Raw genomic sequence first — 144179 nt, 5'->3', positions numbered from 1 at the left:
ATTCAAAAGGGAAATTAGCAGGATACAAGCCACACGTGTTTCCTCTCGGTAAAAGGAGGAGCAGCAAGCCCAGAGAATCATGGGTGACCAGAGACATTCAGGATACGGTGAAAATGAGAAGAGGCTTTTAGTAAGTACAAGGGGAAAAAATGAGCGGAGGCATGTGGAGTACAGCAACTGCAGGATGGAGCTTAAGAAAGCAATGCAGAGAGGAAAGAATGACTCTGAGAAAGCTCTGGCTGGTAAAAGTAGGGAAAATCCCGAGATATTCTGTCAGGATATCAATGGGAAGAGGATAAGCGGGAAAAGAGTCGGGCTCATTAGGGACCAAAGGGGAAATCTGTGGGTGGATTGAAAAAGGGACCGACAAGGTAGTAATGGTATTGGCAGGCTTAAAAGTGGACAAATCTCCAGGTCCGGATGGATTGTGTCCCAGGATGCAGTGGGAGGCGGGAGAGGAAATTGCCAGGGCTCTGAACCAAATTTTACATTCTTCCCTGGCCAAGAGGGAGGCGCCAGAGAACTGGAGAACAGTTAATGTGGTCCCACTGTTTTAGAAATGTTGTAGAGATAGACAAACAAACTTCTGACCAGTGAGTCTCACGTCAGTGGTCAGGAGAAACCTCTGAAGGAGACAATCTATCTCCACTTCGAGAGGTAAGGTTTGATCCGGGATAGTCAGCCTGGCGTTGTCAGAGGGAGGTCATGCCTAACAAATTTGATTCAATTTTCTGAGCATGTGACCAGATGTGTGGATGAGGGGAGTGCAGCTGTTGAAGTTCATCTGGATTTCAGCAAAGCCTTTGACAAGGTCCCACATCAGGATATTTCTAAAGAAGGCAAATCCACTTGGAATACAGGGTAACTTGATAAGGCGGAATCAATATTTGCTTAGATGCACTAGACAGGGGGTGATGACAGACGGCTGCTTTTGGACTGGGAGCCAGTGTCCAGTGGCGCACCACAAGGATCTGTGCTGGGCCCCCTATTATTCATTATTTATATAAACGACATAGATGATTATGTGGGGGTAGGATCAGTAAGTTTGCAGCTGACACAAAGATTGGCCAAATGCCTAACAATGAGGCTAAGTGTTTTGAGTTACAGGAAGGTATAGATGGGATGGACAAATAGGCTAAAAATTGGCAGATGGAATTTAATCCTGTCAAGTGTGAGGTGATACACATTGGAAGGAGGAATGTGATAAGGAAGTATTCAATTAATGGCCTGACACTGGGAAGCTCAGAGGATCAAAGGGACCTTGGCAGATCTGTCTATTGATCTCTGAATGTAGAAGGGCAGATTAATAGGGTGGTTAAAAATGCATAGGGGACACTTGTCTTTATCAATCGGGGCATGGATTACAACAGCAGGGAGGCCATGTTGGAGTTGTATAGAACTTTGGTGAGGCCACAGCTGGAGCACTGTGTGCAATTCTGGTCGCCACATTATAGGAAGGATGTGATTGCACTGGAGGGGGTGCAGAGGAGATTCACCAGGATGTTGCCTGGGATGGAACATTTCAGTTATGAAGATAGGTTGGATAGGCTTGGGTTGTTTTCTCTGGAGCAGAGAAGACTGAGGGGCGACCTGATCGAGGTGTACACGATTATGAGGGGCATAATCATTGAAGGGAGCAGCTGTTTCCCTTAGCTGAAGGGTCAGTCACGAGGGAACACAAGATCAAGGACAGGGGCAAGGGATTTAGGAGGGATTTGAGGAATGCTTTTTCCACCAGAGGGTGGTGATGGGCTGCAACGCAACGCCTGGGAGGGTGGGAGAAGTGGGTTACGTCACATCCTTTAAAAAGTACCTGGATGAGCATTTGGAACGTCACAACATTCAAGGCTGGGGCAGGACGGTGGCATAATGGGTTAGCCGTGCTGCTTCATGGCGCAGAGGTCCCAGGTTCGATCCCGGCTCTGGGTCACTATCCGTGTGATGTTTGCACATTCTCCCCGTGTTTGCGTGGGTTTCGCCCCCACAACAGAAAGATATTAAGGGTGGGTGGATTGGCCACTCTAAATTGCCCCTGAATTGGAAAAAATGAATTGCGCCAATTTATAAAAAGAAACATTCAAGGCTATGGGCCGAGTGCTGACAAATGGGATTAGGTCGGCAGGTCAGGTGTTTTCGGTGTGCCGGGGCAGACTCGATGGGCCGAACGGCCTCTTTTGCAATGTCTTATTCTGTGATTCTGAGAGAGAGATTTAATCTGTATTTAACCCCAGTATGTCCCAGTGTTAGGGGTGTTTCAGGAGGACACTGTCGAGGGAGCTTTACTCTGTGTGGAACCCCATGCTGTACCTTTGCTGCCAGTGTTTGATGGGGACAGTGTGGACGTCACTTTCCTCTGTATCTTCTCCTGTGGGGCAGCATCTCTGAGTGTTGTGACTGGACAGTGTAGATGTGGAGAAGCTATTGCTTCAAGTCAAAATCAATGTCGTTTTGAAATGTGTTCAGCGTTTTAGCTGCTATCCAGTCACTCCTTCCCATCCTCACTGCCGAGGCTCCTCATCATTTTCCACAAGGCAACTATTTGTGTTCAGGAAAGGTCGCAGAGGGAATTTCAATGAAACGGACAGAAAGGGGAACTGATGTGTTTTGGACAATAAGGTGAGGAGAGAAAATATGAACTAAATGCCACCAAGTTAAAATGGGAGCAGGAACAGGGAGGCGTTTTCTCCCCCTGTCAATGTCGCTCTCTGTCTCCCTCTGACTCTCCACATGTGTCATCTGTTGACCTCTCCATCTCTCTCTTTCTCTGTCTGGGAATCTGGAAATAAAATCCACAAACATCAGTCAGCAAAGCACTGAGACATTCATCACAGCGTTGGCTCCTCTCTAAGGTAATGTTTGTACATTAAATGTGACACAGACGCAGATATGGAGACACAAACCAGCGTTGCATTATGGGGAATTTTGGCGTATCAGGGAGAATTTGATCAAAGTTGGCAGGAGAACAATGGAAACTGATTGGATAGATGGAAATCAATATTTCTTGCTGGTTGTAGAGTCTCGGTCAGAGAGCATTGTCTATCGACCTTCATATTTCCTCTCTCGGTCTGTCGATCCAATCATTGCAACATGCAATTGTTCCAGAGTAATGGGGCCATTCGGCCCAACGTGTATGTCCTAGCTCTGTCAATGGGCAATTCAGCGAGTGCCACACCCCGGCCTTCTCGCCAGAACCCTGCACCTTCTTCCTTGTAAGATAATGATCCCATTCACTTTTGACGCTGCCTCTGCCACACTGTTCAGGCCGTGCATTCCAGACCTTAACAACTCGCTGTGTGATGTTACGACATCCTTGACGAGTGCACGGTAAATTCTAGCCCACAGTCCAGGGTCCTAAAATCAGTAAATTCATGTTTTCTGAAGATCTTTAACCCTTGACTGCTCCAATGAGTTGGAGACACCAGATTTCTAAGTAAAACATTAACAAACTCTTTATTAATAAAAAGAGGAAAAGTCAAATATACATATAAGGATATCTGTATTTATTCCGCAAACCCCATCCCACCCCTACCCCGACACAGACAAGACAGATACAAGGTAAGGGTTGGTGAAGAATAAAAAAGAACATGGATTAAAGGGAAGATTTGAGATGAATCTTCAGTGCTATGGTTGCCTCCCGAAGAGGACAATTTGGGCATCCTTAGATTTGTAACCGGTTTAAAATCGACCTCGTCTCGTTCTCCATCCTTTCAGGGATTGAAACAGTTTCCCCCTCTGTGTGTGTGAGTGTGTGTGTGAGTGTGTGTGTGTGAGTGTGTGTGTGAGTGTGTGTGTGAGTGTGTGTGTCTGTGAGTGTGTGTGTGACTGTGTGTCTGTGAGTGTGTGTGTATGAGTGTGTGTGTGTGTGTGTGTTGGAGTGTGCGTGAGTGTGCATGCATGAGTGTGCGTGAGTGCCTGTGTAATCTGTGTAACCCCATGCCAATTACTCATCCAGGTACACACTCACACAAACACACACTCACACACACAGACATACTCATTCACGCACGCATTCACACACACATTTCCACGCACTGACACACTCACACTCACAGGCACACACACACAGCCACACTGACACACACACACTCGCACGCATACATCTCACTCACATACACTCTCACACATACACTCACACAAACTCACTCACACGCACTCACACACACACTGACACGCATACACGCTCACACGCACACACGTTCTCATACTCGCACACACGCACACATTAACATTCACACTCACACATACTAACATATGCTCAGTGTGTGTCTGTGTGTATCTGTGTGTGTGTGATTGTCTGTCTGATTGTGTGTATGTGAGAATGTGTGTGTGTGTGTCTATATATGTGCGTGTGTGTCTGTGTGTGTGTGTGAGTATGTGTGTGTGGGTGTTTCAGTGTGTGTGTCTATGTGTGAGCGTGTGTGGCTGTGTGAGTACGTGTGTGTGTCTGTGTGAGAGTGCGTGTGTGTCAGAATATGTGTGTGTGTTTGTGTGTGTGAGAGAGTGTGCCTGTGTGTGTGTGCATGAGTATGTGAGTGTGTCTGTGTGTGTGCGTGTGTGTGAGTGTGTGTGTGTGCCATGTTTGAATGGCTGGGCAGGTCGATGCCAAATGGCCTCCAGTTGCTCCTATGTTCTTTTAAGTCTGAAATACATATGCACGTGTGCGCACGCATGCACACATACCAACACACACAGAAACACTCACGCACACACAAAAATGCTGACACACAAATACTCACACACACATACAAACAAAACACACACACACATAAACACACACAAACACAGAGACAGGCACACACAAATGCAACCACACGCACACATATACACATACACACAAGCACACTCACACACACACACAAATATCCACACACACAAACATACTCACACACACACACGCACATACACACACACAAACACATGTATGCGCACAGGCACACACAAACACACACAGACGCGGGCATACACTAACAAGCACTCACAAGCACACACACAGACGCGCAAACACACTCACACATGAGGAAATACTCAAATTGTTGCCACTTTATTATCCAACCACAAGCCGCGAGTCCGTTTCTCGTATTGACCAAATAACCACACAACAGTCTGTTAGTTCAAAGGATAGTTTATCATTGAACACAAGACTTATCTCTCTGTGCAATCATACACGCGGCTACGTATTAAACTACACCTATCAACTAAGATGACTTGTACTTAATTTCTGGATGACCGGCTCTGTGCGGGGAGATAAGGCCTTTATCTGAGTCCCCACGTGTGTCGGCTGGAAATCGTCAGGTTCGTCTCGGCTGTGGCTCATCTCTCTCAGGTAGCGATCGCGGGTCTTGAACTTGGCAGGTCGTTATGCTGCGATTGGTGTGGGCACAGGCTGGTCCCAAAAGAGACCGATCGCTAGTAAGCAGGGCTTCTTATCCTTCTTCTCTTTCACGCTCTTTTGGACGGGGTTAACTCAGGTCCAATGGATCGATAGAATCTCAATCAATCTGATCGATACCGGCCAATTAGGGGGCAGGTATCTTGATGGCTCGGCGCGTCCCAGTCGTTATTGTTCCAAGTGCGTAGGCCTTTCCAATTAAGGGGAGGTGGCGCCGGGGCGTTTGCTACTGGTGCTATTCCTTGATTTGAGTCTATTGTCCTGGGGAAATTTAACAGGTGCAGGTTTCATTTCGGTCTGGTTCTCCTTTGCTCAATACACAAGGGCTGTGCACTGTCTGTGTCCCAGCTTGACTACAGCTCCCATTAGCCTTTGCGTGCAGCCATTTTGGATGGCCACAGAACACACAGACGTGCAAATATGCTCACACACAATGCATGCACACAAACACTCAGACAGGCACACAAACACACTTGCACACACATCACTCATATAAGCATACAAACACACTCACAGATACGCACACAAAAAAATCGCATGCATACACACAAACGCAAGCACACACAAATGCAGACACACACATGCACACACACACAAACATATGTATGCACGCACACAATCACGTACTCTGACACAAACACATGTACACTCATACACACAGACTTGCAAACATGTTCACATAAACGTTACACATACACACAAACACACACGCACACGAACACATTCACAAACACACACACAAACACACACACAAACACACTTACACGCACACACAAACATGAACGTACACAAACACACATGCACACACACACACAAACGCACGTATACACACACAAACACAGACAGACGCAGGCACACACTCACAAGTACACACACTGTCATGAGAATGTCGCTTTAAGAAATGTTTGGCTGCTCATGTTATTGCAGTGATACCAGAGTGTGGGTCGAGCTGAGCTCTGGCTCTGGTTTTTAGTTTCAGTTTGATAAAAGCTTGGGTGCGTCTGTCTTTTTGGTTTCGTTTTTCAGTGTTGGAGCTGAAGCCAGACAGAGCTGGTGTACTGTTGATCTCTCTGCCATGAAAGAATATCTCTGGATCATTTGGTAAATTCAAACTTATAAATGTTCTCAGTAGTGAATGAAAATCCTGATGTGCTTCTGTTTAAAGGTGTGTTGTGTCTTCTGGATGTTAAAAAGGAATGCTTAAAGGTTTACTTAATGTTGCAGTCTTTGGGGGTTGTATTTGAATTAATGGTTGCTAAGATGTTCACTGTACGTTTTAAAAAGGTTAACTTGAGTTCATAGAATATGCATTGTTCTGCTTTATAAAATGCTTTTCCATTTCCGCTGTACCACACCTGTAGAGTGGGCCGTGTGCTCCCCATACCACAATCTATTAAAAGTTGTGGGTCAGGTGAACTCCATGATACACTTTGGGGTTCTCAAAACACTGGCCCATAAGAAATTGGGCGCTCGAGGGGGATAAACGTTTATCTCTGTAAATTGGCTCAGTGAACGTAAAGACAGTGAAGGTTGAGCATATTATGGTTGCTTTTCAGGTGCGGTATTCTAGTTTAAGTGCGGAGTGTGTTGTGGACAATGGCTCTTTCAGAGACTCTGAAGCTTTTGGCGGTGGAGATGGTCACACGCAGTACCTTACGGACAGAGACTAAAAGCAGACTGTTAGATTTGGCAAAAACATTGCAGTTAACATTACCTGACAAAATACGAAAAGATGAGATAATTATGGTGGTGGCTAAGCATTTACAGTTGCCTGAGATACAGTCTGACTCATTAGAAATGGCAAAGATCCAGTTGCAGATTAAGCAACTTGAACATGAAAAAGAATAAAAGCAGCTTCAATATGCAATGAGAGAAACAGTAAGAGAGAGGGAGATACAGATCAGGGAAAAAGAAAATGCGAGATAAGAAAAAAGCAAAGAAAGAATAGCCCTAGCTCAACAAAAAGAAAGAGATAGAGAGGAAAGAGAAAAAGAGAGCGCGTTTGAACTTCAGAAAATGGCTATGAAACATAACACTCAGTTATATTTATGAACAATCTCACTTGCGCGAACACTCAAACACACAGACGTGCAAATATGTTCACAAACACATGTGCATTCACACAAACACTCATACACTCACACAAAGTCACCGTCAGTTTGAAAACGGAATCTCTGATTGGCTGAGTGGCTGTCAGTCAGTTTGGTTTATTCATTAATTTCATAATTAATGTAACGGGATATTTCACCATGATCTTGATCTGCTCCCTGAACCTGGACTGAGTTACCGTGTAAATGAATGTGTTTGTGCAGCAACTTACACCCTGCAACATATATCCGACTTGTTGTAAATTATACTGGGGTATGGTGAGGTAATATAATCCACTCAAAGACTACTAGAAAAATGTGACAACATAGACAGTCCAGAGGAGAATGAAAGTTCCGGAAATGCTGAAGAGTAAAATCATTGACTTTCTTCTGCTCTCCATCTCTGGGTCTCTGCGATACTCTCCCTGACTCTGAGCCCTCAGTGCCTTCCGGACTCGACTGGTGAGTAAAATGTGTCTGACTGTCAGAGCGTTGATCAAGAGGATTGAAAAGAATGGGATCAATGGAGTTAAAACCTGATCAAAGCAGAGAACTACAACCCACCCAGGGGCAGTCCAAAAGCTTCTCTTTGTCTGGCAGAACCACTGGACATTGTCGATTATCACTCCAGGTACATATGTAAAGTACAGGGGGATGTTTTTTACACAGAACAGGAGGCCGCTTGTTGACAGAACCACAGTTGCAGTTTTCCCAGTGCAATATTTAAGTTTCAGTTTCTGGCAGCGAATGGCCACAAATCGATCAAAGGAGAAGGTGAGGGTGAACCAGACAGAACAGTCTCTGGATGTAGACAGCAGGACATTGTTAACACTACACACAGGGGTGAGGGACAGGAAACTCCAGGGGAAATAATAATCACTGATGATGTTCAGTATGGGGTCAGTGATAATAAACAGCAGATCCGCCATTGCCATGGTCACGAGGTAGCGAGTGGTACAGGTAGAGAGGCCACACTGTCGCCGACACAGGATCACAATTCCCAGTAAATTAACTGTGAGAAAGAGAAGGAAGAAGAGCCTATAAATTATGGATCAAACATTCTCTGTGTCTGAATCGACAGTAAGTACAGTAGCTCAGCAACAATAAACTGTGCAGTGGGTGGGTGGTGGTGGTGGGGTGGTGGTAGAGGGTGGGTACAGTGTTTAAAATTGCAGAGATGGAAGTCGCATATGTGACTTCAGTTTTTAAGAAGAGTTAGGCGGAAAATGATTGCACCCATGTCAGTTTGATGGCTGTGGTAGGAAAATGTTCATAATTCAAATATCTTTCGGAGAGATTACATTTCTCATTCAATCTGATTGACAGGATTAACTCAGACTGGCCAAGTTTCCCAAGCAGGATAGAAATATACCAGAGATTGTCATCCTTCCTCATTCCCAATTATTGAACCACACCCCGGTTTGGACCGTTCCCTGGACTGGAATCCTGATGGAGTTGGGCACCACTCCTGGATTTTTGGAATCCTCCATAATCAATGGAAAAATAAAACAGGTGCAGGACCTCCCCAGTTCAGAATCATGGGACTAATAGAGCCTGTCCAGTCTCCAGAAAATTCCCAGGGCACACCCTTCCCAGGTTCAGTCATTCGTAAGGCACCCTCTCCCAGGAGTAGACCATTGTCTTTATCCGAACATCTCAAGATCACACTATTCCCGAGAATACATCCTGTCCTCGTTTGGAAACAATCATTCACATACTTTTCTCAGTAATATTCCGTCGCCAGCATTGGACGTTTGCCAGGGTCCCGTTGTCAGGAATAGACCCTCTCCAGATTTGGAAGCGTTGTGTTAGCTTAGAAAACAGGATATAACAAAACAAGAGTGAAAAGATGTAGGGAAAAGATCCCATTTTAAAGTTGCCAATCTCAATGGCGAGTCCTGCGGCCTGCAACGCGCCTCATTGGAAGATGAGATGCTGCTCCTCCAGCTCACTTTGGGCTTCACTGGAACCTTGCAGCAGGCCAAGGACAGACGTGGGGGCAGGAGGACAAGGTGCTGAGTTAAAATAGCCCCCAAGAGGAAAACAATGATATCGTTGATCAGGTGCCTGTATAACAGTGAGCACAAGATCAGCATTAAACAATTTAAAATCAGAGAGCTGCTCACACACTGATTTCCACAACTTCAATGGTGATAGTCACTTACCAGGAACTCCAACAACAGCAAGGATTGGGTAGAATATTTTCTCAGCAATATCAATTGGATAAAGCATGTTCAGTGTGAAGTGATGTGTCCCTTCGTGCTGCTGACAATCTCTGTCTTAAACGCTGAGGTTATACATTCCCCAACTCTTTAATTTATACTCTGTGGAACCACCTCAGGGATGTTGAGGTTGCAAAATCCTTTAATCTATTTTTAAAGATATGAACAAAGAGATTACGACATTGGGTTGAGTGATAGAAAATATTATTTTGATGAAGTGACCTCTTTCCAAACACTGAACTGTGTTGATCACATTGATCAACTAACAATAACAGAAAGGACGCCGTCCACTCAAATACCATCAGTCCCATCTCCAGATCTCACATTGTTTCACGTGACACCCCTCACTCGACTGTAACCAGTCAGTGAATCAGTACCAATTGTCAGTGTGTTTCGCTGGGTGTGTCCATTACACTCTGGGGTGTAGGTGCCTCTGTATCTGTGACCATTCAGCGATTCAGTTCCAATTGTCAGTGTGTTTCTCTGGGTGGTTCCACTGCAGTCTGCGGTGTAGCTGCCTCGGTAACTGTGGACATTCAGTTTTGTGATTTAGGTGGGTTAAAGGTGAGCAAAAATTGTAAAATTTAGACAGTCAAACATGAGGAACTATTTAACATCCAAAGATGTGTGAGGGCCACAAAGAGTTCAACCTGAGTTTGTGAGTAAAACAAATCTGAACTTAATTGACATTAATACTCACACAGCTGCAGTACTTCACCTCTCGTCTTCTCTCTGGCCGATACCTCACTGACCGGCTCTAATTATACAACTGACAAAATGCCCCACTCGCTCATCGGGGAAGCTCAAACTCCCCGAGTTCCATGGGTTAAATAATTATCCATTCCCAGTGGGATCAGTATTGTTTACAACGCCCAGTCTCTGAGCTGTGTGTGGGGATACAGTGGAGTCTGTCCTCTGTATCACAACCCAGCTGTCCAGCCAACTGACTATGAGGGGCAGGGACAGGATGGATAGGGAGCAGCTGTTTCCCTTAGTTGAAGGTTCATGAATGAGGAGGCATCATTTTAAGGTCAGGGGCAGGACCTTTAGGAGCGGTTTGAGGAAAGCTTTTTGACCCAGAGGGTGTTGATGGTCTGGGACGCACTGCCTGGCAGGGTGGTAGAGGAGGGTGGGGGTTAGCAGTCCATAGAGTCTGCACCGACTCATGAGAAACACCTGACCTGCCTTCCTCATCCCATTTGCCAGCACTTGGCCCATAGCCCTGAATGTTATGACGTGCCAAGTACTCATCCAGGTACTTTTTAAAGGATGTGAGGTTACCCTCCTCTCTCACCCTCCCAGGCAGTGCGTTCCAGAACCTCACCACCCTCTGGGTGAAAAATGTCCCTCACCTTGAACATGTGTCCCCTCGTGACTGACCCTTCAACTAAGAGGAGCAGCTGTTCCCTATCCAACCTGTCCATGCCACTCATAATTGTGTACACCTCGATCAGGTCGCCCCTTAGTCTTCTCTCTGTTCCAGAAAAAACAACCCAAGCCTATCCAAACTCTCTCCATAACTTAAATGTTCCATCCCAGGCAGCATCCTGGTGAATCTACTCTGCACCCACTCCAGTGCAATCACATCCTTCCTATATTGTGGCGACCAGAATTGCACACAGTACTCCAGCTGTGACCTCACCAAAGTACTATACAGCTCCAACACGACCTCCCTGCTTTTGGAATCTGTGCTTCGATTGATAAAGACAAGTGTCCCATGTGCCTTTTTCACCTCCTATTAACCTGCCCTTCTGCTTTCAGAGATCTATAGACAAACAGGCCAAGGTCCCTTTGTTACTCGGAGCTTCCCAGTGTCAGGCCATTCATTGAATACGTCATTGTCACATTACTCCTTCCAAAGTGTATCAACTCACACTTTTCAGGGTTAAATTCCATCCGCCCATTTGACCATCCCGTCTATATCTTCCTGTAACCAAGACACTCAACCTCACTGTTAACCATCCGCCCAATCTTTGTGTCTTTCGTTAACTTGCTGATCCTACCGCACCACCCCCGCCCCGCCCCTCTCCCCCCCCCCCTCCCCCCTCCGGCCACAGTCATCCATGTTGTTTATATAAATGATGAATAATTGGGGTCCCAGCACAAGATCCCTGCGGTACCACCACTGGACTGGCTTCCAGTCACTAAAGCAGCCGTCTGTCATCACTCTCTGTCTCCTATAACGAACACAGTTTTGAATCAAGTTACCCTCTGTCCCGTGTGCATTTATATTCTTGCCCTGAGGCTGCCAGACTTCACTTAGCTATTCCTCATCTTTTGCCAGGAGGATAGAGGAACGCAAACCGTTGTAGTATCCCAGAGGCATTGGGTCAGATTAAGACCAGTCGGATATTACGCCACCCAAATGGATGCGGTAGCCTAAGACATGCACCGATGTGTGCCGGCCTTAACGTGCGCCTCATGGGCAATAAATTCTTCACAACCCATCACACTGATGGGAAAGATAATCCTCCACAGACCTCACACTATTGTTCAACTCTTCGAGGCCGGGAGACTGAAGGGTGTCTCGGATGGGTGGCTCTCGAAATGGGAAGCTGATATTATACTGGGAGACAGACATGTGGAAATCTGTAAAGATATGAGGGAAAAGCCCGCGATAGGATTAACGAGAGACGGAACGGAGCATGAATGTGTTGAGGAAGTAGAGGGGCTTGGCAGGAGAACCATTAGTGAGACAAGGAGTGAGTGAATGATATGTGGATGGAGCAGGGAAGTATATCGGAGTTGAGCCCTGTACGGAATGGGCAGGGTTGTGACCAAATTCTGCCAGCGACGCAAACAGTGCACCCTGGTGGAAATGGGCCGTTCCTACAAGAGTAAAATGGGAAACCAGCCCTGGCCTTTGCAGTCGCTGCTCTTGTTGCAGGAATAACCTGGATTTGTAAATAGACCACTAGAGTAGCCCAGACTGTGGGACAAAGGAACAGAGAGGGTGCAGACGAGGAGGGATTGGAGATAATGTGACTGATATTATACTAACTGAGCGCGGGAAGGCATTTGTTTAAAGCCACAGGATTCTATTGCAAGCACACATCAGGATCCCATCTCATCTCTGGTTGTAACCACCGACATTGATCTCCTCGCCATGGACACAGAAGGAGCCAGACATCGCTGACTCAAAACCCAATGATCGCGTGTATAATAATGTTACGCGGGTGCGTCTGGACATTGTAAAATGTAATGCGAGACGTAAGGGGAAGGAGTGATATCGGTGTTTATTATGACAGGACCCAGGATGTATGCACAAACGGGACTTTATACGTTCCTGTGGGACAGCTTATGCGAATCACCTGCAGTTCGGAAATACCGAGGCCTTATATCAGTGGGGAAGCCAGGATCAAGGGAATTACAGGTGATCCGGAAAACTGGGATACAGGACACTTACCCCCCAGGCAAGATGACATTGTTTTTTAAAATGACAGATCAGAAAACGTTAAATGCCCTCGACAACTCGAATCGCCCTAATGCAACGTATGAAGTTAGAGGGGATCGTTTAGAAATTCATTGTCTGAACCCCTGCCAGGCACCTAACCGGACGAAAGATCAAGAGGTGATGTGTGAGAGATTGTCGGCTTTGTACCAGGGAAGGGAAGCCGGAGGCCAGTCTGCACAGGAGCCCGAGAATCGGGGAAGGGGGGGTGGATATTGTAGGAAGCAAGGACCCCACCAGATAACGGTAGAGACCAGGCAGAAACCTACCACCACCACTGTGACACCGGCGAGCCCCGGCTGGGATACAACCACGAGCCCAAGGTGACCCCCAGGCCCGAATGTGATGAGCAAATTACTGGCCACACTATGGGACACGGGTTAGTCCTGACCACCCCCCCCCCCCCCCCCACTGACCAATCAGTGACAATAGTACCCAGATATGAACATGTGAAAGTTAAGGTTAATCTCACCAACCTACACCTGCCAGCCGAGACCGACGGCCAGGGATTATTTGTGACCCTGGAGCGGGAAATTATGGAGGGGAGTGAACTGAAAAATTAGAAGCGACAACAGAGGGAGAGTGGAACTAGCGGTTGGAGGATATGGGGCAGGAGTTTCAACAGTTAATGCCCTTGACATTGCAGAGATTAGTGAAGAGATTGAGGTTATGAAAGGATCAATGAGAGCTCCAGTTACGGACATATACCAGGAAGGCGGAACGGCTACAGGTCCTAACCAGCGAGTCAATCAGTTCGTGTGGAAGGAACTTAAAGAGCTATAGGCATATCAGACAATGATTAACAAGTTAATTGACAGGCAGGGTGAGATTTCACAAAAAGTGCACAGAGTGCAGGTATGTAACATGTATGTAACACACGTGTTACAGAACCTGCAGGCCAACCTACTTCAGCTGGATTCACACCGAGTACCGAATTGGGTGAGCAATGACCAATTGAAGGCTTGGATAAAAACGGCCCACCGAGCTCCTGAACTCCTGAGGGAATTGACGTTGGCCAGTCACGTTCCCTTTGAGAATGATAACCACACCCTCCTAGTGGGAATAATGTTGCATATTCCCCGGGAAGGGGAGAACAGCACTCACCAGCTTCTCCAGGTGAACAATTAGGGACACTATGGGAATGCGGTGTTGGTTAAACTAAAGGATGGTCCTGAAAATACAATCCAAAAAAGAGATAGAATTTACTCCATCGACTTCCGGAAATGCAAATGAAGGGGAACCAACTGGTTGTGCCCAGAGACGGCCATTAGTACAGGGGTTTACTGCAGGTACAATACATTGAGAACTGCACGTTAGCGGTCACATTGAACAGCCAGACTGTGTATAACAGTGCTCAATACTGGACCAATTACTATATTGTGACGTCACATAGCAACTATACCAAGCGTGGCATTGTGTGTGAATTGCCTGGGCATCATTTGTTCCCACCAATTTATCTGAGGGAATTATAATTGGCCATCATGAGCTAACTCCACACAGAGCAGTGTCCATCGTGCAAGCAGATGACCTCGTGCGAACTTATGATGACCAACAGACTGACCGATACGTCCAGAAGGGACTTTCACGCATCCCGCACTTGTGGACAGGCTGGGCAGTACTCAAGAAGGAAGCCAAACAGATTGATCGACTCTGTAACAAGGAGCGGGAGCTGTTTAATCCTCTCGCCGACAAGGCTCAGGAACTGTTTAAATCACAGAACTTTTTCTCTAAAATATGGAACAGGGAACTGAATACCAAATCCATCCATAGATACACCTTATATCACACATTGTTGTAATTCTGCAGCTGTTTGTACTGCTCGCCTTTCTTTATGGCCTCTTCTGCCTCAGATGACGAATTAGAAAATGGCGGAAGGACAGGTGCCCCCTAGATAAAGAGGAAACACTGCGGCTCTTACCTTTATTTAAATAAATTTAGAGTACCCAGCTCATGTTTTCCAATTAAGGGGCAATTTAGCGTGGCCAATCCACCGAGCCTGCACATCTTTGGGTTGGGGGGGTGAAACCCACGCAAACACGGGGAGAATGTGGAAACTCCACACGGACAGTGACCCAGAGACGGGAACGAACCTGGGACCTCGGCGCCGTGAGGGCAGTGCGGCTAATCCACTGTGCCCCGTGCTGCCCGGGCGGCTCTCATCTAATGTCACCTTGAACCCACCTAAGCCAGCTAACGTGACTATACTCCTAATAAAGACAGAATCATACAGAAATAATGTGGTCAGCAGAAACACATTCAGAGGAAACAGCTCTTATCGGCAACCCCAGACATCGCGGACTCAGACAGACAATGGTACAGCGAGGGATCATACTATGATGAGAGGAAATGGGAGTGAAGGAGAGCGAAGGACAGCGGATAAAGGGGTCTTGAAAAACCTCAGGTGGCCAGTGGGCAGGACATGACTCCACCATTAGCTGATCAAAAATTAGTCATGCTGCCGAAAATAAAATTAATTGGTCAAGGTAGAATCGATAGCCACAAGGATTGGACCGAGTCCCGTTGAGGCAGTGATGCTGATATTTTGGAAATTGTAGAACTGTTGAACCGAGAACAATGTAAAGCAGTGTTGGTTTTTTCACTCATCCCATTCACTCCCCCTCGGACGTTGACCAAGCTTGGAAAATAATGCCGTGTTAACCAAAGTTGCTGTCTCGGCGAGTCTTTGTGATGGCTGTGTCGGAAGTAAGAACTCTTAAAATGCACTTACAACACCTACATAAACTATTTGAACTCTCTCCCTAGTTTAACTGAGCCAGTTACACATATGCTCACACGAGAAAGCTCCTTTCACTGTAGATGATATGATGACAAAGTTATTGCAAAATAAATTTAGAATACGCATTTTCCTCACAGGGACTCGCTCCCCCCTTCCCTCAGTCTCCAAACTGTAGGAGACCCTCCCTCCCAGGAACTCCTGATGGATTAAAAGGAACAAGAGGGTTTGCTAACCTTTTATTCTCAGACCCAATTAGTCGCTCGTAATGCAAAGCATAGTCTCATTTCATATTTTCACATCAATTGCACATGTCACCCGGTGCCGGAGCCGGGAACCTGGCAGGAACTCTCGCAAACATTCATGGATGGATAAGGTGAGATTTATATGGACATTGCCCGCCTCTCAGTGAGCAGATCCAGAGATACAGAGTAAAGCTCCCTCTGCACTGTCCCCATCAAACACTCCCAGAACAGGTACAGCACGGGGTTAGATACAGAGCAAAGCTCCCTATACACTGTCCCCATCAAACACTCCCAGGACAGATACAGCAGGGGGTTAGACACAGAGTAAAGCTCCCTCTACACTGTACCCATCAAACACTCCCAGGACAGGTACAGCACGGGGTTAGATACAGAGTAAAGCTCCCTCTACACTGTCCCCGTCAAACACTCCCAGGAGAGGTACAGCACGGGGTTAGATACAGAGTAAAGCTCCCTCTCCACTGTCCCCATCAAACACTCCCAGGACAGGTACAGCACGGGGTTAGGTACAAAGGAAAGCTCCCTCTACACTGTCCCAATCAAACACTCCCAGGACAGGTACAGCACGGGGTTAGGTACAAAGTAAAGCTCCCTCTGCACGGTCCCCATCAAACACTCCAAGGCAGGATTTAAACTAGTGTGGTAGGGGAGTAGGAACAGGAACAGCAGGCCAGTAAGTGTAGAGACTGGGGAAACAGTGATACTGAGATAAACATGTCGCAGAGTAAGAGTAGGCAGAGGGAAGCCGCAAGGTTCAGCGGGACTGTCGGTCTGGATTGCGTTTGCTTCAAAGTGAGAAGTATAACAGGTGGACTGAGAGCCTGGATTGCATTGTGGAACTATGATGTAATTCCAATTCCGGATACATGGTTAAAGGAGGGACAGGACTGGCAGCGTAACGTCCCGGGAAATCAAAGAGTCATAGATGTTTACAACATGGAAACAGACCCTTCGGCCCAGCTTGTCCATGCACCCCCCCCCCAGTTTCTATTACCAAGCTAGTCTCACTTGCTCACATTTGGCCCTGAATACCCACCCTGCCCCTGTCACTGTCTAACTGCTGTTTCTATGGCAAAATCATACCCGCCCCTGCCAGTGCCTCTGGAAGCCCGTTCCAGATGCTCATCCCCCTCCGTGTGTAGAAATTTCCCCTCTGGTCTTTACTCTCTCTCCGCTCTCACATTAAACCTGTGCCCTCTAGTTCTAGATTCCCCTGCCTTTGTGAAAATATGTCAATTATCTGCCTTATCTATTATCCTCATTATTTTATAGACCCCTATAATTTCACCCCTAAGCCTCCGACACACCAGGGGAAAATGTCCCAGCCTATCTAACCTCCCCTTATACCTCCTCTTCTGCACTCTTTCTAGTTTAATAATATCCTTTCAATAAGAGGCTGACCAGAACCGAACACAGTCTTCATTGTATGATCTCACCAATGTCTTGTACAACTTCAACAAGACGTCCCAACACCTGTATTCAATATTCTGACCAATGAAACCTAGCATGCTGAATGCATTCTTCACCATCCTGTCCACCTGCGACTCCACCTTCAAGGAGCAGAGCACAGCTGTGTTTAGGGAGGACACATTGGAGGGATCTTGTAGCGAGGCATTATGCGTGGAGCTCATGAATATGAAGTGTGAATTTACAATGTTGGGAGTGTATTTTGGTCCTCCCAGCAGCCCACAGGAGACAGAGGAGCAGTTGTGTTGTCAGATAGTGAAAATGTGTCAAATAAGGAGGGTGGGTGTGATGGGCGATTTTAACTTCACCCATATTGACTTGGATTCGCGTACAGCCAGGGGCTCGGATGGAGAGCAATTTGTTAGATGTGTCCAGGAGAGCTTTTTGAACAGTATGTAGACAATCCAACCAGGGAGGGGGCCAAACTAGACTTAGTATTGGGGAATGAGCCATGCCAGGTGGTTGATGTTTCAGTTGGGGAGCATTTTGAGCTTAGGGACCATAATTCCATAAGATTAATGGTCGTCATGGATAAAGAGACCAGTGGCCTGGGGTGAGGTGCTTAATTGGACGATGTATAATTAAATCCAAATTAAACAGGAATTGGGGAATGTGGGTTGGGAGCGGCAATTTGAGGGCAAATGCACGTCTGACATGTGGGACGCATTTACAGGCCAGTTGATCGAAGTGCAGGACAGGCATGGCCCCACGAAAATGAAGGATAGATATGGCAGGATTCGGCAACCATGGATGGCAAGATAAATTGTTAGTTTAGTCAAAAGGAAAAAGGAAGCATACGATAGGTCTAGGCATCTAAACACTGATGAGGCCCTTGAGGAGAACAGGGAAAGTAGGAAGGAAATTAAACGTGGATTTTGGAGGGATAAAAGGGGCCATGAAATGTCTTTAGCCAAGGAGAATCCCAAAGTTTTTTATGCTTATTATTAGGAGCAAGAGGATTGCAAGGGAAAGAGTAGCCCACTTAAGGACAATGGAGGGAAGTTATGTGTGGAACCACAGGAATGGGGTAAAATCCTTAATGAGTACTTTGTATCGGCATTCACCAAGGAGAAGGACATGACGGATTTTGACATCAGGATTTCCTGCAGACACTCCAGTTCACTGCCACAGTCCAAAGATGTGCACATTAGGTGGATTGGCCGCCTTAGTGTCATAGGTTAGGTCGGGTTACGGGGACTGGGTGGAGGCATGGGCGTAAGTAGGGAGCCCTTTCCAAGGGCCGGTGCAGACTCAATGGGCCGAATGGCCTCCTTCTGCACTGTAAAATCTATGGTATATCTATAGTGTTTAGATGGGTCGGGAATGTGGGCACAAAAATGGCAGATTGAGATTAATTCGGACAAATGCGAGGCCATTCATTTTGGAGATCAAATCTAGATATAAATTATACTGTAAATGGCAGAACCTTTAGGAACATTAACACACAGAGGGATCTGGGCGTACAGGCTCACAGTTCCCTAAAAGTGGCAACGCAGGTGGGCAATGTGATGAAAAAGGCATATAGTATGCTTGCCTTCAGCTAGGGTATTGAGTACAGTGTTGGGAAATCATGTTGCAGCTATATAAAACCTTGGCTCGGCCGCATTTGGAGGATTGCGTGAAGTTCTGGTCACCACATTAACAGAAAGACGTGGAAGCTTTGGAGAGAGGGTAAAGAAGGTTCACCATGTTGTTGCCTGGTCTCGAAGCTATTGGTTATGTGGAGAGACTGAATAAACTAGGATTGATTTCACTGGAAAGATGCAGGCGGAGGTAAGACCTGAAAGAGGTCTACAAAATCATGAGAGGCATAGACAGGGTGGATAGGCAGCGGTTTTTTCCAAGGGTGGAAGTGTCAATTACAAGGGGGCACAGGTTCAAGGTGAGAGGGGGAAAGTTTAAGGGAGATGTTCTGGGTAGGTTTTCACACAGAGTGTGACGGATGCCTGGAACGCGCCGCCAGAGGATGTGGTGGAAGCCGGCACATTAGCAACATTTAAGAGGTATCTGGATGGATTCATTAATAGGGAGGAAATAGAGGGATCGGTCCGAGTAAGGGCAGAAGTTTTTTAAATTAGTGCATCATGAGCGGCGCAGGCTTTGATGGCCGAAAGGCCTGTTCCTGTGCTGCACTTGTCCTCGTTCTTTGTTCTTCTACGCATGTCACGACATCTTGGGTGAGCGTACGGTCAGTTCCAGCCCCCCTCGACCCGGGGTCGCAACATAAACCACTAATTCTCATTAACTTCTCGACATTCTGGCCCTAGGCTGCTGCAATGTGATGCAGACACCAGATTTATAAGTATAAACGTTAACAAAGTATTTGTTAATGACAAGAGGAAAAGATGAGTGTATGAAGTAATAACAGAAAAATGATCTAACAATCTACCTGAAACCAAAATCCAACAGTCCCGCTCAAGACAAATGGGGGTTAAAGGTTTAAACTGAAACAGGATTAATAGTCATGGGATTGTTCTTTGCTGCCGATGTAGCTCTTTGTAACCAGCGATCTCCTAATCATTTAACCAATCTGAAACTGGAGGTTGTAGAAAGCTCTCTAAATCAGCAGGAAGAGAGAGAGATTCAAAGCTGCCTCGTGTCTGGATCTCTTCACAGCGTACACCCTAAACAATATGGCACTCTTCACAAGATCCGCCTTCCATCTGGAACTTTCTGTCTGGCCCCACCAATCATAGGCCCCAAAGGGAAATTATTCATTTCCAATTAGCTGCTGGCCAAGTCCATCAAATCATCATCAACTGTTCTAGTAATAATAATAATATTTATTGTCACAAGTAGGCTTACATTTAGGCTGCAATGAAGTTACTGTGAAAATCACCTCCTCTCCACATTCCGGGGCCTGTTCGGGTACACAGAGGTAGAATTCAGAATGTCCAAATTACCTAAAAGCATGTCTTTCGGGACTTGTGGGAGGGAAACCGGAGCACCCGGAGGAAACCCACGCAGACACGTGGAGAACGTGCAGACTCCACACAGAGAGTGTCCCAAACCTGGAATCGAACGTTGGACCCTGGAGCTGTGAAGATACAGTGCTAACCACTGTGCCGCAGAACCAAAAGGGCTTGGCTCAGCCCATCACGACAGGGGTTCCAGCTCTGCCCAAATTCTGCAGCTCAACAGAAATCACAGCAGCTTAACTAGATGAAAGGCAGCAGGGAGGTGATAAGCAGGAGAACACAGTGCAGACAAAATGGGGTTTACAACAGTAACTTAACACACAAAACGCACACACAAACACACACTCACGCTGACTTACACATACACCCAAAAACTCTCAAAACACTCGCAAAACACACTCATACACAAACATACAGACAGAAACACACAAACACACACACATGCTCACACACCTATGCTGAGAAACACACACATACATGCACGCAAGGACATGCTTACAATCACACAAAGAGAAATAGGTTCAATCATATCGCCAAAGGAGAATTTGCGTCAGTAACTCACCAACCTTATTTCCAACACGCGGTGTATTCACACACATGCAGTGATCCTGATTCAGATTCTATTACATTTCCCCTTTGCTCTGGCCACACGAATAACTTGACTACCTGCACTTTAGAGCTGCTTATCTCTGCCAGTATAGTTCCCCTGATGTTACATCCAGATTCCCAAACCTCCTGCCAAGTTTTGCCTTTTGCGTCCCGTGTGCTCTAAAGTGATTCAGTGACATCGGTGACCCTGGCGCAAGGGAGTCAATAAACCATCCTGAATACAGCTGCAGAATTAGCTGCCCAATCCCCGAATTAACAGATCTCTGATCACTATTGCTCTTCCAGACTTCTTCCTGCCCCCAGGTGGAACTCAGCTACCTGCACTGCCAGAGAGATGCTCCTGTCTGCATTCCACAGGTAGACACTCACTCCCATCAACATTCAGGACTGTGGAAAGTGGGCTGCACACACGGGGACTCCTGCCCCACATGTCTGCTTCTTATCGACTGTCTTGGACAGAGGGAGCGACCTGGACTTCCCACAAAACACCGGGACGGGCTTTCCAGGGGAGCGAGGTGTCCTGTCCCACCTCAATCTGTTATCCCACTGTCCTCCCTCAGCAGCAGTGGGCTGGGGTGAAGAACCGGCCCTGGCCTGGGCACCGCGGCGTTTGACAAACAGGCAGAGTTCACTCAGGAGTGTGGGCCCTGCCTTCTCGGAGCGAGTGGCCATTAGATTTTGGCTCAATAAACGACTGCACAGCACATTTCCAATAGAAGAACGGACTCAATGGGTCTCAATTGGAGAGTCTCCATTCCACCAGCAAACTAGCCCCAGAGCTCAGTAGAACCACCCAGAGAAACACACTGACAATTGGAACTGAATCATTGAATGGTCACAGTTACAGACACACCTACATCCCAGAGTGCAGTGGACCCACCCAGAGAAACACACTGACAATTGGAACTGAATCACTGAATGGTCACAGTTAGAGAGGCAGCTATACCTCAGAGTGCAGTGGAACCACCCAGAGTAACACACTGACAATTGGAACTGAATCACTGAATGGTCACAGTCGAGTGAGGGATGTCACTGAAACAATGTGAGATCTCGAGATGGGACTGATGGTGTTTGAGTGGACGGCACCCTTTCTGTTATTGTTAGTTGATCAATTTGATCATCACAGTCCAGTGTTTGGAATGAGGTCACTTCATCAAAATAATATTTTCTATCACTCAACCCAATGTCGTAATCGCTTTGTTCATATCTTTAAAAATAGATTGAAGGATTTTGCAACCTCAACATCCCTGAGGTGGTTCCACAGGGGAAACATTGAAGAGTTTGGGAATGTATAACCTCAGCGTTTAAGACAGAGACTGTCAGCAGCACGAAGGGACACATCACTTCACACTGAACATGCTTTATCCAATTGATATTGCTGAGAAAATATTCTACCCAATCATTGCTATTGTTGGAGTTCCTGGTAAGTGACTATCACCATTGAAGTTGTGGAAATCTGTGTGTGAGCAGCTCTCTGATTTTAAACTGTGACTGAAAATGTTTAATGCTGATCTCGTGCTCACTGTTACACAGACACCTGATCAACGATGTCATTGCTTTCCTGTTGGTGGCCATTCTAGCACAGCACCTTGTCCTCCTACCCCCACGCCTGTCCTTGGCCTGCTGCAAGGTTCCAGTGAAGCCCGACGTGAGCTGGAGGAGCAGCATCTCATCTTCCAATCAGGCACGTTACAGCCCTCAGGACTCAGCATTGAGTTCAACAACTTTAAACTGGGATCTTTCTGCTCCATCCTATCGCCCTTGTTTTGTTATGACCTGTTTATTAATCTAATGCAACGGGTCCGAATCTGGAGACGGTCGAGTGCTGACAATGGAATCCTGGGGAAAGTCCAATGCTGGAGAGGGAATATTACTGACAAAGGATTGTCAGGGATACTTTCTAAACGGTAGAGGATGTATTCCCGGGAATAGTGTGATCTGAGGACGTTCGGAACTTGACACCGGAGTGCTCCTGGGACAGGGTGCCTTACGATTGGTTGAACCTGGGAAGGGTGTATCCTGGCAATGTTCTGGAGACTGGACAGGCTCTCTTAGTCCTATGATCAATGAACTGGGGATGTCCTGCACCTGTTTTATTTTTCCATTGATCATGGAGGATTTCAATAACGAGGTGTGGTGCCCAACTCCATCAGGAGGCCAGTCCAGGGAACGGTCCAATCCGGGTTGTGATTCAATAATTGGGAATGAGGAAGAATGCCAAACTCTGGGATATTTCTATCCTGCTTGGGAAACCTGGCCAGTCTGAGTTAATCCTGTAATGCAGATTGAATGAGAAATGTAACCTCTCCCAAAGATATTTGAATTGTAAGCATTTTCCTACCACTGCCATCATACTGACATGGCAGCATTTCACCGTTTCCAGCTTACCCTTTTTAAATACATTGCCTACTTCCCTCTGTGCAACTCTAATCTCCCACTCCTCCACCAACATCCTGCCCTGTTAGCTTCTGGCTGCTGTTCAGTCAAGTAGCAAGAGTCCTGCTCCTTTCCCAAAACACCTTTATTTCCCTTGAACACGCTCTATACAAAACTCTATCACCACACCACACCAAACAAGTGCCACCTGCAACCCCTTTACATATCAGTGTCAACTCTTGGATACTGAACATGAATAAGATATCGAATTGTAATGACTCTTAACCCATTCCTTAACGTCCCCCACCACCCACCCGCCGCCCAGTTTAATGTTGCTGAGCTCCTGTCCTTATTGTCAGCTAAGACACAGCGAATGTTTAATCAGTAACCTCCAGGTTGTTCTTCCTTCTCTCTTTGACAGTTAATTTACTGGGAATTGCAGTTCTGTGTCGGGGAATTTGTGGCCTCTCTACCTGCACCACTCACTACCTGTTGGCCATGGCAACAGCAGATCTGCTGTTTATTATCACTCACCCCATACTGTCCTTCATCAATGATTATTATTTCCCCTGGAGTTTCCTGTCCCTCACCTCTGTGTGTCGTGTTAACAATGCCCTGCTGTCTGCATCAAGAGACTGTTCTGTCTGGTTCACCCTCACTTTCTCCTTTGATCGACTTGTGGCTATTCGCTGCCAGAAACTGAAAACTAAATATTGCACTGGGAAAACTGCGGCGGTGGTTCTGTCAACAAGCGGCCTTGTGTTCTGTGTAAAAAACATTCCCTGGTACTTTACATATGAACCTGGAGTAATAATCGACAATGTCCACTGGATGTGTTGGTCAAAGCAAAGCTTTTTCACTGACCCCGTGTGGGTTGTATTTCTCTGGTTTGATCAGATTTTAACCCCATTGATCCCATTCTTTTCAATCCTGTTGATCAACGCTCTGACAGTCAGACACATTTTACTTACCAGTCGAGTCCGGAAGGCATTAAGGGCTCAGAGTCAGGGTGAGAATCGCGCAGACCCAGAGATGGAGAGCAGAAGGAAGTCAATGATTTTACTCTTCAGCATTTCCGGAGCTTTCATTCTCCTCTGGACGGTATATGTTGTAACATTTTTCGATTTGTATTTGAGTGGATTATATTACCTCACCATTCCCCAATACAATTTACAACAAGTCGGATATATGCTGCAGGGTTTAAATTGCTGCACGAACACATTTATTTACATGGTGACTCTGTCCAGGTTCAGGGAGCAAATCAAGATCATGGTGAAATATCCGGTGACATCAATTATTAAGTTAATCAATAAACAAAACTAACTGATACCCCAAAGCCAATCAGGAGCTCCAGCTGCTGAATGACGGTCCCTGAGCCAATCAGGAGCTTCTGCAGTCGATAGGCAGCACCTCAGCCAAACAGAGACTCAATTTACAGACTGCCAGCAGCTCCACCCAATCACTGAGATTTACCGTGTGAGAACTGGAAGGTTCAACCAATCAGAGAGCTCAGTCTGTCACTGTGAAACGCCGCAACCTATCGGGGAGTCTGGACCCAATAGTGATTCAATCCTATTGGACAGGAATGTTGAGCCTGTTGGATGACAGTATCTGAGTAACTTTGTAACGTTAAGTTACCCGACCGTGAAAACACACACACACATACATGCACACACACACCCACAGACTCGCAGACAGGCACAAACACACCAGACACACACACTTACAGACAGGCACAGTCACACACACACGGACACTCACGCACACACGCATACATGCACACACAAACATATGCACACACTCACACAGACACGGACACACACATATGCACACATTATCTGTAAAGGAAGAATGTGCAGGCGAGAAGGCAGGGGAGTGGCACTCGCTGAATTGCTCACTGGGAGAGCGGAGAACTGGCACAGACACGGTGGGCCGAATGGCCTCCTTTGCACTGGAACAATTGTGTGATCCAGTGATGGGATGGACAGACCGACAGATGAAATATGGACATCGATAGACAATGGTCCCTGACCGAAAATCCACAACCAGCAAGAAATATTAATTTCCATCTCTCCGATCAGTTTCCATTGTTCTCCAGACAACTTTGATCAAATTCTCCCTGAAACTACAAACTTCCCCATAATGCAACCTTGGTTTTATATCTCCATATCTGCGTCTCTGTCACATTTAATGTAAAAACATTACCTCAGAGAGGAGCTAACGCTTTGATGAATATCTCAGTGCTTTGCTGACTGATGTTTGTGGATTTTATTTCCAGATTCCCAGACAGAGAGAGAGATGGACAGATCAACAGATGACACATGGGGAGAGTGTGTGAGAGAGAGAGAGAGAGAGGGAGACATTGAGAGAGGTTGAAAATGTTTCCCTGTTCCTGCTCCCATTTTAACTTGGTGACGTTTAGTTTATATTTTCTCTCCTCACCGTATTGTCCAAAACACATCAGTTCCCCTTTCTGTCCGTTTCATTGAAATTCCCTCTGCGACCTTTCCTGAACACACATAATTGCCTTGTGGAAAATGACGAGGAGCCTCGGCAGTGAGGATGGGAAGAAATGAATTGATAGCAACAGAAACGCTGAACGCATTGCAATAGAACATTGATTTTAATTGAAGCAATTACTTCACCACATCTTCACTGTCCAGTCACAACACTCAGAGATGGTGCCCCACAGGCGAAGATACAGAGGAAAGTTACGCCCAAATAGTCCCCATCAAACAATGGCTGCAAAGTACTGCATGGGGTTACACACAGATTATTGTTCCCACAACTGGCTCCTCATCAAACACCCCCAACTTTGGGACATCCTGGGGTTAAATACAGATTAAAGCTCCCACGACAGTGTCCCCATCAAACACCCGCAACACTGGGGCATCCTGGGGTTAAACACAGATTAAAGTTCCCTCTTAGAATCACAAAATAATACAGTAGAAAGAGACCCTTCGGCCCACCGAGTCTTCACCGACACACGAAAAACACCTGACCTACCTTCCTAACCCCATTTGCCAGCACTTGGCCCATAGCCCTGAATGTTATGACGTGCCAAGTATTCATCCAGGTACTTTTTAAAGGATGTGAGACAACCCGCCTCTCCCACCCTCCCAGCCAGTGCGTTCCAGGTCATCACAACCCTCTGGGTGAAAAATGTCCCTCACCTTGAACTTATGTACCTTCCTGACTGACCCTTCAACTAAGGGGTACAGCTGTTCCCTATCCACCCTGTCCATGCCGCTCATAATCCTGTTCACCTCGATCAGGTCGCACCTCAGTCTTCTCTGCTCCAGAGAAAAGAACACAAGCTTATCCAACCTATCTTCATAACTGAAGCTTTCCATCCCAGGCAACATCCTGGTGAATCTCCTCTGCACCCCTCTCCCCCCGCAGTGCAATCATAGGCAATACATTGTGGCGACCAGAATTGCACACAGTACCCCAGCTGTAACATCACCAAAGTTCTATACAACTCCAACATGACCTCCCTGCTTTTGTAATCTATGGCTTGATTGATAAAGACAAGTGTCCCATGTGCCTTTTTCACCAACATATTAACCTGTCCTTGTGATTTCAGAGATCTATACACAAACAGGCCAAGGTCCCTTTGTTCCTCGGAGCTTCCCAGTCTCAGGCCATTCATTGAATACTTCCTTCTCATATTTCTCCTTCCAAAGGGAATCACCTCTGTCATTTGAGAGTACCTTTAAGACATGTGTGTTTATCAGTGATGTTTGAGTGTGGGTGGAGCCTGGCTGTCTCTCAGCGTTTTACTTTCGTTTTAGGCTGTTTGCTACAGGTTGTGTTTTAGTTTTGTTTTCGGTGTTGGAGCTGAAGCCAGATCAAGCAGATGTACTGCTGTTCTCTCTGCCATCAAAAGACTATCTCTGGATCATTTGGTGAATTCAGAATTATAAATGTTCTCAGTCGTGAATGTAAACCGAATGTGCTTCCGTTCAAACGTGGTTCTTTTGTCTTCTGGATGTTGTTTGGGAAGTTATTAAGCATTGCTTAGTGTTGTATTCCTTGGCGGTTGTATCTGAATTAATGGTTGCTAAGATGTTCACTGTATGTTTCAAAAAGGTTCACTTGAGTTCATAGAATAAACATTGTTTTGCTTTAAAAATTACTTTTCCATTTCTGCTGTACCACACCTGTAGAGTGGGCCGTGTGCTCCCCATACTACAATCTAGTACAAGTTGTGGGTCAGGGGAACTCCATGATACACTTTGGGGTTCTCTAAACCCTGGCCCATAACACACTGGACACTCGCTTCCAGCACCAAAGCAGCCGTCTGTCATCAGCCTCTGTCTCCAACAACGAAGACAGTTTTGAATCAAGTTACCCTCTGTCCCATGTGCATTTGTATTCTTGCCCTGAGGCTGCCAGTCATCATTAAGTTATTCCTCACCTTCTGGCAGGAGGATAGACGAATGCAAACCGCTGTATAGGCCAGAGGCATGAGGAAAGATTAAGACCAGTCGGATATTACTCTGACTAAATGGATGCGGTAGCCGCAGGCATGCACCGATGTTTGCCGGCCTCAAAGGGCAATAAATGCATCAGAACCCATCAACTGATGGGAAAGATAATCCTGCACAGCTCTCACACAATGGTTCAACTCTTAGAGGCCGGAAGATTGAAGGGCGTCTCGGATGGAATGCGCTCGAAATGGGAAGCTAATACTTTACCGTGGGGCAGACATGTGGAAATCTGTAAAGAGTTGAGGGAAAATCCCACAATAGGATTAATGATACGGGAATGGAGCATGAATGTGTTGTGGGCGTGGAGGAGGACACCAGAGGAGGCTTGGCAGAAGACCCACTTGTGAGGGAGGAAGTGAGTGACTGAGATGTGGATGGAGCAGGGAAGTGTATCGGGGTTGAGCCCCGTACGGAATGGGCAGGGATGTGACTAAATTCTGGCAACGATACAAACAGTGCACCCTGGTGGGAACGGGCCGTTCCTGCAAGGTTAAAATGGGAAATCAGCCCTATCCTTTGCAGCCGCTGCTCTTATGTTCGGAATAAGCTGAATTTGTAAATGGGCCACTAGAGTAGCCCAGGCTGTGGGACAAAGGAACAGAGAGGGTGCAGACGAGGAGGAATTGGAGATGATGTGAATGATATAACACTAACTGAGCGCCGGAAGGCGTTTGTTTGAAGCCACAGGATTCTATTGCTAGCACCTCGGGATCCCATCTCAACTCTGGTTGTAACCACCGACATTGATCTCCTCGCCCTGGACACAGAAGGAGCCGGACATCGCTGACACAAAAAACAATGATCGCGTGTATACTATTGTCACGCGAGTGCGTCGGAACACGGTAAATTTAATGAGAGACGTAAGGGATTGGAGTGATGTAGGTTTTTATTACGACAGGACCCAGGATGTATGCACAAACGGGACTTAACACGGGGCAGCTTATACGAATCACCTGCAATTCGGAAATACAGAGGCCCCATATCAGTGGGGAAGCCAGGATCAAGGGGATTACAGGTGATCGGGAAAGCTGGGATAGAGGACCCTTACCCCCCAGGCAAGGTGACATTGTTTTTTAAAATGGTAGATCATAAAATGTTAAATGCCCTCGACAACCCGAATCGCCGTTTGTAAAATACAACGTTAGAGGGGACCGTTTAGAAATTCATTGTTTAAACCCCTGCCAGGCACCGAACCGAACTAAAGATCAAGAGGTGATATGTGAGAGATTGTGGGCTTTGTACCAGGGAAGGGAAGCGGGAGGCCAGTCTGCATAGGAGCCCGAGAATCGGGGGGATATTGTAGGAAGCAAGGATCCCACCAGATAACGGTAGGGACCAGGCAGAAACCTACCACCACCAATGTGACACCAGCGAGCCCAGGCTGGGCTACAACCACGAGCCCAAGGTGACCCCCAGGCCCGAATGCGATGAGCAAATCACTGGCCACACAATGGGACACGGGTTAGTCCTGACCCCCACTGACCAGTCAGTGACAATAGTACCTGGATATGAACATGTGAAAGTTATGATTAATCTCACCAACCTACACCTACCAGCCGAGTCCTACGGCCAGGGATTATTTGTGACCCTGGAGTGGGAAATTCTGGAGGGGAGTGAACTGAAAAATTAGAAGCGACAACAGAGGGAGAGTGGAACTAGCGGTTGGAAGATATGGGGCAGGAGTTTCAACAGTTAATGCCCTTGTCATTGTAGAGATTAGTGAAGAGATTGAGGTTGTGAAAGGACCAATGAGGGCTGCAGTTACGGACATATACCAGGATGGCGGAACGGCTACAGACCTCAGCCAGCGACTCAATCAGCTCGTGTGGAAGGAACTTAAACAGTTGCAGCCATATCAGGCAAAGATTAACAAGTTAATTGACAGGCAGGGTGAGATTTCACAGAAAGTGCACAGGGTGCAGGTATGTAACATATATGTGACACACGTGTTACATAGTCTTCAGGCCAACCTACTCCAGCTGGATTCACAACGAGTGCCTAATTCGGTGAGCAATGACCAATTGAAGGCTTGGATGAAAACGGCCCACCCAGCTCCTGGACTGCTGAGGGAATTGACGTTGGTCCGGCACGTTCTCTTTGAGAATGATAACCACACCCTCCTGGTGGGAATGATGTTGCATATCTCCCGGGAAGGGGAGAACAGGACAGCACTCACCAGCTTCTCCAGGTGAACATTCCTCTGGGAATGAGGTGTTGGTCAAACTAAAGGATGCCCCTGAAAATACAATCCAAAAAAGAGATATCATTTACTCCATCGACCTCCGGAAATGCAAAGGAGCTGGAACTAACTGGTTGTACCCACAGACGGCCATTAGCACAGGATATCACTGCCACTACGGACGAGAACTGCACGTTAGCGGTCAAAGTGAACAGCTAGACTGTGTTTAATAGTGTTCAATACTGGATCAACTATTATATTGTGGCGTCACATAGCAACTATACGAAGCGTGGCATTGTGTGTGAATTGCCTGGGCATCATGTTGTTCTCCCCTATATATCTGAAGCAATTATAATTGGCCATCATCAGCTAACCCCACTTAGGGATGAGTCCATCGTGGATGCAGATGACCTCGAGCGTACTGATGATGACCAGCAGACTGACCGATACATCCAGAAGGGACTTCCACGCATCCTGCACTTGCAGGCAGGCTGGGAAGGACTCAAGGAGGACGCCAAACAGATTGACCACCTCCGGAACAAGGGCGGGTGCTGATTAGGACACTCGCCGACGGGGCTGAGGAACTGTTTAAATCACAGAATGTTTCTCTAAGACATGGAATTGGGGACTGAATACCAATATATATCCATGGACACACGGTATATCGTCCATTGTACTAATACTGCGCTGTTTGTACTGATCGTCTTTCTTTATGACACTCTGCTCCCTCAGTTGACGAATTACAAAATGGCGGATGGATAGGTGTCCCCTAGATAAAGAGGAACTGCTGAGGCTCTTACCAAAAGGCCATTCCACACTTAACCCTGAACCAAACAATTTCAGCATGCCTATTTAATGGCCTATGCTTGGGTTAGCCAAGGGCCAAAAGGGGGTACTGAAGGGGGTCCTGAGATGAGATTCCTTAAAACCAGACAGCTATGATAACACTAGAATACCTCGACATAAGTTAGTTTATTGAGGACGGAAACTAACCATAGAAAATATGTCCAGTGATCATTATTAACCATTAAACATGTATTATTCGAACACAACAGTAACAAGCATTTAAACTCTTGCTGATAGGACCGGTCGCAATGTATGGTGAGATTTAAGCAAGCTAACTTGACTACATTCCTGAGAAAGACAGAATCATACAGAAATAATGAGGTCAGCAGAGACACATCCAGAGGAAGCAGTTCTTATCAGCAACCCCAGAGATCGCGGACTCAGACAAACAATGGTACAGCGAGGGATCATACTATGATAAGAGGAAATGGGAGTGAGGGAGAGCGAAGGACAGCGGATAAAGGGGTCTTGAAAAACCTCAGGTGGCCAGTGGGCAGGACATGACTCCACCATGAGCTGATCACAAATTTGCCATGCTGCCGAAAATAACATTAATTGGTCAAGGTAGAATCGATAGCCACAAGGATTGGACCGAGTCCAGTTGAGGCAGTGATACTGATCTTTTGGAAATTGTAGAACTGTTGAGCCGAAAACAATGTAAAGCAGTGTTGGTTTTTTCACTCATCCCATTCATTCTCCCTCGGACGTTGACCAAGCTTGGAAAATAATGCCGTGTTAACCTAAGTTGCTGTCTCGGCGTGTCTTTGTGATGGCTGTGTCGTACGTAAGAACTCTGAAAATGCACTTACAACACCTACATAAACTATTTGAACTCTCTCTCTAGTTTAACTGAGCCAGTTACACATATGCTCACACGAGAAAGCTGCTTTCACTGTAGATGATATGATGACAAAGATTACGCATTTTCCTCACAGGGATTCGCTCCCCCCAGAAGGAGGCTATTCGTCCCATCTAGAGATGGGACTGATGGCGTTTGAGTGGACGGCATCCTTTCTGTTATTGTTAGTTGCTCACTGTGATCAACACAGTCCAGTGTTTGGAAAGAGGTCACGTCATCAAAATAATATTTTCTATCACTGAACTCAATGTCGTAATCGCTTTGTTCATATCTTTAAAAATAGATTAAAGGATTTTGCAACCTCAACATCCCTGAGGTGGTTCCACAGGGTATAAATTAAAGAGTTGGGGAAAGTATAACCTCAGAGTTTAAGACAGAGACTTTAAGCAGCACGAAGGGACACATCACTTCACACTGAACATGCATCGTCCAATTGATATTGCTGAGAAAATATTCTACCCAATCATTGCTATTGTTGGAGTTCCTGGTAAGTGACTATCACCATTGAAGTTGTGGAAATCTGTGTGTGAGCAGCTCTCTGATTTTAAACTGTCTGAAAATGTTTAATGCTGATCTCGTGCTCAGTGTTAGACAGGCACCTGGTCAGCGATATCATTCACTTCAGTACAATGCCTTGAATATTTCTATGGTTTAAATCCCTTTCATCCACTGACAATAAATCGCTCTTTGTAACTCACGGGATCTCTGATCAATGACGTTATTATATTGAGTGGAATCTTGTGCAATGTTAGACTGGTTCTCAGTGAAGGCAATCTCTCTGAAGGAAGGATTCGAGAGATTAAGAACAAAGTCACACTGAGTGTGGGTCACTAACCAGAGTGGAATATCTGACAGCAGTGAACAAGTATTACTGGAATTATCTGTCAGTGTAGAATGGGACTGAGTGTGGGGCACTAACCAGAGTGGAATATCTGACAGCAGTGAACAGGTATACTGGAAGTATCTGTCAGTGTAGAATGGTACTGAGTGTGGGGCACTAACCAGAGTGGAATATCTGACAGTAGTGAACAGGTATTACTGGAAGTATCTGTCAGTGTAGAATTGTACTGAGTGTGGGTCACTAACCAGGGTGGAATATCTGACAGCAGTGAACAGGTATTACTGGAAGTATCTGTCAGTGTAGAATTGTACTGAGTGTGGGTCACTAACCAGGGTGGAATATCTGACAGCAGTGAACAGGTATGACTGGAATTATCTGTCAGTGTAGAATTGTACTGAGTGTGGGTCACTAACCAGGGTGGAATATCTGACAGCAGTGAACAAGTATTAACTGGAAGTATCTGTCAGTACAGAATTGTACTGAGTGTGGATCACTAACGAGAGTGGAATATCTGACAGCAGTGAACAAGCATTAACTGGAAGTATCTGTCAGTACAGAATTGTACTGAGTGTGGATCACTAACGAGAGTGGAATATCTGACAGCAGTGACAAGTATTAACTGGAAGTATCTGTCAATACAGAATTGTACTTAGTGTGGATCCCACGGCACCTTCTCTTGCAATCACAGACGGTGCAACAACTTCTCCTTTACCCCCTCCCGTCGCATGATTCGAGGCAGCAAACTCTCCTTTCAGGTGAAGCAGCGTTTCACTGGCGTCTCCTCCCATTTGGGCGATTGTATTCGCTGCTCCCAATACCATCTCCTCTACACTTGGAGACTAAACGCAGACTGGGCGGCCGCTGTGCGGAACACCTTCACTCACCCCGCACGAATGACCCCAGCCTTCCTGTTGGGGGTCATTTTAACTCAGCACCTTTCCCTCCTGCCCACATGCCTGTGCTTGGCCTGCTGTAAGGTTCCAGTGAAGCCCAACGTGAGCTGGAGGAGCAGCAAATCATCTTCCAAAGAGGCATGTTACAGCCCTCAGGACTCAGCATTGTGTTCAACAACTTTAGATTGGGGTCTTTCGCCTCCATCTTATCGTCCTCGATTTGCTTTATCCAGTTTCTTAATCTAATGAAATGGGTCCGAAACTGGGGAGGGTCTATTCCTGACAATGGACTCCTGGGGAATGTCCACTGTCCACTGACCTCGAGGGAATATTACTGGGAAAAGATTGTCAGGGATTGTTTCCAAACCGGGCGAGGATGCATTCCCGGGAATAGTATGATCCGGGGATGCTCAGAACATGGTGTACTGCTGGAAGAGGTGTTATGGGCCAGGGTTTAGAGAACCCCAAATTGTATCATGTATTTCACCTGACTCGCAACATTTAATAGGTTGTGGTATGGGGAGCACACGGCTCACTCTACAGGTATGGTACAGCAGAAAATGGACCAGTGGTTTTAAAAACAAAACAATGTTATTCTATGAACTCAAGTTAACCTTTTTAACACAAACAGTGAATATCTTAGCAACCAGTAAATCAAATACACCCCCAAAGCATACAACATTAAATAACCTGTATGCTGTCCTTTTACACACAAAAGAATTAACAAACCTTCAAACAGGAGCACATTAGGTTTACATTCAATATTGAGACCTTTTACAATTCTGAGTCCACCAAATGATCCATAGATAGTCTTTGGATGGCAGAGATCAACATCAGTGCAGCTCACTGAAAAAAACACAGACACACCCAAGCTTTCTCTCAAATTGAAACTATAAAGCAGAAGTAGAGCTCAGCTCCACCCACCCTCTGACATCACTCCAGTAACACGAGCAGCTCCATTTCTTAAAGGTACATTTCTTAAACACCTATTTCTTAAGGGTACTCTCACATGACACACCCCCCCCCCCCCAAAAAACAAAAAGAAACATCAACTTCAAGATGGTTTCATTTTTCACCTTTTCACCATCCTTTAATAAATGCACACAGTAAATATACTTTTCGTTTCAAAAGATAACACATGCTAACAGGTGTAATAATATAGTCCATTTTTTTCCTTCTTCTTCTTCCTCCAACTGAAACCCATCTCGATTGACAGTCTCTTTGAACAAGAAGGTCTCTGCACGAATTTCTCTAGGCCTCAGCATTACTCTTTAACGTCAGATAATTTAGTTCAATGTGATCACAGAGTCCCTTGCAATACCCCAATACAGGAGCATTGGTTATCACAGCTTTCAGGCTGTCAAATGCCTGTTGAAAGTCCGCTGACCATTGAAATTTTCGACGTTTCTTAAGCAAGTCCATCAGTGGAGAAATCACGCTACAAAACCTTTGCACAAATATTTGATCAAATCCACTCATGCCAAGAAATCACATTATTTCCCTTCGTCTTGAGGGTATCGAAAACTCCACAAGGAAAGTGACTTAGGCTTTTCAAAATTCACTTATGGCTAGGTTTATCACCAAACCCGCCTCCTGATGTCAGTCGAATGACTCCATTAGATGTTTTAAATGCTCTTTCCATTTCTGTCTGAAAATGATCAGATCGTCGATGTATCCCGCACAATTGGGAAATCCTGAAACGACTGTGTTAGTTAACCGTTGAAATGTGGCTGGGGCGTTTTTCATGCCAAATGGCATAACTTTGAATTGTTATATACCATCTTGAGTCACAAAAGCTGAAATCTCCTTCGCCCTTTCGGCCAAAGGCACCTGCTAGTAACCTTTAAGTAAATCCAATTTGGATATAAAAACTGATTGTCCCACTTTCTCAGTGCAATCCTCCAAACGTGGGATAGGGTAAGGGTCCGTTCTTGTAACTGCATTAACCTTTCTAGAGTCCGCACACAACCGTTGGGCACCGTCTGGTTTTGGTACCATCACTATGGGTGAGCTCCATTGGCTGCAACCCACTTCAATTATGCCATTTTTAAGCATATTCTCAATCTCTTTGTTACCTGTGCCAATTTTAAAGGGTTAAGTCTGTTTGGATGTTGTTTGATTGGAACAGCATTTCCCACATCTGCATCATGTATAGCCAGTTTAGTACTTCCCAATTTATCTCCACAATCTTGCCCATGTGATATCAATAATTCTTTCAGGTCAGTTCATTTTTCCTCTGGAGGGTAACTCACCAACTTATCCCAATTTTGAAGAACATGCTCATTTTCCAATTTAATTTGAGGTATGTCTAAATCTCAGTCATCTGGATCTGTTTCGTCACTTTGAGTTAGAATCATTAAAAACGCGTCCTTTTTCTCTCCTTCCCTTGCAAAGTACCTTTTAAGCATATTCACATGACACACTCGGTGATTCTTCCGTCTACCTGGTGTTTAACCACATACTTCACCTCACTTAATTTCCTTTTAATCTGATAAAGTCCACAAAACCTAGCTTTTAAAGGTTCACCTACCACTGGTAACAATACTAAAACTTTATCTCCACTGGCAAAACTACGAACTTTGGATTTCTTGTCCGCTACCCTTTTCATCACATGTTGTGCAACTTTTAAATGTTGGCTAGCCAATTCACCTGCTCTATTTAATCGTTCCCTAAAATTTGACACGTAATCCAATGTAATTTCCGATTTCTGACTCAACAATTTGTCCTCAATCAATTTAAGTGGTCCTCTTACCTCGTGACCAAAAATCAGTTCAAAAGGACTAAATTTCATTGACTCATTAGGAGCATCCCTAATTGCAAACAGTACGAATGGAATTCCTTTATCCCAGTCCTCTGGATAATCGTGACAATAAGCCCTCAACATTGTCTTTAATGTCTGATGCCACCTTTCTAACGCTCCCTGTGATTCTGGATGGTACGCAGTTGATTTAAATTGATTTATTCCTAAGCTAACCATTACTTCTTTGAATTATCTGGAAGTAAAGTTTGATCCTTGATCCGATTGTATTTCTGTGGGTAGTCCATATCTCGTAAAGAATTTATGGAACTCCTCCACAATCTTTTTAGCTGCAATATTACGTACTGGAATGGCCTCTGGAAACCTAGTAGACACATCCATTGTAGTCAAAAGATATTGATTCCCACTTTTTGTTTTAAGAAGCGGTCCTACGCAATCAATTAGGACCCTTGTAAAAGATTCCTCAAATGCTGGAATGGTTATTAAGGGGAGCTGGTTTTAGCACTGCTTGAGGTTTCCCTTTCACTTAACATGTGTGATATGATTGAAAAAATTTAACTACATATTTATGTAGTCCAGGCCAATAAAAATGTTTTGGGATTTTAGCTTGAGTGTTCCTTATTCCCAAATGACCTCCCACTGGTACCTCATGTGCAACCCTCAGCACCTCCTTTTTTTTTACCATAACGGCAATACTACTTGATGAACTTCTGCCCACTTTTCATCCGCCTGCATATGTTAAGGTCTCCATTTCCTCATCAAGACATTACTTTTCCGGTAATAACACTTTGGTATACACTCAGATTCCTCTTCAGTGTACGCTTTCTGATACATCTGTTTTATTTCTATATTGTTTTGTTGTAACTCCGCCAATTTTCCTGAACTAAAAATATCCGCCTCATCCTCCACCTGTTCTTGTTCTTTTTCAACCAAATGATCAAAAATCGTTTCTGATAATTGCACTTCCACTTCATCTTCGCTCTTTGATTTCTCCTCTTGTCTTAACCGGTGACTTTGCGAACTTGTTACTACACAATCTGGAAAAATCCCAGGATATTCGTCCTTCACACTTCAGTTGTCTGATTGTCCACTAGCTTGTCAACCACAGTAGGCATCACTCCCACTTGCGATCCAGCTATATCATTACCCAAGATAAACTGCACTCCTGGACAAGATAGTTTCTCTATTACTCCTACCACCACGTCACCACTCTTCACTGCACTTTCCAACCTTACCTTATATAATGGAAGGCTACTCCTCTCACCCTGAATTCCACATATCACCACCTTTTCTGGCAACATTTTTCCCAAACTACATAACTCCTCATCTCTTACCATTACAGATTGACTTGCTCCCGTATCTCTTAAAATTGTGACTTATTTACCTCCTCCTCCTGATACACATGAGTAAACTTTACCACACAAGTAAATTCTGGAAAGAGATCTAGCACCTTCTTATCAATCACCTTCTTGATCAGGCTGTACAATATTCCGCACTTCCATCGCTTAACTTGGGCTTTCCTTTGCCACTCTTACAAACCCCACTGTCTTATCCTGTTTTACCACATCAGCCTTCCCAGTGCTTTTCTTCAACCACTAACACTGTGACTTTACATGGCCTAGTTTATTACAGTGAAAACATTTGAAACTTTTCATTTCGTTTCCACCTTCCTGGATCTCTTTTTTAATCTGAGGTACACTCTCCTTATTGTCTCCCATCAGATCACCTTTACCTTTGCCACTTGAGTATTTCTCATGTCCCCAGTTTCTATCCCTCACCGGCTGAAACTGATGTCGAAAATCAAGCTTTGATTTATGAACTAATTCATAATCATCTGCCATTTCTGCTGCTAACCTCGCAGTTTTAACCCTCTGCTCTTCCACATGAATTCTCACTTCATCAGGAATTGAATTTTTAAACTCCTCCAAAAGTATTATTTCTCTGCGAGCTTCATACGTTTGGCCTATTTTCAACGCCCTTATCCACCTATCAAAATCTCTCTGTTTGAAATTTTCAAACTCCATGTATGTTTGACCAAATTATTTCCTTAAATGTCTAAACCTTTGTCTGTAGGCTTCTGGCACGAGTTCTTATCCACCTAAAATTGATTTTTTAACCTCCTCATGCATCCCAGATACCTACTCCGGTAGTGACGCAAACACTTCACTCGCTCTACCTACCTGCTTTGCTTGAATCAGTAATACCCACATGTCCTGTGGCCATTTCATTTGTTTAGCTACCTTCTCAAATGGAATGAAAAAGGCTTCCACCTCCTTCTCGTCAAACCATGGCAATGCTTGGTCATATTGAAACAGATCCCCTCCAAGCCTTCGAGTTAGGCACTGTTTTTCACTATCCTCATCACTATCATCCAACTGTACGTTTCCCTTTACATCTGCCAATTTTAACTGACTGTTATGTTTCATGGCCATTTTCTGAAGTTCAAACTCTCTCTCTTTTTCTTTTTCTCTCAATGCATATTCAAGCTGCTTTAATTCTTTTTCATGTTCAAGTTGCTTAATCTGCAACTTGATCTTTGCCATTTCTAATGAGTCAAAATGTATCTCAGGCAAATTTAAATGCTCAGCTACCGCGGTAAGTACCTCACCTTTTCGCATTTTGTCAGTTAATGTGAACTGCAATGTTTTTGACAAATCTAAAAGTCTGCTTTTAGTTTCTGTCCATAAGGTACTGCGTGTGATCGCCTCCTCCCCCAAAAACCTCTGAGCCTCTGAAAGAACCATTGTCCACAACACACTCCCCACTTAAACTGAAATATCACACCTGAAAAGCAACCACAATATGCTCACCCCTCACTGTCTTTAAGTTCACTAATCCAATCCAATAGATAGACGTTTATCCCCCTCGAGACCCCAATTGTTATAGGCCAGGGTTTAGAGAACCCCAAAGTGTATCATGGGGTTCACCTGATCCACAACATTAATAGATTGTGGTATGGGGGGACACGGCTCACTCTGCAGGTATGGTACAGCTGTAAATGGACCAGTGGTTTCTAAAACAAAACAATATTTATTCTATTAACTCAAGTTAACCTTTTTAAAACAAACAGTGAATATCTTAGCAACCCGTGAATCAAATACACCCCCCAAAAATGCAACACTAAGTAACCTGTATGCTGTCCTTTTACACCCAAAACACGGAAGAAACCTTCAAACAGGAGCACATTAGTTTTACATTCAATACTGAGACCTTTTACAATTCTGAGTTCACCAAATGATCCATAGATAGTCTTTGGATGGCAGAGATCAACAACAATGCAGCTCACTGAAAAAACACAGACACACACAAGCTTTTTCTCAAACTGAAAATAAAAAGCTGAAGTAGAGCTCAGCTCCACCCACACTCTGACATCACTCCAGTAACATGAGCAGCTCCATTTCTTAAAGGTACATTTCTTAAACACCCATTTCCTAAAGGGTGCCTTACGAATGGCTGAACCTGGGAAAGGTTTGCCCTGGGAATGTTCTGAAGACTGGACAGGATCTATTTGTCCCATGATTATGAACTGGAGAGGTCCTGCATCTGTTTTATTTTTCCATTGACCATGGAGGATTCCAATAATCCAGGAGTTGTTCCCAACTCCATCGTGATTCCAGTCCAGGAACGGTGCAATCCGGGGTGTGATCCTATAATTGGGAATGAGGAAGGATGACAATATCTCGTGTATTTCTATCCTGCTTGGGAAACTTGGCCGGTCTGAGTTAATCCTGTAATTCAGATTCAATGAGAAATGTAACCTTCTCCAAAATATATTTGAATTATGAACATTGTCCTACCACTGCCATCATCTGACAGGACTGCAATCTACAGTATCCCCCCCCCCTCTTCCTTCTTAAAGTATTAAGATAATTTCCTACTTCCCCCTCTGTACCCACTCATCTACCAACACCCGCACCCCCACCTACCCACTGCCCAGTTTATTGTTGCTGAGCTGCTGTACTTGCTGTCCGTTCAGACACGGAGAAAGCTTAACCAGTCATTTCAAGGCTCTTCTTCTCTCTTTTTCAGTTAATTTGCTGGGAATTACGATTTTGTATTGGGGAAGGTGTGGCCTCTCTACCTGCACCACTCGTTACCTGGTGGCCATGGCAACGGCGGATCTGCTGTTTATTATCACTGAGCCCATACTGAACATCATCAGTGGTTATTATTTCCCCTGGAGTTTCCTGTCCCTCACCTCTGTGTGCAGTGTCAACAATATCCTGGTGGCTGCATCCAGAGACTGTTCTGTCTGGTTCACGCTCACTTTCTCCTTTGATCGATTTGTGGCTATTCGCTGTCAGAAACTGAAAACTAAATATTGCACCGGGAAAACTGCCGCTGTGGTTCTGTCAACAAGCGGCCTCCTGCTCTGTGTAAAAAACATCCCCTTGTACTTTATATATGAACCTGGAGTGGTAATCGACAATGTCCAGTGGATGTGTCGGTCAAAGAGAAGCACTTTGACTGACCCCGTGTGGGTAGCATTTCTCTGGTTTGATCAGGTTGTAACACCATTGATCCCATTCTTTTCAATCCTGTTGATCAACGCTCTGACAGTCAGACACATTTTACTCACCAGTCGAGTCCGGAAGGCACTGAGGGCTCAGAGTCAGGGAGAGAATCGCAGAGACCAAGAGATGGAGAGCAGAAGGAAGTCAATGATTTTACTCTTCAGCATCTCTGGAGCTTTCATTCTCCTCTGGACGGTTTATGTTATAAAATGTTTCTATTTTTATTTGAGTGGATTATATAACCTCACCCTGCCGCAATATAATTTCCAACAAGTCGGATATATGCTGCAGAATTTAAATTGCTGCACAAACACATTTATTTATGTGGTGACTCAGTCCAGGTTCAGGGAGCAGATCAAGATCCTGGTGAAATATCCGGCTACATCGATAATCAAATTAATGAAGAAACAAAATTGACTGACAGCCCCTCAGCCAATGAGGAGCTCCAGCCGCTGACTGACCGCCCCACAGCCAATCCATACTCTGCGACTCGACTGACAGTCGCTGAAGCCAATCAGGGAGTTCCACCTGCTGGCCAGGAGGCAGCTCAGCCAATCTAGTTCCGTCCGCGGACTGACAGCGGCTCCTTCCAAACATGGAGCTCCACCGCGTGAGACTCAGAAGGCTCAACCAATCAGGTAGCTCAATCTGTGACTGGGAAACGCCTCAACCTATGAGGGAGCCTGAACCCAATAGTGATTCAATCCTATTGGACAGGAATGTTGTGCCTGTGGGATGACTGTTTCTGAGTAACTTTGTAACGTTAAATTACCCGACCGAGTACGTTTCTTTTAGAAAATATTTTATTGAGTCATTTAGAATTTTAACAACTTCAACCATCAAATTTCAACAACAAGAGAAACACAACAATAGAACCAACAGCCCTCCTAGAACAAACACCAGCCAACATAGCTTACCAAACAGTGCCACCTTCCCCAGCCCCCTTCCATTGGTTCTCCTGTCGTTACTCGTACCCCATTGCCGCCCCTTTCGCTTCCACTCCTCCCTGCCCATCTCCCCCTGCTGACAGCTTGACACCTGCCAGATACCCCACAGCCTCGGACATGCGCAAAACATATGGACATGGTCTGCAGGACGCCCCGCACAGCGCCCACCTCAAAGACCCTGCTCATCCGTGCCACCGCCATATGTGCCCTGTGGACCACCATAACCTGTAAGAGGCTGAGCCTGGCACACGACGAGGATACATTAACTCTCCTCTGGACCTCCTCCCATACCCCAGCCTCCAACTCCCCACCCAGCTCTTCTTCCCACTTTCTCTTCACCTCACTTATAGGGCCTCCCTCCCACTCCATTGGCTCCTTGTAGATCTCTGAGACCTTCCCCTCTCCAACTCCTGTTCTCGACACCACCTCATCCTGCAGTCCACTGCGCGGCAGGTGCGGGAAGGTCGAAACCTGCCTCCACGCAAAATCCCTCACCTGCAGATACCGGAACCTATACACATCTGTCAACTCACACTCCTTCTCCAGCTCCTCGAAGCCCGGGGAATCTTCATCAAAAAACAAATTTCCAAATTTTTCGAGCCCTGCCCGCTTCCACCTCCGGAGCGCCCCCACCCCCACCCAGCGCCCCACCCCACACTCCCCCGGGGCAAACCGGTGATTATCACATATCGGCGCACACACCGACGCCCTCTCTAACCCCATGTGCTGCCTGCACTGTCCCCAGATCCTCAGGGTTGCCACTGCGACCGGGCTCGTGGACTCCCAAGCCGGCGAGAAGGACAGAACTTCCGTTACCACTGCCCCTAAAACCTTGTCCTTACATGATGCCGCCTCCACCCGTTCCCAAACAGACCCCTCCCCCACTGCCCACCCTGACCATCGCAATATTCGCCGCCCTATGGTAATCAATAAAATTCGGAAGAGCCAGCCTCCCCACCCTAATTCCCCGCTCCAGGAACACCTTGCCTGGTATAGCAAACGAACCCAGTCCGCAAAGCCCTGCCCAAACCCTAACCGCCCCCCGACCTCCCACAAGTATTCCTACTCCACCCAATCAATGGCCTTCTCCACATCCATGGCCATCACCACCTCAACCTCGCGCCACTCTGGAGGCATCATAATCACATTAAGTAACATCCTAATGGTGGTCGCCAAATGCCTCCCCTTAACGAACCCCGTCTGGTCCTCTCCTATTACCCCTGGGACGCAGTCTTCGATCCTCGAGGCCAGGACCTTCGCCAGTAGTTTTGCATCTACATTTAACAGGGAGATTGGCCGATATGATCCACAACATTCCGGGTCCTTATCTCGCTTTAAAAGGAGAGAGAGATCGACGTCTGTGGCAATGTCGGGGGGGGGGAGTACTCCCAACGCCTTTCTGTCATTGAAGGACCTTACCAAGAGCGGTCCCAACACCCCTGAGAACGCCTTGTAAAATTCCCCCGGGTACCGGTCCCGGGGCCTTACCCGATAGCGCCGCCTCCAGCCCCTCTACTACTTCTACTAGCCCAATTGGGGCCCCCAGGCCCTCCACCAGCTCCTCATCAACCTTTGGGAACTCCAAGCCTCCCAGAAACCGCCTCATTCCCTCCTTCCCGGCTGTGGGTTCCGATGTATAATTTGCTATTAAAGTCCCGAAACACCCCGTTCACTTCCGCTGGGACCAGGACCGTATTTCCCCCTGTGTCCTTCACTTCCCCAATCTCTCTCGCTGCCTCCTGCTTCCTCAACTGGTGTGTTACCATCCTTCTCGCTTTCTCCCCATACTCACGCACCACCCCTCTCACCCTTCTCAACTGCCCTACAGCCTGACTCATAGATAACAGTCCAAATTCCATTTGTACCCTTGGGCGTTCCTTTAGCAGCCCTTACCCCAGGGCCTCTGCATATCTCCTGTCCACCTGCAGGATTTCCTCCACTAGCCTTTCTATCTCCACCCCCTCCGCCTTCTCTCTATGTCTCCAAATCGAAATAAACTGCCCCCTGACCACTGCCATCAGTGCACCCCAGACCGTACCTGCCGAATCCTCCCCCGTGTCATTAATCTCTACATACCCCCGGTTGGTCTTCGTCACCCGCTCGCACCCCTCTTCCTCCGCCAACAGTCCCACACCCAGCCTCCATGGCGGGCACTGGGGCCCCCCTTTGTTCACTCGTAAATCCACCCAGTGTGGGGCATGGCCAAATTCTCGACATCCACCATCCCTGCCAACAGCGTCTTATCCAACATGAAGAAATCTACTTGGGAGTACACTTTGTGCACAGGGTACAACGAAAGTTCTTTGGCCCTCGACCTCCCAAATCTTCACGGATCCATCCCCACCATGTGCTCCATGAATCCCCGAAGCTCCTTAGCTGCTGCCGACATCCTCCCCGACCTTGGGCTCGACTGGTGCAGTCTCGGATCCAGGAGCGTATTAAAGTCCCCCCCCCCCCCCGCCCCCACGTCCCCTCCCCGCCTTAATCAGCCTATCAGTGTCCAGATCTGGAATCTTCCCCAGCACCCGCCTCATAAATCCACATCGTCCCAGTTCGGGGCACTCATAGTTACCATCCCGACCGGCATCCCCTCCAGTTTCCCGCTTACCACAACGTACATTCCCCCAGAGTCCGTCACTACATTTTCCCATCTGGAACGCCATCCGCTTATTGAACAAAATCCCCAGCCTCTTCATTTTCGAGTCCAATCCCGAATGAAATACTTGCCCAGCCCAGCCATTCTTCAGCCGAATCTGCTCCCCCACCTTCAGGTGAGTCTCCTGTAGCATGGCCACATCCGCCTTCAATCGTTTTAAGTGTGCGAACGCACAGGCCCTCTTGACAGGCCCATTCAAACCTCGCACTTCCACGTGATCAGCCTGGTCGGGGGGCACCCTTCCCCCCCCCCCCCCCCCCCCTCCTCCCCCGCGGACCAACCATTGTCCCTATTGGGCGAAGTTGATTTTCTCCACCTGGAGAGATTCCGAGAGGTCGGACAGCCAGTCGGCAGCTTTGGGTGGTGCTGCCGATCGCCAACCGAACAGGATTCTATGGCGGGCGATCAGGGAGGCAAAGGCAAGGGCGTTCCGCCCTCCTCCCCAGGAATCGATCCGGCTGGACTGAAACCCCGAAGACCGCCAGGTTCGGACATCGCTCCACCCTCACCCCCACCACCTTGGACATTGCCGCAAAGAAGGCTGTCCAGTACTCCACAAGTCTGGGGCAGGACCAGAACATGTGGGCGTGATTGGCTGGGCGTCCTTGGCACCGTTCACATCTGTCCTCCGCCTCCGGGAAGAACCTACTCATACGGGTTCTTGTTAAGAGGGCTCTATGTACCACTTTTAGTAGCGTCAGGCTGAGCCTTGCTCACGTGGAGGTGGAGTTGATCCTATGCAGTGCTTCCCTCCAGAGTCCCCACCCTATTTCAATCCCCAGGTCCTCCTCCCACTTCATTCTTGTTGCGTCCAGTACGGTGTCTGCCCCTTCTACCAGTCGGTCATACATGTCACTACAGTTTCCTTTATCTAGTATGCTTGCGTCCAGTAACTCTTCCAGCAGTCTCTGTCGTGGTGGTTGTGGGTATGTCCCTGTCTCCTTTCGTAGGAAGTATTTAGTTGCAAGTACCTTAGCTTGTTCCCCCTGGCTCGCTGGAATGTCTCTGTCAGTTCGCCCAGTGTTGCGATCCTGCCGTCCGTGTATAGGTCCCTGACTGCCAGTGTCCTTCTGTCCTGTCCCCACATTTTGAAGGTGGCGTCAGTCAGCGCTGGCGTGAACCTAAGGTTGTTGCAGATGGGAGCTTTACCCGACATTCTGGTCAGGCCAAATTGTTGCCGTAGTTGGATGCAGGAGTGGAGGGTGGCTATTACCACTGGGCTGCTGGAGTGCTTTTTGGGTGGGGATGGGGATGGGAGTGCCACCGTGGCGAGGGCCCGGAGCGAGGTCCCCATGCAGGAGGCCTCTTCCGCGCGCACCCACTCAGCTTCTGGCTCCTTGATCCGTCACCTTATTCGCTCGGCCGTCGCCGCCCAGTGGTTAAGTTGTAGGTTTGGGAGGGCAAGCCCCCCCTCCCCCTGGATTTTGTTTTTTGTAAGACCTTCTTTGGGATCCGAGCATTCCCCCCCCCCCCCCCCCCCATACGAACACCATGATTAGTTTGTCCAGCACTTTGAAAAAGGCCTTGGGGATGTAGATCGGAATGGATCTAAGTAGGAAGAGGTACCTGGGCAGTACGTTCATTTTGATCGTCTGGACTCTCCCTGCGAGGGAGAGTGGGAGTGTGTTCCATCTTTGCAGGTCCTTTTTTACTTCCTCTGTCAGACTGGTGAGGTTACATTTGTGGATCCCTTTCCAGTCATGGGCTATTTGGATCGCCAAGTAGCGGAATTTGTGTCGTGCTTGTTTAAGCGGCAGTCCCGTTAGGGCTGCCCCACCTACTTGTGGGTGTACCGGGAAGATCTCGCTTTTGCTCATGTTGAGTTTGTAGCCCGAGAAGGCGCCAAACTCTTTCAGGAGCGCGATGATTCCGTCCATGCTGCTCTGTGGGTCCGAAATGTAGAGGAGCAGGTCATCTGCATAGAGTGAGACTCTGTGCTCTCTGCCTCCCCTTCGGATCCCCCTCCAGCTTTTTGCTGCTCTGAGCGCGATTGCTAGTGGCTCGATCGCTGGAGCGAACAGCTGCGGGGACAGTGGGCATCCTTGTCTGCTGCCCCTGTGCAGCTGGAAGTATCAGGAGTTGGTGTTGTTGGTCCGTACGCTCGCCATGGGAGTGTGGTATAGGAGCTTTACCCAGGAGGTGAACCCTGTTCCAAGCCCGAACCGCTCCAGGACCTCTATGAAGTATTTCCATTCGACTCTGTCGAAGGACTTTTCTGCATCTAGGGAGACGATCACCTCTGGTGTTCTCTCCCCGGAGGGCGTCATTATCACGTTCAGCAGGCGCTTGATGTTAGAGGTAAGCTGTCTACCTTTGACAAAGCCCGCCTGGTCCTCTGCGATCACCTCAGGTACACAGTCTTCTAACCTTTTGGCTAGGATTTTGGCCAGTATTTATGCGCCTGCATTCAGCAGTGAGATGGATCTACAGGACCCACATTCCGTTGGGTCTTTGTCTTTCTTAGGTATCAGCGAGATTGAGGCCTGTGCTAGCATGGGTGGCAGTGTGCCCCGAGCTAGGGAGTCTGTGAACATCTCCCGCAGGTGCAGGGCCAGTGCTGTCGCAAATGTTTTGTAGAAGTCCGCCGGGAACACGTCGGGACCCGGCGCCTTCCCCGCCTGCATGGAGCTTATGCTGTCCATGATCTCTCCCGGTGCTAGTGGTGCTTCCAGGCCCCGTTTTGTATTCTCCCCCACGACTGGAACGTCCAGTCCATCAAGGAACCGTTTCATCCCGGACTCTCCCATTGGGGGCTCTGAGGTGTACCGCCCTTGGTAGAAGGCCTTGAAGGTTTTGTTGATCTTTTCTGGTTCTGATTCTAACGTGCCTCTGGCATCCCTGATTTGTGCAATTTCTCTGGTGGCTGCCTGCTTTCTCAGCTGGTGTGTCAACAGGCATCAGCGAGAATGTCTCCGTGTTCGTATAGGGTCCCACGTGCCTGGCGGAGTTGGTGCACTGCTTTCCTGGTGGAGAGAAGGTCAAAGTTCCTTTGTAGCTCTTTCCTCTCCGCTAGGAGCTCTACGTTCGTGGCCTCGGAGTATTTACGGTCTACCTCCAGTATGGAGTCGACCAGCTGCTGCCTCGCCACCCTTTCCTCCCTATCTCTTCGCGCTTTGAAAGCGATAATTTCCCCTCTTAGTACGGCCTTTATTGCTTTCCAGAACGTGGAGGGTGAGAGCTCCCCGTTCTGGTTGTTCTCTGTGTACTCTGCAATGGCCCTTGATAACCTTTCGTTGAAGGCCTTTTCCGCTAGTAGGGCGACGTCCAACCTTCATGTGGGGCGTTGGGCCCTGCCCGTCTCCAGCCTTGCGTCCATGTCGCGTGGAGTGTGGTCTGATATCACAATTGCGGATTATTCCAACTTGTCTATCCCCGGGAGCACTGTTTTCCCCACCACAAAGAAGTCAATTCAGGTGTATACATTGTGTACTGGGGAGAAGAAGGAGAATTCCTTCTCCCCCCGGGTGGACGAGCCTCCAGGGGTCCACCGCTCCCATCTGTTCCATAACATGACTGAGTTCCCTTGCCATGCTTGAGGTTTTCCCCGTTTTGGGGTTTGATCTGTCTGTCTTTGGGTCCTGTACACAGTTGAGGTCCCTCCCCCCTCTCCCCCCATGATTAGTCCATGCGTCGCTATGTCAGGGATTTATGCCATGGTCTTCTTGATGAAGCTTGTGTCGTCCCAGTGGGTGCGTACATGTTAATTAGTACGACTGGTGCGCATGCAGGGCCCCGCTGACCATGATATACCGTCCCCCTGGGTCCGTAACCGTCTTTGTCGCCCTAAACATCGTCCTCTTGCCGATCAATATCGCCACCCCCCTGGCCCTTGTCCCATAGCAGGAGTGGTAGGTCTGTCCCACCCAGCCCTTTCTTACCTACAGTCGGTCTGTTCTCTCAGGTGTGTCTCTTGGAGGAAGACTATGTCGGCCCTCATATTTCTTAGGTGGGTGAGGACTCTGGATCTCTTCACTGGGCCGTTCAGTCCCCTTACGCTCCAGGTGACTATCCTGTTGGGGGGCTTCTGCCCCCTCGCTCCTGTGGAATTAACCATACTTACCTGGTGGATGCCCCCTGCCCTCCGGGGTTCCCCTTTGTTAAGGGGCCGTCCAGGATGGCCGCTGTCACTGCTCTCTCCATGCGGTAGGGCCCCTGCGCTCCAGGGTTTCCCTTTGTCCCAGGGGCACCCGACACGGCCGCCCACTGAGCGTCCGGCATGCGGGTAGTCCCCTGCACTCTGGGGTCTCCCTTCGCCCAGAGACCGTACTGGGTGGGTGCAGCGATTCCTTGTCTCGAGCCCTTGTTGTGGCACTTTGTAGCCAATTCCTTTTCAAGCCCTGTTTGTCCCTCCTTCCCTGTGTCGCCCCACCCCAGTCTCTCCTTCCCTGTGTCCCCCCCCCCCCCATCCCGGTGTCCACCCTTTCCCCCCTCTCCCTTGTTCCACTCCTTTGTCCCTCGTTCCCCTGTTCCTGTCCCAGTTTGCTCTCCCGTCTCTGTTGAGTGGTCCCCCCCCTCCCCCACCTCCAGCCTGGCGCCCCCCCCCCTGTTGGGGGTGCGCTGCGGCCCTGCTTTGTTGCATGCCCCGGGCGCTCGCTTTCCCGCTAGCACGGTGCCCCCCCTCCCTCCCGGAGTTACTGTCTCGCTTCTCCCCTGCCCGGCCTGCACGGTTTCTGCCCGCTCTTCCCCTATCCTACCCTGCACTTCTCTTGCTTGCTCTCCCTTCTCCGCTACTCTCGTTCCCTCGTGCTGGGGCCTGGCCTCCCACCAGAAGCAGTCCATCGGGCAGTGGTCTGTTCTTAGTTCAGGGTGCGCTCGCCGTGGCGGGGTTGGTGGGGGGCACTGCTGGCGTTGCCTCACCCCTCCCCTCCCCCCCCGTCGGAGTGTTGTTGCCCCTTGCCAGGGGCCCCTCATTTCTACCTTCGCTGGTGGTTTTCCATCTCGTGTTCCTCGACAAACGTGTTTGCTTCAGCAGGGTCTGTAAAGAAGTATTCTCTTTCTTGGTATGTGACCCAGAGTTTCGCTGGGTACAGCATACCAAAACGCACGTTGCTCTTGTGAAGAGCTGCTTTCGCTCTATTAAACTCAGCCCGTCTCCTGGCTAGGGCTGCCCCAATGTCCTCGTAAATTCTAATGGCATGTCCTTCCCATTTGCAGGTTCTGTTTTTCCTGGCCCAGCGTAGGATTGTTTCCCTATCTTGGTATCGGTGCAGTTTAGCTATAACTGCTCTCGGGTGTTCCCCTGCTTTGGGTTTCGGGCACAGCGACCGGTGTGCTCTGTCCATTTCTGGTGGGCTGGGAAAGGTTTTCCTCCACACTAAGTTGCCCAGCATGTCAGCCACGTATGACGTGGGGTTTCTACCCTCGATCCCCTCCGGTAAGCCCACTATCCTGACATTTTGCCTCCTCGAGCGGTTTTCCTGGTCGTCCACTCTGCCCTTCAGGCTCCCCTGTGTTGTGCCCAGTCTCGCCACCTCCCTCTGCGGGGCCGTGATCCGGTCGCTCATGTCAGTCGCTGCTTTCTCCAGCTCTTTGATGGTCGCCTCTTGGGCTTCCAGTTTCTTCCCTTGGGCGCCCAATTTCTCCTCTGCTCTGCCCAGGGCCTGCTGCACTGCGGCCTCTATGTCTGCCCTAGCCTCTGCCTTGTTTACCGGCTGATGTTCCCTCAGCGCTTCGGCAAAGGCTGCCTTCCAGGTCCAGCTCCCCCCTGGCCCCGGGGGAGACGGCACCTGCCTGCCCAGCTCTTTTTGATCCGACGATACTTCCGTTCTGCCGCTTTGCTCGCTGATTGGCTCATCTGAACTGGCTCGCCCATTGCCCCGTCTGCCTTTGGTGCCCCTTCTCCCTCTGCTTTGGCTCCCTTCTGGCATTTTTCCCCCTTTTCTATTTCCTCCCCCCCCGCCCTCTCATTTATTTATTTATTTTCTCTCTCCCTCCCCCCCCCCCTTTCTTCTCCCGTTCCTTCTCTCCTTTACCACTTTATTTTTCCCTCTCTTATAAAATTCTCCTCAGGTGAATTTGTTTTGGGTGAGAACAAGAAGAGTGCAAAAAGAATTGAAACAATTTTTTCAAAAATGTTTTTTTTTAAATCCGGAGGCCCCCTGAAAAAAGGCCCGACTTCAGAGCTTATGTATATTGACAACTGGATTGATCAGCATTTGGGATGTGCTGTGCTTTGCTGACATTTTTCTATCTTTTTTAAATGAGGACCTTTTGTTCTGGAAACACTGAATCATTGTCACTGATTCACGATGGACTGGATGGAGCATTGTGTCCAGTTCTGGACACCTCACCTTCAGCATCAAAGGGGCAGACATTACAGACGGCGCAGGAAGTGGTTCAGGATGATATGGGGTTAGAATAGTTGGGTGGTTATTTTTGACTGGTGCAGACACGATGTCTGAAGGACCTTTTCTGTGCTCTGCACCTCTAGACTGTATGACTGTGGGTGTGGGGGTGAGAAACCTCAGGGACATCAGTAGATTGGAGAAACTGTGGCTGGGTGTGATCCTGATGTGGACACACTTACCCGTCCATCCTGAAGCAGAGTTTAGCAGAGGCCACACTGGGGCTGGGGGTGATCCTGATGTAGTGCACAATTACCCGTCCATCCTGAAGCAGAGTTTAGCATAGGCCACTCTGGGGCTGACGGGAACTAAAATGCTGATTTCTCTCACAACGATGCACTCCTGTCTGTTACAGTAAAGCATCAAACCCGTCTGAGTGACGTGTACCTTCACCAGAATGATACCGACACCTCAATGATTCATTTACAAAGTGAGAGGGCACAAACTAGGTTTGTGTTCCCAGGAAATGGGAAGGGTCAGGGATGAATTCACCAAAGTTTGGGACAGACCATTTCTGCAGGTTGGGGAATCTCAGACTGGGAGGGGCTAGTTTGAACATTCGAGCAGGACCTTTAGGAGTGAAGTTTAGATTCACTGCGACATGAAAAGGATTGTAGAAGTTAATTCATTTTTCAATCTAAAATGGACCTGATCTGCTGCCTTTCAGATATACAAATACGATTCTGTCACTCTCAGTCCCGAGGACATTGTGTGTACACCTGTGGATCTGTCTGTTCTTATCTCCTCTCCTGGAAAATCTATTAACCTCCACATACTCCAGGCACCATTTTCAGTTAGTTGATCATTCCTGCTTTTCTCTCTCTCTCTCTCTCTCACGCTCCCTCTGTATTTCTCTCTGTCTCTATCTCTCTCACTCTCTCTCTCTCTCTCTCTCTCTCTGTCTCTTTCTGCCTCTCCCCCTCTCTCTCTCTCTGTCTCTCTCTCTCTCTGTCTCTCTCTCTTTCTGTCTCTCCCTCTTCTCTGTCTTTCTCTTTCACACACTCTCTCTATCGTTCTCTTTCTGTCTCTCCCTCTGCCTCTCTCAGTCTCTGCCTCTCACTCTGTCTCTCTCTCTTTGTCTCTCTGTCTGTCTGTCTCTCTCTCTCTCAATATTGATCAGGATATATAAAAAGTCTTTTCACAAACTGTTCCTGACCAGATGACTGGATCCGGTTTGGGAATGTGGAGCCAGGGGAAAGTGTCTGAATGGATTGCTGGCTGCTGCTTCCAGACAGGAAGCAGATCCTGGGAATAGGGCTTATTTCCCAGAGTGACAGAAGTTTCTGGAATCTCTGCTGTTCACAGTTGACACTTAGTCCTTTGTGCTTTGAAGTCCAAAAATACAATTCCCAAATTCGTGGATGACACGAAATTGGGAATGGAGGGAGGGAGGGAACGAGGGTTGTATTATGGGGAATTTGGGAGTTTCAGGGAGAATTCAATCAAAGTTGTCAGGAGAAGAATGGAAACTGATCGGATCGATGGAAATCAACATTTCTTGCTGGTTGTAGAGTCTCGGTCAGGGACCATTGTCTATCGACCTCCATATTTCCTCTCTCGGTCTGTCCATCCCATCACTGAATCATACAATTGTTCCAGTGTAATGGAAGCCATTCGGCCCACCGTGTCTGTCCCAGCTCTCCTAATGAGTAATTCAGCGAGTGCCACTCCCCTGCCTTCTCATCGTAACCCTGCACATTCTTCCTTGTAAGATAATGATCCCATTCCCTTTTGAAGCTGCCTCCACACTGTTCAGGTCGTGCATTCCAGACCTTAACAACTCGCTGTGTGATGTTACGACACCCTGGACGAGTGTGCGATCAATTCCACCCCACAGAGCATGGAGTGCCAACGTAAGTGAATTGACCAATAATTCATATTTTCCGGAGATCTTTAACCCTTGACTGCTCCAATGAGTTGGAGACACCAGATGTATAAGTAAAACATTATCAAACTCTTTATTAATAAAAAGAGGAAAATAGGAATATATATTTATAGAAGTAACAGAACAATGGTCCATCAGTATACCTAACCCTAAAACCCCATCCCACCCTCTACCCCGACACACACAAGATCGATAAAAGGTAAGTTGGTGAGGAATAAAAAAGAACATGGATTAAAGGGTAGGTTTGAGATGAGTCTTCAATGCTATGGTTGCAGTCTATGGGCATCCTTAGATATGAGCGTATACTGCAAACATTTTAAAATCTACAGTTCCACCATTTTACTGGAGAAGTTGAATTCTTCAATTCAGACTGTGGAATTGCCATGTGTAACAGATATTACGGGGCACGATGTGTATCTGAGAAGCCAGTTACCAGGCAGAGTAACTGCACAATTTGCAATTCAAAGTCAATGTGTAACAAGGTACCATTGTGATGGCCGCCATAAGGCTGCTGATAGTGAAAGGGATTTGATGGCTACACCCAGATATTGGACCATCAATGTCACTAATTGCAAGATAACATACGTGCCTTTGTAATGATTGGACATATTAATTAAGCATGTGGTCCTTTAATGCGAATGGTTAAGTAATCTATGCATGTTGTAACCTCAATCGATAGTCATGATTGGACATCGATAACTAGTCACAAGACATAAATGTCTGTACCATTCTGGAATCTGCGATTTCTTGTGTCCCAATTAGAATGCCGAGAACTCTCGCTATAGCCTGTACAGAAGTCGGCATGATAGCGCAGTGATTAGCTCTGCACTGTTGCTTCACAGCGCCAGGGACCCAAGTTCGATTCCTGGCTTGGGTCACTGTCTGTGCGGAGTCTGCACGTCCTCCCGATTTCTTCTCCCACCAGATGGAGCGCTGGCCTCCCGGTGCGATTACTCCCGGCTCCCTGACTGGGTGCATTGCTTTATTCTCCTCCACCTGAACTGTACACCGGAACTCTGGCCGTACCTTGAGGAATATTCTCAGTTTAAGCTTCAATTTTGAGCTCGTCCCAGCCCCTGACACACACAGTGTGAATGGCAGATGCAGTATAATTTGTGACGTTATCCACTTTGGTAGTAAAAACAAGCAGGTAGACTATTATCTGAATGGCCATAAATTAGGAGAGGGGAATGTACAACCAGACCTGGGTGTCCTCGTACATCAGTCTCTGAAAGTAAGCGCTGGTACAGCAGGCAGTACAGAAGGTAAATGGTATGTTTACCTTTATAGAGAGAGGATTCAATTACAGCAACAGGGATGTCTTGCTGCAAATAGGGCCTTAATGAGGCCATACCTGGAATATTGTGTACAGTTTTGGTCTCCTTACCTGAGGAAAGATGTTCTTGTTCTGGAGGGAGTGCAGAGAAGGTTTACCAGACTGATTCCTGAGATGACGGGACTGACGGATGAGGAAAGATTGAATCAGTTGGCATTGTATTTGCTGGAGTTCAGATGTTTGAGGGCGGAACTCATACAAACCTATAAAATTCTAAGAGGACTGGACAGGGTGGATGCAGGAAAGATGTTCCCAATGATGGATGTGTCCAGAACCAGGGTCACTGTCTGAGGTACACGGGGTAGACCATTTAGGACAGAGATGAGGAGAAATGTGTTCACCCAGAGAGAGGTCGGTTGTAAAATTCGTTACCACAGGAAGTAGCTGAGGTCAAAACATTGAATGTTTCCAAGAAATCGTTCGATATCGCACTTAGGGCGAAGGGGTTAGCGGATATGGCAGGGGGGGGGGGGACAGGATTAGGCTGTTGCGTTGGATGATCAGCCCTGATCATAATGGATGTTGGAGCAGGATCGGAGGGGCCGAATGGCCTCCTTCTGCTCTATTTTCTCCGTTTCTATTTGATCTCGGACTGTGAAATAATGATATCACACAGGTGACACAATACAATCTCACCCGGACGTTTGCTGTGGGCTGTGTAGTCATGGCGCCTGACATCCTGTCTGATTCCAGACTTAATTCACTGGTGCGCCGCACATGCGCGATGTGACGACCTGGGAGTGCGGGTGTTCAGGCGGTGAGGTGGTGACGCAGTGGTATTGTCACTGGACAAGTAATCCAGACCCCCAGGGTGGTGCTCAGGGGAGCCGGGTTCAAATCCCACCCTGGCTGATGGTGAAATTTAAATTCAATAACAATCTGGAATTTAAAGTCTATCAGTGACAATGAAACCATTGTCGATTGTCGTAAAAACCCACCTGGTTCACTAACGTCCTTTAGGGAAGGAAATCTGCTGTCCTTACCCGGTCTGGCCTACATGTGGCTCCAGACCCACAGCAATGTGGTTGACTCTTATAATTGCCACTCAGTTCGAGGGCAATTAGGGACGGGCAGAAAATACTGGCCTTGCCCGCGCCGCCCACATCTCACGAAGGAATGAAGAAATAAACACTCGTGTCCGCGGGACGCGCGAGGCGTTTAAGCTGCTGGTCGTTTCTTTTGACAGCTTGAAGCCCTGCACTGAGTTGGAGCAGCTGAGAGAAAAATCCAACTGCAGCGCGAAGCTGGCTCTCTTACCCGGAGATTTGGGGAGTTTTAACACCTTTTTATTCAGACAGAAATCTTTCAGTCTAGTAGAGGCAGGAGACAGCGGGGACATTTATTGGATGAGTTCGTGTTTTGTATTATTAATTTTTAACGTTTATAAGTATGTTTAAAATGAAAATAAAATGAAAGGAAGATATATATATATGTGATTTTTAACGTTTGTTTGTCGCGAGGCTGTTAATTCCATTAAAGGAACTATAATAACTTAGAACATAGAAAATACAGCACAGAACAGGCCCTTCGGCCCACGATGTTGTGCCGAACCTTTGTCCTAGATTAATCATAGATTATCATTGAATTTACAGTGCAGAAGGAGGCCATTCGGCCCTTTGAGTCTGCACCGGCTCTTGGAAAGAGCACCATACCCAAACTCAACACCTCCACCCAACACCAAGGGCAATTTGGACATTAAGGGCAATTTATCATTGGCCAATTCACCTAACCCGCACATCTTTGGACTGCGGGAGGAAACCGGAGGACCCGGAGGAAACCCACGCAGACACGGGGAGGACGTGCAGACTCCGCACAGACAATGACCCAAGCCGGAATCGAACCTGGGACCATGGAGCTGTGAAGCAATTGCGCTATCCACAATGCTACCGTGCTGCCCTTAAGAACAAATAAATCTACACTATATCATTTTACCGTCATCCATGTACCTATCCAATAGCTGCTTGAAGGTCCCTAATGTTTCCGACTCAACTACTTCCACAGGCAGTGCATTCCATGCCCCCACTACTCTCTGGGTAAAGAACCTACCTCTGATATCCCTCCTATATCTTCCACCTTTCACCTTAAATTTATGTCCCCTTGTAATGGTGTGTTCCACCCGGGGAAAAAGTCTCTGACTGTCTACTCTATCTATTCCCCTGATCATCTTATAAACCTCTATCAAGTCGCCCCTCATCCTTCTCCGCTCTAATGAGAAAAGGCCTAGCACCCTCAACCTTTCCTCGTAAGACCTACTCTCCATTCCAGGCAACATCCTGGTAAATCTTCTTTGCACCTTTTCCAGAGCTTCCACATCCTTCCTAAAATGAGGCGACCAGAACTGTACACAGTACTCCAAATGTGGCCTTACCAAAGTTTTGTACAGCTGCATCATCACCTCACGGCTCTTAAATTCAATCCCTCTGTTAATGAACGCGAGCACACCATAGGCCTTCTTCACAGCTCTATCCACTTGAGTGGCAACTTTCAAAGATGTATGAACATAGACCCCAAGATCTCTCTGCTCCTCCACATTGCCAAGAACTCTACCGTTAACCCTATATTCCGCATTCATATTTGTCCTTCCAAAATGGACAACCTCACACTTTTCAGGGTTAAACTCCATCTGCCACTTCTCAGCCCAGCTCTGCATCCTATCTATGTCTCTTTGCAGCTGACAACAGCCCTCATTACTATCCACAACTCCACCAATCTTCGTATCGTCTGCAAATTTACTGACCCACCCTTCAACTCCCTCATCCAAGTCATTAATGAAAATCACAAACAGCAGAGGACCCAGAACTGATCCCTGCGGTACGCCACTGGTAACTGGGATCCAGGCTGAATATTTGCCATCCACCACCACTCTCTGACTTCTATTGGTTAGCCAGTTCGTTATCCAACTGGCCAAATTTCCCACTATCCCATGCCTCCTTACTTTCTGCATAAGCCTACCATGGGGAACTTTATCAAATGCCTTACTAAAATCCATGTACACTACATCCACTGCTTTACCTTCATCCACATGCTTGGTCACCTCCTCAAAGAATTCAATAAGATTTGTAAGGCAAGACCTACCCCTCACAAATCCGTGCTGACTATCCCTAATCAAGCAGTGTCTTTCCAGATGCTCAGAAATCCTATCCTTCAGTACCCTTTCCATTACTTTGCCTACCACCGAAGTAAGACTAACTGGCCTGTAATTCCCAGGGTTATCCCTAGTTCCTTTTTTGAACAGGGGCACGACATTCGCCACTCTCCAATCCCCTGGTACCACCCCTGTTGACAGTGAGGACGAAAAGATCATTGCCAACGGCTCTGCAATTTCATCTCTTGCTTCCCTTAGAATCCTTGGATATATCCCGTCAGGCCCGGGGGACTTGTCTATCCTCAAGTTTTTCAAAATGCCCAACACATCTTCCTTCCTGACAAGTATTTCCTCGAGCTTACCAATCTGTTTCACACTGTCCTCTCCAACAAGATCGCCCCTCTCATTTGTAAATACAGAAGAAAAATACTCATTCAAGACCTCTCCTATCTCTTCAGACTCAATACACAATCTCCCGCTACTGTCCTTGATCGGACCTACCCTCGCTCTAGTCATTCTCATATTTCTCACATATGTGTAAAAGGCCTTGGGGTTTTCCTTGATCCTACCCGCCAAAGATTGTTCATGCCCTCTCTTACCTCTCCTAATCCCTTTCTTCAGTTCCCTCCTGGCTATCTTGTATCCCTCCAATGCCCTGTCTGAACCTTGTTTCCTCAGCCTTACATAAGTCACCTTTTTCCTTTTAACAAGACATTCAACCTCTCTTGTCAACCATGGTTCCCTCACTTGACCATCTCTTCCCTGCCTGACAGGGACATACATATCAAGGACACGTAGCACCTGTTCCTTGAACAAGTTCCACATTTCACTTGTGTCCTTCCATGCCAGCCTATGTTCCCAACTTATGCACTTCAATTCTTGTCTGACAACATCGTATTTACCCTTCCCCCAATTGTAAACCTTGCCCTGTTGCACGTACCTATCCCTCTCCATTACTAAAGTGAAAGTCACAGAATTGTGGTCACTATCTCCAAAATGCTCCCCCACTAACAAATCTATCACTTGCCCTGGTTCATTACCCAGTACTAAATCCAATATTGCCCCTCCTCTGGTCGGACAATCTACATACTGTGTTAGAAAAGCTTCCTGGACACACTGCACAAACACCACCCCATCCGAACTATTTGATCTAAAGAGTTTCCACTCAATATTTGGGAAGTTAAAGTCGCCCATGACTACTACCCTATGACTTCTGCACCTTTCCAAAATCTGTTTCCCAATCTGTTCCTCCACATCTCTGTTACTATTGGGGGGCCTATAGAAAACTCCTAACAAGGTGACTGCTCCTTTCCTATTTCTGACTTCAACCCATACTACCTCAATAGGGTGATACTCCTCGAACTGCCTTTCTGCAGCTGTTATACTATCTCTAATTAATAATGCCACCCCCCCCCCACCTCTTTTACCACCCTCCCTAATCTTATTGAAACATCTATAACCAGGGAACTCCAACAACCATTTCTGCCCCTCTTCTATCCAAGTTTCCGTGATGGCCACCACATCGTAGTCCCAAGTACCGATCCATGCCTTAAGTTCACCCACCTTATTCCTGATGCTTCTTGCGTTGAAGTATACACACTTCAACCCATCTCCGTGCCTGCAAATACTCTCCTTTGTCAGTGTTCCCTTCCCCACTGCCTCATTACATGCTTTGGCGTCCTGAATATCGGCTACCTTAGTTGCTGGACTACAAATCCGGTTCCCATTCCCCTGCCAAATTAGTTTAAACCCTCCCGAAGAGTACTAGCAAACCTCCCTCCCAGGATATTGGTGCCCCTCTGGTTCAGATGCAACCCGTCCTGCTTGTGCAGGTCCCACCTTCCCCAGAATGCGCTCCAATTATCCAAATACCTGAAGCCCTCCCTCCTACACCATTCCTGCAGCCACGTGTTCAACTGCACTCTCTCCCTATTCCTAGCCTCGCTATCACGTGGCACCGGCAACAAACCAGAGATGACAACTCTGTCTGTCCTGGCTTTCAACTTCCAGCCTAACTCCCTAAACTTGTTTATTACCTCCACACCCCTTTTCCTACCTATGTCGTTGGTACCAATGTGCACCACGACTTCTGGCTGCTCACCCTCCCCCTTAAGGATCCTGAAGACACGATCCGAGACATCCCTGGCCCTGGCACCCGGGAGGCAACATACCTTCCGGGAGTCTCGCTCGCGACCACAGAATCTCCTATCTATTCCCCTAACCATTGAATCTCCTGCAACTATTGCTTTTCTATTCTCCCCCCTTCCCTTCTGAGCCCCAGAGCCAGACTCCGTGCCAGAGACCTGACCGCTAGGGCCTTCTCCCGGTAGGTCATCCCCCCCAACAGCATCCAAAACGGTATACTTGTTTTGAAGGGGAACGGCCACGAGGGATCCCTGCACTGTCTGCCTGTTTGTTTTTTTCCCCCTGACTGTAACCCAGCTATTCTTGTCCTATAATGGATGGAATGCGGTGATCACTCACTAACGAGTATGATTGTCCACCTCAGATACTCCGTGTTACTGGCCATGGGCTCTGTGGGTCCTTGCGTGGCTGACGATCCCAATCCTCGAGCCACATCGTCAATCACTCACTTGGCAGGAGTTTGCAAAAGGTGGCATCGGTCCCTGGACGCTAAGTCGAGGGGATTTGTTTCTCGGGCTCCTTTCCCGGGTCACCTCTCGCTGTCGGGTGTTCTCAAAGAATTGTGACCCTTCAATTAGGAGTTTCCTCCAAGTAGGTCTCTTCTGAGCGAAGGTCTCCCAGGCATTGACGTCTATGTTCCATTTCCCGAGGAAGACGACGAGCTGTCTTTGAAGAGCTGCCTTTGTCCTCCCCTTGTTCAGGATCCTTCTTCGAGCTGGGTGAAGATGATTTGATTTGGCAGTTGGGACACTGGCATCCTGAGCATATGGGTGGCCGAGTTGTTATGGGACAGGGTTTAGAGAATCCCAAAGTTATCATGGAGTTCACCTGACCCACAACTTTTAATAGATTGTGGTATGGGGGGCACACGGCTTATTCTACAGGTCTGGTACAGCAGAAAATGGACCAGTGGTTTTTAAATCAAAACAATGTTTATTCTATGAACTCAAGATAACCTTTCTAAAACAAACAGTGAACATCTTAGCAACCAGTAAATCAAATACACACCCCAAAGAATACAACACTAAGTAACCTGGATGCCGTCCTTTTTCCACTTCTTAAAGGTACATTTCTTAAACACCCATTTCATAAAGGGTTCTCTCACATGACTCAGAGGAGTTAGTTTCAGATGATCATGGCCTCGATATTGGTGCTGTTGACTCCTTCAAGGACACTAACGTCAGCACGCCTGATGTCCCAGCTTCTCAGAGCTAAAGCTCTGGATTTCGCGATGTATTTTACGGGCAGCACGGTAGCATTGTGGTTAGCACAACTGCTTCGCAGCTCCGGGGTCCCAGGTTCGATTCCGGCTTGGGTCACTGTCTGTGCGGAGTCTGCACATCCTCCCCGTGTGTGCGTGGGTTTCCTCCGGGTGCTCCGGTTTCCTCCCACACTCCAAAGATGTGCAGGTTAGGTGGATTGGTCATGATAAATTGCCCTTAGTGTCCAAAATTGCCCTTAGTGTTGGGTGTGGTTACTGGGTTATGGGAATAGGGTGGAGGTGTTGACCTTGGGTAGGATGCTCTTTCCAAGATCCGGTGCAGACTCGATGGGCCAAATGGCCTCCTTCTGCACTGTAAATTCTATGATAATCTATTTTAAGCTGAATTTTTTTTTACAATTCTTCCTGATATTCATCTTTAGAAGCCTCAGTGATTACGTCAACTGTTTGAACAAAGTTTATTGCCTGAGTTTTTATATCCAGGCCCCTGTAAGCTAATGTGAACTATCTCTCTGACAGGTATTGCAGTGAACCAATCACCCACCCCGAAGAGTGTATTGCCAAAGGACATCCGGAAATGATGTCAGAGGAGATGTGTGCCACGACACTGTGCTACAGCAGCTGCTGCTTTCAGACGTTGAGCTTGTCAATTAACAACTGATATGTCAAAGCCCTCCCCTTCCCTCCATCTTCATCCCTTGGTTTCTTCTTGCCTCCCTCCCATTCTAAACGTCTTCTTCTTCCCTCCCTCCTCTTGCCTCACTCACATTCTCCCCCGCGCCCATCCCTCCTTCCCTCCCTCCCTCCCAAAAACAGACGGATCGTTGTGTTGAAGTGAGAAAATATATTTTACTGCCAGAAATTTGCAAAAGTTCAGCTAGATTTTTGTTGTTGTTCAGCTGATAAAGGTAAACGTTACGTTAAATGTGAACTGGTTTCAAAGTTTTGTATTTGTATAATTATTTTTGTGAATAAATGTTTAACATTAAACTTTACAAACTTTTACATATGTCTCACTGAAACATCAGAGTACAACAATTAATGATGAGATAATTATAAATGAATACGATAATTGAATTAAACAAGCAGAAACATAATAACATAGGTAACAGGGTGGCACAGTGGTTAGCACTGCTGCCTCACAAGGAGGCCATTCGGCATATTGATTCTGTACTGACCCTCTGAAAGAGCACCCTACCCGGATCCACTCCCCGCCCTATCCCCGGAACTTAACCTGCGCATCCCTAGACACTAAGGGGCAACTTGGCATGACCAATCCACCGAAACTGAACATCTTTGGACTTTGGGTGGAAACCGGAACACCTTGAGGAAGCCTACGCAGACACAGGGAGATGGTTCAAACTCCACACAGACAGTCACCCGAGGCTGGAATTGAACCGGGGTCCCAGGCACTGTGAGGCAGCAGTGCTAACCACTGCCATTTAGCCGCCGCCGGTTCCTCCGGGTGCTCCGGTTTCCTCCCACAGTCCAAAGATGTGCGGGTTAGGCGGATTATCCGTGTTAAATTGCCCCTTAGAATCCAAAGATCAGGTGGGGTTATGGGAATAGGGTGGGGGGGGGGGCGAGGGCACAGTGCTCTCTCTGAGGGTCAGTGCAGATTCGATGGGCCGAATGGCCTCTTCTGCACTGCAGTGATTCTATACACACTAATCAAAAATAAATCAGATGTTATAAAGACAGCGACTGCAAAAAGCCCCCGGAGAGCTTTGAAAATCTTATGGCGAGAATCTAACTTAAAAAATACAAACATGTTTAAACATGTCACATATAAAGTTATATGATAATATATCGCAGATTGAAATAGTTTCCCAGAATTCAAACAAATAACCAAACCTATATTCACCTCTAAATAATCACCTTTAATCATAAATAAAATACAAAATTACTTCAAAAGAATCAACAACAATAGTAACGCCTGTTTAAAAGAAAGAGAAAAAAACTGTTAAATAAAAAGTCTGGCTACCATTAAACCACTTGTTAAATAGTCAGCTGTGCACTCCCGGTTGCGGTCTGTAGGTGGTGCTCGCAGGTTTGGGGGCTCCAGCCAGAGTAACTGCTGGGCCTGACCAGGCAAACAGTGAATGAGAAGATAAGAGATCAAATGGAATCTCAGAAGAAGAAACAAAAGGAATATTATGAAAAGTCTACCAGGAGTCTGAAACATTTCGAATTAAATGACCTGGTGAGAGTGGGGGATTCTCATGACTGGTCAAAACGCGCTGAGGTGTTGCAGCAAACAAGTCCAAGGTCCTCTACTGTGATAACGGAGCAACGACAGGTTTTAAGGAGGAATAGACGAGCACTCCTAAAAGTTGTGAACAGCAAGGCGAGGATGTAGAGGAAACTTTACATTCATCGAAACCGACACAAGCAGTGAACGAGTTAAATATGAATGCACAGAATGATGTCCATAACAATGATACAATCATAGTAGATTTACCTACAGAAGCTCAGAACTTTCACACACATTCACCACATTTACCTGCCTTGAGAATATCAATGAGAAACAGAAAGAAACCGGAACGGTTGGATCTGTGAATGGACAATGCAACTGTACATGATGTAAACTACATTCTTATACATATCATATGTAATATTTACTGAAATAATGAATTACTTGATCTTCGAAATCTCAAGAAAAGGGGATGTAATGATATGACAAAACCAAGTGCACATATAAATATGTATAGCCTCCGACCAGTAGGTGTCAGGCAAGTAATAGAACGTGACCCCTGCAGCCTGAAGGGGACTTGAGGAGAAACAATCGTGGTCAGTGGGGTTTGTATTAGTTCCAGTTTGTTAATATTAGTTTCGTACCACAGTTTATTGTACTGAAATAAAATTAACTAGTCTTGAACTAGATGTTCTTTAATACGTCAGCTCAATAGTGTCTCTGTGCAAGAGCATAACACTGCCCTGGGAGTGTTTGATGGCCACATTGTAGAGGGAGCAGTACTCTCTATATAACCCTGTGCTGTACCTGTCCTGGGAGAGTTAGATGGGGTCAGTGCAGTGGAAGCTTCACTCTGAATCTAACCCCGTGCTGTACCAATTCTGGAAGTGTTTGATCGGGACAGTGCAGAGGGAGCATTACTCAGTATCTAACCCCATGCTGTACCTGTCCTGGGAGTGTTCGTTGGTGACAGAGTAGAGGGAGCTTTACTCTATATCTAACACCTTGCTGTACCTATCCTGGGAGTGTTTGTTGGGGACAGTGTAGAAGAAGCGTAACTCTGAATCTAACCCCGTGCTGTACGTATTCTTGAAGTGTTTGATAGGGACAGTGTAAAGCGAGCATTACTCAGTATCTAACGCCACACTACGTGCCCTGGCGTTTTTGATGGGGACAGTGAAGAGGGAGCATTTCTCTCCATCTGACCCTGTGCTGTACCTGTCCTGAGAGTGTTCGATGGTGACAATGTAGAGGGAGCGTTACACTGTATCTAACCCCGTGCTGTCGCTGACCTGAGAGTGTTCGATGCTGACAGTGTCGAGGGAACTTTACTCTGTATCTAACCCTATGCTGTAAATGTCCTGGGAGTGTTTGATGGGGACAGTAGCGAGGGAGCTTTACTCTGTATCTAACCCCGTGCTGTACCTGTCCTGGGAGTGGTTGATGGGGACAGTGCAGAGGGAGCTTTACTCTGTATCTAACCCCGTGCTGTACCTGTCCTGGGAGTGTTTGATGGGGACAGTGTAGAGGGAGCTTTACTCTGTATTTAACCCCGTGCTGTACCTGTCCTGGGAGTGTTTGATGGGGACAGTGTAGAGGGAGCTTTACTCTGTATCTAACCCCGTGCTGTACCTGCCCTGGGAGTGTTTGATAGGGTCAGTGTCGAGGGAACTTTACTCTGTATCTAACCCCGTGCTGTACCTGTCCTGGGAGTATTCATTGAGGAGTTTAACGTGGTCCAATCAAAAATATGTATTACAAGTCCATCCAGGTAGATCTTGGCAATCTTTCCAATCTCTCTCTCCAGACTCTAACACACGCTTTACAAGTTTCAGTGGAACATCATTCCCGACATCAAACGTTTGCAAATCCTATTTCCATCCTCCATATAATTCCACAAAAACATCTGTCCCTTTGAGAGTTAAGTTAACAGCCCTCCTCCATCTCTCCTTCTCTATCTGTCTCTCTCAATCTCTCTCTGCATCTCTCTCTGTCTCTATTCTCTCGCTCAGTCTCTCTTTCTGTCTCTTTTTCTCTCTACCTGTCTCCATCTCCGTCTCTCTGTTTTTTCTCCCTATCTCCTTCTCTCCATCTCTATCTCTGTCTCTCTATGTGTGCCTTTCTGACTGTCTCTCTCGCTCTCTCTCTGACTGTCTCTCTCTCTCTACCCCTCTTTTTTTCTCCCTGTCTCTGTCTCTATCTCTGTCTCTATCAATGCCTCTCTCTGTCTCTGTCTCTTTCACTCTCTCTCTGTATACATATATCTGTTTCTCTTACTCTCCCTGTCTCTCTGTGTATGTGTCTCTCTCTCTCCCTCTCTCCCTGTCTCTCTGTGTCTCTCCCTGTCTCTCTTTCTGTGCGTATCCATCTCGTTTTATCTTCCCCTCTATCTGTCCCTCTCTCTCTCTCTCTCCACTCCTCCACCATACCCAGTACCTCTCCCATCACACATGGTACCTACACATGCAATCGCAGAAGGTGTAACACCTGGCTCTCAACCTCTTCAATGCTAAATATTACAGGCCCAAAACACTCATTCCAGGTTAAGCTGCGTTTCACTTGCACCTCTTCCAATCTGGTCGATTGCATTCGCTGCTCCCAATGTGGTCTCGTCTACATCGGAGAGGCCAAACGCAGAGTGTGATCGCTTTGCTGAGCATCTCCGGTCTGTGCGCTTTCAGGACCCTGACCTTCCGTTTGCTTGCCATTTTAACACAAGGCCCTGCTCCCATGCCCACGTGTCTGTCCTTGGCCTGCTGCAATGTTCCAGCGAAGCTCAACACAAACTGGAGGAACAGCATCTCACCTTCCGGTTAGGCTACAGCCTTCCGTCTCAACATCGAATTTAAACATTTCAGATGATTAGCTCTACCCCACCTTGACCCATTTGATTTCATCCCATTTAATTTTAAATGTCAGTTAGCATTTGTTTCTTTCTTGACTTTCTTAATATATATTCAACTCCCCCCCACTTCTTATCCACCTTTCCTTACCCTTTCTCCCCTTTGCTTCCCATACCCCTCCCCCACATCTACATCTGTCACAGTTTACCCTCTGATGTTAGTTTCTCTGCTGTTTTGCCTCTCACACCTTTTGTTCTCTCTGGGGACTGCCATTATCACTCTTTCCCCGTGGTTTCTGTGGCCATCAGCACCCCATTTCCCTTCTTTTCTGACGCTATGACTCATCTTTCATTCTCGCTCCACAGCATAAACATTTCCCACTTTCTCTGTCTGTTTGCTTTGACAAAGGGTCATCTGGTGTCGAGACGTCAGCTCTTTTCTCTCCCTACAGATTCTGCCAGATCTGCTGAGATTTTCCAGCATTTTCTCTTTCGTTTCTGTCTCACCCTCGCCCTCTCCCCCACTCCCTGTACACTGACTGGTGACTCTCTCTCTCTCTCTTCCACTCAAGCAGATATCTGTACACTGACTGGTGTCTCTCAGTCCCCTCTCTCTCTCAGGGAGATATCTGTACACTGACTGGTGTCTCTCTGCTCTCTCTCTCTCAGAGATATCTGTACACTGACTTGTTTCTCTCATTCCCTCGCTCTCAATCAGGGAGATATCTGTACACTGACTGGTGTTTCTCAGTCCCCTCTGTGTCTCAGGGAGATATTTGTACACTGACTGGTGTTTCTCTCTCTCTCCCTGTCAGGGGGGCATCTGTACACTGACTGGTGTGTCTCATTCCCGCCTCTCTCGCAGAGAGATATCTGTAAAACGACTGGTGTCTCTCAGTCCCCTTTCTCTCACAGGGAGATATCTGTACTGACAGGTGTCTTCAGTCCCCTCTCTCTCAGGGAGACATCTGTACACTGACAGGTGTCCCTCAGTCCCCACACTCAGGGAGATATCTGTGCACTGACTCGTGTCTCTCAGTCCACCCACTCTCTCAGGGAGATATCTGTACACTGACTGGTGTCTTTCAGTCCCCCCTCTCTCTCAGGGAGATATCTGTACACTGACTGGTGTCTCCCAGTCCTCTCTCTCAGGGAGATATCTGTACACTGAGTGGTGTCTCTCAGTCACCTCTCTCAGGGAGACATCTGTACACTGACTGGTGTCTCTCATTCCCGAGTCTCCCTCTCAGGCAATATCTGTCCACTGACTGGTGCCTCTCAGACCCCTCTCTCTCAGGGAGATTTCTATACACTGACTGGTGTCTCTCAGTCCCCTCCTTCTCTCAGGGAAATGTCTGTACACTGACTGGTGTCTCTCAGTCCCCTCTCTCTCAGGGAGATTTCTGTACACTGACTGGTGTCTCTCAGTCCCCTCTCTTTCAGGGAGATATCTGTACACTGACTGGTGTCTCTCAGTCCCCTCTCTCTCAGGGAGATATCTGTGCACTGACTGGTGTCTCTCAGTCCCCTCTCTCTCTCAGGGAGATATCTGTACACTGACTGATGCCTCTCAGTCCTCTCTCTCTCAAGGAGATATCTGTACACTGACTGGTGTCTCTCAGTCCCCTCCTTCTCTCAGGGAGAAATTTGTATACTGACTGGAGTCTCTCAGTCCTCTCTCCCTCTCAGGGAGATATCTGTACACTGACTGGTGTCTCTCAGTCCCCTCCTTCTTTCAGGGATATATCTGTATTCTGACTGGTGTCACTCAGTCCTGTCTCTCTCAGGGAGATATCTGTACACCGACTGGTGTGTCACAGTCCTCTCTCCCTCTCAGGGAGATACCTGTACACTGACTGGTGTATCTCAGACCGCTCCTTCTCTCAGGGAGATATCTGTATACTGACTGGTGTCACTCAGTCCTCTCTCTCTCAGGGTGATGTCTGTACACTGACTGGTGCCTGTCAGTCCCCTCTCTCTCAGGGAGATATCTGTACACTGACTGGTGTCTCTCAGTCCACTCCTTCTCTCAGGGAGAAATTTGTATACTGACTGGTGTCTCTCAGTCCTCTCTCCCTCTCAGAAAGAAATCTTTACACTGACTGCTGTCTCTCAGTCCCCTCCTTCTCTCAGGGAGATATCTGTATGCTGTTTAGTATCTCTCAGTCCCCTCGCTGTCAGGGTGATATCTGTACACTGACTGGGTATCTCTCAGTCCCCTCTCTCTCAGGGTTTTATCTGTATACTGACTGGTGTCTCTCTGACCCCTCTCTCAGGGGGATATCTGTACACTGGCTGGTGTCTCTCAGTCCCCTTCCTCTCTCAGGGAGATATCTGTACACTGACTGGTGTCCCTCAGTCCTCTCTTTCTCAGGGACATAAATGTGCACTGACTGGTGTCTCTCAGTCCCCTCTCTCTCAGTGAGATATCTGTACACTGGCTGGCGTCTCGCAGTCCTCTCTTTCTCAGGGAGATAAATGTGCACTAACTGGTGTCTCTCAGTCCCCTCTCTCTCAGGGAGATATCTGTACACTGACTGGTGTCTCTCAGTCCCCCCTCTCTCAGGGAGATATCTGTACACTGACTGGTGTCTCTCAGTCCCCTCTCTCTCAGGGAGATATCTGTACACTGACTGGTGTCTCTCAGTCCCCTCTCTCTCAGGGAGATATCTGTACACTGACTGGTGTCTCTCAGTCCCCTCTCTCTCAGTGAGATATCTGTACACTGACTGGCGTCTCTCAGTCCTCTCTCTCTCTCAGGGAGATATCTGTACACTGACTGGTGTCTCTCAGTCCCCTCTCTCTCTCAGGTAGATACATCTGCACTTACTGGTGTCTCTCATAGAAACGTACAAACATAGATAATTGGTGCAGGAGTAGGCTATTCAGCCCCACGAGCCTGAAGCAGCATTCATTATGATCATGGCTGACCATGCAAATTCAGTCCCTCTCCTGCTTTCTCTCCATTTCCATTGATCCCTGGAGCCGCAATGGCCATGTCCAGCTCCCTCTTGAATATGTACAACGGACTGTCCCCAACAGATTCTGTGGTGGGGAATTCCACAAGCTCACAACTCTCTGAGTGAAGAGGTTCTTCCTCAGCGCTGTCCTGAATTGCTTAACCCTTATTCTTAGGCTGTGTCCTCCAATTCTGGACGTCCCCAACATCGGGAACATTCTTCCCGCACCTACCCTATCCAGTCCCATCAGGATTTTATATGTCTCTGTGAGATCCCCTCTCGTTCTGCTGAACTCCAGTGAGTGCAATCCCAGTTTTTCCAGTCTTCACGTGTCAGTCCCGCCATCCCGGGAATTAGTCTGTGAACCTTCGCTGGACACCCTCAACAGCAAGAATGTCCGTCACTCATACTAGACTACCAAAGTTGCACACAATACTCAAGGTGTGGCCTCACCAAGGCCCTGTATACCTGCAGCAAGACACCCCAGTTCCTGTAATTGAATCCTCTCTCTATAAAGGTAAACATACCATTTACCTGCTCTGCTGCCTGCTGTACCAGCGCTTACTTTCAGAGACTGATGTACGAGGACGCCCAGGTCTGGTTGTACATTCCCCTCTCCTAAGTTATGGCCATTCAGATAATAGTCTACCTACTTGTTTTTACTAACAAAATGGATAACTTCACATTTCTCCAAATTATACTGCATCTGCGTTCACACTGTGTGTGTCAGGGGCTGGGACGAGCTCAAAATTGAAGCTTAAACCGAGGATATTCCTCAAGGTACGGCCAGAGTTCCGGTGTAGAGTTCAGGTGGAGGAGAATAAAGCTATGCTCCAAGTCAGGGAGCCGGGAGGAATCGCACCGGTAGGCCAGCGCTCCATCTGGTGGTAGAAGAACAGAAATGCACCATTCTGAGGATCTTGTGTACAGCACCATCTGGTGTGCGGGCGACAAGGATTGCATTGCTCTGAACACCCTGTACCTCTCTCCATCTGGTGGCCGAAGAGGTGAACTGCACCGACCTGGAACTCTTGGGTAAAACACCATCTGGTGGTCGAAGGACAGAATTGCGCCAAACTGAATCTCTTGAGTAAATCTATTTCCCAGAGGCCTGTTGAAGGAAGGATTGTACAGATATTAAACTGTAATGCACTTCACCCTCACTCTCATGAGAGACCAAACAAAGACACTTGGACTTAAAAACTATGTCTTTATTCAATAATAATAATCTTTATTATCACAAGTATGCTGACATTAACACTGCAATGAAGTTACTGTGAAAAGCCCCTAGTCGCCACATTCTGCCCGGGTACTGAGAGGGAGAAGTGAGAATGTCCAAATGACCTAACAGCACGTCTTCCGGGACTTGTGAGAGGAAGCGGGAGCACCGGAGGAAACCCACGCAGACACGGGGAGAGCGTGCAGACTCCGCACAGACAGTGGCCAAGTGTGGAATGGAACCTGGGACCCTGGCGCTGTGAAGCAACAGTGCTAACCACTGTGCTACCACGTCGGCTACCGTACAGGCTCGAGCGAGAGTTCTCGGCATTCTAATTAGGACACCAGATATTGGAGATTCACGAATGGTACAGACTTTTATACCTTGTGACTAGTTATCTATGTTCAATCAGGACTATCGATTGAGGTTACATCATGCATAGCATATGAGAATACTTAACCATTCACATTAAAGATCCGCATGCTTAATTCATCTATCCAATCATTACAAAGGCACGTATGTTATCTTGCAAGTAGTCACATTGATGATCCGATATCTGGGTGTAGCGACCAAAACCCTTTTGCTTTCAGCAGTCTTACTGTGGCCATCACAATGGCACCGTGTTACACATTGTAAAACAGACCTTGAATTCTAACATGTGCAGTTTCTCTCCCTGGGAGCTGGCTTCTGTGAGACACACTGTGTTCTTGTAATATCTGTTATACATGGCAATTCCACAGTCTGAATTGAAGAATTCAACTTCTCCCGTAAAATGGTGACATTTTAAAATGGTTGCAGTATACACTCTCATATCGAACAATGCACCGATTGTCCTCTTTAGACTGCAACCATAGCATTGAAGACTCAGCTAAAACCTACCCTTTAATCCATGTTCTTTTTTATTTCTCACCAACCCTTACCTTGTATTTAGCTTGTCAGTGTGTGGGTAGAGGGTGGGATGGGGTTTTTGGATTAGCTAGACTCATAGAACATTGTTCTGTTATTTCCTTTTATATATATTTGTATTTCACTCCTTTTATTAATCAAGAATTTGTCAATGTTTTATTTATAAATCTGGTGTCTCCAATTCATTGGAGCAGTCAATGGTTGAAGATCTTCAGAAAACATGAATTATTGGTTAATTCTCTTGTGTTGAAACTCCGGGCTCTGTGGGGCTGGAATTGGCCGCGCACTCGTCCAGGGTGTCGTAACATCATACAGCGAGTTGGTAAGGTCTGGAATGCACGACCTGAACAGTGTGGGGGAGGCAGCTTCAAAAGGGAATCATTATCTTACAAGGAAGAATGTGCAGGGTTACGGCGAGAAGGCAGGGGAGTGGCACTCACTGAATTGCTCATTGGGAGAGCTGGGACAGACACGTTGGGCCGAATGGCCTCCTTTGCACTGGAACAATTGTGCAATCCAGTAATGGGATGGACAGACCGAGGGAGGAAATATGAAGGTCGATAGACAATGGTCCCTGACCAAGACTCTACAACCAGCAACAAATGTTGATTTCCATCAATCCGATCAGTTTCCATTGTTCTCCTGACAACTTTGATCAAATTCTCCCTGAAACTCCCAAATTCCCCATAATACAATCCTCCTTCCCTCCCTCCCTCCATTCCTAATTTGGTGTCATCCACAAATTTGGAAAGAGTGTTTTTGACTTCAAAGTGCAAAGGACTAAGCGCGAACAGCAGAGATTCCAGAAACTCCTGTCACTCTGGGAAATAAGCCCTATTCCTAGGATCTGCTTTGTGTCTGGAAGCAGCAGCCAGGAATCCATTCAGACACTTTCCCCTGGCTCCACATTCCCAAACCGGAACCAGCCATCTGGTCAGGAACAGTTTGTGAAAGGACGTTTTATATATCCTGATCAATATTGAGAGAGAGGGGGGCGGAGAGAGAGAGGCAGAGAGAGAGGAAGACAGAGAGAAAGAGGGAGACAGAGAGAGAGGCAGAGAGAGAGACAGACAGAGAGACACAGTGAGAGAGAGAGAGGGAGACACAGAGAGAGAGAGACAGCGAGAGACAGACGGAGAGGGAGATAGAGAGAGAAAGAGGGAGAGAGACAGAGAGAGACAAAGAGAGAGACAGACAGAGAGGGAGAGAGAAAGAAAAAGACAGAGAGCGAGCGAGGGAAAAGGAGACATGAAAGAGTGAAGGAGAGGAGAGAGAGAGAGAGCGAGAGAGAGAGAGAGCAGAAAGCGAGAGTGAGTGAGAGTGACAGAGAGAGAGAGAGAGAGACAGACAGAGGGACATAGAGACTGCGAGGCAGGGGGAGAGTGAGTGACAGGGCAAGGAATTCAACCTTGATCGTGTTGATGGGGGACAATGTAGAGGGAGCTTTTTTCTGGATTTAGCCCCGTGCTGTGCCTGTCCTGGGGGTGTTTGATGGGGATGGTGAGAGTGAGCGTTACTCTGTATCTAACCCCATGCTGTACTTTCCTGGGAGTGTTTGATGGGGACAGTGAAGAGGCAGCTTTACTCTGTATCTAACCCCGTGCTGTACCTGTCCTGGGAGTGTTTGATGGGGACAGTGTAGAGGGAGCTTTAATCTCTATCTAATACCGTGCTGTACCTGTCCTGGGAGTGTTTGACGGGGACAGTGTAGAGGGAGCTTTACTCTGAATCTAATCCCGTGCTGTACCTGTCCGGGGAGTATTAAGTGAAGGGACTAACCAGGTCCTATCTCGAATATTTGTGACAATTCCAGGCAGGTAGATCTTGGCCATGTTTCTAGCCTCTCTCTGGAGTCTCTAACATATGGTTGCCAAGTTCCAGTGGAACACCATCACATACATCATGCATTTGCAAATCCCAATTGTTTTACCTATATATTTCGCGTCTCAATATTTGGCACTTTGAGAGTCAACAAGTTAACAGTTCTCCCCCCCTCCCCCCCCCCATCTCTCTCTGTCTGCCTCTCAGTCTGTCTGTCTCTGCATCTTTCTCTCTCTCTCTCTCTTTCTTACTCTATGTCTTTCTCCTCTCTCTCTGTCTCTCTGCCGCTCTCTGTTTCTCTCGCTCTCTGTTTCTCTTCATGTGTCTCTCTACCTCTGTCTCTCTCTCTCTGTCCCTCTCTCCGTCTCTCTCTCTCTGTCTCCATATCGCCCTATCTGTGTTTTTGCGTTTGTCTCATTCTCTGACTCTCTCTCTTCGTCTCTCTCTGTCCCCCTCTCAGTCTCACTCGCTGTCTCTCTCTCCCTATGTAGCTCCCTCTCTAATCTCTCTCCGTGTCCCTCTCTCTCAATCATCCTTTCTCTCTGTCTCTCTCTCTGTCTCTCACTGCCTGTCTCTCTCTCTCCCTCTCTTTCTCTCTGTCTTTCTCTTTCTATTTCTCTCTCTGTCTCCAAACTGTGGGATTCACTCACTCCCCCTTCCTTCAGTCTCCAAACTGTGGGACTCCCTCACCCCGCCCCCCTCCCTCAGTCTCCAAACTGTGGGAGTCCATCGCTCCCCCCTTCCTGTCTACAAACGGTAGACTAATTTCCCTTACTCCCCCTCCCTGGGGAAATGTACAGAGAGCAGTGGGGTGCATTCAAAAGGGAAATTAGCAGGATACAAGCCACACGTGTTTCCTCTCGGTAAAAGGAGGAGCAGCAAGCCCAGAGAATCATGGGTGACCAGAGACATTCAGGATACGGTGAAAATGAGAAGAGGCTTTTAGTAAGTACAAGGGGAAAAAATGAGCTGAGGCATTAGTGGAGTACAGCAACTGCAGGATGGAGCTTAAGAAAGCAATGCAGAGAGGAAAGAATGACTCTGAGAAAGCTCTGGCTGGTAAAAGTAGGGAAAATCCCGAGATATTCTGTCAGGATATCAATGGGAAGAGGATAAGCGGGGAAAGAGTCAGGCTCATTAGGGACCAAAGGGGAAATCTGTGGGTGGATTGAAAAAGGGAGCGACAAGGTAGTAATTGTATTGGCAGGCTTAAAAGTGGACAAATCTCCAGGTCCGGATGGATTGTGTCCCAGGATGCAGTGGGAGGCGGGGGAGGAAATTGCCAGGGCTCTGAACCAAATTTTACATTCTTCTCTGGCCAAGAGGGAGGCGCCAGAGAACTGGAGAACAGTTAATGTGGTCCCACTGTTTTAGAAATGTTGTAGAGATAGACAAACAAACTTCTGACCAGTGAGTCTCACGTCAGTGGTCAGGAGAAACCTCTGAAGGAGACAATCTATCTCCACTTGGAGAGGCAAGGTTTGATCAGGGATAGTCAGCATGGTGGTGTCAGAGGGAGGTCATGCCTAACAAATTTGATTCAATTTTCTGAGCATGTGACCAGCTGTGTGGATGAGGGGAGTGCAGCTGATGAAGTTCACCTGGATTTCAGCAAAGCATTTGACAAGGTCCCACATCAGGATATTTCTAAAGAAGGCAAATCCACTTGGAATACAGGGTAACTTGATAAGGCGGAATCAATATTTGCTTAGATGTACTAGACAGGGGGTGATGACGGACGGCTGCTTTTGGACTGGGAGCCAGTGTCCAGTGGCGCATCACAGGGATCTGTGCTGGGCCCCCTATTATTCATTATTTATATAAACGACATAGATGATTATGTGGGGGTAGGATCAGTAAGTTTGCAGCTGACACAAAGATTGGCCGAGTGCTTAACAATGAGGCTAAGTGTTTTGAGTTACAGGAAGGTATAGATGGGATGGACAAATAGGCAAAAAAGTGGCAGGTGGAATTTAATCCTGTCAAGTGTGAGGTGATACACTTAGGAAGGAGGAATGTGATAAGGAAGTATTCAATGAATGGCATGATACTGGGAAGCTCAGAGGTTCAAAGGGACCTTGGCCCGTCTGTCTATTGATCTCTGAATGCAGAAGGGCAGGTTAATAGGGTGGTTAAACAATGCATAGGAGACACTTGTCTTTTTCACACGGGGCATGGATGACAACAGCAGGGAGGCCATTTTGGAGCTGTATAGAACTTTGGTGAGGCCACAGCTGGAGTACCGTGTGTAATTCTGGTCGCCACATTATAGGAAGGATGTGATTGCACTGGAGGAGGCGCAGAGGAGATTCGCCAGGATGCTGCCTGGGATGGAACATTTCAGTTATGAAGGGAGGTTGGATAGGCTTGGGTTGTTTTCTCTGGAGCAGAGAAGACTGAGGGGCGACCTGATCGAGGTGTACACGATTATGAGGGGCATAATCATTGAAGGGAGCAGCTGTTTCCCTTAGCTGAAGGGTCAGTCACGAGGGAACACAAGATCAAGGACAGGGGCAAGGGATTTAGGAGGGATTTGAGGAATGCTTTTTCCACCAGAGGGTGGTGAATAGCTGCAACGCAACGCCTGGGAGGGTGGGAGAAGTGGGTTGCGTCACATCCTTTAAAAAGTACCTGGATGAGCATTTGGAACGTCACAACATTCAAGGCTGGGGCTGGACGGTGGCATAATGGGTTAGCCGTGCTGCCTCATGGCGCAGAGGTCCCAGGTTTGATCCCTTGCTCTGGGTCACTATCCGTGTGAGGTTTGCACATTCTCCCCGTGTTTGCGTGGGTTTCGCCCCCACAACAGAAAGCTATTAAGGGTGGGTGGATTGGCCACTCTAAATTGCCCCTGAATTGGAAAAAATGAATTGTGCCAATTTATAAAAAGGAACATTCAAGGCTATGGGCCGAGTGCTGACAAATGGGATTAGGTCGGCAGGTCAGGTGTTTTCGGTGTGCCGGGGCAGACTCGATGGGCCGAACGGCCTCTTTTGCACTGTCTTATTCTGTGATTCTGAGAGAGAGCTTTAATCTGTATTTAACCCCAGTATGTCCCAGTGTTAGGGGTGTTTCAGGGGGACACTGTCGAGGGAGCTTTACTCCGTGTGGAACCCCATGCTGTACCTTTGCTGCCAGTGTTTGATGGGGACAGTGTGGACGTCACTTTCCTCTGTATCTTCTCCTGTGGAGCAGCATCTCTGAGTGTTGTGACTGGACAGTGTAGATGTGGAGAAGCTATTGCTTCAAGTCAAAATCAATGTCGTTTTGAAATGTGTTCAGCGTTTTAGCTGCTATCCAGTCACTCATTCCCATCCTCACTGCCGAGGCTCCTCATCATTTTCCAGAAGGCAACTATTTGTGTTCAGGAAAGGTCGCAGAGGGAATTTCAATGAAACGGACAGAAAGGGGAACTGATGTGTTTTGGACAATAAGGTGAGGAGAGAAAATATGAACTAAATGTCACCAAGTTAAAATGGGAGCAGGAACAGGGAGGCGTTTTCTCCCCCTCTCAATGTCGCTCTCTATATCCCTCTGACTCTCCACATGTGTCATCTGTTGACCTCTCCATCTCTCTCTTTCTCTGTCTGGGAATCTGGAAATAAAATCCACAAACATCAGTCAGCAAAGCACTGAGACATTCATCAGAGCGTTGGCTCCTCTCTAAGGTAATGTTTGTGTATTAAATGTGACACAAACGCAGATATGGAGATACAAACCAGCGTTGCATTATGGGGAATTTTGGCGTATCAGGGAGAATTTGATCAAAGTTGGCAGGAGAACAATGGAAACTGATTGGGCAGATGGAAATCAATATTTCTTGCTGGTTGTAGAGTCTCGGTCAGGAACCATTGTCTATCGACCTTCATATTTCCTCTCTCGGTCTGTCGATCCAATCATTGCAACATACAATTATTCCAGTGTAATTGAGGCCATTCGGCCCACCGTGTCTGTCCCAGCTCTGCCAATGGGCAATTCAGCGAGTGCCACACCCCGGCCTTCTCGCCAGAACCCTGCACCTTCTTCCTTGTAAGATAATGATCCCATTCACTTTTTGACGCTGCCTCTACCACACTGTTCAGGCCGTGCATTCCAGACCTTAACAACTCGCTGTGTGATGTTACGACATCCTTGACGAGTGCACGGTCAATTCTAGCCCACAGAGTCCAGGGCCCTAAAATCAGTGAATTCATGTTTTCTGAAGATCTTTAACCCTTGACTGCTCCAATGAGTTGGAGACACCAGATTTCTAAGTAAAACATTAACAAACTCTTTATTAATAAAAAGAGGAAAAGTCGAATATACATATAAGGATATCTGTATTTATTCCGCAAACCCCATCCCACCTCTACCCCGACACAGACAAGACAGATACAAGGTAAGGGTTGGTGAAGAATAAAAAAGAACATGGATTAAAGGGAAGATTTGAAATGAATCTTCAGTGCTATGGTTGCCTCCCGAAGAGGACAATTTGGGCATCCTTAGATTTGTAACCGGTTTAAAATCGACCTCGTCTCGTTCTCCATCCTTTCAGGGATTGAAACAGTTTCCCCCTCTGTGTGTGTGAGTGTGTGTGTGTGTGAGTGTGTGTGTGACTGTGTGTCTGTGAGTGTGTGTGTATGAGTGTGTGTGTGTGTGTGTTGGAGTGTGCGTGAGTGTGCATGCATGAGTGTGCGTGAGTGCCAGTGTAATCTGTGTAACCCCATGCCAATTACTCATCCAGGTACACACTCACACAAACACACACTCACACACACAGACATACTCATTCACCCACACATTTCCACGCACTGACACACTCACACTCACAGACACACACACACAGCCACACTGACACACACACACTCGCACGCATACATCTCACTCACATACACTCTCACACATACACTCACCCACACTCACTCACACACACTCACACACACACTGACACACATACACCCTCACACGCACACACGTTCTCATGCTCGCACACACGCACACATTAACATTCACACTCACACATACTAACATATGCTCAGTGTGTGTGTCTGTGTGTATCTGTGTGTGTGTGATTGTCTGTGTGATTGTGTGGATGTGAGAATGTGTGTGTGTGTGTCTATATATGTGCGTGTGTGTCTGTGTGAGTATGTGTGTGTGGGTGTTTCAGTCTGTCAGTCTATGCGTGAGCGTGTGTGGCTGTGTGAGTACGTGTGTGTGTCTGTGTGAGAGTGCGTGTGTGTGAGAGTATGTGTGTGTGTTTGTGTGTGTGTGAGAGTGTGCCTGTGTGTGTGTGTGCATGAGTATGTGAGTGTGTCTGTGTGTGTGAGTGTGTGTGTGTGCCATGTTTGAATGGCTGGGCAGGTCGATGCCAAATGGCCTCCAGTTGCTCCTATGTTCTTTTAAGTCTGAAATACATATGCACGTGTGCGCACGCATGCACACATACCAACACACACAGAAACACTCACGCACACACAAAAATGCTGACACACAAATACTCACACACACATACAAACAAAACACACACACACATAAACACACACAAACACAGAGACAGGCACACACAAATGCAACCACACGCACACATATACACATACACACAAGCACACTCACACACACACAAATATCCACACACACAAACATACTCACACACACACACGCACATACACACACAAACACATGTATGCGCACAGGCACACACAAACACACACAGACGCGGGCATACACTAACAAGCACTCACAAGCACACACACAGACGCGCAAACACACTCACACATGAGGAAACACTCAAATTGTTGCCACTTTATTATCCAACCACAAGCCGCGAGTCCGTTTCTCGTATTGACCAAATAACCACACAACAGTCTGTTAGTTCAAAGGATAGTTTATCATTGAACACAAGACTTATCTCTCTGTGCAATGATACACGCGGCTACGTATTAAACTACACCTATCAACTAAGATGACTTGTACTTAATTTCTGGATGACCGGCTCTGTGCGGGGAGATAAGGCCTTTATCTGAGTCCCCACGTGTGTCGGCTGGAAATCGTCAGGTTCGTCTCGGCTGTGGCTCATCTCCCTCAGGTAGCGATCGCGGGTCTTGAACTTGGCAGGTCGTTATGCTGCGATTGGTGTGGGCACAGGCTGGTCCCAAAAGAGACCGATCGCTAGTAAGCAGGGCTTCTTATCCTTCTTCTCTTTCGCGCTCTTTTGGGCGGGGTTAACTCAGGTCCAATGGATCGATAGAATCTCAATCAATCTGATCGATACCGGCCAATTAGGGGGCGGGTATCTTGATGGCTCGGCGCGTCCCAGTCGTTATTGTTCCAAGTGCGTAGGCCTTTCCAATTAAGGGGAGGTGGCGCCGGGGCGTTTGCTACTGGTGCTATTCCTTGATTTGAGTCTATTGTCCTGGGGAAATTTAACAGGTGCAGGTTTCATTTCGGTCTGGTTCTCCTTTGCTCAATACACAAGGGCTGTGCACTGTCTGTGTCCCAGCTTGACTACAGCTCCCATTAGCCTTTGCGTGCAGCCATTTTGGATGGCCACAGAACACACAGACGTGCAAATGTGCTCACACACAATGCATGCACACAAACACTCAGACAGGCACACAAACACACTTGCACACACATCACTCATATAAGCATACAAACACACTCACAGATACGCACACAAAAAAATCGCATGCATACACACAAACGCAAGCACACACAAATGCAGACACACACATGCACACACACAAACATATGTATGCAGGCACACAATCACGTACTCTGACACAAACACATGTACACTCATACACACAGACTTGCAAACATGTTCACACAAACGTTACACATACACACAAACACACACGCACACATTCACAAACACACACACAAACACACACACACACGCACACAAACACACTTACACGCACACACAAACATGAACACACACAAACACATGTACACAAACACACATGCACACACACACACACAAACGCACGTATACACACACAAACACAGACAGACGCAGGCACACACTCACAAGCAACACACTGTCATGAGAATGTCGCTTTAAGAAATGTTTGGCTGCTCATGTTATTGCAGTGATACCAGAGTGTGGGTCGAGCTGAGCTCTGGCTCTGCTTTTTAGTTTCAGTTTGAGAAAAGCTTGGGTGCGTCTGTCTTTTTGGTTTCGTTTTTCAGTGTTGGAGTTGAAGCCAGACAGAGCTGGTGTACTGTTGATCTCTCTGCCATGAAAGAATATCTCTGGATCATTTGGTAAATTCAAAATTATAAATGTTCTCAGTAGTGAATGAAAACCCTGATGTGCTTCTGTTTCAAGGTGTGTTATGTCTTCTGGATGTTAAAAAGGAATGCTTAAAGGTTTACTTAATGTTGCAGTCTTTGGGGGTTGTATTTGAATTAATGGTTGCTAAGATGTTCACTGTATGTTTTAAAAAGGTTAACTTGAGTTCATAGAATATGCATTGTTCTGCTTTATAAAATACTTTTCCATTTCCGCTGTACCACACCTGTAGAGTGGGCCGTGTGCTCCCCATACCACAATCTATTAAAAGTTGTGGGTCAGGTGAACTCCATGATACACTTTGGGGTTCTCAAAACACTGGCCCATAAGAAATTGGGCGCTCTAGGGGGATAAAAGTTTATCTCTGTAAATTGGCTCAGTGAACTTAAAGACAGTGAAGGGTGAGCATATTATGGTTGCTTTTCAGGTGCGGTATTCTAGTTTAAGTGCGGAGTGTGTTGTGGACAATGGCTCTTTCAGAGACTCTGAAGCTTTTGGCGGTGGAGATGGTCACACGCAGTACCTTACGGACAGAGACTAAAAGCAGACAGTGAGATTTGGCAAAAACATTGCAGTTAACATTACCTGACAAAATACGAAAATATGAGATAATTATGGTGGTTGTTAAGCATTTAAAGTTGCCTGAGATACAGTCTGACTCATTAGAAATGGCAAAGATCCAGTTGCAGATTAAGTAACTTGAACATGAAAAAGAATAAAAGCAGCTTGAATATGCAATGAGAGAAAACGTAAGAGAGAGGGAGATACAGATCAGGGAAAAAGAAAATGCGAGATAAGAAAAAAGCAAAGAAAGAATAGCCCTAGCTCAACAAAAAGAAATGGATAGAGAGGAACGGGAAAAAGAGAGGGCGTTTGAACTTCAGAAAATGGCTATGAAACATAACACTCAGTTATATTTATGAACAATCTCACTTGCGCGAACACTCAAACACACAGACGTGCTAATATGCTCACGAACACATGTGCATTCACACAAACACTCATACACTCACACAAAGTCACCGTCAGTTTGAAAACGGAATCTCTGATTGGCTGAGGGGCTGTCAGTCAGTTTGGTTTATTCATTAATTTCATAATTGATGGAACGGGATATTTCACCATGATCTTGATCTGCTCCCTGAACCTGGACTGAGTCACCGTGTAAATGAATGTGTTTGTGCAGCAACTTACACCCTGCAACATATATCCGACTTGTTGTAAATTATACTGGGGTATGGTGAGGTAATATAATCCACTCAAAGACAAATAGAAAAATTTTATAACATAGACAGTCCAGAGGAGAATGAAAGTTCCGGAAATGCTGAAGAGTAAAATCATTGACTTTCTTCTGCTCTCCATCTCTGGGTCTCTGCGATACTCTCCCTGACTCTGAGCCCTCAGTATCTTCCGGACTCGACTGGTGAGTAAAATGTGTCTGACTGTCAGAGCGTTGATCAAGAGGATTGAAAAGAATGGGATCAATGGAGTTAAAACCTGATCAAAGCAGAGAAATACAACCCACCCAGGGGCAGTCCAAAAGCTTCTCTTTGTCTGGCAGAACCACTGGACATTGTCGATTATCACTCCAGGTTCATATGTAAAGTACAGGGGGATGTTTTTTACACAGAACAGGAGGCCGCTTGTTGACAGAACCACAGCTGCAGTTTTCCCAGTGCAATATTTAAGTTTCAGTTTCTGGCAGCGAATGGCCACAAATCGATCAAAGGAGAAGGTGAGGGTGAACCAGACAGAACAGTCTCTGGATGTAGACAGCAGGACATTGTTAACACTACACACAGGGGTGAGGGACAGGAAACTCCAGGGGAAATAATAATCACTGATGATGTTCAGTATGGGGCCAGTGATAATAAACAGCAGATCCGCCATTGCCATGGTCACGAGGTAGCGAGTGGTACAGGTAGAGAGGCCACACTGTCGCCGACACAGAATCACAATTCCCAATAAATTAACTGTGAGAAAGAGAAGGAAGAAGAGCCTATAAATTATGGATCAAACATTCTCTGTGTCTGAATCGACAGTAAGTACAGGAGCTCAGCAACAATAAACTGTGCAGTGGGTGGGTGGTGGTGGTGGGGTGGTGGTAGAGGGTGGGTACAGTGTTTAAAATTGCAGAGATGGAAGTCGCATATGTGACTTCAGTTTTTAAGAAGAGTTAGGCGGAAAATGATTGCACCCATGTCAGTTTGATGGCTGTGGTAGGAAAATGTTCATAATTCAAATATCTTTCGGAGAGATTACATTTCTCATTCAATCTGATTGACAGGATTAACTCAGACTGGCCAGGTTTCCCAAGCAGGATAGAAATATACCAGAGATTGTCATCCTTCCTCATTCCCAATTATTGAACCACACCCCGGTTTGGACCGTTCCCTGGACTGGAATTCTGATGGAGTTGGGCACCACTCCTGGATTTTTGGAATCCTCCATAATCAATGGAAAAATAAAACAGGTGCAGGACCTTCCCAGTTCAGAATTATAGGACTAATAGAGCCTGTCCAGTCTCCAGAACATTCCCAGGGCACAAACATCCCAGGTTCAGTCATTCGTAAGGCACCCTCTCCCAGGAGTAGACCATTGTCTTTATCCGAACATCTCAAGATCACACTATTCACGAGAATACATCCTGTCCTCGTTTGGAAACAATCATTCACAAACTTTTCTCAGTAATATTCCGTCGCCAGCATTGGACGTTTGCCAGGGTCCCGTTGTCAGGAATAGATCCTCTCCAGATTTGGAAGCATTGTATTAGTTTAGAAAACAGGATATAACAAAACAAGAGTGATAAGATGTAGGGGAAAGATCCCAGTTTAAAGTTGTCGATCTCAATGCTGAGTCCTGAGGCCTGTAACGCGCCTCATTGGAAGATGAGATGCTGCTCCTCCCGCTCACTTTGGGCTTCACTGGAACCTTGCAGCAGGCCAAGGACAGACGTGGGGGCAGGAGGACAAGGTGCTGAGTTAAAATAGCCCCCAAGAGGAAAACAATGATATCGTTGATCAGGTGCCTGTATAACAGTGAGCACAAGATCAGCATTAAACAATTTAAAATCAGAGAGCTGCTCACACACAGATTTCCACAACTTCAATGGTGATAGTCACTTACCAGGAACTCCAACAATAGCAAGGATTGGGTAGAATATTTTCTCAGCAATATCAATTGGATAAAGCATGTTCAGTGTGAAGTGATGTCTACCTTCGTGCTGCTGACAGTCTCTGTCTTAAACTCTGAGGTTATACTTTCCCCAACTCTTTAATTTATACCCTGTGGAACCACCTCAGGGATGTTGAGGTTGCAAAATCCTTTAATCTATTTTTAAAGATATGAACAAAAAGATTACGACATTGGGTTCAGTGATAGAAAATGTTATTTTGATGAAGTGACCTCTTTACAAACACTGAACTGTGTTGATCACATTGATCAACTAACAATAACAGAAAGGACGCTGTCCACTCAAACACCATCAGTCCCATCTCTAGATCTCACATTGTTTCACGTGACATCCCTCACTCGACTGTGACCAGTCAGTGAATCAGAACCAATTGTCAGTGTGTTTCTCTGGGTGTCTCCACTGCACTCTGGGGTCTTGCTGCCTCGGTAACTGTGACCATTCAGCGATTCAGTTCCAATTGTCAGTGTGTTTCTCTGGGTGGTTCCACTGCACTCTGCGGTGTAGCTGCCTCTGTAACTGTGACCATTCAGCGATTCTGTTCCATTGTTAGTGTGTTTCTCTGGGTGGTTCCACTGCACTCTGGGGTGTAGGTGCCTCTGTATCTGTGACCATTCAGCGATTCAGTTCCAATTGTCAGTGTGTTTCTCTGGGTGGTTCCACTGCACTCTGGGGTGTAGCTGCCTCTGAAACTGTGACCATTCAGTGATTCAGTTCCAATTGTCAGTGTGTTTCTCTGGGTGGTTCCACTGCACTCTGGGGTGTAGCTGCCTCTGTAACTGTGACCATTCAGTGATTCAGTTCCAATTGTCAGTGTGTTTCTCTGGTTGGTTCCAGTGCACTCTGGGCTTTAGCTGCCTCGGTAACTGTGGACATTCAGTTTTGTGATTTAGGTGGGTTCAAAGTGAGCAAAAATTGTAAAATTTAGACAGTCAAACATGAGCTCAAACTCCCCGAGTTCCATGGGTTAAATAATTATCCATTCCAAGTGGGATCAGTATTGTTTACAACGCCCAGTCTCTGAGCTGTGTGTGGGGAGACAGTGGAGTATGTCCTCTGTATCACAACCCAGCTGTCCAGCCAACTGATTATGAGGGGCAGGGACAGGATGGATAGGGAGCAGCTGTTTCCCTTAGTTGAAGGTTCAAGAATGAGGAGGCATCATTTTAACGTCAGGGGCAGGAGTTTTAGGAGCGGATGGAGGAAAGCTTTTTGACCCAGAGGGTGTTGATGGTCTGGGACGCACTGCCTGGCAGGGTAGTAGAGGAGCGTGGGGGTTAGCAGTCCATCGAGTCTGCACCGACCCATGAGAAACACCTGACCTGCCTTCCTCATCCCATTTGCCAGCACTTGGCCCATAGCCCTGAATGTTATGACGTGCCAAGTACTCATCCAGGTACTTTTTAAAGGATGTGAGGTTACCCGCCTCTCCCACCCTCCCAGGCAGTGCGTTCCAGAACCTCACCACCCTCTGTGTGAAAAATGTCCCTCACCTTGAACATGTGTCCCCTCGTGACTGACCCTTCAACTAAGAGGAGCAGCTGTTCCCTACCCAACCTGTCCATGCCACTCATAATTCTGTACACCTCGATCAGGTCGCCCCTTAGTCTTCTCTCTGTTCCAGAAAAACAACCCAAGCCTATCCAAACTCTCTCCATAACTTAAATGTTCCATCCCAGGCAGCATCCTGGTGAATCTACTCTGCACCCACTCCAGTGCAATCACATCCTTCCTATATTGTGGCGACCAGAATTGCACACAGTACTCCAGCTGTGACCTCACCAAAGTACTATACAGCTCCAACACGACCTCCCTGCTTTTGGAATCTGTGCTTCGATTGATAAAGACAAGTGTCCCATGTGCCTTTTTCACCTCCTATTAACCTGCCCTTCTGCTTTCAGAGATCTATAGACAAACAGGCCAAGGTCCCTTTGTTACTCGGAGCTTCCCAGTGTCAGGCCATTCATTGAATACGTCATTGTCACATTACTCCTTCCAAAGTGTATCAACTCACACTTTTCAGGGTTAAATTCCATCCGCCCATTTGACCATCCCGTCTATATCTTCCTGTAACCAAGACACTCAACCTCACTGTTAACCATCCGCCCAATCTTTGTGTCTTTCGTTAACTTGCTGATCCTACCGCACCACCCCCGCCCCGCCCCTCTCCCCCCCCTCCCCCCTCCGGCCACAGTCATCCATGTTGTTTATATAAATGATGAATAATTGGGGTCCCAGCACAAGATCCCTGCGGTACCACCACTGGACTGGCTTCCAGTCACTAAAGCAGCCGTCTGTCATCACTCTCTGTCTCCTATAACGAACACAGTTTTGAATCAAGTTACCCTCTGTCCCGTGTGCATTTATATTCTTGCCCTGAGGCTGCCAGACTTCACTTAGCTATTCCTCATCTTTTGCCAGGAGGATAGAGGAACGCAAACCGTTGTAGTATCCCAGAGGCATTGGGTCAGATTAAGACCAGTCGGATATTACGCCACCCAAATGGATGCGGTAGCCTAAGACATGCACCGATGTGCGCCGGCCTTAACGTGCGCCTCATGGGCAATAAATTCTTCACAACCCATCACACTGATGGGAAACATAATCCTCCACAGACCTCACACTATTGTTCAACTCTTCGAGGCCGGGAGACTGAAGGTGGTCTCGAATGGGTGGCTCTCGAAATGGGAAGCTGATATTATAGTGGGAGACAGACATGTGGAAATCTGTAAAGATATGAGGGAAAAGCCCGCGATAGGATTAACGAGACACCAAACGGAGCATGAATGTGTTGAGGAAGTAGAGGGGCTTGGCAGGAGAACCATTAGTGAGACAAGGAGCGAGAGAATGATATGTGGATGGAGCAGGGAAGTATATCGGAGTTGAGCCCTGTACGGAATGGGCAGGGTTGTGACCAAATTCTGCCAGCGACGCAAACAGTGCACCCTGGTGGAAATGGGCCGTTCCTGCAAGAGTAAAATGGGAAACCAGCCCTGGCCTTTGCAGTCGCTGCTCTTGTTGCAGGAATAACCTGGATTTGTAAATAGACCACTAGAGTAGCCCAGACTGTGGGACAAAGGAACAGAGAGGGTGCAGACGAGGAAGGATCGGAGATAATGTGACTGATATTATACTAACTGAGCGCGGGAAGGCATTTGTTTAAAGCCACAGGATTCTATTGCAAGCACACATCAGGATCCCATCTCAACTCTGGTTGTGACCACCGACATTGATCTCCTCGCCATGGACACAGAAGGAGCCAGACATCGCTGACTCAAAACCCAATGATCGCGTGTATAATAATGTTACGCGGGTGCGTCTGGACATTGTAAAATGTAATGCGAGACGTAAGGGGAAGGAGTGATATCGGTGTTTATTATGACAGGACCCAGGATGTATGCACAAACGGGACTTTATACGTTCCTGCGGGACAGCTTATGCGAATCACTTGCAGTTCGGAAATACCGAGGCCCTATATCAGTGGGGAAGCCAGGATCAAGGGAATTCGTGAGATCGGGAAAGCTGGGATACAGGACACTTACCCCCCAGGCAAGATGACATTGTTTTTTAAAATGACAGATCAGAAAATCTTAAATGCCCTCGACAACTCGAATCGCCCTAATGCAACGTATAAAGTTAGAGGGGATCGTTTAGAAATTCATTGTCTGAACCCCTGCCAGGCACCTAACCGGACGAAAGATCAAGAGGTGATGTACGAGAGATTGTGGGCTTTGTACCAGGGAAGGGAAGCGGGAGGCCAGTCTGCACAGGAGCCCGAGAATCGGGGAAGGGGGGCGGGGGGGGGGGGGGGGGGGGGGGGGGCGGGGGGATATTGTAGGAAGCAAGGACCCCACCAGATAACGGTAGAGACCAGGCAGAAACCTACCACCACCACTGTGACACCGACGAGCCCCGGCTGGGATACAACCACGAGCCCAAGTTGACCCCCAGGCCCGAATGTGATGAGCAAATTACTGGCCACACTATGGGACACGGGTTAGTCCTGACCCCCCCCCCCCCCCCCCCCCCCCCCACTGGCCAATCAGTGACAATAGTACCTGGATATGAACATGTGAAAGTTAAGGTTAATCTCACCAACCTACACCTACCAGCCGAGACCTACGGCCAGGGATTATTTGTGACCCTGGATCGGGAAATTATGGAGGGGAGTGGACCGAAAACGCGTCAGCGACAACAGAGGGAGAGTGGTACTAGCGGTTGGAGGATATGGGGCAGGAGTTTCAACAGTTAATGCCCTTGACATTGCAGAGATTAGTGAAGAGATTGAGGTTATGAAAGGACCAATGAGAGCTGCAGTTACGGACATATACCAGGATGGCGGAACGGCTACAGACCCTAACCGGCGAGTCAATCAGTTCGTGTGGAAGGAACTTAAAGAGCTATAGGCATATCAGACAATGATTAACACGTTAATTGACAGGCAGGGTGAGATTTCACAGAAGGTGCACAGAGTGCAGGTATGTAACATGTATGTAACACACGTGTTGCAGAACCTGCAGGCCAACCTACTTCAGCTGGATTCACACCGAGTACCGAATTGGGTGAGCAATGACCAATTGAAGGCTTGGATAAAGACGGCCCACCGAGCTCCTGAACTCCTGTGGGAGTTGACGTTGGCCACTCACGTTCCCTTTGAGAATGATAACCACACCCTCCCAGTGTGAATAATGTTGCATATTCCCCGGGAAGGGGAGAACAGCACTCATCAGCTTCTCCAGGTGAACAATTAGGGACACTATGGGAATGCGGTGTTGGTTAAACTAAAGGATGGCCCTGAAAATACAATCCAAAAAAGAGATAGAATTTACTCCATCGACTTCCGGAAATGCAAATGAAGGGGAACCAACTGGTTGTGCCCAGAGACGGCCATTAGTACAGGGGTTTACTGCAGGTACAATACATTGAGAACTGCACGTTAGCGGTCACATTGAACAGCCAGACTGTGTATAACAGTGCTCAATACTGGACCAATTACTATATTGTGACGTCACATAGCAACTATACCAAGCGTGGCATTGTGTGTGAATTGCCTGGGCATCATTTGTTCCCGCCAATTTATCTGAGGGAATTATAATTGGCCATCATGAGCTAACTCCACACAGAGCAGTGTCCATCGTGCAAGCAGATGACCTCGAGCGAACTTATGATGACCAACAGACTGACCGATACGTCCAGAAGGGACTTTCACGCATCCCGCACTTGTGGACAGGCTGGGCAGTACTCAAGAAGGAAGCCAAACAGATTGATCGACTCTGTAACAAGGAGCGGGAGCTGTTTAATCCTCTCGCCGACAAGGCTCAGGAACTGTTTAAATCACAGAACTTTTTCTCTAAAATATGGAACAGGGAACTGAATACCAAATCCATCAATCGATACACCTTATATCGCACATTGTTGTAATTCTGCAGCTGTTTGTACTGCTCGCCTTTCTTTATGGCCTCTTCTGCCTGAGATGACGAATTAGAAAATGGCGGAAGGACAGGTGCCCCCTAGATAAAGAGGAAATACTGCGGCTCTTACCTTTATTGAAATAAATTTACAGTACCCAGCTCATGTTTTCCAATTAAGGGGCAATTTAGCGTGGCCAATCCACCGAGCCTGCACATCTTTGGGTTGTGGGGGTGAAACCCACGCAAACACGGGGAGAATGTGCAAACTCCACACGGACAGTGACCCAGAGACGGGAACGAACCTGGGACTTCGGCGCCGTGAGGGCAGTGCGGCTCATCCACTGTGCCCTGTGCTGCCCGGGCGGCTCTCATCTAATGTCGATTCCACACTTTAGCCTGAACCAGACAAGTTCAGTATTTCTAATTAACGGCCTGTTGTTGGACTAGCAAAGGGCCAAATTGGGGGGCTTACGAGGGTGCTGAGATGAGACCCCTTCGAGGCAGATAGGCAGGATAACACTAGAATAGCTCTACATAAGTTAGTTTATTGAGAGCTTAATCTAACCATAGGAAATATATCCAGTGATCATTATTAACCGTTACACATGTATTCTTAGAACATTGCAAGAACAAGCATTTAAACTCTTGCTATTAGGAGTGGTCGCAATGTAGAGTGGGCTTTAAGCCAGCTAACGTGACTATACTCCTAATAAAGACAGAATCATACAGAAATAATGTGGTCAGCAGAAACACATTCAGAGGAAACAGCTCTTATCGGCAACCCCAGACATCGCGGACTCAGACAGACAATGGTACAGCGAGGAACCACACTCTGATCAGAGGAAATGGGAGTGAGAGCGAAGGACAGTGGATGAGGGGGCCTTGAAAAACAATAGTAGGCTAGTGGGCAGCACATGACTACACCATGATCTGATCACGCAGTTACCATGCTGCCTCCAGTAACATTCATTGGCCAAGGTATAATCCATAGCTACAAGGATTGCACTGACTCCAGCTGAGGCAGGGCTACTGATTTTGGGCAATTTTAGAACTGTTGAACCGAGAACAATGTAAAGCAGAGTTGTTTTTGGTCTAATTCAAATTACTCTCCCTCGTACTTTGACCAAGCTTGGAAAGTAAAGCCGTCGTAACCAGCGTTGCTGTCTCTGGGAGTCTTTGTGTTAGTTGACCGTAATTAAGAGGGGAAATCCCCCACGTAACTGCAAGCTAAATACTCAGTCTCTGTAAAAGCTGCTACAACACCTTTATTAACTATTTGAACTCTCTCTCGAGTTTATTGAACCAGTTCCACGCATGCTCACACGGGCAAGCTTCATTCCCTGTAGACGACATGATGAGAATGTTACTGCAACAAAAATGAAGAAAACTCATTTTCCTCACAGGGGCTCCACCCCCCTTCCCTCAGTCTCCAAACTGTGGGAATCCCTCACGCCCTCCCACTAACTCCTGATGGATGAGTTGAAAGGAAGAGAGGCAATCGAATATTCTTCCTGTTTCCAGATCTTATTCGTCACTCGTAATGCGAAGGATAAGTTCGTATCATATTTTCATTTCCTTCGACAATTTCACCTGATACAGGAACCGGGGAGCTGGGACGAATCCTCTGGCACCCTGTTCCAGGACCTCACCACCCTCTGTGTGAAGACATTTTCCATCTGGCCTCTTTTGTACCTCTCCCCTCTCACCTCAAACATATGCTCTCTGGTTCTGGATTCCTCTACCATTGGGAAAAAATGTTGACTATCTACCTGATCTATGCTCCTCATTATTTTACAGACCTCGATAAGGTCACCCCTGAGCCTCCAAAGCTCCAGGGGAAAAAGTCCCATATTACCCAGCCTCTCCTCATAACTCAGGCCATCAAGGCCTGATAGCATCTTCGTAAATCTCATTTGCACTCTTTCTAGTTTAACAATATCTTTCCTATTATAGGGTGACCAGAACTGAACACAATGTTCCATGTGTGGTCTTACCTATGTCTTGGACAACCTCAACAAGACGTCCCAATCCCTGTACTGAATATACTGACCAATAAAACCGAGCATGCTGGATGCCTTCTTCACCACCCTGTTAACCTGCGACTTCACCTTCAAGGAACTATGAACCTGTACCTCTAGATGTCTTTGTTCTGTAACTCTCCCCAACTCCCCACCATTAACTGAGTAGGTCCTGCCATGATTTTAACTACAAAAATGCATCACCTTAAATTCATCCAAATAAAACACCATCTGCCATTCATCGGCACACTGTCCCAACTGGTCGTGATTCTGTTGCAAACTTATATAACCATTTTCACTATCCACTATGCCACCAATCTTGCTGTCATCTGCAAACTTACCAACCATGCTTCTTACATTCTCATCCAAATCATTTGTACATATAACAAATAGCAGTGGACCCAGCACGGGTCCCTGAGGCACACCGCTCGTCACAGGTGGTACAGAAGGGGAAACAAAAGAGGTGGGGGGATCGCATTGCTGATTAGGGAGCAGATCACAACTGTGTAGAGGGGGGACAAATTGGAGGGATCTGCCAATGAGGTATTATGGGTGGAGCTCAGGAATAAGAAGGGTGGAATCACAAAATTGGGTGTGTGCTGCAGGCCTCCCAACATCCCGCACGAGACAGAGGAGCTGTTGTGTGATCAGATATTGAAAAGGTGTGAAAAAAAGCAGGGTCGTTGTGAAGGGCGACTTTAACCTCCCCCATATAGACTGGGAATCCCTTACAGCCAGGGGCTCGGATGGAGAGCAATTTGTTACATGTGTCCAGGAGAGCTTTTTGCTACAATAGTTGACAATTCAACAAGGGAGGAGGCCAAACTAGACTTAGTATTGGGGAATGAGCCATGCCAGGTGGTTGATGTTTCAGTTGGGGAGCATTTTGGGCTTAGCGACCATAATTCCATAAGATTTATGGTCGTCATGGATAAGGACATGAGTGACCTGGGCTGAGATGCTTAATTGGGCGATGGCCAATGACATCCAAATTAAACAGGAACTGGGGAATGTGGGTTGGCAGCGGCTATTTGAGGTCAAATGCACGTCTGGCATGCGGGAAGTTTTTCAAGGTCAGTTGATTGAAGTGCAGGACAGGCATGTCCCCGCAAAAATGAAGGATAGGAATGGCAGGATTCGGGAACCATGGATGACAGGGGAATTTGTTCGTTTAGTCAAAAGTAAAAAGGAAGCATACGATAGGTCTAGGCATCTAAAAACTGAGGAGGCCCTTGAGGAGTACAATGAAAGTAGGAAAGGAAATTTAACACGCATTAGGAGGGCTGAAAGGGTCCATGAAATGTATGTAGCCAACACGGTCAAGGAGAATCCCAAGGTTTTTTATAATTATTATTAGGAGCAAGAGCGTTGCAAGAGAAAGAGTAGACCCACTTAAGGGCAATGGAGGGAAGTTGTGCGTGGAACCACAGGAAGTGAATTCTATGTAAATTCTATATGTAAAGTGGGTGAAATGCTGGATGGATTCACCAGGGAGAAGGACATGACGGGTGTTGATGTAAGGATTTCCTGCAGACGCACCGATTTACTCCCAGCGTCAAAGATCTTCAGGTTAGGTAGATTGGCCATGGTAAATTGCCCCTTCGAGTCCAAAAGGTCAGGTCGGATGATGGGGATAGGGTGGAGGCATGGGCTTAAGTAGGGAGCTCTTTCCAAGGGCCTGAGCAGATTTGGTGTGCCGAATGGCCTCCTTCTGCACTGTACATTGTACGGTTTATCTATGGTAGATAGATAAGTCGGAGACGTGTCTACAGAAATGGCAGATTGAGACAAATCCGAACAAATGCGAGGTGATGCATTTTAGAGGGTCAAATCTCGGTATGAATCATACTGTATTTACAGATCTTTAGTAACATTAACATACAGAGGGATCTGGGTGTGCAGGTCCAAACTTCCCTAAAAGTGGCCACACATGTGGCCAAGTTGATGAAGAAGGCATATAGTATGCTTGCCTTCATCAGCTAGGGTATTGAGTACAGTGTTGGGAAAGCATGTTGCAGCTATATAAAACCTGGGATCTGCCGCAATTTGCACGCATCTGCGTGCAGTTCTGATCACCATATTACCAGAAGGACGTGGATGCTTTGGAGAGATTGCAAAGAAGGTTCACCGGGATGTTGCCTGATCTCGAGGATGTTAGCTATGTGGAGAGGTTGAATAAACTAGGATTGTTTTCACTGGAAAGATGGATGCTGAGGGGAGACCTGATTGAGATCTACAAAAGTATGAGAGGCATAGACAGGGTGGATAGTCAGAGGCTTTTCCCAAGCGTGGAAATGTCAATTACAAGGGAGCATAGGTTCAAGGTGAGAGGGGGAAAGTTTAAGGGAGATGTTCTGGGTAGGTTTTTCACACAGAGTGTGGTGGGTGCCTGGAATGCGCTGCCAGGGGATGTGGTGGACGCAGACACATTAGCAACCTTTAACAGGCATCTGGATGGATACCTGAATCGGGAGGAAATAGAGCGATACGGACCGAGTAAGAGCTGAAGGTTTTTTTTTAGTTAGCGCATCATGATCGGCACAGGCTGTGAGGGCCGAAGGGCCTGTTCCTGTGCTGTACTTCTCTCTGTTCTTTGTTCTTCTACACATGTCACGACATTCTGGGTGAGCGTACGGTCAATTCCAGCCCCCCTCGACCCGCGATAGCAACATGAGTGAATTAAACATTAATTCTTCTTAATATATCCAGATTTAGGCCCTAGGCTGCTGCAATGAGATGCAGACACCAGATTTGAAAGTAAAAACGTTAACAAACGTTTAATTGATTCCAAGAGGAAAAGATGAAAATGTGAAGTAATAACAGAACCATGACTTAACAATCTATTAAACCCAAAATCCACCCTCCACCATGACAGACAGAATAATAATAATCTTTATTGTCATAAGTAGGCTTACTTTAACACTGCAATGCATTTTACTGTGAAAAGCCCCTCGTCGCCACATTCCGGTGCCTGTTCGGGAACTGTCATGGGACTGTCCCTTTGAGAAATGTTTTTCTCTTATCACGTGGCTTTAGTGATGACATTGTGTGGGTGGAGCTGGGCTGTGGGATCTGAGTTTTTACTTTCGCTTTGAGTTTTGGAGCTGGTTTGAACTGCACAGGTTGAAAGAAGTATTTCTCTATCTTCATTTTAAAAGCAGATTCCAGACTGTTTGATAACTGAAAAGATATTATTGTTCTCTGGTCGGAATTTAAACCTGCTGCTTGAGAAGGTGAACCGAGTATCAATAACAAGTCTGATACCAGCAAGAGTGCCGTGTGCTGGGCCACGCCTTTGAAAAGGGGTTTCTGGTTGTACTTGGATATTGTTATTGAATTAGAACAGTTAAGGGGAAATTCATTAAGGGTTCAACATAGAATACTGTAGTTGATAAAAAAATTTACTGTGTGTTTTAATAAAAATGGTAACTACATTTTTAGAATAAAGCTTGTTATTTGATTGAAAGGACCGAGAACTCTGTTGAATAACACCTGAATTGCAGGCTCTTGTGCTCATCGTAACCAAAATCAAAAAACGGTTGTAGGTCAGGTGAACTCCAAGATATACTTTGGAGTTTTCTAAACCCTGGCCCATAACAGTACAGACGGGAAATTCAGAATATCCAACTCACCTCACAGCGCATCTTTCAGAATTTGTGGGTGAAAAGCGGAGAGCCCAGAGAAACCCAGCAGACACAGAGAGAACATGCAGACTCGGCACAGACAGTGACCCAAGCCGGGAATCGAAACTAGGCGCTGTGAAGCAACAGTGCTAACCACTGTGCTATTGGATCACCCCAAGACTGCCCCACACGACAAGAATGGGGGGGGGGGGGGAAGGTTTAAACTGAAACGGAATTAATACTTATGGGATTGTTCTTTGCTGCCAACGTATCTCTTTGTAACCAGCGATCTCCTAGTCATGTATCGAATTAGAAACTGGACATAGAACATTACAGCGCAGTCCAGGAACTTCGGCCTGCTATGTTGCGCTGACCTGTGAAACCACTCTAAAGCCCATCTACACAATTCCCTTATCATCTATATGTCTATCCAATGACCATTTAAATGCCCTTAGTGTTGGCGAGTCCACTACTGTTGCAGGCAGGGCATTCCACGCCCTTACTACTCTCTGAGTAAAGAACCTACCTCTGACATCTGTCCTATATCTATCTCCCCTCAATTTAAAGCTATGTCCCCTCGTGCTAGAAATTACCATCCGAGGAAAAAGGCTCTCACTGTCCACCCTATCAAATCCTCTGAGCATCTTGTATGCCTCAATTAAGTCACCACTTAACCTTCTTCTTTCTAACGAAAACAGTCTCAAGGCCATGAGCCTTTCCTCATAAGATCTTCCCTCCATACCAGGCAACATTCTGGTAAATCTCCTCTGCACCCTTTCCAATGCATCCACGTCCTTCGTATAATGCGGCGACCAGAATTGCACGCAATACTCCAAATGCAGCCGCACCAGAGTTTTGTACAGCTGCAACATGTCCGCATGGCTCCGAAACTCAATCCCTCTACCAATAAAAGCTAACACACCATACGCCTTCTTAACAACCCTCTCAACCTGGGTGGCAACTTTCAGTAATCTATGTACATGGACACCGAGATCTCTGTGCTCATCCACACTGCCAAGACTCTTACCATTAGCCCAGTACTCTGTCTTCCTGTTATTCCCTCGAAAATGAATCACCTCACACTTTTCTGCATTAAACTCCATTTGCCACCTCTCAGCCCAGCACTGCAGCTTATCTATGTCCCTCTGTAACTTGTAACATCCTTCCGCACTTTCCAAAACTCCACCGACTTTAGTGTCATCTGCAAATTTACTCACCCATCCTTCTACCCCCTCCTCCAGGTCATTTATAAAAATGACAAACAGCAGTGCCCCCAAAACAGATCCTTGTGGTACACCATTAGGAACTGTACTCCAGTCTGAACATTACCCATCAACCACCACACTTTGTCTTCTTCCAGCTAGCCAATGTCTGATCAAACTGCTACATCACCCTGAATCCCATGCCTCCGTATTTTCTGCAGTAGCCGACCATAGGGAACCTTATCAAACTGAAGGTTTCAAACTGAAATCCATATGCACCACGTCAACTGCTTTACCCTCATCCACCTGTGTGGTCACCTTCTTAAATAACTCACTAAGGTTTGTGAGGCATGACCTACCCTATCGAAAACCGTGTTGACTATCTCTAATCAAATTATTCCTTTCCAGATGATTATACATCCTATCTCTTATAAACCTTTCCAAGGTTTTTGCCCACAACAGAAGTAAGGCTCACTGATCTATAGTTACCGGGGTTGTCTCTACTTCCCTCCTTGAACAAGGGGACAACATTTGTTATATTCCAGTCTTCCGGCACTATTCCTGTAGACAAAGATGACTTAAAGATCAAAGCCAAAGGCTCAGCAATCTCCACCCTAGCTTCCCAGAGAATCCAAGGATAAATCCCATCAGCCCCAGGGGACTTATCGATTTTCACACTTTCCAGAATTGCTAAACAGAAAACAGATAATTCCTCCTTATGAACCTCAAGCCCTTCTAGTCTAGTAGCCTGACTCTCAGCATTCTCCTCGCCAACACTATCTTTTTCCTGTGTGAATACTGACGAAAAATATTCATTCAGCATCTCTCCTATCTCCTCGGACTCCACGCACAAATTCCCGCTACTGTCCTTGACTGGCCCTACTCTTACCCGCGTCATTCTTTTATTCCTGATATATCTATAGAAAGCTTTAGGTTTATCCTTGATCCTACCTGTCAAAGACATCTCATGTCCCTTCCTGGCTCTTCCTAGCTCTCTCTCTTTAGGTCCTTCCTAGCTAACTTGTAACTCTTGAGCGCCCTAACTGAACCTTCATGTCTCAGCTTTACATAAGCCTCCTTCTTCCTCTTGACAAGTGTTTCGACTGCTTTAGTAAAACACGGTTCCCTTACTCGACCACTTCCTCCCTGCCTGACAAGTACATACTTATCAAGGACACGCAGTAGCTGTTCCTTGAACAAGCTCCACATTTCCATTGTGTCCATCCCCTGCAGTTTTCCTCTCCATCCGATGCATCCTAAGTCTTGCCTCATCGCATCATAATTGCCTTTCCCCCAGATATAACTCTTGACCTGCGGTATATCCCTATCCCTTTCCTTCACTAATGTAAACGTAATCGAATTGTGGTCACTATCGCCAAAGTGATAACCTAACTCCAAATCTAACACCTGTCCTGGTTCATTACCAAGTACCAAATCCAATATGGCCACGCTTCTCGTTGGCCTATCTACATCCTGTGTCTGGAAACCCTCCTGCACACATTGGACAAAAATGGATCTACCTAAAGTACTCGAACTACAGTGTTTCCAGTCAATATTTGGAAAGTTAAAGTCCCCCATAACAACTACCCTGTTGCTTCCGCTCCGATCCAGAAGCATCTTTGAAATCCTTTCCTCTACATCTCTGGAACTTTTCGGAGGCCTATAGAAAACCCCTGACAGGGTGACCTCTCCTTTCCTGTCTCTAACCTCAGCCCATACTACCTCAGTAGACGAGTCCTCATCAAACGTCCTTTCTGCCACAGTAATACTGTCCTTGACTAACAATGCCACCCCTCCCCCTCTTTTACCACCTCCCCTGAGCTCAGTGAAATATCTAAACCCCGGCACCTGGAGTTGAGAGAAAGCTCTCTAATCAACAGGCAGAGAGAGAGAAAGCGATTCGATGCTGCCTCGTGCCAGGATCTCTTCACAGTACACACCCAAAACAATATGGCACTCTTCACAAGAACGGTCTTCATTCTGGAACTTTCTGTCTGGCCCCACCAATCACAGTCCTCAAAATGAAAATTGTAATTTCCAATTGGCTGCTTGACAAAGTCTATCAAATGCTCATCACCGGTTTTGCCACAGAACCTAAAGGTGATGGCTTGGCTTGCTCCATCACGACATGGGTCCCAGCTCTGCCTAAAACCTGCAGCTAAACAGAAATGCCAGATGGTGTAGCAAACTTCTAGCAGCTTAACCAGACGACAGGCAGCAGGCAGGAGATAGAAATGAGAACACAGGACGTTCAAAAAGGGTTTTACAACAGTATCTTAACACACAAAACACACACACTCACACTGGCTTACACATCATCCAAAAACTCTCAATTGCACACGCAAAACACACTCATGGACACACACAGGTACACCCTCCCACAAAGATACTCAAAACACACTCACACACACGCATTCAGACAGAAACACACAAACACAAACTTACATGCACACTCATGCATGCTCACACACACTCACACACCAACATACAGACAGAAACACACGAAACAAATTCACAGGTACTCACGCACATATGCTACAAAACACTCAGACACAGATGCATTCAAATACACACAAAATCACACAAACACAAATAGGTTCAATCATATCTCCAAAGGAAAATGTGCGTCGTAACTGACCAATCGTATTACCAGCACTCGGTCGATTCACACACATGCACAGTGACCCTGATTTAGATTCTGTTACATTTCCCCTTTACTCTGACCCCACCAATAACTCGACAACTTACGACTTTAGAGCTGCCTATCTCTGCCAGTGTAGTTCCCCCTGATGTTACATCCAGCTTCCCACACCCACTGCCCAGATTTGCCTTTCGCGTCCAGTGTACCGTGCAGTCACTCAGTGACGCCCATGGCCCTGGCGACAGGGAGGGAAGTAAACAATCTGAATCCATCTGCAGCATTAAATGCCCAATCCTCGAATTAACAGATCTCCGATCACTATTGCTCTGCCACCTTCCCCCAGGTGGAACTCACTACCTGGACAACCAGAGAGGTGCTCCTATCTGCATTACACAGGTAGACCCTCACTCCCATCACCATTCAGGACTGAGTAGAGAGTAGGATGCCCATAAGAGGACTCTTGTACCACATGTCTGCTTCTTGCCAACAGTCTTGGAGAGGGCCCTGGGTCACTGTCTGAGTGGAGTTTTCACATTTTCCCCATGTCTCCGTAGGTTTCACCCCAACAACCCAAAGATGTGCTGTTAGGTGAATTGGCCATGTTAAATTGACCTTAATTGGAAAAGAAAAATAATTGGCTACTCTATATTTAATATGTAAACTGTCTTGGAGAGGGGGACCGACCTGGTGTTCCCACAAAACACAGGGATGGGCTTTCCAGGGGAGCGAGGTGCCCTGTCCCACCTCAATCTGACATCCCACAGTCCCCCCTCAGCAGCAATGGGCCGGGGTGATGAACCGGCCCTGGCCTGGTTGGCAAACAGGCAGACGTCACTTGACTCAGGTGTAGGCCATGCCTTCTCGGTGCAAGTGACCATTAGATTCTGGCTCAATAAATGGCTGGACAGCACTTTTCAGATGGAGGAACAGACTCAATGAGTCTGAGTCGGAGAGTCACCATTCAATCCGCGAATTAGTTTCAGAGTTCAGTGGAACCACCCAGAGAAACTGAAAATTGGAAATGAATCTCTGAATGGTCACAGTTAGAGAGGCAGCTACACCCCAGAGTGCAGTGGAACCACCCAGAGAAACACACTGACAATTGGAACTGAATGACTGAATGGTCACAGTTACCGAGGCAACTACACCCCAGATTGCAGTGGAACCAGAGAAACACACTGACAATTGGAACTGAATCACTGAACGGTCACAGTTACCGAGGCAACTACATCCCAGAGTGCAGTGGAACCACCCAGAGAAACACACTGACAATTGGAACTGAATCACTGAATGGTCACAGTTACAGAGGCAGCTACATCCCAGAGTGCAGTGGAGACACCCAGAGAAACACACTGACAATTAGAACTGAATCACCGAATGGTCACAGTCGAGTGACGGGTGTCACTGAAACAATGCGAGATCTAGAGATGGGACTGATGGTGTTTGAGTGGACGGCATCCTTTCTGTTATTGTTAGTTGATCAATGTGATCAACCCAGTGCAGTGTTTGGAAAGTGGTCACTTCATCAAAATAGTGTTTTCCATTACTCAACCCAGTGTCGTAATCGCTTTGTTCATATCTTTAAAAATAGATTGAAGGATTTTGCAACCTCAACATCCCTGAGGTGGTTCCACAGGGTACAAATTAAAGGCTTTGGGAATGTATAACCTCAGCGTTTAAGACAGAGACTGTCAGCAGCACGAAGGGACACATCACTTCACACTGAACATGCTTTATCCAATTGAAATTGCTGAGAAAATATTCTACCCAATCCTTGCTATTGTTGGAGTTCCTGGTAAGTGACTATCACCATTGAAGTTGTGGAAATCTGTGTGTGAGCAGCTCTCTGATTTTAAAATGTGTCTGAAAATGTTTAATCCTGATCTCGTGCTCACTGTTACACAGACACCTGATCAACGATGTCATTGCATTCCTGTTTTGGCCATTCTATCACAGCACCTTGTCGCCCTGCCCCCACGTCTGTCGTTGGCCTTCTGCAAGGTTACAGTGAAGCCCATCGCGAGCCCTCAGGACTCAGCATTGAGTCCAACAACTTTAAACTGGGATATTTCTCCTCCATCCTATCACCCTTGTTTTGTTATAACCTGTTTATTAATCTAATGCAACGGGTCCAAATCTGGAGAGGGTCGAACGCTGACAATGGAATCCTGGGGAAAGACCAACGCTTGAGAGGGAATAGTCCTGGAAAACATTGTCAGGGATAGTTTCTAAACCGGTAGAGGATGTATTCCCGGGAATAGTGTGATCTGGGGATGTTCGGAGCTTGACAAAGGATAGCTCCTGGGACAGGGTGCCTTACGATTGGCTGAACCTGGGAAGGGTGTATCCTGGCAATGTTCTGGAGACTGGACAGGCTCTATTAGTCCCATGATTAATGAACTGGGGAGGTCCTGCACCTGTTTTATTTTTCCATTGATCATGGAGGATTTCAATAACGAAGTGTGGTGCCCAACTCCATCAGGAGGCCAGTCCAGGGAACGGTCCAATCCGGGTTGTGATCCAATAATTGGGAATGAGGAAGGATGACAATCTCTGGTATATTTCTCTCCTTCTTGGGAAACCTGGCCAGTCTGAGTTAATCCTGTAATCCAGATTGAATGAGAAATGTAACCTCGCCCAAAGATATTTGAATTATAAGTATTTTCCTACCACTGCCATCAAACTGACATGGCAGCATTTCACAGTTTTCAGCTTACCATTTTTAAATACATTTCCTACTTCCCTCTCTGCAACTCTAATCTCCCACTCCTCCACCAACATCCAGCCCTGTTAGCGTCTGGCTGCTGTTCAGTAAAGAAGCAAGAGTTCTGCTCCTTTCCCAAAACACCTTTATTTCCCTTGAACACACTCTATACAAAACGCTATCACCACACCACACCAAACAAGTGCCACCTGCAAACTCTTTACCTATCAGTGTGAATTGTTGGATATTTAACATGAATAAGATATCGAATTGTAATGTCTCTTAACCTATTCCTTAACGTCCCCCACCACCCACCCGCTGCCCAGTTTATTGTTGCTGAGCTCCTGTCCTTACTGTCGGCTAAGACACAGCGAATGTTAATCAATAATCTCCAAGTTGTTCTTCCTTCTCTCTTTTCAGTTAATGTACTGGGAAGTGCAGTTCTGTGTCGGGGAATTTGTGGCCTCTCTACCTGCACCACTCGCTACCTGTTGGCCATGGCAACAGCAGATCTGCTGTTTATTATCACTCACCCCATACTGACCTTCATCAATGATTATTATTTCCCCTGGAGTTTCCTGTCCCTCACCTCTGTGTGTCGTGTTAACAATGCCCTGCTGTCTGCATCCAGAGACTGTTCTGTCTGGTTCACCCTCACTTTCTCCTTTGATCGACTTGTGGCTATTCGCTGCCAGAAACTGAAAACTAAATATTGCACTGGGAAAACTGCGGCTGTGGTTCTGTCAACAAGCGGCCTTGTGTTCTGTGTAAAAAACATTCCCTGGTACTTTACATATGAACCTGGAGTAATAATCGACAATATCCCCTGGATGTGTCGGTCAAAGAGAAGCTTTTTCACAGACCCCGGGTGGGTTGTATTTCTCTGGTTTGATCAGATTTTAACCCCATTGATCCCATTCTTTTCAATCCTGTTGATCAACGCTCTGACAGTCAGACACATTTTAGTCACCAGTCGAGTCCGGAAGACATTAAGGGCTCAGAGTCAGGGAGAGAATCGCAAAGACCCAGAGATGGAGAGCAGAAGGAAGTCAATGATTTTACTCTTCAGCATTTCCGGAGCTTTCATTCTCCTCTGGACGGTATATGTTGTCACATTTTTCGATTTGTATTTGAGTGGATTATATTACCTCACCATTCCCCAATATAATTTACAACAAGTCAGATATATGCTGCAGGGTTTAAATTGCTGCACGAACACATTTATTTACATGGTGACTCTGTCCAGGTTCAGGGAGCAAATCAAGATGATGGTGAAATATCCGGTGACATCAATTATTAAGTTAATCAATAAACAAAACTAACTGATACCCCAAAGCCAATCAGGAGCTCCAGCTGCTGAATGACGGTCCCTGAGCCAATCAGGAGCTTCTGCAGTCGATAGGCAGCACCTCAGCCAAACAGAGACTCAATTTACAGACTGCCAGCAGCTCCACCCAATCACTGAGATTTACCGTGTGAGACCCGGAAGGTTCAAACAATCACAGAGCTCAGTCTGTGACTGTGAAACGCCGCAACCTATCGGGGAGCCTGAACTCAATAGTGATTCAATCCTATTGGACAGGAATGTTGAGCCTGTTGGATGACAGTATCTGAGTAACTTTGTAACGTTAAGTTACCCGACCTTGAAAACACACACACACATACATGCACACACACACTCAGACACACACCCACAGACTCGCAGACAGGCACAAACACACCAGACACACACTGACAGACAGACACAGTCACACACACACGGACACTCACGCACACACGCATACATGCACACACAAACATATGCACACACTCACACAGACACGGACACACACATATGCACAAATTATCTGAAAAGGAAGAATGTGCAGGCGAGAAGGCAGGGGAGTGGCACTCGCTGAATTGCTCACTGGGAGAGCGGAGAACTAGCACAGACACGGTGGCCGAATGGCCTCCTTTGCACTGGAACAATTGTGTGATCCAGTGATGGGATGGACAGACCGACAGATGAAATATGGACATCGATGGACAATGGTCCCTGACCGAGAATCCACAACCAGCAAGAAATATTAATTTCCATCTCTCCGATCAGTTTCCATTGTTCTCCAGACAACTTTGATCAAATTCTCCCTGAAACTCCAAACTTCCCCATAATGCAACCTTGGTTTTATATCTCCATATCTGCGTCTGTGTCACATTTAATTACAAACATTACCTCAGAGATGAGCCAACGCTGTGATGAATGTCTCAGTGCTTTGCTGACTGATGTTTGTGGATTTTATTTCCAGATTCCCAGACAGAGAGAGAGATGGACAGATCAACAGATGACACATGGGGAGAGAGTGTGAGAGAGAGAGAGAGAGAGGGAGACATTGAGAGAGGTAGAAAATGTTTCCCTGTTCCTGCTCCCATTTTAACTTGGTGACATTTAGTTTATATTTTCTCTCCTCGCCGTATTGTCCAAAACACATCAGTTCCCCTTTCTGTCCGTTTCATTGAAATTCCCTCTGCGACCTTTCCAGAACACACATAATTGCCTTGTGGAAAATGACGAGGAGCCTCGGCAGTGAGGATGGGAAGGAATGAATTGATAGCAACAGAAACGCTGAACACATTGCAATAGAACATTGATTTTAATTGAAGCAATTACTTCACCACATCTTCACTGTCCAGTCACAACACTCAGAGATGGTGCCCCACAGGCGAAGATACAGAGGAAAGTTACGCCAAAATATTCCCCATCAAACAATGGCTGCAAAAGTACTGCATGGGGTTACACACAGATTATTGTTCCCACAACTGGCTCCTCATCAAACACCCCCAACTTTGGGACATCCTGGGGTTAAATACAGATTAAAGCTCCCACGAGTGTCCCCATCAAACACCCGCAACACTGGGGCATCCTGGGGTTAAACACAGATTAAAGTTCCCTCTTAGAATCAGAAAATAATACAGTAGAAAGAGACCCTTCGGCCCACCGAATCTTCACCGTCACATGAGAAACACCTGACCGACCTTCCTAACCCCATTTGGCAGCACTTGGCCCATAGCCCTGAATGTTGTGACGTGCCAAGTACTCATCCAGGTACATTTTAAAGGATGTGAGACAACCCACCTCGACCACCCTCCCAGGGAGTACGTTCCAGACCGTCACCACCCACTGGGTGAAAAATGTCCCTCACCTTGAACTTATGTACCTTCCTGACTGACCCTTCAACTAAGGCGTACAGCTTTTCCCTATCCACCCTGTCCATGCCCCTCATAATCCTGTTCACCTCTATCAGGTCGCCCCTCAGTCTTCTCAGCTCCAGAGAAAAGAACACAAGCTTATCCAACCGATCTTCAGAACTGAAACTTTCCATCCCAGGCAACATCCTGGTGAATCTCCTCTGCACCCCTCTCCCCCCGCAGTGCAATCATAGGCAATACCTTCTGGCGACCAGAATTGCACACAGTACCCCAGCTGTAACATCACCAAAGTTCTCTACAACTCCAACATGACCTCCCTGCTTTTGTAATCTATGGCTTGATAGATAAAGACAAGTGTCCCATGTGCCTTTTTCACCAACCTATTAACCTGTCCTTGTGATTTCAGAGATCTATACACAAACAGGCCAAGGTCCCTTTGTTCCTCGGAGCTTCCCAGTCTCAGGCCATTCATTGAATACTTCCTTCTCATATTTCTCCTTCCAAAGGGAATCACCTGTGTCATTTGAGAATACCTTTAAGACATGTGTGTTTATCAGTTATGTTTGAGTGTGGGTGGAGCCTGGCTGTCTCTCAGCGTTTTACTTTCGTTTTAGGCTGTTTGCTACAGGTTGTGTTTTAGTTTTGTTTTCAGTGTTGGAGCTGAAGCCAGATCAAGCAGATGTACTGCTGTTCTCTCTGCCATCAAAAGACTATCTCTTGATCATTTGGTGAATTCAGAATTATAAATGTTGTCAGTCGTGAATGTAATCCGAATGTGCTTCCGTTCAAACGTGGTTCTTTTGTCTTCTGGATGTTGTTTGGGAAGTTATTAAGCATTGCTTAGTGTTGTATTCCTTGGCGGTTGTATCTGAATTAATGGTTGCTAAGATGTTCACTGTATGTTTCAAAAAGGTTCACTTGAGTTCATAGAATAAACATTGTTTTGCTTATAAAATACGTTTCCATTTCTGCTGTACCACACCTGGAGAGTGGGCCGTGTGCTCCCCATACCACAATCTAGTAAAAGTTGTGGGCCAGGTGAAATCCATGGTACACTTTGGGGTTCTCTAAACCCTGGCCCATAACACACTGGACACTCGCTTCCAGTCACCAAAGCAGCCGTCTGTCGTCAGCCTCTGTCTCCAACAACGAACACAGTTTTGAAACAAGTTCACCTCTGTCCCATGTGCATTTGTATTCTTGCCCTGAGGCTGCCAGACATCACTAAGTTATTCCTCACCTTCTGCCAGGAGGATAGAGGAATGCAAACCGCTGTAATAGGCCAGAGCCATGGGGATTGATTAAGACCAGTCGGATATTACTCTGCCTAAATGGATGCGGTAGCCACAGGCATGCACCGATGTGTGCCGGCCTCAAAGGGCAATAAATGCATCAGAACCCATCACACTGATGGGAAAGATAATCCTGCACAGCTCTCACACAATGGTTCAACTCTTAGAGGCCGGAAGATTGAAGGGCGTCTCGGATGGAATGCGCTCGGAATGGGAAGCTAATACTTTACCGTGGGGCAGACATGTGGAAATCTGTAAAGAGTTGAGGGAAAATCCCACAATAGGATTAATGATATGGGAAATGGAGCATGAATGTGTTGTGGACGTGGAGGAGGACAACAGAGGAGGCTTGGCAGAAGACCCACTTGTGAGAGAGGGAGTGAGTGACTGATATATGGATGGAGCAGGGAAGTATATAGGAGGAGAGCCCCGTACGGTATGTGCAGGGTTGTGACCAAATTCTGCCAGCGATGCAAACAGTGCACCCTGGTGGAAACGGGACGTCCCTGCAAGAGTAAAATAGGAAACCAGCCCTGGCCTTTGCAGCCGCTGCTCTTTTGGTAGGAATAAGCTGGATTTGTAAATGGGCCACTAGAGTAGCCCAGGCTGTGGGACAAAGGAACAGAGAGGGTGCAGACGAGGAGGAATTGGAGATGATGTGAATGATATAATACTAACTGAGCGCCGGAAGGCGTTTGTTTAAAGCCACAGGATTCTATTGCTAGCACCTCGGGATCCCATCTCAACTCTGGTTGTAACCACCGACATTGATCTCCTCGCCCTGGACACAGAAGGAGCCGGACATCGTTGACACAAAAAACAATGATCGCGTGTATACTATTGTCACGCGAGTGCGTCTGGACACTGTAAATGTAACGTGAGACGTAAGGGGAAGGAGTGATGTAGGTTTTTAAAACGACAATACCCAGGATGTATGCACAAACGGGACTTTATCCGTTCCTGCGGGCAGCTTATACGAATCACCTGCAAATCGGAAATGCCGAGGCCCTATATCAGTGGGGAAGCCAGGATCAAGGGAATTACAGGTGATCAGGAAAGCTGGGATTCAGGAAACTTACCCCCCAGGCAAGGTGACATTATTTTTTTAAATGGCAGATCAGAAAATGTTAAATACCCTCGATAACCCGAATCGCCGTCTTGTAAAATACAAAGTTAGAGGGGACCGTTTAGAAATTCATTGTTTAAACCCCTGCCAGGCACCTAACCGTACTAAAGATCAAGAGGTGATATGTGAGAGATTGTGGGCTTTGTACCAGGGAAGGGAAGCGGGAGGCCAGTCTGCACAGGAGCCCGAGAATCGGGGGGATATTGTAGGAAGCAAGGACCCCACCAGATAATGGTAGGGACCAGGCAGAAACCTACCACCACCAATGTGAACACCGGCGAGTCCAGGCTGGGCTACAACCACGAGCCCAAGGTGACTCCCAGGCCCGAATGTGATGAGCAAATCACTGGCCACACAATGGGACACGGGTTAGTCCTGACACCCACTGACCAATCAGTGACAATAGTACCTGGATATGAACATGTGAAAGTTATGATTAATCTCACGAAACGACACCTACCAGCTGAGAGCTACGGCCAGGGATTATTTGTGACCCTGGAGCGGGAAATTCTGGAGGGGAGTGAGCTGAAAAATTAGAAGCGACAACAGAGGGAGAGTGGAACTTGCGGTTGGAGGATGTGGAGCAGGAGTTTCAGCAGTTAATGCCCTTGACCTTGTAGAGATTGGTGAAGAGATTGAGGTTATGAAAGGACCAATGAGGGCTGCAGTTAAGGACATATACCAGGATGGCGGAACGGCTACAAACCTCAGCCGGCGACTCAGTCAGCTCGTGTGGAAGGAACTTAAACAGTTGCAGCCATATCAGGCAAAGATTAACGAGTTCATTGACAGACAGGGCGAGATTTCACAGAAAGTGCACAGGGTGCAGGTATGTAACATATATGTAACACACGTGATACAGAGCTGGATTCAAAACGAGTGCCGAATTGGGCGAGCAATGACCAATTGAAGGCTTGGATAAAAACGGCCCACCGAGCTCCTGAACTGCTGAGGGAATTGACGTTGGCCAGTCACGTTCCCTTTGAGAATGATAACCACACCCTCCTAGTGGGAATGATGTTGCATATCCCCCGGGAAGGGGAGAACAACACTCACCAGCTTCTCCAGGTGAACAATTAGGGACACTATGGGAATGCGATGTTGGTTAAACTAAAGGATGCCCCTGAAAATACAATCCAAAAAAGAGATATAATTTACTCCATCGACCTCCGGAAATGCAAAGGAGGGGGAACTAACGGGTGGTGCCCAGAGACGGCCATTAGTACAGGATATCACAGCGGGTACACTACATACGAGAACTGCACGTTAGCGGTCACATTGAACAGCCAGACTGTGTATAACAGTGCTCAATACTGGACCAATTACTATATTGTGACGTCACATAGCAACGATACGAAGCGTGGCATTGTGTGTGAATTGCCTGGGCATCATGTTGTTCTCCCCTATATATCTGAGGCAATTATAATTGGCCATCATCAGCTAACCCCACTTAGGAATGAGTCCATCGTGGATGCAGATGACCTCGAGCATACTGATGATGACCAGCAGACTGACCGATACATCCAGAAGGGACGTCCACGCATCCTGCACTTGCAGGCAGGCTGGGAAGGACTCAAGGAGGACGCCAAACAGATTGGCCACCTCCGGAACAAGGGCGGGTGCTGATTAGGACACTCGCCGACGAGGCTGAGAAACTGTTTAAATCACAGAATTTTTCTCTAAGATATGGAATTGGGGACTGAATACCAATATCTATCCATGGATACACGGTATATCGTCCATTGTACTAATACTGCGCTGTTTGTAATGATCGTCTTTCTTTATGACACTCTGCTCCCTCAGTTGACGAATTAGAAAATGGCGGATGGATAGGTGTCCCCTGGATGAAGAGGAAATGATGCGGCTCTTACCAAAAGGCCATTCCACACTTAACCCTGAACCAAACAACTTCAGCATGCCTATTTAATGGCCTATGCTTGGTTTAGCCAAGGGCCAAAAGGGGGTACTGAAGGGGGTCCTGAGATGAGATTCCTTAAAACCAGACATCTATGATAACACTAGAATACCGCGACATGAGTTAGTTTATTGAGGACGGAAACTAACCACAGAAAATATGTCCAGTGATCATTATTAACCATTAAACATGTATTATTCGAACACAACAGTAACAAGCATTTAAACTCTTGCTGATAGGACCGGTCGCAATGTATGGTGAGATTTAAGCAAGCTAACTTGACTACATTCCTGAGAAAGACAGAATCATACAGAAATAATGAGGTCAGCAGAGACACATCCAGAGGAAGAAGTTCTTATCAGCAACCCCAGAGATCGCGGGCTCAGACAGACAATGGTACAGCAAGGGATCATACTATGATAAGAGGAAATGGGAGTGAGGGAGAGCGAAGGACAGCGGATAAAGGGGTCTTGAAAAACCTCACGTGGCCAGTGGGCAGGACATGACTGCACCATGAGCTGATCACAAATTAGCCATGCTGCCGAAAATAACATTAATTAGTCAAGGTAGAATCGATAGCCACAAGGATTGGACCGAGTCCAGTTGATTCAGTGACACTGATCTTTTGGAAATGGTAGAACTGTTGGACCGAGAACAATGTAAAGCAGTGTTGGTTTTTTCACTCATCCCATTCACTCTCCCTCGGACGTTGACCAAGCTTGGAAAATAATGCCGTGTTAACCTAAGTTGCTGTCTCGGCGAGTCTTTGTGATGGCTGTGTCGTGCGTAAGAACTCTGAAAATGCACTTACAACACCTACATAAACTATTTGAACTCTCTCTCTAGTTTAACTGAGCCAGTTACACATATGCTCACACGAGAAAGCTCCTTTCACTGTAGATGATATGATGACAATGTAATTGCAAAATAAATTAAGAATACGCATTTTCCTCACAGGGAATCGCTCCCCCCTTCCCTCAGTCTCCAAACTGTAGGAGACCCTCTCAGGAACTCCTGATGGAGTCAAAGGAACAAGAGGATTTGCTAATCTTTTATTCTCAGACCCAATTAGTCGCTCGTAATGCAAAGCACAGTCTCATTTCATATTTTCACTTGCATTGCACATGTCACCCGGTGCCGGAGCCGGGAACCTGGCAGGAATTCTCCCAAACATTCCTGGATGGATAAGGTGAGATTTATATGGACATTGCACGCCTCTCAATGACCACTCCCAGGACAGGTACTGCACGGGGTTAGATACAGAGTAAAGATCCCTCTACACTGTCCCATCAAACACTCCCAGGACAGGTACAGCACGGGGTTAGATACAGAGTAATGCTCCCTCTACACTGTTCCCATCAAACACTCCCAGGACATGTACAGCACGGGGTTAGATACAGAGTAAAGATCCCTCTACACTGTCCCCATCAAACACTCCCAGGACAGGTACAGCACGGGGTTAGATACAGAGTAAAGCTCGCTCTAAACTGTCCCCATCAAACTCTCCCAGGACAGGTACAGCACGGAGTTAGATACAGAGTAAAGCTCCCTCTACACTGTCCCCATCAAACACTCCCAGGACAGGTACAGCACGGGGTTAGATACAGAGTAAAGCTCCCTCTACACTGTCCCCATCAAACACTCCCAGAACACGTACAGCACGGGGTTAGATACAGAGTAAATCTCCCTCTACACTGTCCCCATCAAACACTCCCAGGACACGTACAGCACGGGGTTAGATACAGAGTACGGCTCCCTCTACACTGTCCCCATCAAACACTCCAAGGCAGGGTTTAAACTAGTGTGGTCGGGGATTAGGAAAAGGAACAGCAGGCCAGTAAGTGTAGAGACTGGGGAAACAGTGATACTGAGATAAACATGTCGCAGAGTAAGAGTAGGCAGAGGGAAGTCGCAAAGTTCAGCGGGATTGTCGGTCTGGAGTGCGTTTGCTTCAATGCGAGAAGTATAACAGGTGGACTGAGAGCCTGGATTACATTGTGGAACTATGATGTAATTCCAATTACGGAGACATGGTTCATGGAGGGACAGGTCTGGCAGCTGAACGTTCGGGAATTCATAGAGTCATAGATGTTTACTGCATGGAAACAGGCCCTTCGGCCCAGCTTGTCCATGCCCCCCCAGTTTCTATTACTAAGCTAATCTCACTTGCTCGCATTTGGCCCTGAATACCCACCCTGCCCCTGTCACTGTCTAACTGCTGTTTATATGGCAAAATCATACCCGCCCCTGCCAGTGCCTCTGGAAGCCCGTTCCAGATGCTCACCCCTCTCCGTGTGAAGAAATTTCCCCTCTGGTCTTTAGTCTCTCTCCGCTCTCACATTAAACCTGTGCCCTCTAGTTCTAGATTCCTCTCCCTTTGTGAAAATATGTCAATTGTCTGCCTTATCTATTATCCTCATTATTTTATAGACCTCTATAATTTCACCCCTAAGCCTCCGACACACCAGGGAAAAATGTCCCAGCCTATCGAACCTCCTCTTATACCTCCTCTTCTGCACTCTTTCTCGTTTAATAATATCCTTTCAATAAGAGGCTGACCAGAACCGAACACAGTCTTCATTGTATGATCTCACCAATGTCTTGTACAACTTCAACAAGACGTCCCAACACCTGTATTCAACATTCTGACCAATGAAACCCAGCATGCTGAATTCATTCTTCACCACCCTGTCCACCTGCGACTCCACCTTCAAGGAGCAGATCACAGCTGTGTTTAGGGAGGTCACATTGGAGGGATCTTGTAGCGAGGCATTATGCGTGGAGCTCATGAATAAGAAGGGTGAAATTACAATGTTGGGAGTGTATTTTGGACCTCCCAACAGCCCACAGGAGACAGAGGAGCAGTTGTGTTGTCAGATAGTGAAAATGTGTCAAATAAGGAGGGTAGTTGTGATGGGCGACTTTAACTTCCCCCATATTGACTTGGATTCGCGTACAGCCAGGGGCACGGATGGAGAGCAATTTGTTAGATGTGTCCAGGAGAGCTTTTTGAACAGTATGTAGACAATCCAACCAGGGAGGGGGCCAAACTAGACTTAGTATTGGGGAATGAGCCATGCCAGGTGGTTGATGTTTCAGTTGGGGAGCATTTTGAGCTTAGGGACCATAATTCCATAAGATTTATGGTCGTCGTGGATAAAGAGACCAGTGGCCTGGGGTGAGGTGCTTAATTGGACGATGGTCAATTAAATCCAAATTATACAGGAACTGGGGAATGTGGGTTGGGAGCGGCAATTTGAGGTCAAATGCACGACTGACATGTGGGAGGCATTTACAGGCCAGTTGATCGAAGTACAGGACAGGCATGGCCCCACAAAAATGAAGGATAGATATGGCAGGATTCGGCAACCATGGATGACAAGATAAATTGTTAGTTTTGTCAAAAGGAAAAAGGAAGCATACGATAGGTCTAGGCATCTAAACACTGATGAGGCCCTTGAGGAGAACAGGGAAAGTAGGAAGGAAATTAAACGTGGATTTTAAGAGGGCTAAAAGGGGCCATGAAATGTCTTTAGCCAAGGAGAATCCCAAGGTTTTTTATGCTTATTATTAGGAGCAAGAGGATTGCAAGGGAAAGAGTAGCCCACTTCAGGACAATGGAGGGAAGTTATGTGTGGAACCACAGGAATGGGGTAAAATCCTTAATGAGTACTTTGTATCGGCATTCACCAGGGAGAAGGACATGACGGATTTTGACGTCAGGATTTCCTGCAGACGCTCCGGTTTACTGCCACAGTCCAACGATGTGCAGATTCGGTGGATTGGCCACCTTAGTGTCAAAGGTTAGGTCGGGTTACGGGGATAGGGTGGAGGCATGGGCGTAAGTAGGGAGCTCTTTCCAACAGCCGGTGCAGACTTAATGGGCCGAATGGCCTCCTTCTGCACTGTAAATTCTATGGTATATCTATGGTGTTTAGATGGGTCAGGAATGTGGGCACAGAAATGGCAGATTGAGATTAATTCGGACAAATGCGAGGCCATTCATTTTGGAGATCAAATCTAGATATAAATTATACTGTAAATGGCAGAACCCTTAGCAACATTAACATACAGAGGGATCTGGGCGTATAGGTCCAAAGTTCCCTAAAAGTGGCAACACAGGTGGACAAGTTGATGAAGAAGGCATAAAATATGCTTGCCTTCATCAGCTAGGGTATTGAGTACAGTGTTGGGAAATCATGTTGCAGCTATATAAAACCTTGGCTAGGCCGCATTTGGAGGATTGCGTGAAGTTCTGGTCACCACATTAACAGAAAGACGTGGAAGCTTTGGAGAGAGGGTAAAGAAGGTTCACCATGTTGTTGCCTGGTCTCGAAGGTGTTGGCTATGTGGAGAGACTGAATAAACTAGGATTGATTTCACTGGAAAGACGCAGGCGGAGGTAAGACCTGAAAGAGGTCTACAAAATCATGAGAGGCATAGACAGGGTGGATAGACAGTGGTTTTTTCCAAGGGTGGAAATGTCAATTACAAGGGGGCACAGGTTCAAGGTGAGAGGGGGAAAGTTTAAGGGAGATGTTCTGGGTAGGTGTTCACACAGAGTGTGGCGGATGCCTGGAACGCGCCGCCAGAGGATGTGGTGGAAGCCGGCACATTAGCAACATTTAAGATGTATCTGGATGGATTCATTAATAGGGAGGAAATAGAGAGATCGGTCCGAGTAAGGGCAGAAGTTTTTTAAATTAGTGCATCATGAGCGGTGCAGGCTTGGCCTAAAGGCCTGTTCCTGTGCTGCACTTGTCCTCGTTCTTTGTTCATCTACGCATGTCATGACATCTTGGGTGAGCGTACGGTCAGTTCCAGCCCCCCTCGACCCAGGGTCGCAACATAAGTGATAAACCACTAATTCTCATTAACTTCTCGACATTCTGGCCCTAGGCTGCTGCAATATGATGCAGACACCAGATTTATAAGTATAAACGTTAACAAAGTATTTGTTAATGACAAGAGGAAAAGATGAGTGTATGAAGTAATAACAGAACAATGATCTAACAATCTACCTTATACCAAAATCCAACAGTCCCGCACAAGACAGACACAGACGGCGGGAATGGGGGTGAAAGGTTTAAACTGAAACAGGATTAATAGTTATGGGATTGTTCTTTGCTGCCGATGTAGCTCTTTGTAACCAGCGATCTCCTAATCATTTATCCAATCTGAAACTGGAGGTTGTAGAAAGCTCTCTAAATCAGCAGGAAGAGAGAGAGATTCAAAGCTGCCTCGTGTCTGGATCTCTTCACAGCGTACACCCTAAACAATATGGCACTCTTCACAAGATCCGCCTTCCATCTGGAACTTTCTGTCTGGCCCAACCAATCACAGGCACGAAAGGGAAATTATACATTTCCAATTAGCTGCTGGCCAAGTCCATCAGATCATCATCAACTGTTCTCGTAATAATAATCTTTATTGTCACAAGTAGGCTTACATTTAGACTGCAATGAAGTTACTGTGAAAATCACCTCCTCTCCACATTCCGGGGCCTGTTCGGGTACACAGAGGTAGAATTCAGAATGTCCAAATTGCCTAAAAGCCTATCTTTCGGGACTTGTTTGGGGGAACCGGAGCACCCGGAGGAGACCAATGCAGGCACGTAGAGAACGTACAGACTCCACACAGACAGTGACCCAAACCGGGAATCGAACCTGGGACCCTGGAGCTGTGAAGATACAGTGCTAACCACTGTGCCGCAGAACCAAAAGGGCTTGGCTCAGCCCATCACGACAGGGGTTCCAGCTCTGCCTAAATTCTGCAGCTAAACAGAAATCACAGCAGCTTAACTAGATGAAAGGCAGCAGGGAGGTGATAAGCAGGAGAACACAGGACAGACAAAATGGGGTTTACAACAGTAACTTAAAACACAAAATGCACACACAAACACACACTCACACTGACTTACACATATACCCAAAAACTCTCAAAACACACGCAAAACACACTCATACACACACATACAGACAGAAACACACAAACACACACACATGCTCACACACCTATGCTGAGAAACACACACATACATGCACGCAAGGACATGCTTACAATCACACAAAGAGAAATAGGTTCAATCATATCGCCAAAGGAGAATTTGCGTCAGTAACTCACCAACCTTATTTCCAACACTCGGTGTATTCACACATTCAGTGATCCTGATTCAGATTCTATTACATTTCCCCTTTGCTCTGACCACACGAATAACTTGACTACCTGTACTTTAGAGCTGCTTATCTCTGCCAGTATAGTTCCCCTGATGTTACATCCAGATTCCCAAACCTCCTGCCACGTTTTACCTTTTGCTTCCCGTGTGCTCTGCAGCGATTCACTGACGTCGGTGACCCTGGCGCAAGGGAGTCAATAAACCATCCTGAATACAGCTGCAGAATTAGCTGCCCAATCCCCGAATAAACAGATCTCTGATCACTATTGCTCTTCCAGATTTCTTCCTGCCCCCAGGTGGAACTCAGCTACCTGCACTGCTAGAGAGATGCTCCTAACTGCATTCCACAGGTAGACACTCACTCCCATCAACATTCAGGACTGTGGAAAGTGGGATGCACACACGGGGACTCCTGCCCCACATGTCTGCTTCTTATCTACTGTCTTGGACAGAGGGAGCGACCTGGACTTCCCACAAAACACCGGGACTGGCTTTCCAGGGGAGCGAGGTGCCCTGTCCCACCTCACTGACATCCCACAGTACCCCCTCAGCAGCAGTGGGCTGGGGTGAGGAACAGGCCCTGGCCTGGGCACCGCGGGGTTTGACAAACAGGCAGAGTTCACTCAGGAGTGTGGGCCGTGCCTTCTCGGAGCGAGTGACCATTAGATTCTGGCTCAATAAACGACTGGACAGCACATTACCAATCGAAGAACGGAATCAATGTATCTGAGTTGGAGAGTCTCCATTCCACCACCAAACTAGTCCCAGAGTTCAGTAGAACCACCCAGAGAAACACACTGACAAATGGAACTGAATCACAGAATGGTCACAGTTGCAGAGGCAGCTACACCCCAGAGTGCAGTGGAACCACCCAGAGAAACACACTAACAATTGGAACTGAATCACTGAATGGTCACAGTCGAGTGATGGGTGTCACTGAAACAATGTGAGATCTGGAGATGGGACTGATGGTGTTTGAGTGGACGGCATTCTTTCTGTTATTGTTAGTTGATCAATGTGATCAACACAGTTCAGTGTTTGGAAAGAGGTCACTTCATCAAAATTATATTTTCTATCACTGAACTCAATGTCGTAATCGCTTTGTTCATATCTTTAAAAATAGATTGAAGGATTTTGCAACCTCAACATCCCTGAGGTGGTTCCACAGGGGAAACATTGAAGAGACTCAATTTACAGACAGCCAGCAGCTCCACCCAATCACTGAGATTTACCGTGGGAGACCCTGAAGGATCAACCAATCAGAGAGCTCAGTCTGTGACTGTGAAACGCCGCAACCTGTCGGGGAGCCTGAACTCAATAGTGATTCAATCCTATTGGACAGGAATGTTGGGCCTGTTGGATGACAGTATCTGAGTAACTTGGTAACGTTAAGTTACCCGACCGTGAAAACACACACACACATACATGCACACACACACTCAGACACACACCCACAGACTCGCAGACAGGCACAAACACACCAGACACACACTGACAGACAGGCACAGTCACACACACACGGACACTCACGCACACACGCATACATGCACACACAAACATATGCACACACTCACACAGGCACGGACACACACATATGCACACATTATCTGAAAATGAAGGATGTGCAGGCGAGAAGGCAGGGGAGTGGCACTCGCTGAATTGCTCACTGGGAGAGCGGAGAACTAGCACAGACACGGTGGGCCGAATGGCCTCCTTTGCACTGGAACAATTGTGTGATCCAGTGATGGGATAGACAGACCGACAGATGAAATATGGACATCGATGGACAATGGTCCCTGACCGAAAATCCACAACCAGCAAGAAATATTAATTTCCATCTCTCCGATCAGTTTCCATTGTTCTCCAGACAACTTTGATCAAATTCTCCCTGAAACTCCAAACTTCCCCATAATGCAACCTTGGTTTTATATCTCCATATCTGCGTCTCTGTCACATTTAATGTACAAACATTACCTCAGAGAGGAGCCAACGCTGTGATGAATATCTCAGTGCTTTGCTGACTGATGTTTGTGGATTTTATTTCCAGATTCCCAGACAGAGAGAGAGAGATGGACAGATCAACAGATGACACATGGGGAGAGTGTGTGAGAGAGAGAGAGAGAGAGGGAGACATTGAGAGAGGTTGAAAATGTTTCCCTGTTCCTGCTCCCATTTTAACTTGGTGACGTTTAGTTTATATTTTCTCTCCTCACCGTATTGTCCAAAACACATCAGTTCCCCTTTCTGTCCGTTTCATTGAAATTCCCTCTGCGACCTTTCCTGAACACACATAATTGCCTTGTGGAAAATGACGAGGAGCCTCGGCAGTGAGGATGGGAAGAAATGAATTGATAGCAACAGAAACGCTGAACGCATTGCAATAGAACATTGATTTTAATTGAAGCAATTACTTCACCACATCTTCACTGTCCAGTCACAACACTCAGAGATGGTGCCCCACAGGCGAAGATACAGAGGAAAGTTACGCCCAAATAGTCCCCATCAAACAATGGCTGCAAAGTACTGCATGGGGTTCCACACAGATTATTGTTCCCACAACTGGCTCCTCATCAAACACCCCCAACTTTGGGACATCCTGGGGTTAAATACAGATTAAAGCTCCCACGACAGTGTCCCCATCAAACACCCGCAACACTGGGGCATCCTGGGGTTAAACACAGATTAAAGTTCCCTCTTAGAATCACAAAATAATACAGTAGAAAGAGACCCTTCGGCCCACCGAGTCTTCACCGACACACGAAAAACACCTGACCTACCTTCCTAACCCCATTTGCCAGCACTTGGCCCATAGCCCTGAATGTTATGACGTGCCAAGTATTCATCCAGGTACTTTTTAAAGGATGTGAGACAACCCGCCTCTCCCACCCTCCCAGCCAGTGCGTTCCAGGTCATCACAACCCTCTGGGTGAAAAATGTCCCTCACCTTGAACTTATGTACCTTCCTGACTGACCCTTCAACTAAGGGGTACAGCTGTTCCCTATCCACCCTGTCCATGCCGCTCATAATCCTGTTCACCTCGATCAGGTCGCACCTCAGTCTTCTCTGCTCCAGAGAAAAGAACACAAGCTTATCCAACCTATCTTCATAACTGAAGCTTTCCATCCCAGGCAACATCCTGGTGAATCTCCTCTGCACCCCTCTCCCCCCGCAGTGCAATCATAGGCAATACATTGTGGCGACCAGAATTGCACACAGTACCCCAGCTGTAACATCACCAAAGTTCTATACAACTCCAACATGACCTCCCTGCTTTTGTAATCTATGGCTTGATTGATAAAGACAAGTGTCCCATGTGCCTTTTTCACCAACATATTAACCTGTCCTTGTGATTTCAGAGATCTATACACAAACAGGCCAAGGTCCCTTTGTTCCTCGGAGCTTCCCAGTCTCAGGCCATTCATTGAATACTTCCTTCTCATATTTCTCCTTCCAAAGGGAATCACCTCTGTCATTTGAGAGTACCTTTAAGACATGTGTGTTTATCAGTGATGTTTGAGTGTGGGTGGAGTCTGGCTGTCTCTCAGCGTTTTACTTTCGTTTTAGGCTGTTTGCTACAGGTTGTGTTTTAGTTTTGTTTTCGGTGTTGGAGCTGAAGCCAGATCAAGCAGATGTACTGCTGTTCTCTCTGCCATCAAAAGACTATCTCTGGATCATTTGGTGAATTCAGAATTATAAATGTTCTCAGTCGTGAATGTAAACCGAATGTGCTTCCGTTCAAACGTGGTTCTTTTGTCTTCTGGATGTTGTTTGGGAAGTTATTAAGCATTGCTTAGTGTTGTATTCCTTGGCGGTTGTATCTGAATTAATGGTTGCTAAGATGTTCACTGTATGTTTCAAAAAGGTTCACTTGAGTTCATAGAATAAACATTGTTTTGCTTTAAAAATTACTTTTCCATTTCTGCTGTACCACACCTGTAGAGTGGGCCGTGTGCTCCCCATACAACAATCTAGTACAAGTTGTGGGTCAGGGGAACTCCATGATACACTTTGGGGTTCTCTAAACCCTGGCCCATAACACACTGGACACTCGCTTCCAGCACCAAAGCAGCCGTCTGTCATCAGCCTCTGTCTCCAACAACGAAGACAGTTTTGAATCAAGTTACCCTCTGTCCCATGTGCATTTGTATTCTTGCCCTGAGGCTGCCAGTCATCATTAAGTTATTCCTCACCTTCTGGCAGGAGGATAGACGAATGCAAACCGCTGTATAGGCCAGAGGCATGAGGAAAGATTAAGACCAGTCGGATATTACTCTGACTAAATGGATGCGGTAGCCGCAGGCATGCACCGATGTTTGCCGGCCTCAAAGGGCAATAAATGCATCAGAACCCATCAACTGATGGGAAAGATAATCCTGCACAGCTCTCACACAATGGTTCAACTCTTAGAGGCCGGAAGATTGAAGGGCGTCTCGGATGGAATGCGCTCGAAATGGGAAGCTAATACTTTACCGTGGGGCAGACATGTGGAAATCTGTAAAGAGTTGAGGGAAAATCCCACAATAGGATTAATGATACGGGAATGGAGCATGAATGTGTTGTGGGCGTGGAGGAGGACACCAGAGGAGGCTTGGCAGAAGACCCACTTGTGAGGGAGGAAGTGAGTGACTGAGATGTGGATGGAGCAGGGAAGTGTATCGGGGTTGAGCCCCGTACGGAATGGGCAGGGATGTGACTAAATTCTGGCAACGATACAAACAGTGCACCCTGGTGGGAACGGGCCGTTCCTGCAAGGTTAAAATGGGAAATCAGCCCTATCCTTTGCAGCCGCTGCTCTTATGTTCGGAATAAGCTGAATTTGTAAATGGGCCACTAGAGTAGCCCAGGCTGTGGGACAAAGGAACAGAGAGGGTGCAGACGAGGAGGAATTGGAGATGATGTGAATGATATAACACTAACTGAGCGCCGGAAGGCGTTTGTTTGAAGCCACAGTATTCTATTGCTAGCACCTCGGGATCCCATCTCAACTCTGGTTGTAACCACCGACATTGATCTCCTCGCCCTGGACACAGAAGGAGCCGGACATCGCTGACACAAAAAACAATGATCGCGTGTATACTATTGTCACGCGAGTGCGTCGGAACACGGTAAATTTAATGAGAGACGTAAGGGATTGGAGTGATGTAGGTTTTTATTACGACAGGACCCAGGATGTATGCACAAACGGGACTTAACACGGGGCAGCTTATACGAATCACCTGCAATTCGGAAATACAGAGGCCCCATATCAGTGGGGAAGCCAGGATCAAGGGAATTACAGGTGATCGGGAAAGCTGGGATAGAGGACCCTTACCCCCCAGGCAAGGTGACATTGTTTTTTAAAATGGTAGATCATAAAATGTTAAATGCCCTCGACAACCCGAATCGCCGTTTGTAAAATACAACGTTAGAGGGGACCGTTTAGAAATTCATTGTTGAAACCCCTGCCAGGCACCGAACCGAACTAAAGATCAAGAGGTGATATGTGAGAGATTGTGGGCTTTGTACCAGGGAAGGGAAGCGGGAGGCCAGTCTGCATAGGAGCCCGAGAATCGGGGGGATATTGTAGGAAGCAAGGACCCCACCAGATAACGGTAGGGACCAGGCAGAAACCTACCACCACCAATGTGACACCGGCGAGCCCAGGCTGGGCTACAACCACGAGCCCAAGGTGACCCCCAGGCCCGAATGCGATGAGCAAATCACTGGCCACACAATGGGACACGGGTTAGTCCTGACCCCCACTGACCAATCAGTGACAATAGTACCTGGATATGAACATGTGAAAGTTATGATTAATCTCACCAACCGACACCTACCAGCCGAGAGCTACGGCCAGGGATTATTTGTGACCCTGGAGCGGGAAATTCTGGAGGGGAGTGAGCTGAAAAATTAGAAGCGACAACAGAGAGGGAGAGTGGAACTTGCGGTTGGAGGATGTGGAGCAGGAATTTCAACAGTTAATGCCCTTGTCATTGCAGAGATTAGTGAAGAGATTGAGGTTATGAAAGGACCAATGAGAGCTGCAGTTACGGACATATACCAGGATGGCGGAACGGCTACAGACCTCAGCCAGCGACTCAATCAGCTCGTGTGGAAGGAACTTAACAGTTGCAGCCATATCAGGCAAAGATTAACGAGTTCATTGACAGACAGGGCGAGATTTCAGAGAAAGTGCGCAGGGTGCAGGTATGTAACATATATGTGACACACGTGTTACATAGTCTTCAGGCCAACCTACTCCAGCTGGATTCACAACGAGTGTCTAATTGGGTGAGCAATGACCAATTGAAGGCTTGGATGAAAACGGCCCATCCAGCTCCTGAACTGCTGAGGGAATTGACGTTGGTCCGTCACGTTCCCTTTGAGAATGAGAACCACACCCTCCTAGTGGGAATGATGTTGCATATTCCCCGGGAAGGGGAGAACAGGACAGCACTCACCAGCTTCTCCAGGTGAACATTCCTATGGGAATGAGGTGTTGGTCAAACTAAAGGATGCCCCTGAAAATACAATCCAAAAAAGAGATATAATTTACTCCATCGACCTCCGGAAATGCAAAGGAGGTGGAACTAACTGGTTGTGCCCACAGACGGCCATTAGCACAGGATATCACTGCCACTACGGACGAGAACTGCACGTTAGCGGTCAAAGTGAACAGCTAGACTGTGTTTAATAGTGTTCAATACTGGATCAACTATTATATTGTGGCGTCACATAGCAACTATACGAAGCGTGGCATTGTGTGTGAATTGCCTGGGCATCATGTTGTTCTCCCCTATATATCTGAGGCAATTATAATTGGCCATCATCAGCTAACCCCACTTAGGGATGAGTCCTTCGTGGATGCAGATGACCTCGAGCGTACTGATGATGACCAGCAGACTGACCGATACATCCAGAAGGGACTTCCACGCATCCTGCACTTGCAGGCAGGCTGGGAAGGACTCAAGGAGGACGCCAAACAGATTGACCACCTCCGGAACAAGGGCGGGTGCTGATTAGGACACTCGCCGACGGGGCTGAGGAACTGTTTAAATCACAGAATGTTTCTCTAAGACATGGAATTGGGGACTGAATACCAATATATATCCATGGACACACGGTATATCGTCCATTGTACTAATACTGCGCTGTTTGTACTGATCGTCTTTCTTTATGACACTCTGCTCCCTCAGTTGACGAATTACAAAATGGCGGATGGATAGGTGTCCCCTAGATAAAGAGGAACTGCTGAGGCTCTTACCAAAAGGCCATTCCACACTTAACCCTGAACCAAACAAGTTCAGCATGCCTATTTAATGGCCTATGCTTGGGTTAGCCAAGGGCCAAAAGGGGGTACTGAAGGGGGTCCTGAGATGAGATTCCTTAAAACCAGACAGCTATGATAACACTAGAATACCTCGAAATAAGTTAGTTTATTGAGGACGGAAACTAACCATAGAAAATATGTCCAGTGATCATTATTAACCATTAAACATGTATTATTCGAACACAACAGTAACAAGCATTTAAACTCTTGCTGATAGGACCGGTCGCAATGTATGGTGAGATTTAAGCAAGCTAACTTGACTACATTCCTGAGAAAGACAGAATCATACAGAAATAATGAGGTCAGCAGAGACACATGCAGAGGAAGCAGTTCTTATCAGCAACCCCAGAGATCGCGGACTCAGACAAACAATGGTACAGCGAGGGATCATACTATGATAAGAGGAAATGGGAGTGAGGGAGAGCGAAGGACAGCGGATAAAGGGGTCTTGAAAAACCTCAGGTGGCCAGTGGGCAGGACATGACTCCACCATGAGCTGATCACAAATTTGCCATGCTGCCGAAAATAACATTAATTGGTCAAGGTAGAATCGATAGCCACAAGGATTGGACCGAGTCCAGTTGAGGCAGTGATACTGATCTTTTGGAAATTGTAGAACTGTTGAGCCGAAAACAATGTAAAGCAGTGTTGGTTTTTTCACTCATCCCATTCATTCTCCCTCGGACGTTGACCAAGCTTGGAAAATAATGCCGTGTTAACCTAAGTTGCTGTCTCGGCGTGTCTTTGTGATGGCTGTGTCGTACGTAAGAACTCTGAAAATGCACTTACAACACCTACATAAACTATTTGAACTCTCTCTCTAGTTTAACTGAGCCAGTTACACATATGCTCACACGAGAAAGCTGCTTTCACTGTAGATGATATGATGACAAAGATTACGCATTTTCCTCACAGGGATTCGCTCCCCCCAGAAGGAGGCTATTCGTCCCATCTAGAAATGGGACTGATGGCGTTTGAGTGGACGGCATCCTTTCTGTTATTGTTAGTTGCTCACTGTGATCAACACAGTCCAGTGTTTGGAAAGAGGTCACGTCATCAAAATAACATTTTCTATCACTGAACTCAATGTCGTAATCGCTTTGTTCATATCTTTAAAAATAGATTAAAGGATTTTGCAACCTCAACATCCCTGAGGTGGTTCCACAGGGTATAAATTAAAGAGTTGGGGAAAGTATAACCTCAGAGTTTAAGACAGAGACTTTAAGCAGCACGAAGGGACACATCACTTCACACTGAACATGCATCGTCCAATTGATATTGCTGAGAAAATATTCTACCCAATCATTGCTATTGTTGGAGTTCCTGGTAAGTGACTATCACCATTGAAGTTGTGGAAATCTGTGTGTGAGCAGCTCTCTGATTTTAAACTGTGTCTGAAAATGTTTAATGCTGATCTCGTGCTCAGTGTTAGACAGGCACCTGGTCAGCGATATCATTCACTTCAGTACAATGCCTTGAATATTTCTATGGTTTAAATCCCTTTCATCCACTGACAATAAATCGCTCTTTGTAACTCACGGGATCTCTGATCAATGACGTTATTATATTGAGTGGAATCTTGTGCAATGTTAGACTGGTTCTCAGTGAAGGCAATCTCTCTGAAGGAAGGATTCGAGAGATTAAGAACAAAGTCACACTGAGTGTGGGTCACTAACCAGAGTGGAATATCTGACAGCAGTGAACAAGTATTACTGGAATTATCTGTCAGTGTAGAATGGGACTGAGTGTGGGGCACTAACCAGAGTGGAATATCTGACAGCAGTGAACAGGTATACTGGAAGTATCTGTCAGTGTAGAATGGTACTGAGTGTGGGGCACTAACCAGAGTGGAATATCTGACAGTAGTGAACAGGTATTACTGGAAGTATCTGTCAGTGTAGAATTGTACTGAGTGTGGGTCACTAACCAGGGTGGAATATCTGACAGCAGTGAACAGGTATTACTGGAAGTATCTGTCAGTGTAGAATTGTACTGAGTGTGGGTCACTAACCAGGGTGGAATATCTGACAGCAGTGAACAGGTATGACTGGAATTATCTGTCAGTGTAGAATTGTACTGAGTGTGGGTCACTAACCAGGGTGGAATATCTGACAGCAGTGAACAAGTATTAACTGGAAGTATCTGTCGGTACAGAATTGTACTGAGTGTGGATCACTAACGAGAGTGGAATATCTGACAGCAGTGAACAAGCATTAACTGGAAGTATCTGTCAGTACAGAATTGTACTGAGTGTGGATCACTAACGAGAGTGGAATATCTGACAGCAGTGACAAGTATTAACTGGAAGTATCTGTCAATACAGAATTGCACTTAGTGTGGATCCCACGGCACCTTCTCTTGCAATCACAGACGGTGCAACAACTTCTCCTTTACCCCCTCCCGTCGCATGATTCGAGGCAGCAAACTCTCCTTTCAGGTGAAGCAGCGTTTCACTGGCGTCTCCTCCCATTTGGGCGATTGTATTCGCTGCTCCCAATACCATCTCCTCTACACTTGGAGACTAAACGCAGACTGGGCGGCCGCTGTGCGGAACACCTTCACTCACCCCGCACGAATGACCCCAGCCTTCCTGTTGGGGGTCATTTTAACTCAGCACCTTTCCCTCCTGCCCACATGCCTGTGCTTGGCCTGCTGTAAGGTTCCAGTGAAGCCCAACGTGAGCTGGAGGAGCAGCAAATCATCTTCCAAAGAGGCATGTTACAGCCCTCAGGACTCAGCATTGTGTTCAACAACTTTAGATTGGGGTCTTTCGCCTCCATCTTATCGTCCTCGATTTGCTTTATCCAGTTTCTTAATCTAATGAAATGGGTCCGAAACTGGGGAGGGTCTATTCCTGACAATGGAATCCTGGGGAATGTCCACTGTCCACTGACCTCGAGGGAATATTACTGGGAAAAGATTGTCAGGGATTGTTTCCAAACCGGGCGAGGATGTATTCCCGGGAATAGTATGATCCGGGGATGCTCAGAACATGGTGTACTGCTGGAAGAGGTGTTATGGGCCAGGGTTTAGAGAACCCCAAATTGTATCATGTATTTCACCTGACTCGCAACATTTAATAGGTTGTGGTATGGGGAGCACACGGCTCACTCTACAGGTATGGTACAGCAGAAAATGGACCAGTGGTTTTAAAAACAAAACAATGTTATTCTATGAACTCAAGTTAACCTTTTTAACACAAACAGTGAATATCTTAGCAACCAGTAAATCAAATACACCCCCAAAGCATACAACATTAAATAACCTGTATGCTGTCCTTTTACACACAAAAGAATTAACAAACCTTCAAACAGGAGCACATTAGGTTTACATTCAATATTGAGACCTTTTACAATTCTGAGTCCACCAAATGATCCATAGATAGTCTTTGGATGGCAGAGATCAACATCAGTGCAGCTCACTGAAAAAAACACAGACACACCCAAGCTTTCTCTCAAATTGAAACTATAAAGCAGAAGTAGAGCTCAGCTCCACCCACCCTCTGACATCACTCCAGTAACACGAGCAGCTCCATTTCTTAAAGGTACATTTCTTAAACACCTATTTCTTAAGGGTACTCTCACATGACACATCCCCCCCCCCCCCCCAAAAAAAAAAATGAAACATCAACTTCAAGATGGTTTCATTTTTCACCTTTTCACCATCCTTTAATAAATGCACACAGTAAATATACTTTTCGTTTCAAAAGATAACACATGCTAACAGGTGTAATAATATAGTCCATTTTTTTCCTTCTTCTTCTTCCTCCAACTGAAACCCATCTCGATTGACAGTCTCTTTGAACAAGAAGGTCTCTGCACGAATTTCTCTAGGCCTCAGCATTACTCTTTAACGTCAGATAATTTAGTTCAATGTGATCACAGAGTCCCTTGCAATACCCCAATACAGGAGCATTGGTTATCACAGCTTTCAGGCTGTCAAATGCCTGTTGAAAGTCCGCTGACCATTGAAATTTTCGACGTTTCTTAAGCAAGTCCATCAGTGGAGAAATCACGCTACAAAACCTTTGCACAAATATTTGATCAAATCCACTCATGCCAAGAAATCACATTATTTCCCTTCGTCTTGAGGGTATCGAAAACTCCACAAGGAAAGTGACTTCGGCTTTTCAAAATTCACTTATGGCTAGGTTTATCACCAAACCCGCCTCCTGATGTCAGTCGAATGACTCCATTAGATGTTTTAAATGCTCTTTCCATTTCTGTCTGAAAATGATCAGATCGTCGATGTATCCCGCACAATTGGGAAATCCTGAAACGACTGTGTTAGTTAACCGTTGAAATGTGGCTGGGGCGTTTTTCATGCCAAATGGCATAACTTTGAATTGTTATATACCATCTGGAGTCACAAAAGCTGAAATCTCCTTCGCCCTTTCGGCCAAAGGCACCTGCTAGTAACCTTTAAGTAAATCCAATTTGGATATAAAAACTGATTGTCCCACTTTCTCAGTGCAATCCTCCAAACGTGGGATAGGGTAAGGGTCCGTTCTTGTAACTGCATTAACCTTTCTAGAGTCCGCACACAACCGTTGGGTACCGTCTGGTTTTGGTACCATCACTATGGGTGAGCTCCATTGGCTGCAACCCACTTCAATTATGCCATTTTTAAGCATATTCTCAATCTCTTTGTTACCTGTGCCAATTTTAAAGGGTTAAGTCTGTTTGGATGTTGTTTGATTGGAACAGCATTTCCCACATCTGCATCATGTATAGCCAGTTTAGTACTTCCCAATTTATCTCCACAATCTTGCCCATGTGATATCAATAATTCTTTCAGGTCAGTTCATTTTTCCTCTGGAGGGTAACTCACCAACTTATCCCAATTTTGAAGAACATGCTCATTTTCCAATTTAATTTGAGGTATGTCTAAATCTCAGTCATCTGGATCTGTTTCGTCACTTTGAGTTAGAATCATTAAAAACGCGTCCTTTTTCTCTCCTTCCCTTGCAAAGTACCTTTTAAGCATATTCACATGACACACTCGGTGATTCTTCCGTCTACCTGGTGTTTAACCACATACTTCACCTCACTTAATTTCCTTTTAATCTGATAAAGTCCACAAAACCTAGCTTTTAAAGGTTCACCTACCACTGGTAACAATACTAAAACTTTATCTCCACTGGCAAAACTACGAACTTTGGATTTCTTGTCCGCTACCCTTTTCATCACATGTTGTGCAACTTTTAAATGTTGGCTAGCCAATTCACCTGCTCTATTTAATCGTTCCCTAAAATTTGACACGTAATCCAATGTAATTTCCGATTTCTGACTCAACAATTTGTCCTCAATCAATTTAAGTGGTCCTCTTACCTCGTGACCAAAAATCAGTTCAAAAGGACTAAATTTCATTGACTCATTAGGAGCATCCCTAATTGCAAACAGTACGAATGGAATTCCTTTATCCCAGTCCTCTGGATAATCGTGACAATAAGCCCTCAACATTGTCTTTAATGTCTGATGCCACCTTTCTAACGCTCCCTGTGATTCTGGATGGTACGCAGTTGATTTAAATTGATTTATTCCTAAGCTAACCATTACTTCTTTGAATAACCTGGAAGTAAAGTTTGATCCTTGATCCGATTGTATTTCTGTGGGTAGTCCATATCTCGTAAAGAATTTATGGAACTCCTCCACAATCTTTTTAGCTGCAATATTACGTACTGGAATGGCCTCTGGAAACCTAGTAGACACATCCATTATAGTCAAAAGATATTGATTCCCACTTTTTGTTTTAAGAAGCGGTCCTACGCAATCAATTAGGACCCTTGTAAAAGATTCCTCAAATGCTGGAATGGTTATTAAGGGGAGCTGGTTTTAGCACTGCTTGAGGTTTCCCTTTCACTTAACATGTGTGATATGATTGAAAAAATTTAACTACATATTTATGTAGTCCAGGCCAATAAAAATGTTTTGGGATTTTAGCTTGAGTGTTCCTTATTCCCAAATGACCTCCCACTGGTACCTCATGTGCAACCCTCAGCACCTCCTTTTTTTTTACCATAACGGCAATACTACTTGATGAACTTCTGCCCACTTTTCATCCGCCTGCATATGTTAAGGTCTCCATTTTCTCATCAAGACATTACTTTTCCGGTAATAACACTTTGGTATACACTCAGATTCCTCTTCAGTGTACGCTTTCTGATACATCTGTTTTATTTCTATATTGTTTTGTTGTAACTCCGCCAATTTTCCTGAACTAAAAATATCCGCCTCATCCTCCACCTGTTCTTGTTCTTTTTCAACCAAATGATCAAAAATCGTTTCTGATAATTGCACTTCCACTTCATCTTCGCTCTTTGATTTCTCCTCTTGTCTTAACCGGTGACTTTGCGAACTTGTTACTACACAATCTGGAAAAATCCCAGGATATTCGTCCTTCACACTTCAGTTGTCTGATTGTCCACTAGCTTGTCAACCACAGTAGGCATCACTCCCACTTGCGATCCAGCTATATCATTACCCAAGATAAACTGCACTCCTGGACAAGATAGTTTCTCTATTACTCCTACCACCACGTCACCACTCTTCACTGCACTTTCCAGCCTTACCTTATATAATGGAAGGCTACTCCTCTCACCCTGAATTCCACATATCACCACCTTTTCTGGCAACATTTTTCCCAAACTACATAACTCCTCATCTCTTACCATTACAGATTGACTTGCTCCCGTATCTCTTAAAATTGTGACTTATTTACCCCCTCCTCCTGATACACATGAGTAAACTTTACCACACAAGTAAATTCTGGAAAGAGATCTAGCACCTTCTTATCAATCACCTTCTTGATCAGGCTGTACAATATTCCGCACTTCCATCGCTTAACTTGGGCTTTCCTTTGCCACTCTTACAAACCCCACTGTCTTATCCTGTTTTACCACATCAGCCTTCCCAGTGCTTTTCTTCAACCACTAACACTGTGACTTTACATGGCCTAGTTTATTACAGTGAAAACATTTGAAACTTTTCATTTCGTTTCCACCTTCCTGGATCTCTTTTTTAATCTGAGGTACACTCTCCTTATTGTCTCCCATCAGATCACCTTTACCTTTGCCACTTGAGTATTTCTCATGTCCCCAGTTTCTATCCCTCACCGGCTGAAACTGATGTCGAAAATCAAGCTTTGATTTATGAACTAATTCATAATCATCTGCCATTTCTGCTGCTAACCTCGCAGTTTTAACCCTCTGCTCTTCCACATGAATTCTCACTTCATCAGGAATTGAATTTTTAAACTCCTCCAAAAGTATTATTTCTCTGCGAGCTTCATACGTTTGGCCTATTTTCAACGCCCTTATCCACCTATCAAAATCTCTCTGTTTGAAATTTTCAAACTCCATGTATGTTTGACCAAATTCTTTCCTTAAATGTCTAAACCTTTGTCTGTAGGCTTCTGGCACGAGTTCTTATCCACCTAAAATTGATTTTTTAACCTCCTCATGCATCCCAGATACCTACTCCGGTAGTGACGCAAACACTTCACTCGCTCTACCTACCTGCTTTGCTTGAATCAGTAATACCCACATGTCCTGTGGCCATTTCATATGTTTAGCTACCTTCTCAATTGGAATGAAAAAGGCTTCCATCTCCTTCTCGTCAAACCATGGCAATGCTTGGTCATATTGAAACAGATCCCCTCCAAGCCTTCGAGGTAGGCACTGTTTTTCACTATCCTCATCACTATCATCCAACTGTACGTTTCCCTTTACATCTGCCAATTTTAACTGACTGTTATGTTTCATGGCCATTTTCTGAAGTTCAAACTCTCTCTCTTTTTCTTTTTCTCTCAATGCATATTCAAGCTGCTTTAATTCTTTTTCATGTTCAAGTTGCTTAATCTGCAACTGGATCTTTGCCATTTCTAATGAGTCAAAATGTATCTCAGGCAAATTTAAATGCTCAGCTACCGCGGTAAGTACCTCATCTTTTCGCATTTTGTCAGTTAATGTGAACTGCAATGTTTTTGACAAATCTAAAAGTCTGCTTTTAGTTTCTGTCCATAAGGTACTGCGTGTGACCGCCTCCTCCCCCAAAAACCTCTGAGCCTCTGAAAGAACCATTGTCCACAACACACTCCCCACTTAAACTGAAATATCACACCTGAAAAGCAACCACAATATGCTCACCCCTCACTGTCTTTAAGTTCACTAATCCAATCCAATAGATAGACGTTTATCCCCCTCGAGACCCCAATTGTTATAGGCCAGGGTTTAGAGAACCCCAAAGTGTATCATGGGGTTCACCTGACCCACAACATTAATAGATTGTGGTATGGGGGGACACGGCTCACTCTGCAGGTATGGTACAGCTGTAAATGGACCAGTGGTTTCTAAAACAAAACAATATTTATTCTATTAACTCAAGTTAACCTTTTTAAAACAAACAGTGAATATCTTAGCAACCCGTGAATCAAATACACCCCCCAAAAATGCAACACTAAGTAACCTGTATGCTGTCCTTTTACACCCAAAAGACGGAAGAAACCTTCAAACAGGAGCACATTAGTTTTACATTCAATACTGAGACCTTTTACAATTCTGAGTTCACCAAATGATCCATAGATAGTCTTTGGATGGCAGAGATCAACAACAATGCAGCTCACTGAAAAAACACAGACACACACAAGCTTTTTCTCAAACTGAAAATAAAAAGCTGAAGTAGAGCTCAGCTCCACCCACACTCTGACATCACTCCAGTAACATGAGCAGCTCCATTTCTTAAAGGTACATTTCTTAAACACCCATTTCCTAAAGGGTGCCTTACGAATGGCTGAACCTGGGAAAGGTTTGCCCTGGGAATGTTCTGAAGACTGGACAGGATCTATTTGTCCCATGATTATGAACTGGGGAGGTCCTGCATCTGTTTTATTTTTCCACTGACCATGGAGGATTCCAATAATCCAGGAGTTGTTCCCAACTCCATCGGGATTCCAGTCCAGGAACGGTGCAATCCGGGGTGTGATCCTATAATTGGGAATGAGGAAGGATGACAATATCTCGTGTATTTCTATCCTGCTTGGGAAACTTGGCCGGTCTGAGTTAATCCTGTAATTCAGATTCAATGAGAAATGTAACCTTCTCCAAAATATATTTGAATTATGAACATTGTCCTACCACTGCCATCATCTGACAGGACTGCAATCTACAGTATCCCCCCCCCCCTCTTCCTTCTTAAAGTATTAAGATAATTTCCTACTTCCCCCTCTGTACCCACTCATCTACCAACACCCGCACCCCCACCTACCCACTGCCCAGTTTATTGTTGCTGAGCTGCTGTACTTGCTGTCCGTTCAGACACGGAGAAAGCTTAACCAGTCATTTCAAGGCTCTTCTTCTCTCTTTTTCAGTTAATTTGCTGGGAATTACGATTTTGTATTGGGGAAGGTGTGGCCTCTCTACCTGCACCACTCGCTACCTGGTGGCCATGGCAACGGCGGATCTGCTGTTTATTATCACTGAGCCCATACTGAACATCATCAGTGGTTATTATTTCCCCTGGAGTTTCCTGTCCCTCACCTCTGTGTGCAGTGTCAACAATATCCTGGTGGCTGCATCCAGAGACTGTTCTGTCTGGTTCACGCTCACTTTCTCCTTTGATCGATTTGTGGCTATTCGCTGTCAGAAACTGAAAACTAAATATTGCACCGGGAAAACTGCCGCTGTGGTTCTGTCAACAAGCGGCCTCCTGCTCTGTGTAAAAAACATCCCCTTGTACTTTATATATGAACCTGGAGTGGTAATCGACAATGTCCAGTGGATGTGTCGGTCAAAGAGAAGCACTTTGACTGACCCCGTGTGGGTAGCATTTCTCTGGTTTGATCAGGTTGTAACACCATTGATCCCATTCTTTTCAATCCTGTTGATCAACGCTCTGACAGTCAGACACATTTTACTCACCAGTCGAGTCCGGAAGGCACTGAGGGCTCAGAGTCAGGGAGAGAATCGCAGAGACCAAGAGATGGAGAGCAGAAGGAAGTCAATGATTTTACTCTTCAGCATCTCTGGAGCTTTCATTCTCCTCTGGACGGTTTATGTTATAAAATGTTTCTATTTTTATTTGAGTGGATTCTATAACCTCACCCTGCCGCAATATAATTTCCAACAAGTCGGATATATGCTGCAGAATTTAAATTGCTGCACAAACACATTTATTTATGTGGTGACTCAGTCCAGGTTCAGGGAGCAGATCAAGATCCTGGTGAAATATCCGGCTACATCGATAATCAAATTAATGAAGAAACAAAATTGACTGACAGCCCCTCAGCCAATGAGGAGCTCCAGCCGCTGACTGACCGCCCCACAGCCAATCCATACTCTGCGACTCGACTGACAGTCGCTGAAGCCAATCAGGGAGTTCCACCTGCTGGCCAGGAGGCAGCTCAGCCAATCTAGTTCCGTCCGCGGACTGACAGCGGCTCCTTCCAAACATGGAGCTCCACCGCGTGAGACTCAGAAGGCTCAACCAATCAGGTAGCTCAATCTGTGACTGGGAAACGCCTCAACCTATGAGGGAGCCTGAACCCAATAGTGATTCAATCCTATTGGACAGGAATGTTGTGCCTGTGGGATGACTGTTTCTGAGTAACTTTGTAACGTTAAATTACCCGACCGAGTACGTTTCTTTTAGAAAATATTTTATTGAGTCATTTAGAATTTTAACAACTTCAACCATCAAATTTCAACAAACAAGAGAAACACAACAATAGAACCAACAGCCCTCCCAGAACAAACACCAGCCAACATAGCTTACCAAACAGTGCCACCTTCCCCAGCCCCCTTCCATTGGTTCTCCTGTCGTTACTCGTACCCCATTGCCGCCCCTTTCGCTTCCACTCCTCCCTGCCCATCTCCCCCTGCTGACAGCTTGACACCTGCCAGATACCCCACAGCCTCGGACATGCACAAAACATATGGACATGGTCTGCAGGACTCCCCGCACAGCGCCCACCTCAAAGACCCTGCTCATCCGTGCCACCGCCATATGTGCCCTGTGGACCACCATAACCTGTATCAGGCTGAGCCTGGCACACGACGAGGATACATTAACTCTCCTCTGGACCTCCTCCCATACCCCAGCCTCCAACTCCCCACCCAGCTATTCTTCCCACTTTCTCTTCACCTCACTTATAGGGCCTCCCTCCCACTCCATTGGCTCCTTGTAGATCTCTGAGACCTTCCCCTCTCCAACTCCTGTTCTCGACACCACCTCATCCTGCAGTCCACTTCGCGGCAGGTGCGGGAAGGTCGAAACCTGCCTCCACGCAAAATCCCTCACCTGCAGATACCGGAACCTATACACATCTGTCAACTCACACTCCTTCTCCAGCTCCTCGAAGCCCGGGGAATCTTCATCAAAAAACAAATTTCCAAATTTTTCGAGCCCTGCCCGCTTCCACCTCCGGAGCGCCCCCACCCCCACCCAGCGCCCCACCCCACACTCCCCCGGGGCAAACCGGTGATTATCACATATCGGCGCACACACCGACGCCCTCTCTAACCCCATGTGCTGCCTGCACTGTCCCCAGATCCTCAGGGTTGCCACTGCGACCGGGCTCGTGGACTCCCAAGCCGGCGAGAAGGACAGAACTTCCGTTACCACTGCCCCTAAAACCTTGTCCTTACATGATGCCGCCTCCACCCGTTCCCAAACAGACCCCTCCCCCACTGCCCACCCTGACCATCGCAATATTCGCCGCCCTATGGTAATCAATAAAATTCGGAAGAGCCAGCCTCCCCACCCTAATTCCCCGCTCCAGGAACACCTTGCCTGGTATAGCAAACGAACCCAGTCCGCAAAGCCCTGCCCAAACCCTAACCGCCCCCCGACCTCCCACAAGTATTCCTACTCCACCCAATCAATGGCCTTCTCCACATCCATGGCCATCACCACCTCAACCTCGCGCCACTCTGGAGGCATCATAATCACATTAAGTAACATCCTAATGGTGGTCGCCAAATGCCTCCCCTTAACGAACCCCGTCTGGTCCTCTCCTATTACCCCTGGGACGCAGTCTTCGATCCTCGAGGCCAGGACCTTCGCCAGTAGTTTTGCATCTACATTTAACAGGGAGATTGGCCGATATGATCCACAACATTCCGGGTCCTTATCTCGCTTTAAAAGGAGAGAGAGATCGACGTCTGTGGCAATGTCGGGGGGGGGAGTACTCCCAACGCCTTTCTGTCATTGAAGGACCTTACCAAGAGCGGTCCCAACACCCCTGAGAACGCCTTGTAAAATTCCCCCGGGTACCGGTCCCGGGGCCTTACCCGATAGCGCCGCCTCCAGCCCCTCTACTACTTCTACTAGCCCAATTGAGGCCCCCAGGCCCTCCACCAGCTCCTCATCAACCTTTGGGAACTCCAAGCCTCCCAGAAACCGCCTCATTCCCTCCTTCCCGGCTGTGGGTTCCGATGTATAATTTGCTATTAAAGTCCCGAAACACCCCGTTCACTTCCGCTGGGACCAGGACCGTATTTCCCCCTGTGTCCTTCACTTCCCCAATCTCTCTCGCTGCCTCCTGCTTCCTCAACTGGTGTGTTACCATCCTTCTCGCTTTCTCCCCATACTCACACACCACCCCTCTCACCCTTCTCAACTGCCCTACAGCCTGACTCATAGATAACAGTCCAAATTCCATTTGTACCCTTGGGCGTTCCTTTAGCAGCCCTTACCCCAGGGCCTCTGCATATCTCCTGTCCACCTGCAGGATTTCCTCCACTAGCCTTTCTATCTCCACCCCCTCCGCCTTCTCTCTATGTCTCCAAATCGAAATAAACTGCCCCCTGACCACTGCCATCAGTGCACCCCAGACCGTACCTGCCGAATCCTCCCCCGTGTCATTAATCTCTACATACCCCCGGTTGGTCTTCGTCACCCGCTCGCACCCCTCTTCCTCCGCCAACAGTCCCACACCCAGCCTCCATGGCGGGCACTGGGGCCCCCCTTTGTTCACTCGTAAATCCACCCAGTGTGGGGCATGGCCAAATTCTCGACATCCACCATCCCTGCCAACAGCGTCTTATCCAACATGAAGAAATCTACTTGGGAGTACACTTTGTGCACAGGGTACAACGAAAGTTCTTTGGCCCTCGACCTCCCAAATCTTCACGGATCCATCCCCACCATGTGCTCCATGAATCCCCGAAGCTCCTTAGCTGCTGCCGACATCCTCCCCGACCTTGGGCTCGACTGGTGCAGTCTCGGATCCAGGAGCGTATTAAAGTCCCCCCCCCCCGCCCCCACGTCCCCTCCCCGCCTTAATCAGCCTATCAGTGTCCAGATCTGGAATCTTCCCCAGCACCCGCCTCATAAATCCACATCGTCCCAGTTCGGGGCACTCATAGTTACCATCCCGACCGGCATCCCCTCCAGTTTCCCGCTTACCACAACGTACATTCCCCCAGAGTCCGTCACTACATTTTCCCATCTGGAACGCCACCCGCTTATTGAACAAAATCCCCAGCCTCTTCATTTTCGAGTCCAATCCCGAATGAAATACTTGCCCAGCCCAGCCATTCTTCAGCCGAATCTGCTCCCCCACCTTCAGGTGAGTCTCCTGTAGCATGGCCACATCCGCCTTCAATCGTTTTAAGTGTGCGAACGCACAGGCCCTCTTGACAGGCCCATTCAAACCTCGCACTTCCACGTGATCAGTCTGGTCGGGGGGGGCACCCTGCCCCCCCCCCCCCTCCTCCCCCCCCGCGGACCAACCATTGTCCCTATTGGGCGAAGTTGATTTTCTCCACCTGGAGAGATTCCGAGAGGTCGGACAGCCAGTCGGCAGCTTTGGGTGGTGCTGCCGATCGCCAACCGAACAGGATTCTATGGCGGGCGATCAGGGAGGCAAAGGCAAGGGCGTCCGCCCTCCTCCCCAGGAATAGATCCGGCTGGACTGAAACCCCGAAGACCGCCAGGTTCGGACATCGCTCCACCCTCACCCCCACCACCTTGGACATTGCCGCAAAGAAGGCTGTCCAGTACTCCACAAGTCTGGGGCAGGACCAGAACATGTGGGCGTGATTGGCTGGGCGTCCTTGGCACCGTTCACATCTGTCCTCCGCCTCCGGGAAGAACCTACTCATACGGGTTCTTGTTAAGAGGGCTCTATGTACCACTTTTAGTAGCGTCAGGCTGAGCCTTGCGCAAGTGGAGGTGGAGTTGATCCTATGCAGTGCTTCCCTCCAGAGTCCCCACCCTATTTCAATCCCCAGGTCCTCCTCCCACTTCATTCTTGTTGCATCCAGTACGGTGTCGGCCCCTTCTACCAGTCGGTCATACATGTCACTACAGTTTCCATTATCTAGTATGCTTGCGTCCAGTAACTCTTCCAGCAGTCTCTGTCGTGGTGGTTGTGGGTATGTCCCTGTCTCCTTTCGTAGGAAGTATTTAGTTGCAAGTACCTTAGCTTGTTCCCCCTGGCTCGCTGGAATGTCTCTGTCAGTTCGCCCAGTGTTGCGATCCTGCCGTCCGTGTATAGGTCCCTGACTGTCAATGTCCTTCTATCCTGTCCCCACATTTTGAAGGTGGCGTCAGTCAGCGCTGGCGTGAACCTATGGTTGTTGCAGATGGGAGCTTTACCCGACATTCTGGTCAGGCCAAATTGTTGCCGTAGTTGGATGCAGGAGTGGAGGGTGGCTATTACCACTGGGCTGCTGGAGTGCTTTTTGGGTGGGGATGGGGTTGGGAGTGCCACCGTGGCGAGGGCCCGGAGGGAGGTCCCCATGCAGGAGGCCTCTTCCGCGCGCACCCACTCAGCTTCTGGCTCCTTGATCCGTCACCTTATTCGCTCGGCCGTCGCCGCCCAGTGGTTAAGTTGTAGGTTTGGGAGGGCAAGCCCCCCCCACCTAGATTTTGTTTTTTGTAAGAACTTCTTTGGGATCCGAGCATCCCCCCCCCCCCCCATACGAACACCATGATTATTTTGTCCAGCACTTTGAAAAAGGCCTTGGGGATGTCGATCGGAATGGATCTAAGTAGGAAGAGGTACCTGGGCAGTACGTTCATTTTGATCGTCTGGACTCTCCCTGCGAGGGAGAGTGGGAGTGTGTTCCATCTTTGCAGGTCCTTTTTTACTTCCTCTGTCAGACTGGTGAGGTTCCATTTGTGGATCCCTTTCCAGTCATGGGCTATTTGGATCGCCAAGTAGCGGAATTTGTGTCGTGCTTGTTTAAACGGCAGTCCCGTTAGGGCTGCCCCCCACCTACTTGTGGGTGTACCGGGAAGATCTCGCTTTTGCTCATGTTGAGTTTGTAGGCCGAGAAGGCGCCAAACTCTTTCAGGAGCGTGATGATTCCGTCCATGCTGCTCTGTGGGTCCGAAATGTAGAGGAGCAGGTCATCTGCATAGAGTGAGACTCTGTGCTCTCTGCCTCCCCTTCGGATCCCCCTCCAGCTTTTTGCTGCTCTGAGCGCGATTGCTAGTGGCTCGATCGCTGGAGCGAACAGCTGCGGGGACAGTGGGCATCCTTGTCTGCTGCCCCTGTGCAGCTGGAAGTATCAGGAGTTGGTGTTGTTGGTCCGTACGCTCGCCATGGAAGCGTTGTATAGGAGCTTTACCCAGGAGGTGAACCCTGTTCCAAGCCCGAACCGCTCCAGGACCTCTATGAAGTATTTCCATTCGACTCTGTCGAAGGACTTTTCTGCATCTAGGGAGACGATCACCTCTGGTGTTCTCTCCCCGGAGGGCGTCATTATCACGTTCAGCAGGCGCTTGATGTTAGAGGTAAGCTGTCTACCTTTGACAAAGCCCGCCTTGTCCTCTGCGATCACCTCAGGTACACAGTCTTCTAACCTTTTGGCTAGGATTTTGGCCAGTATTTTTGCGCCTGCATTCAGCAGTGAGATGGATCTATAGGACCCACATTCCGTTGGGTCTTTGTCTTTCTTAGGTATCAGCGAGATTGAGGCCTGTGCTAGCGTGGACGGCAGTGTGCCCCGAGCTAGCGAGTCTGTGAACATCTCCCGCAGGTGCGGGGCCAGTGCTATCGCAAATCTTTTGTAGTAGTCCGCTGGGAACCCGTCCGGTCCTGGCGCCTTCCCCGCCTGCATGGAGCTTATGCTGTCCATGATCTCTGCCAGTGCTAGTGGTGCTTCCAGGCCCCGTTTTGTATTCTCCCCCACGACTGGAACGTCCAGTCCATCAAGGAACCGTTTCATCCCGGACTCTCCCATTGGGGGCTCTGAGGTGTACCGCTCTTGGTAGAAGGCCTTGAAGGTTTTGTTGATCTTTTCTGGTTCTGATTCTAACGTGCCTCTGGTTTCCCTGATTTGTGCAATTTCTCTGGTGGCTGCCTGCTTTCTCAGCTGGTGTGCCAACAGGCGGCTGGCTTTGTCTCCGTGTTCGTATAGGGTCCCACATGCCTGGCAGAGTTGGTGCACTGCTTTCCTGGTGGAGAGAATGTCAAAGTTCCTTTGTAGCTCTTTCCTCTCCGCTAGGAGCTCTACGCTCGGGGGTTCGGAGTAGTTATGGTCTACCTCCAGTATGGAGTCGACCAGATGCTGCCTAGCTGCCCTTTCCTCCCTATCTCTTCGCGCTTTGAAAGCGATAATTTCCCCTCTTAGTACGGTCTTTATTGCTTTCCAGAACGTGGAGGGTGAGAGCTCCCCGTTCTGGTTGTTCTCTGTGTACTCTGTAATGGCCCTTGATAACCTTTCGTTGAAGGCCTTTTCCGCTAGTAGGGCGACGTCCAACCTCCAGGTGGGGCGTTGGGCCCTGCCCGTCTCCAGCCTTGCGTCCATGTCGCGTGGAGTGTGGTCTGATATCACAATTGCGGATTATTCCAACTTGTCTATCCCCGGAAGCACTGTTTTCCCCACCACAAAGAAGTCAATTCAGGTGTATACATTGTGTACTGGGGAGAAGAAGGAGAATTCCTTCTCCCCCGAGTGGGCGAGCCTCCAGGGGTCCACTGCTCTCATCTGCTCCATAACATGACTGAGTTCCCTTGCCATGCTTGAGGTTTTCCCCGTTTTGGGGTTTGATCTGTCTGTCTTTGGGTCCTGTACACAGTTGAGGTCCCCCCACCCCTCTCCCCCCATGATTAGTCGATGCGTCGCTATGTCAGGGATTTATGCCATGGTCTTCTTGATGAAGCTTGTGTCATCCCAGTGGGTGCGTACACGTTAATTAGTACGACCGGTGCCCATGCAGGGCCCCGCTGACCATGATATACCGTCCCCCTGGGTCCGTAACCGTCTTTGTCGCCCTAAACATCGTCCTCTTGCCGATCAATATCGCCACCCCCCTGGCCCTTGTCCCATAGCAGGAGTGGTAGGTCTGTCCCACCCAGCCCTTTCTTACCTACAGTCGGTCCTGCTCTCTCAGGTGTGTCTCTTGGAGGAAGACTATGTCGGCCCTCATATTTCTTAGGTGGGTGAGGACTCTGGATCTCTTCACTGGGCCGTTCAGTCCCCTCAAGTGGATAGAGCTGTGAAGAAGGCCTATGGTGTGCTCGCGTTCATTAACAGAGGGATTGAATTTAAGAGCCGTGAGGTGATGATGCAGCTGTACAAAACTTTGGTAAGGCCACATTTGGAGTACTGTGTACAGTTCTGGTCGCCTCATTTTAGGAAGGATGTGGAAGCTCTGGAAAAGGTGCAAAGAAGATTTACCAGGATGTTGCCTGGAATGGAGAGTAGGTCTTACGAGGAAAGGTTGAGGGTGCTAGGCCTTTTCTCATTAGAGCGGAGAAGGATGAGGGGCGACTTGATAGAGGTTTATAAGATGATCAGGGGAATAGATAGAGTAGACAGTCAGAGAATTTTTCCCCAGGTGGGGACATAAATTGAAGGTGAAAGGTGGAAGATATAGGAGGGATATCAGAGGTAGGTTCTTTACCCAGAGAGTAGTGGGGGCATGGAATGCACTGCCTGTGGAAGTAGTTGAGTCGGAAACATTAGGGACCTTCAAGCAGCTGTTGGATAGGTACATGGATTACGGGAAAATGATATAGTGTAGATTTATTTGTTCTTAAGGGCAGCACGGTAGCATTGTGGATAGCACAATTGCTTCACAGATCCATGGTCCCAGGTTCGATTCCAGCTTGGGTCATTGTCTGTGCGGAGTCTGCACGTCCTCCCCGTGTCTGCGTCGGTTTCCTCCGGGTGCTCCGGTTTCCTCCCACAGTCCAAAGATGTGCGGGTTAGGTGAATTGGCCAATGATAAATTGCCCTTAATGTCCAAATTGCCCTTGGTGTTGGGTGGAGGTGTTGAGTTTGGGTAGGGTGCTCTTTCCAAGAGCTGGTGCAGACTCAAAGGGCCGAATGGCCTCCTTCTGCACTGTAAATTCAATGATAATCTATGATTAATCTAGGACAAAGGTTCGGCACAACATCGTGGGCCGAAGGGCCTGTTCTGTGCTGTATTTTCTATGTTCTATGTTCTTACGCTCCAGGTGACTATCCTGGTGGGGGGCTTCTGCCCCCTCGCTCCTGTGGAATTAACCATACTTACCTGGTGGATGCCCCCCTGCCCTCCGGGGTTCCCCTTTGTTAGGGGGCCGTCCAGGATGGCCGCTGTCACTGCTCTCTCCATGCGGTCGGGTCCCTGCGCTCCAGGGTTTCCCTTTGTCCCGGGGGCACCCGACACGGCCACCCATTGAGCGTCCGGCATGCGGGTAGTCCCCTGCACTCTGGGGACTCCCTTCGCCCAGAGACCGTACTGGGTGGGTGCAGCGATTCCTTGTCTCGAGCCCTTGTTGTGGCAATTTGTAGCCAATTCCTTTTCAAGCCCTGTTTGTCCCTCCTTCCCTGTGTCGCCCCTCCCCAGTCTCTCCTTCCCTGTGTTCCCCCCCCCCCATCCCGGTGTCTCCCCTTTCCCCCCTCTCCCTTGTTCCACTCCTTTGTCCCTCTTTCCCCTGTTCCTGTCCCAGTTTGCTCTCCCGTCTCTGTTGAGTGGTCCCCCACCCCCCCAATCTCCAGCCTGGCGCCTCCCCCCCTGTTGGGGGTGCGCTGCGGCCCTGCTTTGTTGCATGCCCCGGGCGCTCGCTTTCCCGCTAGCACGGTGGCCCCCCCCCTCCCGGAGTTACTGTCTCCCTTCTCCCCTGCCCGGCCTGCACGGTTTCTGCCCGCTCTTCCCCTATCCTACCCTGCACTTCTCTTGCTTGTTCTCCCTTCTCCGCTACTCTCGTTCCCTCGTGCTGGGGCCTGGCCTCCCACCTGAAGCAGTCCATCGGGCAGGGGTCTGTTCTTAGTTCAGGGTGCGCTCGCCGTGGCGGGGTTGGTGGGGGGCGCTGCTGGCGTTGCCTCACCCCTCCCCTCTCCCCCCCCCTCGTCGGAGTGTTGTTGATCCCTGCCAAGGGCCCCTCATTTCTACCCTCGCTGGTGGTTTTCCATCCCGTGTTCCTCGACAAACGTGTTTGCTTCAGCAGGGTCTGGAAAGAAGTATTCTCTTTCTTGGTGTGTGACCCAGAGTTTCGCTGGGTACAGCATACCAAAACGCACGTTGCTCTTGTGAAGAGCTGCTTTCGCTCTATTAAACTCGGCCCGTCTCCTGGCTAGGTCTGCCCCAGTGTCCTCGTAAATTCTAATGGCATGTCCTTCCCATTTGCAGGTTCTGTTTTTCCTGGCCCAGCGTAGGATTGTTTCCCTGTCTTGGTACCGGTGCAGTTTAGCTATAACTGCTCTCGGGTGTTCCCCTGCTTTGGGCTTCGGGCGCAGCGACCGGTGTGCTCTGTCCATTTCTGGTGGGCTGGGAAAGGTTTTCCTTCCCACTACGTTGCCCAGCATGTCAGCCACGTATGACGTGGGGTTTCTACCCTCGATCCCCTCCGATAAGCCCACTATCCTGACATTTTGCCTCCTCGAGCGGTTTTCCTGGTCGTCCACTCTGCCCTTCAGGCTCCCCTGTGTTGTGCCCAGTCTCGCCACCTCCCTCTCCGGGGCCGTGATCCGGTCGCTCATGTCAGTCGCTGCTTTCTCCAGCTCTTTGATGGTCGCCTCTTGGGCCACCAGTTTCTTCCCTTGGGCGCCCAATTTCTCCTCTGCTCTGCCCAGGGCCTGCTGCACCTCCGCCAGGGCCTTGGCCATTGCAGCCTGCACTGCGGCCTCTATGTCTGCCCTAGCCTCTGCCTTGTTTACCTGCTGATGTTCCCTCGGCGCATCGGCAAAGGCTGCCTTCCAGGTCCAGCTCCCCCCCCTGGCCCCGGGGAAGAATGCACCTGTCTGCCCAGCTCTTTTTGATCCGACGATACTTCCGTTCTGCCGCTTTGCTCGCTGATTGGCTCATCTGAACTGGCTCGCCCATTGCCCCATCTGCCTTTGGTGCCCCTTCTCCCTCTGCTTTGGCTCCCTTCTGGCATTTTTCCCCCCTTTTCTATTTCCTCCCCCCCCCCTCTCATTTATTTATTCATTTATTTTCTCTCTCCCTCCCCCCCCTTCCCTTTTTCTTCCCCCGTCCCTTCTCTCCTTTACCACTTTATTTTTCCCTCTCTTATAAAATTCTCCTCAGGTGAACTTGTTTTGGGTGAGAACAAGAAGAGTGCAAAAAGAATTGAAACAATTTTTTCAAAAATGTTTTTTTTTAAATCCGGAGGCCCCCTGAAAAAAGGCCCGACTTCAGAGCTTATGTATATTGACAACTGGATTGATCAGCATTTGGGATGTGCTGTGCTTTGCTGACATTTTTCTATCTTTTTTAAATGAGGACCTTTTGTTCTGGAAACACTGAATCATTGTCACTGATTCACGATGGACTGGATGGAGCATTGTGTCCAGTTCTGGACACCTCACCTTCAGCATCAAAGGGGCAGACATTACAGACGGCGCAGGAAGTGGTTCAGGATGATATGGGGTTAGAATAGTTGGGTGGTTATTTTTGACTGGTGCAGACACGATGTCTGAAGGACCTTTTCTGTGCTCTGCACCTCTAGACTGTATGACTGTGGGTGTGGGGGTGAGAAACCTCAGGGACATCAGTAGATTGGAGAAACTGTGGCTGGGTGTGATCCTGATGTGGACACACTTACCCGTCCACCCTGAAGCAGAGTTTAGCAGAGGCCACTCTGGGACTGGGTGTGATCCTGATGTGGACAAACTTTTTTATCATAGAATTTACAGTGCAGAAGGAGGCCATTTGGCCCATCGAGTCTGCACCGGCTCTTGGAAAGAGCACCCTACCCTAGGTCAAAACCTCCACCCTATCCCCACAACTCAGTAACCCCACCCAACACTAAGGGCAATTTTGGACACTAAGGGCAATTTATCATGGCCAATCCACCTAACCTGCACATCTTTGGACTGTGGGAGGAAACCGGAGCACCCGGAGGAAACCCACGCACACACGGGGAGGATGTGCAGACTCCGCACAGACAGTGACCCAAGCCGGAATCGAACCTGGGACCCTGGAGCTGTGAAGCAATTGTGCTCTCCACAAGGCTACCGTGCTGCCCTTACCCGTCCATCCTGAAGCAGAGTTTAGCAGAGGCCACACTGGGGCTGGGGGTGATCCTGATGTAGTGCACAATTACCCGTCCATCCTGAAGCAGAGTTTAGCAGAGGCCACTCTGGGGCTGACGGGAACTAAAATGCTGATTTCTCTCACAACGATGCACTCCTGTCTGTTACAGTAAAGCATCAAACCCGTCTGAGTGACGTGTACCTTCACCAGAATGATACCGACACCTCAATGATTCATTTACAAAGTGAGAGGGCACAAACTAGGTTTGTGTTCCCAGGAATTGGGAAGGGTCAGGGATGAATTCACCAAAGTTTGGGACAGACCATTTCTGCAGGTTGGGGAATCTCAGACTGGGAGGGGCTAGTTTAAACATTCGAGCAGGACATTTAGGAGTGAAGTTTAGATTCACTGCGACATGAAAAGGATTGTAGAAGTTAATTCATTTTTCAATCTAAAATGGACCTGATCTGCTGCCTTTCAGATATACAAATACTATTCTGTCACTCTCAGTCCCGAGGACATTGTGTGTACACCTGTGGATCTGTCTGTTTTTATCTCCTCTCCTGGAAAATCTATTAACCTCCACATACTCCAGGCATCATTTTCAGTTAGTTGATCATTCCTGCTTTTCTCTCTCTCTCTCTCTCTCACGCTCCCTCTGTATTTCTCTCTGTCTCTATCTCACTCACTCTCTCTCTCTCTCTGTCTCTTTCTGCCTCTCCCCCTCTCTCTCTCTCTCTGTCTCTCTCTCTCTCTGTGTCTCTCTCTTTCTGTCTCTCCCTCTTCTCTGTCTGTCTCTTTCACACACTCTCTCTATCGTTCTCTTTCTGTCTCTCCCTCTGCCTCTCTCAGTCTCTGCCTCTCACTCTGTCTCTCTCTCTCTTTGTCTCTCTGTCTGTCTGTCTCTCTCTCTCTCTCAATATTGATCAGGATATATAAAAAGTCCTTTCACAAACTGTTCCTGACCAGATGACTGGATCCGGTTTGGGAATGTGGAGCCAGGGGAAAGTGTCTGAATGGATTGCTGGCTGCTGCTTCCAGACAGGAAGCAGATCCTGGGAATAGGGGTTATTTTCCAGAGTGACAGAAGTTTCTGGAATCTCTGCTGTTCACAGTTGACACTTAGTCCTTTGTGCTTTGAAGTCCAAAAATACAATTCCCAAATTTGTGGATGACACGAAATTGGGAATGGAGGGAGGGAGGGAACGAGGGTTGTATTATGGGGAATTTGGGAGTTTC

The sequence above is a fragment of the Scyliorhinus torazame genome, chromosome 19, assembly GCF_047496885.1.
Source record: "Scyliorhinus torazame isolate Kashiwa2021f chromosome 19, sScyTor2.1, whole genome shotgun sequence".
Classification (NCBI taxonomy): domain Eukaryota; kingdom Metazoa; phylum Chordata; class Chondrichthyes; order Carcharhiniformes; family Scyliorhinidae; genus Scyliorhinus; species Scyliorhinus torazame.
Note: the sequence above shows the minus strand (reverse complement) of the source record.